General features: G+C 36.3%; 3 protein-coding genes across 4 annotated transcripts; 1 reads left to right on the top strand and 2 right to left on the bottom strand.

Moving 5' to 3' along the window:
• Positions 1-28122: 28122 nt before the first annotated feature.
• Positions 28123-40961, top strand: LOC129271713 (neuronal acetylcholine receptor subunit alpha-9-like). Of its 2 annotated transcripts, XM_054908984.2 has the most exons (8): positions 28123-28264; positions 29081-29125; positions 32686-32795; positions 33329-33531; positions 34181-34313; positions 35314-35507; positions 36822-37088; positions 37655-40961. In XM_054908984.2, exons 1-8 carry the CDS (start codon positions 28232-28234, stop codon positions 37963-37965), a joined length of 1296 nt encoding a protein of 431 aa, XP_054764959.2. In that variant the 5' UTR covers positions 28123-28231; the 3' UTR covers positions 37966-40961. The 2 variants fall into 2 exon arrangements, with proteins under 2 accessions (XP_054764959.2, XP_063962693.1); XM_064106623.1 differs by lacking the exons at positions 28123-28264; positions 29081-29125 and adding an exon at positions 30819-31350.
• A 1797-nt stretch (positions 40962-42758) lies between these two features.
• LOC129271714 (cytochrome P450 2D26-like) lies at positions 42759-45331 on the bottom strand. Its single transcript, XM_064106599.1, has 3 exons — positions 45095-45331; positions 43168-43630; positions 42759-42937 (listed from the first exon to the last, which is right to left on the bottom strand). The coding sequence occupies exons 1-3, from the start codon at positions 45329-45331 to the stop codon at positions 42759-42761; spliced, it is 879 nt and encodes a 292-aa protein (XP_063962669.1).
• A 6334-nt stretch (positions 45332-51665) lies between these two features.
• Positions 51666-108873, bottom strand: LOC129271715 (uncharacterized). Its single transcript, XM_064106621.1, has 33 exons — positions 108733-108873; positions 104825-104943; positions 99559-99701; positions 97967-98109; positions 89942-90045; positions 87891-88021; positions 86841-87161; positions 82073-82363; positions 81579-81713; positions 81175-81324; positions 80810-80941; positions 80110-80280; positions 79056-79187; positions 77441-77740; positions 76286-76654; positions 75584-75746; positions 74732-74814; positions 73848-74101; positions 73051-73138; positions 71852-71928; positions 70749-70785; positions 69924-70021; positions 68785-68910; positions 68172-68320; positions 65926-66061; positions 64877-65026; positions 64368-64467; positions 63281-63345; positions 62201-62329; positions 61260-61385; positions 60601-60752; positions 59468-59603; positions 51666-58936 (listed from the first exon to the last, which is right to left on the bottom strand). Exons 1-33 carry the CDS (start codon positions 108814-108816, stop codon positions 58646-58648), a joined length of 5085 nt encoding a protein of 1694 aa, XP_063962691.1. The 5' UTR covers positions 108817-108873; the 3' UTR covers positions 51666-58645.
• Between the last annotated feature and the right edge of the window lie 35306 nt (positions 108874-144179).

Consider the following 144179-nt stretch of genomic DNA (forward strand, 5'->3'; position numbering starts at 1 on the left):
GGAATCCTAGCTTGATTGATAATAGGAGAGGAAAGGGGTATGCAGGTTTGAATATGTATCCAATATTCTAGGTCAAATGCTCGTTCATATTAAATGCAAGGTCAATTTCAGTCTAATTAGTTTTGAGCATTCACGAAGGTGCCGCCGAAAACCAACTGTCTTGTCAGATCCGACGGTTGACATTTACCAACTCTGGTGTTATCATAACAAATCATTAACCGACATGTCAAGACTAAAGTACAATATATTTCGACTTTTTGAGTAGAAAATAGTGATGAACGATTGTAGAGCAAAACTCTTGACGCGTGCAAAAACACTGGGAAAGAGGACAGGTCACTGCAATCACACAGTGATACAATAATGAATTATATCACTACATGTATAACAATTGAGTTTCTGAATGAAAGAACGACCCAAGTCCTTTGGATATTGTTGCATTACCATGGGCCATTTTTTTCTGTAACTCATACCCCGTAATTTTACCCCAAAGTGCCGCAAAATGAATGAAAAACTGACCAAGATCCTGATTCGACATAAAACGTTCTTTTTTTTGCTTGATTTTCTCGAATGAATTATCATGAACGTTCGTATATTCATACATATAACAAAAGGGGCAACTAGATTGACATATGAAAGAAAGGGGAAGGGGAGGGGTATATATATATATATATATATATATATATATACATATTGTTTCTTGTCGAAAACATTCATATACATGTGTATATACATATATATAAACTCCTCAAAAAAAGTTAATAAATCTGACTGATCGATAATCCTACCTAGGTTTTATCGAATATTAATATGTAATTAATATTAATGGATAGATCATTTAATTCTCTTTAAAATGATACCCTACATGATATGATTATGGTTCACATGGATGTGCAATGCCTTGAAATATGGAGCAAGGTCAAAATTCAAAAGTTGCAAAATTACACAATATTGAAAGTCACTGATCTTTTTTCCGTGGTGTTGAGTAAGTTTCTCAGCGATTTCTTTTGACTTTGATCGATAATTTCTGCTCAGTTTTAGTAAATATCAATGTGTAATTAATTTTAATGAATAGATCATTTAATTCTCTTTAAAATGATATCCTACATGATATGATTATGGTTCACATGGAGGTACAGTGCCTTGAAATGTGGGGCAAGGTCAAAATTCAAAAGTTGCAAAATGACACAATATTGAAAGTCACTGTTCTTTTTTCCGTGGTGATGAGTGAGTTTCTCAGCGGTTTCTTAAAATTGTTTTCATGCACCTTAACATCAACATTAATATGGAATCAAACACACCTCTGCACAAGCAAACACATAACAAACAAACAAACATGCATGGGTATTTCAAACCACGACTCAAACCATGTTATCTCACAGAAACATCACTACATAAACCACAACAAAACATAAAAAAAATGAAGAAGCAGGGGCTTGATTTGAATGGATTTAGATCTCTATTGACACAGAAAAAAAAATAATGTTCTGTATTGACCCTTCATGACTATTTCTGCTCGTTTTGCAGCTTTTCAACTCAGACCTCATCCAGCACTTTGAATCCTGCTCTTTCCGTGATGGCTTGATCATAGCAAGCATGATATCATTTTAAAGAGAACCAACTGATATTTTGAATGATGTCAAATATGCATTGTGTTAAATTGGGAGTTGGGAGAAATTAATGGCCAAACTCAGATTTCCAAACTTTTTTTGCTCGTTTTGCAGCTTTTCAAGTCAGACCTCATCCAACACTTTTGAATCCTGCTATTTTCGTAATGGCATCATCATAACAAGCATGGTATCATTTTAAAAGAGAATTAAATTATCTTTTGAATGATGTCAAATATGCATTGTGTATAATTGGGAGTTTGGAGAAACTAATGACCAATCTGAGATTTCCAAACTTTTTTTGAGGGGTTTGTATATATATTACATACATGTAGCTTATGTAGATTCGAATCAGTGATAGGTCAATACGCCATCACGTAATCATATCATTGGTATATACTCGGTTTTGACGTCACCTCAGTGAATATAATTGCGTTGTATTGTCAATTGCGGGGTTATATTCACTAAAGGTGACGTCACTCGCCGCTTATAAGTTGCGCAATCAGGTAGTTTATTTGATGTACGCGCTAGTGTTAACGCGTCGATTGCATGAAGAACGCGCTTGATGTATTTTTCTAATTTGTTTCTATTATGACGTAGACGGATCAGAGCTGGAGCAAGATTTTCGGGTTGGAGCCAGATGTTGAAGGCAATCTCTGATGGCGAATCAACATAGACTATACAATATAACAGATATTGCCTGGTCTATCGTTTTAATAGATAACATTTCAACTCCCCTCCGAAGCTATATTTTTCCCTCGGGAGAATATTGTCCCTCAGCGCTGTGCGCTTCGAACAAAATATAATCCCTTGGGGAAAAATATAATTCCGTTGGGGAGAGAAAATGTTTTATTCAAACTCTATATAGGTAGGCAATATCTGTCTGTATAATATGTATATGTATACATATGCGTTCATTTTTGACAGCTCTTACCCAAATGGCCACATACTAAAAAAACAGGAGCTGCTTTTTTGCTGTATCTTTTCACCTTTAAGAACCTTTTTTGCAGCAAGTTTCAAGGGTACAGGTGTGTTAAGATTAAGAAATAATGGTAGACTGGGACTACGAAAGTCACTTTTCGTTATTAATCTTAGTGCTCTTTTTTGTAAAATATAGTTTCTCTATATTAGTCTTATACGTTTTACCCCATATCTCATTACAATAGTTAAGGTGTGGCAAGATTATAGCATTATAAATGTTAACTAATAATTTACCGGGGGAAACAGTACCTAAGTTTTGGTAAAACACCAATACTTCTTGAAAGCTTAGAACAAATATTAAAGATATGATACTTCCAGTCAAGTGACTCATGTATCAATACACCTAAAAAACTTAATGATTAATTTCTAGAAATTACAGTACAGTCAATTTTTATTGGCTCGGTATTCAATGGATTTTTTTACGTTTAGAATGGAAAATAAAATACTTTGTTTTCTTAAAATTTAAGACAAGTTTGTTACATACAAACCAGTCATTCAACATGTTCAATTCTTTGTTCATTGTAGCTGTAAAATTAAAAATATATTTATGTGTGAACCAAATACAACAGTATCATCAGCAAAGAGAGAAAATTTCAATAAATTAAAAGATTTCATAATATCATTTTTTTTTTTTTTTTTTTTTTATTTTTTTTTTACAAGTACGATAATACACCAACCTGGTGGACTGTACTTAAACGGATGATGATGATGATGATATATTAAAAATAGGAGGGGCCCGAGCACGGAACCATGTGGTATACCTAAATTAACATCTAATTTAACAGATTCAACACCATCGACCACCACAAATTGTTTTCTATTTAATAAGTAACTTTCAAACCACTGTAAAGATAAACCTCTGATTCCATATAAACTTAATTTTTTCAAAAGAATGTGATGATCGATGGTGTCAAATGCTTTCGACAGGTCCATAAAAACTCCAAAACAAAAGTTGCTGTTCTCTATTTCATTTAGAATATAATCAGAAAAACATATCACACTTAAAGAAGTATAATAATTCTTCCGAAAACCAAACTGTTCCTGTATTAAAATGTCCTTTTTAGTAAAAAAATCAGTTAGTCTGTTAAACATTATTCTTTTAAGTAATTTTGCAAAAATTGGAAGGAGTGCAACAGGTCTATAATTTTCAATATAATCTGGATTTTCCTTTTTAAACAATGGCACAACCTTTGCTATTTTTAGTTTTTCATGCACTGATCCAGTACTTAGAGACATATTAAAAATATTTCATAACGGCAGAGCAATATAATGTATACATTCTTTCATAATTTTTGGTGATATACCATCAGATCCATTAGCCTTTGAAGATTTAATGAAGGAAGACATTTGAATTAATTCATGAACTGTTGCAGGTTTAATAAAGAATAATTCAGGAGTTCGGAATGAAAAATAATCTTGAAAAGAGTGCGAAGGATTTGATGTTGACTTTGATAATTTTTTACCAATATTAAAAAAATAGGAATTGAATTGGTTTGCTATATCGAACTTGGATGAAAATTTCACATTTTCAAGATACATTTGCTATGGTAATGCATGATGTTTTATTATTACCTAATATATCCTTGACATGTCTCCAAGTTGGCTTCATATCACCTTGGATTGATGAATATATCATTGCAATATATCATTGTAATATTTATATTTGGAATAACGAATAATACTTATAAGCTTATTTTTGTAGTTCTTATATTTTATAACATGATGAGAATTTGTATTTTTTAGACTTATTTTATAACATTTATTCTTATGACTTAAGGATTTAAGTATGCCCTTAGTAATCCATGGTTTCGTAAATTTAGACAAATTTTGTTTATTACAAACTGTCTGAAGTGGAAAACATGAATCATATGCATAAGAAAACTTTTCATAAAAATTATTGTACATTTCATTAACATAAGCACAGTTTTCAGTTTAAGACCAATAAATATATATTTTTTTTTTAAAATGACAGTAAATTTGTATTGTTAATTAATCTCTTTTGAAATGATTTTTTTTCCGTTGGAGGTAGTTATGTTTTAGTGTTTCATTTTTCAAAACATGTACGTGTAAATGAAGGCCTATCATTATTTTTAATTATGTACTAGTAGGTCTACTTGTACTGTAGTAAACGAGGCTACACTAAGAAAGCACCATAAAATGTCATTCAATGAATGTTGTTTTAATATCAAACAAAATATAACAGTGTCTGACTGACTATCATGCTTTCGACTTTTGGGCCGATCAAGATTCCCTGATTTTGCCCTTATTTAAAGCATTTTCCCCTGATTTGAAGTAATTCGCTGATTTTTCCCTGACTGGAAAAACAATCCCTTATTTCCTTGATTTCCCTGATGGGCTGGGAACCCTGCCAACCCATTTTAAGGAGGAGGCGAAGAAGTAGAACAAAAATAGAATGAGGAGATCTATAAGATTAATGACTACTGTGGTGATAACTGATATAGGTCTGCAGATATATTTTATTACACGTCAGAATGAAACCAAATGGATATTACACCAAGTGGTCATTAGACCATTTGGCTATTAGGCCAAGTGGTCATTATACGAATTGTATAATAGACCAAGTGGGAATTAGACGAATTGGATATTAGCCGAACTGGTTGTAGATAAAATGAGTTTAGACTATGTGAAGTTGGACGAGCTGATAAGTAGACCAAGTGGTATTAGACCATCCGATAATTCACCGTTGAAACAAATCACTTAAATCATGGAAAATCAATGTGCAGTTCTTGTTTAACGTTTTGGTAATCTTAGTTTCATGTGTTTTATTTGGGAAAATGTTTGCATATTTTGATATAGAGGCAAATTTGTCATTGATAGGTAACCATTTAAAATTCGAATTTCCCCAGGTTTCTCCATAATATTCCAGACAAACGTGGCACATAACGTGTATAGATCATGTATCTCTCAATGTTATTGAGGTCCTTGCGTGCGTCCGGAAGTGTCCGGATCGAATAATGTCATATTTTATATCACAGAAATCGTCTGCTTCTCAAGTTTGCTGCTCCAAATATGAAGGATGTTGATTGAAAGGCACATGCTGAAACAGGGATCAGCCAACAAAACTAAGACCAGGGAAACTGATCCGTCTTTAAGTGATCGATACGTCTTGGTAGTCATGGCAATTGCTATTGTCACAACACCTGTATGTTCTAATTAAAGGAATGGTCCAGGCTGAAAATATCTAAACATAAATAAATAGAGCAAAATTCACAAAGCAAAATGCTGAAAATTTGATCAAAATCGGATAACAAATAACGAAGTTATTGAATTTTAAAGATTTGCATTATTCCGGTGAAACAGTTCTAGGCATGTCTTCATGAATATTCATTAGGTGGGCTGATGATGTCATATTTCCACTTGTTCATTTGTATTTCATTATATGAAATTAGGTTTATTCAAAAAATTTCTACCAAGAACTAGAACAATTTGACAACTGATTAAGTGCATTAGTTATTTATTGCCGCAACTTATTTCATCATCATGGAGACACATCATAAAAAAAAATAACGATTTCATGTAATAATATAACAAGAAGGAAAGTGGGGATATGACATCATCAGCCCATCTAATGAATATTCATGACGATGTGCATATAACTGTTTTTTCAAAATATTGCTAAACTTCTAAAATTCAATAACTTTGTTATTTGTTATCCGATTTTGATGAAATTTTCTGCATTTTTCTATGTGAATTTTACTCTCTTTAATTTAGATGTAAATGTTTTCAGCCCGGACCATCCCTTTAAGATGCACATAACCAGGTGACGGTGACTATCATTGGATCAAAGAAATGCTCGCGTTAATTGCCCATCTCTTCATAGCTCAATGATTGTTCCAAACATCGATACTGCCAGTGTTGCATTTATAATAGTGCAAACTTGAAACCTCTTTTATCATGTTTATTATACATGTAGTACCACTAGCGTACCTACGGGGGGGGGGGGGGGGGCAGGGGGGCACTCTGCCCCCCCTGACGAGCCACAACACATACAAAAGACATATACCTGTCCCCCTGACGAGCTTGGAGACCTTTATTGCCCCCCCCCCCCTGACGAGGTTGAAGACCCTTTTTTTTTTTTTTTTTTTTTTTTTTTTGCTTGTCAAATTTTTTGGCGGCCGATTTCGCCCCCCCCCCTGTGGAAAATCCTAGGTACGCCACTGTGTAGTACATTACTGTGCCCATCAGCGGAATCCCATACTACATATGCATAAAACACGAGATGTAAAATTGATAGTTACGTTTTTAAACCAATTTCATAATTTATCACTCCACGGATTCCATCGATCATCGATGTTTACTAAGAGCTTATTATACGTATTGGCAATGTACGAGCCACGTTCATATTTTATTTATCATGTAGAACTGAACAAAATGTAATATACGATGTAATGAAACCGTCCAAAAACACCATGACTAATATGTGTCCTCAAATATATCGGTCCCTAATACACATGTAGATGTTTAAAAAATATGACCGGATGGATAAGAAGTATAGATAATTTCACTTATGTAATCATATGATTAAAAAAATGATAAAAATAAATGAACGTAACATGGAGGGGCAATGGGAATTTATCCTCCCCAATTGGTTTAATAAACAGGATTTTACACTATCATAAAACTGACGATCTGATTGGCCCCCACTTTCAAAAAGATTTCGCCACTCCTGGCTTGAGAAAATATGCTGAATTGGAGAGATGGAGAAGGATAAAGAAATGAAGAAAAAGACAGAGAAAAGAATGAGAGACAGAGAGATAGAGAGATGATAGAATAGACAGATGTGAGTTATAATTATAATTTTGTTCCTAATTTCCTTCATCACCTTACGTTTGGAATACTTAATTTATTTTTTCTTCTTCTCCTCCTTATTTCTCATTTCTCTTCTTGCTCGTACATCCCTGTTCTTCTTTAAAGATCTTTGTTTTTATTCTCGTTCTCCTGCTTTTCTTCTTATTATGCTTTGTCTCTTCCTCATGATCTTCTTCTTCTGTCTCTTCTTCTTTTTCTTCTCGTACATGCACTGTTTATATTCTTCATGTTCTGGTTCTTTTTCTTCTCATCCTCCTTTAAAAAAAATAATTTTCTACTACTCGTTCGCTTTCTTTGTCTTCGTGTTCTCCTACTCCAATTACCCCACATTCTTTCTCGTTCCTCTCCTGCCAAGTGTCTCCTTCTACTACTTCTCCTTCGTTTCGTCTGTTAATTTTTTCTTCCTTCTTAAAGGATCCTTCTTCCTTTTTTTGTTTTCTTTCTTTTTTCTGTTCCTTTCTCCTTTTCTTTTGTTTTTTTACAAATGATTTCTTCATTTTTGACATCCCATTTCCCACGCGCAGATAGAGGCATCTGGTACTTAATTGACGCCAGTGTGTGGAAGGCTCCGCCGGTATTTAATTTAGTGAAGCATGTTGAGCGCGCGAGTCGGACATCCCTGCCTTTTCAGAGCGATGCACGATGACCGTGACGACACAATCCTCAGTCTAACCATCGAACACGCATTACATCGTCTGACTTCAGAAGAATGATTTATGTTTGGATTAATCCATGAGAACAACATCGTAAGTGACCAGCGCGAACATAAAAGAATTCTATTAACATCAATCGGAGGGCTTTGAGGGCCAACTTTCTTCGAAGATGTTCTCGGCGAAGATGCTTTTCCTGAATTTCGTCATCTCTCTACTGATCATAGATAAAGGTAAGTTTTTTTTTATTCAAGTCTCAACTTAAAAGATAAAGTTGCAGAAAAGGCTTAATCGTATTTTAATAGATGATGTCATGACACTTCCTTAAATTCTATTTGCTCTAAACATATTTTGTAGTTCCTTTCCAGGGGGCCGTTTCATAAAGCTGTTCGTAAGTTAAGAGCGACTTTAAGAACGACTGGTGAACCCTTCTTACGCGCTAAATCATCGCCAATTCAATATACCATTTACCACATAAAAGGATCACCAGTCGTTCTTAAAGTCGCTCTTAACTTACGAACAGTTTTATGAAACACCCACCAGATTACGTTAATGTTTAAATGTGTGAAAGGTATATCCCCGCATGTGTGGTAAAAACCTTGATACATATAGAACAGGGTTATCGTATAAAATTGACATTACCATATATATGGAGTACAGAGTCCATTAAACATTCTTTCCATCATTACGCCGCCGCCTCACTCTGGAACATTGAAATATATGAATAATTATATTAATAATCGCGAAAGTATTAATCTCTGCTTCTTTTCGTCAATACATCACCTTTTCGGCTATCTTGCCACTAATTCAATGTTTTAGACGTATCATGTTTTTAAAAAAGTCAACTTGCATTGTGCTATCTATTTCTTGGAAATTGATTTGTTATTTTAGAGAAACATGGCTATTTTTAAAATTCTAATATGATTCAATTATTCAAGTACGAAATTGTATTTTGACTTGAATATATTGTTGGACCCTACAGAAGAGCAAATCTGTGTTGATTGGGTGTCCTTTCGAAATATCGTTTATCAATGATTAAAGCACTATTTCTTTGCCTTTTATTGCAACCTGGTTATCTATATTTACATTTAAAAAATCAAATTATTCAATTACTTAATTATTCCAGACACACCTCCTTATCATAGACAGAGAGGAATAGGATGATCAAAGATTGTTTCATCATAAAATATTAGCAGTCGAGTACCAGGTTTTCAAATGAGACGGATATTTGTTTTAAACAATAATCCACTATCACTGTTAATATCATTCTGGTCATCATTATCATCATCATCTTAATCATCATCATGATCATCATCATTATTATTACCACTCCCATCGTCATTAATCATTATTTTCATTACTCTTTTCAAGATATTGTTATTATTATTTCATTTTTTCATTATCATTGATATGATTATTATTCTCATTGACATTTTCAAGATAATTGCCATAATCATGACTATTATTGATTTTACAATTGATAATTTTTACCTTCCAAACTAATATACATTTGGCCATTACAGTAACAACCTCTATTTAGGAAGAAAATAGAGAAAGATGAGATGTTTCCAAAAATGCTGTATTCACAATCTAAAAAAAATGAAGCATGATATTATATACTTTATGTACTATACTATTTACATTACAAGTAAGCATGGTAAGTGACGAGGAACAATCTGTTTCGACATAAATGAACAAAGACCGTCTTCTTCCAATTATTCAATCGTTGGTGACACAAAGACACGTATTTTTAAAGCAATAATATTGTCCAGATCAGAAGGGAAAGTTTCCATTCTACTGAAATATGGTGCATATCGTTCGCCTAGTCATTTCGTTGGGAGAAAATGCTTTTCATCACTAACTCAGTCATCCGGTGTTTATCAATGCCATATTCATATCTTATCACAACACCAGGGAACGTGGTATTCATTTTGGTCTGGTGACGTGTGAACTGTTTTGATAATGACATTGTCTATACTGTTCACATGGCCTCATTACCGTTTTTCGTGTACGTCTCATTAACTTCGTTTGTTGTATATATACTTCACGCTCCACAAAAGAGAAATCAAATCAATCTAACTGTCGGGGCATGTATTCTTAATTTGGGATACGTCACACCAACGAAACCGACTCCGAACCGATCAAAGCTATTACTTTACTCCGAAGGGTATACCATAGGTCGGTTTGGAGACGGATTAATTTGGGTGTCTGTAGAATTTATGAAACATGACGATACGTATGAGTATGGAAAACAAACGAATACAGAGAATATATCTTATATTCAGTCCACTTAATCGGAGCAGCTTTTGAGCCATGCAAAGAAATTATCAGAAAATAAATTCAAATTCACTAAGTATCTTTTATACAAGATATGCAGTTCAAAAAATAAACCAACAAAAGAGATGATCACTCCCCTATTACCACACTGCGCACCTTCACTTTCACATCGACACATACCAACACACATTCCCAATTCACCAACTTATTCACGGGTGCATGTTGGTATCAATTACGCTTGTGTCATTTTCATTTATTTGATGTAAGATAAAAGAGCAACGTTTATAAAAGGAATGAAAGGGCAAAAATACCTTGCCGGGAATCGAATCACAGACTTTCATGATTATGTGTCGTGTCGTCAGGCTCCTTAGACCAAGCGCCGGGCTACGACAACTTACACAATACGCACAACCTTACCTTGTGCAAGCACACTCGCACAACCATGTCATTTCTGTCCTCCAACAGCCTCCCCAATACACACTCGAATACACCCACACTCTACACACACACTTTATCACACAGCTTTTCACATGCAACCACCCACTCTTACACTAACCACACCTAGTACACACCCACATTCACATCCCGTTACACGCACTCATACACATGTCCCCACCCACACCACCATACAAAAACATCCGCACACGCACATACACACCCTCTCTTTCAAATCGGCATCCCTTTAGTGAACATCAGTACTTCAACCAATCATATTTCTTATTCACTGATCACAGTGACAAGCCTCGAATATCATTTTGTATGAGAAAGTATATGTAGGAAAAACTAAGTTCAATTCTATAGCTTTATAAAATTTATTTCTCGTTTGTCATATTTTGAGGAGCCCTCAATATACAAGCTCTGCTTTTTAGTGGGATCCTCCATTTTCACAAATGATAAATCACAAATTCTTTACGCATGATTATTTTGTATGCAACTTTCTTATAACATGTCTTTTTCAAGTTGAAAATGACCTTGGTATATTTTTTATGATGTTGACTTGTTATGATTGTATTTATTTAATTTATATTTTGTTGAAAATGAAATAAATGAAATGAAATGAAAGGTCTCAAACCCAAATCAAGTGCAGGTCCTTTGATTAGACATGGTAGTTTTGCTAGAATGTTAACTTTCACTTGAAGAGCCAATCAGGAAAGAGGATTTTCACTGTTGTCATGGTAGTTATTATTCCAGTAAGAGCTGCTAACGTATCAACTTTTTATGAAATTGGGCCGACGTCTCTATGCGCTTTACAAATATATTATTAAAACTCGATCAGATTCTTGGTTGCCCACAAATAAAATCTGATCAATATATTAATGGCTGTAGTAAGACGAAATATCTCGGACAAACTAAACAAGCTAAAGCAATTTTTCCTAGTGAAAAAGAGACAAATATTAAATGTTACTAATAATGGGAAAGTTGGTTCATACGAGATATATATTTTGAAGTTAACCAGCTAATTGCAATTTCAAATCTAGCCTCTGGTAAGTATCTTGCCCGTCTATAAAACGACGACGACACAATCTGAAACTGAGAGGGATGTAATTCAGGCATTAAGGAATATTAATAACCATAGAAGTTATGGATATATTGACGGTTAAAGAAATGTATCCAATAGAGCGATTTCTGTCTAAATGGTCTATGGGGATTTCCAATAATTTTCATATCCTCAACTTCTGATGACAGAATGGTGTTTCTAATGCCAATTCCTAGAACAAACATTCTGGATAAAGTAAAAAAAAAAAATGATTTTTTTATATAAACATACATTATTATCATTATTATTTTAGTGAGTCTAAAGGGGCCTAAGCTTTTAGTGATAGTTATCAGAACTAAGTAGCTGAATAAGTTTGCTTGGAAGAGTGGGCAACATTTAATATATAAAATTGAAAGTGAATCTACAGCAGGTTTGCTCTGACACTATCCTGTACATGGTCTGGGATACCGATTGAAGAGATGGGTATCATTTAGAACTGAAGAAATCAAGATGACCGCAAGAGGATGATATCTTAATGATACGCTATGATGATGAGCGGTCGAATCGTAATGGTTCCATTATTATTATGGTTTTTCATTGAGATTGTCTATGACGCGATACCAGCTTTGATTGGCAGGGAGAAATGCTGACGAGTATTTAGATTAAAGTGACAGATTCCTCTAAAGGCTTGCATGATTACCTGCCCGAGATGAACTGGCGAAAAAAAGTAGGTCCATTCTTGATCCCAACTTTCATGTATTTCTGGAGTATACTGCTTTTCGAAATTAAAAACGCATACATATACATATCAACCCAAACATTTGCTCCGGCGACAATTGCTCCGGGTTTTATTTCGCCCAGATAGGGTTAAGGTTGCAATAAGGTTTTATGTCAGGTTTAGGGTTAGGTTTAGGATAGGGTATAGTGTTAAATCTAGAGTTAAATTTGATAGTTTCCTTAGTGTATGGAATTTACAGCGGAGCAATTTTCGCCGGAGCAAGTATCGTGGAACCATCTCTATATCCACATGTTAAATCCCCACATGGTCATGATGGTCAATATCCGCTAAATCTACACTCCGTTTGGTCTCATCGAACACGGTCTAATCATTCTTCCTCACCAAATTTGTTTCCGGACCTTTTCGGCCCATTTTCTCTAATATCCAGTTAGGCTATCCCTATTTCGCCTATAACCAAGTTGGTCTAACACAATTTAGTTTACAAAGTTAAATCAACTGTTTCATACTTGGAATGATGTAAACGCATCTGGGTATAATTATTAATGTTTAAATATACTAAAGAAAATCTTTTGAATCCTGGAAATGAAGAAAACATGATAAGGAAGTTGCAATGTTTGTTATTCATTTTAATTTTCATTGACAATCTTACTACACACTATTTTCTTGCTCGTTTCAAGTTAAAATGTTGCCTGCAGAGCGAGTCCGCCTTTCTGAGACAAGCAAAATCTGGTAAGCATCCTGCAAGAAGCTTTTACCTTGGCTTGGATGTCGATAATGTATTTTCTTTCAACCCTTGACAAAAATATATTCCCCTAAAGCACTATTTCTCACATTTGCCACCGAGTCGAATATAGATCAGTGAATATAGGTGATCCATTTCTTATCACGTGACCTAAATTTGACCAATCGTGTTGTGAGTTTCTTGGTGAGTGCGATACGAGTCTATCCATCTTACCATCATACCTTCTCCTTTTTCAATTTTGAATATTATGCACCCTATAACATAGCCTACAGTCGTGGTCGTGAATGTAATTATGATTATGTGTCTCTACACTTAGTAGATCTTGCTTTATCAGTTAAATCCCCTTGTGCTTTGGCTATCGTCCATTTTGTCCATGGGATAACATAAAACATTATTTTGACAAAAGTTGCTTTCGCCTCTTCGATCAGAATATCATAGTTTTATGTGAATATAATATGATATGCGTGCAAGTACTTACAAATGACATCTATTTTAGGATCCCTTAGAGCCAGAAAGTAGTGCAATACTTTCATATTCTTATGAAAGTATTCCATATTTAGCATTGACCTTGTTTTCATTTCCTTACTGTATCTTGCAAATGTACAAAAATGGGAATTTGTAATTCATACTACCACTATAAGAAATGATTTTAAGCTTTGTAAATCAGTATAGAAAACAAGCATCAACGATAATTACAACGATGTGAATTGACATTGTCCTTGGTCTAAATAATATTTAAGATATCACAATTCGTTCTTGATAAAAGTAATGCACAGTAATGAAATGATGATGATAATAATGATAATAATAATAATAATAATTATAATAACAATAATAATAATAATCATATTCATAATAGTAATAACAATAACAACAAAATAACAACAACAATAATAGTAATAATAACAATAATAATAATAAAATTGGCTCTTATGTAGCGCTCTATTAATCTACGACTGCTCAAAGCGCTTTACAATTATTATTACCCGGTCACTGGATTCATAGCCTTGTAGCAGCCTGTTAGGCGCACACTTGCTAAACCATACAAAATGACGGTGGTTTCCTACCGGTACTCATTCAGCACCTAGGTGAGAGTGGCAGAGTGTGGATTGACGCCTTACCAAAGCACGCTATAGGCCATGGTAGGATTCGACCCTCTGATTACAAGGCGAGAGTCAGAACCGCTACACCACGGCGCTTCCACACATGAAAATACTATCATAGGAAAAAAAATGTTTTGGGAACTCACTCATATTAGATCCATAGTCACATGATATCATTGTTATAATGATTTTACTACGTAAACAGCAGAGAGAATACAAATTCGATAAATGATTATATTAGCTCCCTGACTAAATCATTATTATTGAACACACACTTGTACTCACTCAGCCCCCCCCCACACAAACGCAATCGGAATATAGCGCGATGTGTCATTATATAGGAATAACGCCATGTTTGTTTACTTATTACATAAATCGATGAATATTTCCTTTCTACAACGTATCTACCAATGAGTCAAATACTAATGGAACAATAATATCGAAGACGAATATAAACATTAATAGAATCATACTATATGGAACAACAATATCAAAGATGAATATAAATATTGACAGTAATTGTCAGTGTATGACATGTTAGTTGATGGTAATGTTACGAGCTTTTGAGTGGACATACATCAGTGAACGAACGTGACCATTCCCTCATTTTTAAATGTCATTCTTCGTTCTACTAAGGACTCATCTTAAGGCAAATCGAAACACCTCATCTAGCACAATGTAACTTGTATCATTAAATAATGAATAAAATGACATTAATTGGCATTATGTCTCGGAGCAGCGTCACTAAATAGATATGTGGGGATAGATCGAGACAAAGTCATACCAGTCATAAGTGATACCGTCAAGAATTCAACCGGGCAATCTCTAGGCTGAAATGCATAATTTTAAAGTTCGACGCCCTACAGGCATGACAGGGGAAGGATAGGTTTGCATTATTGATTATGATAGGGTAGGAGTAATATTTGTTTTAATGATCAATTTGTTTAAACTATCCCATTTAACATATGAATTCCATAGCTAAAATGAAAATTTAACTTATGTAGTGAAAGTTGAATTTGTGATATATTCACAGATTTACCTACATTGTGCTGCACTAAACCCAGGTGAGGTAAATGTGTAACCGGAAGGAAAAATTCCTTGAATGCTTGAGCGCCTAGCTAGCCGAGCTAAAACCGGGGTAATAATAATAACAAGGTCCGCTGGGAGAACATTTTTTCGGAACTGAAGTAGCTACCCTGGGTAAATATACCGTTATCATTATTATTATTATCATTATTATCATTATTACAGATAACATAAAGGTAATAAATGGCCAACATACTATAACAGAGCTTATATATGAAAACACGCATGCTGACTACTCGGCTCCTGTAACAACAGTCAGCAGATAATCAACTATTAAAAACAATGTAGTTCCTAAGCTATAAAGTCGTATATATTCATTGTAATGGCTAGATAACAATATTTTGAACAATGCAAGAATAAGGTTAGAAGTATGTAGTAGAACCAATGCATGCTGTACAGGTTGTGCATCTCTTGATGTTCACAAAGAAGTCAATGACTGCCTGACTTTGGGGAAGAAAATTGCATGAAACATCATGTTGGTAATATTACTTTTGAAAATACTGATTAGTGCAGGTATTTTACTATCCTTGCCATTAAGGGAACTTCATCAGTTTGCTTTCATTTAATCAAGTTGGAAATGGGTGTCCCGATTTCACTGACGCGGTCTATTATTAGGATCGTGAGCGTATAGATCCAATGTAAACCAAGATGATGCATCATTTCCTTAAGATCGAGAAGTCAAGGATTGGCCCTTATCAATTTTAATTACACCGAATCTACCCTCCGTAGCATCGTGAACCCCTTTCTCATCCTGACCCATTTATTATAAGATATAACATCATATTAACTGATAATCTAACAATTATGCCTCAATGACAGGTATCTGGGTTCATGTACTTTTAAATTTCGATCTTTTCAATTCAGTATATAGATTGGTCTTGCACTCCTGTTTATTTTTAGTTAATCTCTCCATTTAATATAAGGCATATAGGATATTACCCCTCTCTTTAATGTGTTTTGTATATAATGCAACGATCAGGTGATGATGGTGATGATTATGAAGAAGAAGAAGAAGAAGAAAAGGGAAGAAGAAGATGATGACGACGATGGTGATAATGAAATTATGGTGTCAATGGAATATTCCATGGCATGAATCGACTCCTCTCTCGACTTTTTGTCACCCATGGTAAATACATTCTTCCATTTGTTGCTGATAACATACCGTGCACGCATGGAAAGCATAATGTAAATACATGAACATGTACATCATGTTGGAATTGATTTCCGGCGCAATCGACATGAAGCTCGCTAGGCGGGGCAAGCTAGGAAAAACACGCATCGAGTGGGCTTGGAAGCCAGCTAAGGGCGTAGGGGAACGATTAGTAATATTTACAAAGAACAGGTGAACACTACACTCTGATAAACATCCACAGGACGACGAAAAGTTAAGGGAATATGGTACAGCATTATTTAGCAGTCTGCCACCAGCAATCTAACCGCCATGCACTTAGAACAACGCGCCAATGAAACGTACTTTGTTACATGTGAACACAAGGTCGATATTTCAACTATTATCACTTGGAATGAAAGTCCGGTATTGTTTGATATAAATCAGGCTATTGCGTCACATTTGGTTGTTATGAATACAATATTTTGAAAGCAAAAGGTTCTTATAGTTTTAGATAAACGAAAAACACCTAACAGTGCCTAACATGCCATTTTCCTTCATTCAGCTGCAACATCAAAACTGAATATTTACGTTCGTTATACATGTCATAGGGTCTAAAATACAAACAATCCCATTTCAGTCGTTTCTGCCCCTATCCAAAACCCCACCCCCTTATTTATTTTCTTCCCCCACTTTCTATTTCACCCCCGTGTCCTCACGTACACTGACCAGCAAGCATGTCTGTTTTCAATCTTGTTGAAAGGCTTGAATGTCTCTCTCGGTAATCTGAAAAAAAAATCCTGAAACATCATGCACTTCCTTGACGACTCGTACTCTATTAGACCAGACCAATCAATTCATACAGTCCTTCTTGACTCCTGACTGTAAGACCGCAGTCACACTGAGAAAATATTTGTCAATCGGTTTATTTTCAATTGCTTTAATGCCAATTCGTCCAATTACCATCTCGTCTGCTATCATTTGGTTTACCATCATGTCATCCACTATCCACATGATTTAATTGCTATTTCGTCTTAAAACCAGTTGATCCAATAGCCATTTAGTCCATATACCATTTGGTCTAATTGGACTAAATGAATGAAAATAAAATGGCATTAGTTCAACTGGTAATGAGACGAGATGGTCATAGACGAGCTGATGATTAGACGAAGTGATGATTGGACCCAATGGTTTTTGGACCAAAAGGTTATTAGGCGGAATTGCATAAGACTAAATGACGGTAGACCATATGGTGAGTGGACGAGATGGCAGTAGACGAATTGACAATTTACCGTCAAATCGACAAAAGGTACATGTTAAGAAAAAAGGGCGCAAATTCTGCGTGTTGCAGATATAGCTTTGGGGACTCGATCTTTTGGGAGCAACTTTGCATCCAAAAAAATTGTCTGAACTTTAAAGGATGCAGTTAACTACGTTTTCCTCCCCTTCAGAGTGCAGCCATCCTGAAGAGAACACAGAGTCACACAGCGTAACCACAGTGTGTTCACACTGTGATATTGTGAAAGTGTTATTCACACTGCTAAAATGTTCAAATTCAACAGTGTGACTGTTCACAGCGTGTTCAAATGGTTGACTATCTGAACATGTGATTTACACTGTTCAAATGATCAAATTGAACAGTGTGAAGGTGATTTCACATTTTGGTCCACACTGTGAACACACTGTGGCACACACTGTGGGACACCTTGTTCTTTGCAGTAGGGAGAGTAATACCCATTATGGATTTTAACACCCCATTGTTTGCACCCTAAAAGTGCACAGTTGCACCTTTTAGGGTGCAAACATGAACATTAGCACGTTTGCACCCCTGTTTTCACTTAGTAGGTCAGGGTCCTATATTTCACTCGAAATATGCTGTCAGTGTTGCTTTTAGGGTATAAAACCATTTTCAACGTTCCAATAAATTCAATGGTCTTTATCAGCCTGCTGGAGACAAGTCGATATCTTTGGCCATTTCAGTGTAGCCGCATGTTAAACACTTGGAAAAAGACAAAATGAATTTGTAAAACATGATGTTTTATTCATGTATTTCTTGATAATTATACTCATTTTTATTTATGAATTAGTTATTTAACTTATTCAGCATGCTTAATCCTACACTCACTTATAAATGCAGTTATGTTTGTTATTTGATTATCATAAATTACAAATTGTTATTATGGTGCTTCGTGTAAATACAGTAATTATTCATCGTAGTTATTATCATCATTATCATTGTCCGATTGTTATTGCTCCTATTAGTATTATTCTTAGAAGTAGTAAAAGTAGAAGTATATAGCTAACATCGTAATCGTTTCAATTAATTGCTTCGATGGGCAGACATTTTCGAAACCATAATACTGTAGTCAATCCTACTACATACATCTTATTTCGTGGCTATAATTGAATTTATCTAAATCAATATAAAATATTACGGTATATATTATTTCATGCTATATAGGGTATATGCTCTGCAAAAGAGTGCAGACGGCCAGTATCATGTAGATAGTATATAGCATTTATAAAGAATGCTTATACTCCCTAAGAAATATACAATGTTGTAGACGTATAGTCATGATCGTGTTGAATTATGGCCATTTGAGGTCACTCTTGATAACATCTTTATACATGATCTAATAAATAAATAAATAAATAATAATAATAATAAAAATAAAATAATAATAATAATAATAATAATAAAAATAAAATAATAATGATAATAATAATGATAATATTCTTAATAATCCACTTTTATATAGCTCTTAATACATCGGAACGACGTTTCTAAGCGCTTTACAGATATATTATTACCCCGGTCACCGGATTCAATCAGTCATTCCCGCACACAATGTGTGCACATCCTCCACTCCCTGGGGAGTATTCCAGTCAGTCGCTGGTGAGGCGCACACAGTACTGGACAAGCTACATTGACTTTCACATCCTACCGGGTACCCATTTAGCACCTGGGTCGAGAGTGGCAAAGTGTGGATTATCGCCTTGCCAAAGGACGCCAGACGGCGATGGGATTCAAACACACGACCATCTGTTTACAAGGCTAGAGTCGGAACCACTACTCCACGGCTCCTACACTATATAAGTTATCTTAGTTAAGAGGATGAAAGCACATAAAACCAGCAATGCTTCTCAAACTTCTGGTATTTGATCTGCAACATGTATAAAGAAGCGCTAATAATTTATGTGGTAGGGCTTGTACTAGATCTTGACCCGACATTATGGCATGTTTGTCGCCTGCTATAGCATCCATCATTTTCCATTAATTTGATTCGATTTGTAATTGCTATTTTGGCTCCATTGCGTTGGTACCAGTAAAGAAGCTGAAGTCTTTTATGAATAAAATGACACCTGAATTGCCTGATCTAGACAAAATTAAAATTTTAGGATTTTTTTCCTGCTGCTTAGCATAAGCCTGTAAGGTGGAGTATATATACTCTATTATCGGTATATGTCTTCGAAAGGATCGATTTAGGACGAATATAAGTATTGCAATCACAGGATTATCAATTAATTCAAAGCACAGACCTTAAACGACTAGTTATTAATGAATATGTAGGAATTCCTGCTGTTTAATGTAAGTCTGTACGACATCCAATCGGGTGGTTAAAAATAATCATGATAATAGAAATATCATATTACGTATACATTGTTATCAGTATTTTGTTATTAGTAAATCTTATTACTAGTATGATGATAATGATGATGAATGCGCTGATCTCTTGTGTTGAGTATTGGACTTGATGTAAGTCAGATTAACCAATCACCCATCTGTTAGCCAGAGATTGTAATAAATTTCACTGTTTTTTTTTATCTGTCTTTATTTATTTTCCATAATAACTTATAACTGGTATATCATTATCATGTGTCAGTACTATGTTGCTTTGAATATAGAGGTTAGAATAAAGAAGTGTTAGGAGGTCAGTTGTTATATTATTACTTTGTAAACACCGCGCGCAATGAACTTCAACTGAGGCTGATTAGCTCGTAGTGGTTCTCAGAAACTACTACACCTTAATTAGTCCCATATATTGAATTTCACGTATCTGTCCTCCCTTACCTTAAGAGCGTGGAGGCGAGCAGAGTTCTCGAAGACGAGGAAGGGTGACATATGTCTGCGGGCCGAAGCTGCTGGCGGCGACACACTAATAGTAAAGCTGCTAAAGCCACAACAACTGCGTTTCATAAGAAAATTAATATATCAAGACCTAGGTTACATCATTTAGAGGGCATTGGTAAATGCACAGGTCATTTCCATTAAATCACATTTGCCGTTCGTCATTTTTTCCTATCATGATATAGATTATTTATGCACTTTACGAAGTACAGCAGGTTCGCAGCCCTTCACTTTGTTTCATGAAATCTCGTTATTTACTACCCTAGTTTTTACAGTGGTTTGGGTACAATATATTTAGTACCCACTAAGTGATTTTGAAGTGTATTTTCCTAAGGTCTTCACAGTCAGAGGCCCGGGACTCCTAAAATTTGCTCCGAGTGCAAAGTAATGTAAATGGATATTGTAACATAAATTATTTCTGACATCAAGTTGGTTTGGATAAAAGCATATAAATGAGAAAAATTCTAATGAAGGTTTGACGAAAATCCGTCAAAGAGTAACAGACTTGTGATATTTTAAGATTTTTGTTTTTTACGGAGACATCACATGTGAGCAAGTGTCGTGTAGGCCTACCTCATGATAATCATATTCTATTTAATTTCCATTTTCTAATAGATCAAGCTAATCTGCATATACCGTGTGATTACAAAAATCTTGACACCTCACAAATCCCCAATTCAAAGAAAAAAAAATTGTCATGAACAAAAATGGCCTGAAATACTACGTTCTTCCAAATTCTTTGCAGTGATGTAAATTTTGATTTGCGCCAAAATAAGACATGACTGCAATAATGAATCCAGATATCAGGGGTGTCATAATCCTGCAAAGGTAACCTTAAAATACATTTCAGTGATTTACATTATAGTTATTTAATAAACACATATTAGTATGAATTCTCAAGTCAATTTCTTTGAAAATGGATTAACAAATACGTGTACTAACTCATGAAGGATTTTGACATCACTGGCATCTGGATTCATTCATTGCAGTCATTCCTTACTTTGGCGCAAGTAAAAATTAACACCACTGCAAAGAATACCAACTGATTACCCAAACGTGAAGACATAACACGTAAATAATGTATCGAATTATTTGGGAGAAGATGCTCTTTCCAGCCATATATAATTATTATGCATTCATGACATATTCCTTCCTTAAATTTGGGATTTGTGAGGTGTCAAGTTTTTTTTTATTCAAACAGTATGTGTTTCTCATAATTATAAGCGTGCTCGAAATAATACCTTGTCGTTTAAGCCTTAAGGTTTTCTTTATTCCTACAGTTACACCGACCAAACTGAGACCAAACCGACCAATAGTATGATAGTAACAATAACCTGATTTGGTCAGTTTTGGTCAGTCTGGGCAAAGGTAACACAAAGGTTTGCGATGAATTGCAAATATGAAAGAATCGCTCTGATTGGTCCCCGGTCAGTATTTTAAACAGAGTGCGCGTGCAACGATGATCTTGATTGGTCATTGGTATTTAGCGATTGATTGCAAACCTTTGTGTTACGGAACCCTTGGGGTCACCGGTGTGACTGTGGTATAAAGTAATACCTTGGTCACATTTGCTCTACGGCGGCCGTATGGCGAGTCGAAAACAGTCGTTTTAACCTTTTTTGTACCAGCTGCATATAGGTGATTTGAATTAAAATTAATAAAACGACTGTTTTCGACTCGCCGTAGAGCAAATGTGACCAAGGTATTAGTGTACCGCCAAGGCAGATTGGCGGGAAAAAAAAATAATGTCGAATGCCTCAGGAGGTCCAATGCGCGAACTGCATTCTATCACGCGTACAAGGATGTACTGCATATATATATATAGCTTCACCTACACGTTCTCTGTCCAGTTTCAATGTAATGATTAATGAACGACAACGTTCTCTGATTGGTATGGAACAGCCGATCTTCTTGCCCTATGTCTGAAATTTATTAATCACTGTACTGGATGTTACATTAAGTCCTTACGTAATGCATATATTTCTATATACTTCTAACGCTCTCTGGCAGGCAAGGGCAAGATATTATAGTACTCATCGCCAACCAAGCCAACGGTCATAAGCTATATAGTGTGAAGTAGGTTTTAAAGCAGGGGAAAGTCATGCTGAACACTTGAGTAGTAGGATGTTGTACTTCATTTGTATGAGATATTGAATCGTTTGCATGTATTAAATTATTTTCCAAAAGTAATTTTTGTCATAATCTTTTATTAGATATGGTAGAAATTATCATTTTTGTGCTTTCTTGTGTTATTCCCACCATGTTTATGTTATTAATGTTAGCATTTCAGCATTATTATCGCAGCATAAATTTGTCCAACATAAAATTATTACGTACATCCAAAAGACCCAATAATTAATGTACATTTGTCAGGGTCCTATTGCTCAAAAGTTGAAATTGATGGCAGATTTGCGATCATTGTTAATTTTCAAGGAAAGCGTGATTTTGGATTGGCCGCCATGCACTGTATTCATGGAAGTCAGAATCAGAATGGAAAATTTGCAATTAATCATGCAAATGGGCGATAAGATGTTTTATTGTACTCAATGGCCAGTATTGTGATGTCAGGTTTAACTTAGACCACGATCTAACTCTGTGCTAAAATTATGGGAGCCAAAAATTCAAAAATTCTGCTTATATTGTATATTTCTTATTTACTATTTTGTTTCACTTTACTTTCATAATGAAGAAAATATTTCAGTTATCATTCTGAGACAGTTATAAATGATTTTAGTGTCATAACAGTTAATAAATTGAACACACTGTTAGAAAATTTACCCTTGAAATAAAAGAAGTTCCTGCAGCAGAGTCTCGAGAACACCTGTAATCTTACCAGATTGCGTAATCTTACAGGAAATTGGTATTTGGTGTATGGAACCTTACAGATTTCCTTAAATAAAACACCATTTTCCCCTTTTTAAACAGACCTGTTCTGTTAAATTGCAGAAAAATCCCTGTTTTATGAATTTACAGAATGATTCTGTTACTGCTTTTTGCAAAATCTTCTTCTTTTTTCTGTAAAATCAGGTTTTTTTTAACAGCGCATTTATTAAAGGAGATTTGTGCCCCAATTGCCTCTCCAGAGTTAAACTACAACTTCAAACCAGGGTCTAATTTAAACCCGACTTCAGAATACGGGCCAATATATTTTCATTTTCAGACAAAATAGTGTTTTAAAAAATCTATTTCCTCTATAAATCTATTAATCCTCTAGGTTCTTAATCATACTACCGCCATGACCGTGCGGATTTATCAAAATGAACATATGCACTTTTATCAAGTAAACTCTGATATTTGACAAATCTTCTCGAGTCTGTTATGCCATGGTCACATTTGTTCTACGGCGGCCGTACGGCGAGTCGAAAACAGCCGTTTTAACATTTTTTGTCAAACTACATATAGGTGGTTTGAATCAAAACTGATAAAACGGCTGTTTTCGACTCGCCGTACGGCCGCCGTAGAACAAATGTGACCATGGTATTAATGATTAGTTAAGTAATTTCATTCCAGTTTTCTGTTCCCATCTCGCTTTTTAACCCAACCTTCGATTATCTCGTGGTCGGATTGAGAAGGTGCATTAACAATGTAGAGCGAGGACCGCCATGAAAGCGCTCGGATCGCATCATGATGGGCTTCCTTTGATTTTTAGAAGTTAATGAATGTGGCAAATTAATGCCAGAACGCGCATTATCATCAAAGAAAATGCGCAGGTGCACAGAGGACATACCTTCTTTGATCAACGGTGAGAACATAATTTTATGATGAAAAGATTATCTCTCACTATTGGAATAATCTTAAGATCATGGAAGCCACAAATTGATTAGAAATATGAAAAAGGAGAAAAATCCTGGAGGAACTTTAGGTACGCAATATTACAAGGGAAACGATGTCAAGTAAATACACGTACCTTAAATAGAATGTAACATTATCTTGAATTACCGATTGGTTGCACAAAACACAACTCTGGCGGTATGCAAATGAGGGACCGATGACGTCAGTCACACACTATTCTATTAAATGACGAATGGAACAAGTGTAAATCATCTTTGCTCCCTAAAATGAAGAACGTGATTTGAGTCCATTCTGAACATAATGAAATCGTCATTATCATTATTAATGTGATTTATTTTGATTCAGGCAAGGACTCTTCATAGAATTTCAAATCTATAATATCTGGGAGTTGTGTATTTCATATGATAAAATACGAAAGATGTAACAAGTGTTACACAATCAGATCTTACGCTTAATGCTATCTGCATTATGGATATAACTATTCGTGAAATTAAAACCAAAACTTTAAAATGTCACAAGTTCATATTTTATATCGGATTTTGATGAAATTTTCGGTATAATGCTTGTTTGATTTTTCTCTATTTATGTATTTGTAAATATGTATTTACTTACAAAATTCCAACCTGTGGTAAATTTTCTCTTTTCTTTCTCTAATTTGCTCTGAAGCGCTTCGAGCATCTCATTAAGATGGGAAGTGCACTTTTAAAATTATATGTATGAATATTAATTATTATTCTGTCGTGGCTCAGTGGATGATTCTCCGGACTTTGAACCACAAGGTCCTGGGTTCAAAACTCTCCGCAGCACTCGAGTTCTTTGGCAAGGCCTTTATCTACATTAACCACTCTCCACCCATGTAGAGTAAAGGGGTACCCGGTAGTATGCAGCGCTTAGAAACATTTGTATTAAGCGCCATATAAATGTTGCATATTTCTATTATTATTATTATTGTTATTATTATCATCATAATCATTACTACTAAATAATTTGTTGTTAGGGATGGACTTAACATAAGTATATCAATAAGATGTCTCTATGAACGGTCTTATTTTATTTCGCAAAGTGGAAATGAGAACAAACATAAAATAAAACAATCCTTCATGATAACACATTGGGTAAATCAGATAAAAAATCATAGAGAATTAAAATAAATGTTGAAACTTACAATGACACCGACCTACAAAGAGTGTGTGTGAGTGTTAACTGGCTTCCTATCCAGACCTGCTGTTTGTATTTTTTTTATGCACAATCCAATACAAGTTAAAGACCTTAACAGTACTGATATTCTGACCACTAATTCTCATAGATATTATCCATTTTGCATCCATCTTTTTTTTCAATAAGTAATTGAAGTCGCATCTCTATTATTATTGGGAGAGTGAAGAGAAAAGACCCGAGTCCTAATTTGTTAAAAGTTAGTTGACATGGCAACTGTCGTGTTCCCTTAACGGAGACTGCCAGGTAAATATTCGTGGTCACAACCCCGAGAAGGTGGATGTATATTCATTTGAATTTTATGAGTGTTACTCTCACTCTGAATTCACGCTAGCTTTGGACGTCAAGTACCTATGCATGGAAGCATTGTATTTCAGATATATTTACAGCATATCCATAACACACGGAATATGTTTTAAACAAGTGTTTTCCTCTGATCTACAATCCGTTTATATCTTTCTTCCCATATGTCCCCGATCTTTTTCTTCCTTTCTCTCCATTCTCCCTTTCTTTCTCGCCTCCATTACGTTCAATGTTTTATGCTATTTTATTTATACGCCATTTCCCGAGTCAATAGTTTTAATGTCACTTAACACATATTTTAAAGATGTATTTCTCTCCGATCTCACACCACCTCTCTCTTTATACCAAATCTTCTAATCCACTTTCTCTCTTTCCTCCTCCATCTCTTCCCCCTCATCTTTATTTATCTTTCCTATTTCGCCCGATATAAATTCACTATCCTGTCTCGTTTATGTAATTTCCGAGTCAGTAGGCCTGTTCAATATGACATAAATTTTGTTTTGTATATCTCATCTCATCGCCATCTGTCTCTCTATATAAAAAAAAAAAAAATCAAATTTCTACTTTCATCCCCTTTTTCACTCTCTCCTCACACTCTATCTTTCTTGACACTATCTTTCCATTTATTATCATATATTTTAATTTATATGTCGCTTCCAAGTCAATCTAAAATGTACGTCACGATCCAAGAAAGAAATGGTACAGTCACATGAACGAAGCCGAATCTAACTTGACCGATGAAATGCCATTCGAAATATTGTAATAGCTTTGATCGGTTTGGAGTCGGCTTGCTTGGTGTAACTGCAGCTTAGGGAGTGTCTGGGGAAATTTAGCAGGTGTTGAGGTCTTTTGCAAGGACATCCTCTTTCCCCTGTCGCATTTTTGCGGGTACACCAATTCTCCCGTATAGCGTACGTTGCCTATCAGTGCATCTCTGAGTGTGTACAGATGTGTGTTCACTTTCCGAGTCTGCGGTTGTCCTTGTCCACGTGATAAATTTACAGTGTTGTGATTGGAGGAATTCCGCATTCCGACACCCTTCATCCCAACGTACCTCTTGCGCGCCGCGCTACGATAAAAAGAAGAGGATTAGTTGGAGAAGGCATTCCGTCGTAAAAGCAATCAGCGAAATAATTCATGCTTGTAAATTTCAATCTGGATGTGTGCTCTCTTGATATAAACAGACGTCTAGCAGATCATCGAATGAGTTTCCACTAATAACAACTGTTGGTATTCATGGTATTAGTACATGAGTACAAAATATTGAGTACATCTTCTTTTCTTGGAATTAAGTAAAACGGACATGGTTAATGGATGGCGAGTGTATTTCAAAGAGTGATGTCAGCGACTTCGTTGACATAATCATGATAGAAGCTTCCACTCAGATAAATCATTGATGTAATTTGCCTAAGAAGCATTACTTTTTAACCCTAAATTACACGTATATGTCACTGCTCTCAAAGCTATATGTCCTTGGTTTTATTCTAGAAACAATTATGACAAATATAATATTACAGATAATGTAAAAGAAGTTTTACTGTTAGAAAAAAATGATTCCCTTTTAAGATTATTTTATCTTAATATACGAGTCTCAATAAGAAAATCATCAAATATTCAAGCACATATAAATATTATTAAATCTAAGTTTTAAGAAAAGAAGGTCTTATAAACTTTTTTAATATTATCGTTTTAGTTCAACGGTTTCATAAATCAATCAATCAATCAATCAATCAATCAATCAATCAATCAATCAATCAATCAATCAATCAATCAATCAATCAATCAATCAATCAATCATCAATCCACTACCAACCAACCAACCAACCCACCCAACATCACAATTTTTAAATGACCTTCACAAGAATAATTCCAAATATGAGCAGCTATATTATGTTAACTTTCAAAAATGTTACCATCCACATCAAGCATCATTACAAAGACGCGTATGCATAAACAAGATACCTCAATTTCTTTTCATTTACTCCTTATTCAGTTTTAATCTACGTATATCTAAACAAGATGAGTTTTTTATCATAAATAATCATGTTTCATTATACATCTTATGAAATTTTTCTCATCCAGGGAGTTGCAGTCTTTTGACCAAGAAGTTATTTAATGAATTATTCCATGGAGACGATCCATATAACAGGCATATCAGACCTGCTATCAACGAATCAACACCCACCGATCTACAAATGCAGCTTTTTGTGTCGCAGATTCTTGATATGGTAAGTTTATCCAAGAAAACTAAGTCCATGCATATGTTGCTATATTACTATTCTATTACTTATTCCTGACATTATTACTTTATTGATATTATATTACTGTTATTTGCATTATTTAATATAACGTTTTTTCGATTCATTTAAATTATTTTTCTTACTACTATCCTTGCTTGTGTTATTATCAATATCATCATTATTAATCATATTATCTTTATTACTATCATTAATATAATCATTACCTTTATCAGTATGGGGCCAATTTATACAAGCAGTTGTGCTTTCTTTGACCCCTCCACATGTAAAATATCTTTATTGTCAATGATTTATATATATATATATATATTTTACTGTGGAAATAATCATTTATTTTAATTGAATTACTATCATTATTAGTAATATTATTATCAACATAATTATAATTATCATCTTTATACAAAACAACAAATAAAAACCCAACAGCAACAAAAAAGACGTTTTATCCTTTTTTTTATTTGTAGTTATGAATGGAGTAGTAGTCCTTACCTTATATCACAATGATATCAACACTGTGGTCAATTTGAAGTTACGACATGGATAGCGATTACAAATTTTAAACAAGTCATAACTTTCTTACTGTTCAGTCTTTCAACATGATCACCTATTTCATTTGTCCTCTAAAATAATATTCGTTTAATTTTTGTTGGATTCCCTTTCCATCCCATTAAAAAAGTTATAAATTTTGACTAGATGAGTTCGATTGGTTGGAACTGTTGATATGAATTATATGGTAAAGTTTATATCTTTAGGATTGTATTAACCTTTGTGTTTTTTTTTTTACAGGAAGAACGGTTACAGCAGATAAAGGCGAATGTTTGGATGTCATATGTAAGTTACAAAAAGAAGGCCTACATCGCGTTATCCTGTTTTGATTAAAGACATCGATAATCAAGTGCTCTCTGTAAAGCTGAACTTATCGAAGAACAAAATTGTATTCGGTGGCGTAACGGAACAACAAATTTTGAGGGGGTGAACATTGCGTATGGCGCAAAATTGATAGAAAAAAAGAGGCAAGAGTGACAATTTTGATTTTTTTAAAGAAAAATTAATCTAGTAAGATGATTTTACATAATATTCAGAAAATAATATCATATCTTTTCCTATCATCAATCACATTTGTTAAATTTGAAATATGTAGATTAACTTATGCATTGTTGAATTAAATTTGTAGTGCAAACTTTGTCATAATCTAAAGGGAAACTATATCTTACTAAAAAAGAAAGGACAGGTCAGCGAAAACTTTAGGGGCACATTCTGGTGGATGGTATTCTAGTGGTCCTTTACGTCAGGAATCACTTTACCAACTTCAACAGTAAACAGTGACTTATATTCATTACCAACATACCGACATATCATATTCCCCAACTGATTAAATTAATATAAAGGTACTTGAATAGATGTCATATTCAGTGTTATGTCATATTCATCAAGCATTGCGACTGCTGAAACGTGTACTTACTAAGTAACTGCGGTCAGTGAACTAAGTTAGAAACTGTGCTGTCCTGTTTTAACCCCGGTTAAAATTCGTATTATAGGTTTATATTTGTTTTCCTGATTTGAGGGGATGGCCAAGCAACAACGCCACAAAGAGTAAATAATGTTTTGGCTTCAAATGTGACGATCGACCAAGAGAATTAAGGAGAATATAGACAATGATGCAGTAAGACATACATGAACAGTAACTGCTTAATATATAACCTGTCATTGGTTGTTGATGATGAATTAAATAATGTTTAAACCTCATCCAACCTTAACAATTATTTGGGCGAGCTTTCATCCACTCCTGTGGACCCCCGGGGGGGGGGGGCACTCAGTATATAATGCATAGTGGGTATGTGCCGCGGAGGGGACCCCCATTTTTACACTCAAATTTCCGTTCCAAGGCATAGCATTTTTGTCTTATTGAGAAAAAGAACAAAGAAAGCCGCTCCAAGGCATAGCATTTCCTTCTTATCGAGAAAAAAGAAGAAAGAAATCCGCTCCAAAGCTTCGCATATTTTTCGTTACGCCGTTCCGGTCGCATTGATCTGCTACAATTTTGGTGAAAAGCGGCCGTAGAGCGCTTTTCGACCATCGCCTAAGCGCAAGCGCACCCGGCGGAGGCCGCGCTAGCTGCGTCATGCACGATTGCCCGTTCCATAGGGATGCATACGCACTCACAGAGATACGGAGATCCGTTCCGATGACCCCCGTTTTCATAAACATTTGTAGTTCCGAAGCCCGTTCCGAGGACCCTCCTTTTTACAATAAGCCCGCTCCAAGGCCCCCGTTTTTTGCCTCGCCCGCGGCACACCCCTACCACTTTTTTGGTCGAGTGCCCCCCCTGGGCTGTGGACTTTCTCAAGCCAAGTGATCAGCCATACACAATGCTGCCTGCAGTTTGTAACTCTATGTCATGTGGTTACCAAGCAGAATTAAGCCTCGTCTCCCAAAGGAAAGAAAAGAAGTCAACAATAGAGTAGTACTTCATTTTGTCAATATCATATCCTCTCGTTTGCAACTAGCATTCCAAGACAAGGATATTATACTGTTGCTTTCAAAAGCCCTAACACTTTCAGAAGCAGGTTAGTCCATCCAAAAGACCAAATTCCAAAAGAAGACAGGTCAGGTATTGTCTACAAGATCACCCGCAAATATCGTGACAATTGATATGTTCGAGAATCAGGCAGGGTTCTTATTGAACGACTAAAAGAACATAAAAGATCGCTCAGATTGAACAAGGGCGTTTTTAGTAGGTCCATGGATCGAACAATCCATCCCATTCAGCTGTAGCAGAAAACGCTCTCAGTACAGGTCACAAGATTGGATGGGATGATGGCCATGCTATTGACTTTGAAAGCAACCTCTGGAAAAAAAAGGTGAAAGAAAATCACTGTGGATAAAAATATTAATACAGTACTGCATAGAGACTCTGGATATTCGTTGTCACCCATCTTTGGCCCAGCGATTAAGAGACATAGAGTTACAGATTGCAGGCAGCATCGTATATGACTCATCACTTGGCTTGAGAAAGTCCACAGGAGTGGATAAAAGCTTTCCCCCAAATATTTAAGGTTTGTAGAAGTTTGAACATTATTGAAGATTGCATTCCAATGAACAGCACACCTTTTTTCCCAAAACCAGTGTCTCTGCTGGTTGGGCTACTCTTTTTAGATATGTTTAATAAATAAACAATTAAAGAAATGAATAAATAGTTAGGGAGATATGAGCGCTTTTTATTTACTTTCTGTTTGTAAACTAGGTACAAACAAATCTCAGTTTAGGTTAATAATCGAACGGTCAGCAATCTGTTAGTAACTTTGGATTATTGCATCCGAGGAATAGGTCAGTACCTGTGGAATCACACTTCAAATAACACTAGCAAAACTTATATACCAAGTACTCTTAAAATGAGATCGTTCACCCTGGAATACAATCAAAATACACTTGAAATATCGGCACTTACCATTTACAGTATCAAACACTTGGACGTATCGGTCCTTACCCTTAACGGTAAATTACACTAGCGGTCAATATCCTCGGCAGCATTACACACTAAATATTGACGAGGTCTATGTGTCGTATATACATAGTCACTGCACTTTTCGAAGCATTATGATATTGAAGAAGCCTTAAGCCTATATTTCTTCAATTATTAAAGTTTGCATATTCTTCTTTTCATTTCTCGTCAAATAATTCTTCCGATTACGATTTGACCACCTGATTGTTGTATCCTCACTGTATTTTGAGAGCTTAGATCTTCCTCACACCCTCTGTTCAAAGTAAATGCTGATTTGATTGATTTTTGTATGAATGATAAATTCTGCTAATCTCCTTTATTTTAAAGGTATTGATGAAGATAAATCATTTTAGAAAAATTATGATTTGAGAAACAATTTTATTTCAAAGCTTTTAATTTTTTTTTATTTATTTACCTTGTCAAGGAAAACTTGTGGCAGGGGCTTTATTAATATTAACGGTGTAATTGGGGATAACAGCCGGTTGAATTTAGAAAGGGGAAACGCATAGTTAATACAAAATAGTGAAGTCAATCAAATGCCTTTCTTTTACTTTTGGTCGTAAAGGTAACGCTAACGCAAGCGTAATTACTTATTTGCTTGTAAACACTATGCATTTTTGGTTAGATTATCACTTAAGACGGTTTATCTTAAGGATTCGATTATTTTTTATCTGGTAGTATATCTTAAAATGCTCCCCAGGGAGTGGAGAAGGTGCATACATTGTATGCGGGCATGCAAGGATCCGATGACCGGGGTAATAATATGTCTGTAAAGCGCTTAGAGACGTCGTTCCGATGTATTAAGCGCTATATAAATGCGGAATATTATTATTATTATTAAAATCTTATGTTACCTTGAAGCTTGTTTGATTTAATCTCAATGTATCAGGATTGGACTGATGAATTTCTACGATGGGATCCCGCTGATTTCGATGGACTAACAAGTTTCAAACTGACCTCTGACCTCATTTGGATGCCAGATATCGTCATATACAACAAGTAAGAAAAATGACATTTTAGAAGGTACCCGATTTTTGACATCTTGAAATGCAAAACTTATCAGTCAGTACGATTATCCACAATATATGCTGTATAATATTAACCCCATTTGTGGTTTTTTTTCAGGATTTGCAAATCTCATGCTATTAATATCGAATTTCATATACAAAAATAATAAGATACAACCAATACAGTAAGAATGAAAACGAAAGTGCGTATGATCACACGTTGATATCAGGATTTGGAATGGGAAAATAGCGTATGCATATGAAGTAAAAAGACACAAAATATGCCGCTTATTTTGTTAGTTTGGCAAAATCGAGAGGAGCAAAAAAAAAAAGGTACATTGTGGGTCTCCATACATAAATTGATAACATGCCAATTACGTGTACAGTAGCAGGGACCTCAGCACCAGCATCAATAGTGGTCTATCAAGAACAAGTATAAAAAAAAGCCCCCCCCCAAAAAAAAAAAAAAAAAAAAAAAACTGGGTTGAAGACAGTATCACCTGATCTCTTCCTGATTCCTTGCAGTGCTGCTGACTCCTACGATACATACATGTTCAACAAGATTGTGAAGATCGAACACACTGGCCATGTGAACTGGGGTTCTCCGCACATCATCCAGACGAGCTGCCAGCTAGATGTGGCCAACTTCCCTTTCGATTACCAGCATTGTGATGTCAAGTTTGGCCCATGGCAGCACGATGGATCTGAGTTAGCAATCACAGGATCAGGTAAATATAGGCCTTTTATTAATACAATGATAAAAAGGATCTTAATCGACCTATCATGCTCTCCAAATGACTGGATGTGAGCTACTACATTATCAGGGTTCTCATGCTGTGTAATACACACTCGGTGGGCCTAACTTTTAAATCAGTCCAAAACAAGACCATAGGTAACTTATAGACATGTTCAAGAATTCCGTTTGGATGGGGATATACAGCTTATACCATGATGTATTACACTTGTATAGACTTTGGTAATGATGGTGACTACGATTGTAATGCCGATGAAGTGAGATAAATTGGAAGAAAGAGGGAAATAATGGTTTATCGCGAACGATGATCAATGTGAGACGATAGTGACAATGACGGTGCCTTTGACATAGTTCATGATAACTAATATCAGATACCAGTTCGCAGGATCGGATCGGGGGGGGGGGGGGGGGATATTGTCCCTGTTATACCAAACCATACATTGCAATTCATGAAAGTGCTCACCCCAGAAGGTCTTACTCCCCCTTCTTAAAATGATAACTCTTTTGTGAATTCTTTTTAGAATGGTTTCTTCCCAAAGACGTTCTCCTTTCTTTCCATTTATAATATCTTGGATGATAGTTTCGACGATGAAAAATTAACTTAGCGATTATTTTCTTCCTAGGTGATAATACAGTGTATCGCAGTGATGGTGAGTGGGATATGATAGGTCTGACTACCGTTACTAATCAACAAACTTATCCCGACTCACCCGGCATATCGTATTATGACGTCACGTACACAATACATCTCAGGAGGTAAGAACTAAGTTCGACAGAGAGAAACAGACTCGTGTCAACAGCGTCTACTACTTTCAAACAAGCAAACACGCCACATTACAGCTAGATGGCAACACAAACCACCAACCTACATAAACGCTCGTGTGCGCACACACATCTTCAAACCCACTCCCTCTAACACATTCCTTAATCCTTATGCCTGATGATCGATACCCCACACACACCTCCATCACATTCCCCGACATTCCCACAACTAACACACGCACATCCACACATTCCAGAAATGGAAACGCACACAGACGCGCACTATACGCTTCACATCGTATCTTACACGCCTATAGATCCAATTGTTGAGATTTACCTTAAAGAGAAATTCCAGTAGTTGCAGTAAACACTGATTTCATGAGAAAGTCTGTAAAACAAGGCTTAATTGGCAGTATATCATCGAGGATCTAGATCTGGTACAGTTACATAAACTGAACTTTGTGAAATCCTGAAATCTACGCTGAAAAATGTTCACACTGAAGATCACCAACACAGATAGGCACACGTGGGACAGTGTATTATTATTGCTGGAATAAAGACCCGACGGAAGTGACCGAATCCGCGCTTATTTTGCTTATTTCTCAGCAATTACACAATTTCTTCCAGAATCCTTTGGCACATATTTTTTATTCATACAAACAAACACTTGGGTGGTCATTATATTAGATTCTGTAAAAAGTCATTTTGAGATCGTTACCAAAACTGGAATTTATCTTTAAGCGAAATGAAAATACATGCATCAGTTTTTGCTCTGTTGCTTACAGCGTCAAATTTACAAATCAGTAAAAGGCTCGAGTAAATAAGATCATGTTATAAAATGCAAACTTTTAAGAAATATGTCTCATAATACAGTAAAACAAACACTTCTTGGTTTTAGTGATTTTGTTGTGTATATACAAAGAATTGAATAATTTTTTTTATATAAAATAACAAATATAAAATATTCATGTATTGCATTCCTTGTTCAATGTAGACGGGCGATGTATTACGTATTCAACCTACTGGTTCCTTGTATCCTGATCGCATCAATCACTCTTCTTGGTTTTCTACTTCCGGTTGATTCAGGAGAGAAGGTGTCTCTGGGTATTACAGTCCTTCTCTCACTCACTGTCTTTTTGCTTCTCATCGCTCAATCAATGCCGCCCTCTAGCGTCGTACCCATTATAGGTATGTCTAGTCGAATTCTTTCTGCTGCAGTCACACCGTATCCTAACCAGGCGATGGCTTAAACACGCCCATGTGTCCACATCATCGATATGAAATAGCTGGATAGAACTATAACGCACTCTTTTGAGGCCACTTGAACGTAATCCAAAAGGTTGAGCGCGCACAGAATTCCACAATCTTTTTGTGGCGTGTGCGTGTGTGTTGTTTCTTACGTGTTGGTATGACCCCATATGCTGTTAATTGTGTCTGGAGCACTTCGTGTGTGTAGAAGAATACAGCGAGTTCTATCTAGTTTTATTTATATCGATGATTACTTTATGCTGCACTCACGTTGTATCCAAACTGCCCGACTTTGTTCAATTTTCTTGTTATTTCAAGCAATCAATCAAAATGAACGTAAACGGCTGTAATGTATGATAAAAGATGAAAATAGGAAACATTGAAAATCAGAGGTCAGTCGAAAAGCAGAGCTACGAATGTGCACTGATTTACAAACAAACATAAACAAATGTATAATTACACATTACCGTATGCTGCAGTCACATGTCCCCTACGACGGCCGTAAGGCGAGATAAAAACAGTTCATTTTTATTCAAACCACCTATATGTAGCTGGTACAAAAATGTTAAAACAGCTGTTTTCGACTCGCCGTATGGGAAATGTAACTGCGCCATTATTCATGTATCAAAACATAGGACAAGTAGAGTGGAGGGGATGGGCTCGGGGGAACTGATGAATCACTATCCTGTTGGACCATAAAGGCTCTCATAAATATATGGAATGGACAATTATTTGAATTTGAAAAGATATTTATTAGAAATCACATGGCAGCCCAAAGCTGGATTGAGTGAAATTAACACCGTATAATAAAATACAACAAATTAATCAATATACATATAACAATCATAATCCTTGAATGCATGAGCGCTGAAAGGCAGCTCGAACTAAAGCCGGGGTAATAATAATAACATCGCGCCTGGGAATAAAATATTTCTAGATAGATGGCGCTATATAAATGCCTAGTATTATCATTATTATTATCATATCTTCAAATCATGACCAAAGATTAATAACAAAGGAATGAGAAAGAAATGAAGAAAACCTAATTGGTGACAGGTAACACATGGGGCGGTATAGACAGGTAAAGAATTTGAAGAAGGTGTAGGAAGAGTACTCTGAAAGCCGGAAGTAGAAGAGGGAAGTAATGGAAATTTATTATATCATGATTATATGGATTATAATTTGAAACTTCACTTGCTTGTTCATTTAATGAGTATAAATTATAATTCACATTCTTTAACTTTTAACATTTAGGTCAATATTACGTATCGACCATGGTGCTTGTCTCGATATCTATCCTCCTAACGGTGTCAGTGATCAACCTACATCATCGTGGTCCATACTGCAAACCAGCTCCGAGATGGGCACGGAGGATCATTCTCGGCAGGATAGCAAAGTATCTACGGCTCCAACCTGACCATTTCAAGAACATGAAGTTTGCTTCGGATAAGAGCTACTACAATGCCAACGGAATCAACACGTCATCATCGGGTACCAATAACTTCAGAAGCAAGATTGTCGGTAAGTTAGAGGGGTCCTCTTTTATAATCATTCATCCATGGTATCAAACTTTTTTCGTCAGCATGAATAAAATTAAGATCATAATAGGATCTTGCATTACCATGGCCGTACGCATAAATTTTTCGCTGGGGGGGGGGGGGGGAACCACGCATAAACTCTTTCGAAAAAAAGATTGAAAGCGAGGGAACGAAGCGTCCGAGCTTGTCATTGGGGCGTTTTTGCATTTTGTCAAGTTAAATTGAATGATTTGGCGCATACTTTTGGTGACTTTTGTGAAAATTTCCAGTAGAAAAATGTTAATTTTCGGGATTTCGTGAGGGGGGGGGGGGGGGGGGGGCAAATGCCCCCTGCCCCCCGCTGCGTACGGCCATGTGCATTACCCTCATTACCAAGATAGAATATTAAACGGAACTATTTTGATGGTAACCAACATTAAAATTACAGATTGAAATCAGGTACTTTCATTTAAGATAAATCATATAATGTCTAAATGTGAATCTAATTTTAATGTTTTTTAAATCGATGTTTATTGCAGATACTTTGAATGTTTATTTTAAATTCTCTAGAAAAACGGGAGGGTTACAAGAGCGAGAAGGTGAAGGTGACTGCACCTAACGAGTCTCCAATTCTCGGCATCCCCCGGGGCTCCCGTGGAAGGGAAGGCTGCTGTGATAATAGCGACGATCAGACCATTCTACTCCGACGAATAAGCGAGCACATGCGATACATCCGTGATCATTTTGAAGAAATCGATGATTCTGAAGATATCAAGAATGAATGGAAGCAGATAGCATTGGTTGTCGATCGTGTATTCGCCATCTTCTACGTAGTTGGCTCGATCGGCACGATCATGATCTTGGTCTTCAAGATATCATGATCGCACTGAAAGATGGTGGCTATCGTCGATATATCGTTAGATCGTCATCACAAGATGGTCGTCTGATATGAAGCTTTGTGATTCTTCTGGGCAGGGAAATCTATCTCGATATACACAAAGAAGAATAAAAACTTTCGATTGCTTGTATTAGCACTGATATAATTGAGGCGTATGGAATGCTGGAGATGGTCAAAGAATCCCCATAAATATCAACAATGATTCCAGGACTAAAGTATGTTTTATCCAAAAGGATCATGCAATCCAGCTATGTATATTGCAAAAATAATATGTGTAACATAATTCACAAATCTAAACGGCTTACTTTTACCGAAATAGTTCAGACTCATTTGGAACGTGGTTTGGGTGATTGTTCGTAAATCTATTGATTTTAAAAGTAGTACATAGTTTGTAAAATGGATTTGACATTAGAGAAAAGGGAGTGTATAATTATATAGGGCAATCAAGAAGTACTAGTATACATGTCCGACCCCAATATGTTGGAACTTCCTGAAATGATTTGTCTCTTTCATTCTACTACACGTGACTGTTCGCAATGCATTTAAATTATATATGCTCATCAAGCAAAGTAAGAATGGAAGAAAATATGGGTCGGATGTAAATACTAAAACATTGATTTTTTTCTTGGCATTGTCCTACAGTAAAAAAAAAAAGAGAAAAAAGGTAGCGAGATACATTTCATTTCTGATAAGATGTAACCAATATATGTAACCCGTAAAAAGGTGTTTTTGGTAGTATTGTTATTTTCGTGACATTGTTGTGTTATTCTTTATGGATAGGATTGAGTTTTATCATTTTGAAGAAGCAGTTTCATAGGTAAATTGTGTAATGTATACTGCATGCTGGCTAGGACACTGTATATAACGTTTGCATTTGTAATATAATAAATTCTGCCCACGGCAATCAATCATGACCAAAGGGCCCTTAAGTAATGTCATCATGGCAGAATGATATACGGGCATCAAAGTAAAGAATCAATATGTGTTCTTATATATTAATTTCTTGATTTTTAATCTTCAGGTCTCTTGCTCTTGCACCAAGTACCTGTCCATCATAATGAAATGATTTGTACAAAGAAACATACTGTCCCAGAAAAAAGTAGAACGGCGGAATTTAATTACTTTGCCTTCAAAATGTATTCTTATCGTCATTTCTTAAAGCATCTCCTTAAGTATTTTAAGAGACATGCTATCCTCGTTTTTTGCTGAATTAAGAAATTTTTTTTTTTGAAGCGAAAGTAATGTGAGGAGCTCGCTGCCGTGGCTCAGTACGTCACCTTGTACCGTAGGGGCCGCGGAACCGGGGGGGGGGGGGGGGGGGCTAGTGCTTATATATTCCGAAACCGTGTACAGAACTTTACTAATTACCATCTGCTTGTTAAGTTTTTGCATGGTCAGCCCACGCGTTTCGGGTCAACCACCCTCTTTCAAAACCGTTCCAAGCCCCTTGACTTACTTGAAATTGATCAGCCTCACATCTGCACGCAATCATCAGATCAATAAACAACTCGCACATAAAAAAACAAAAGTTCAATATTCAGGATAACGAACGAACTTACCTTTGGTGGGTGCCCAACCCTAACAAATAATGATCTCAAAAGTGCTCATAGGCTGGGACACCTGCAACTAAGTTGAATTCACATAAAACATGCGAGGCCTCAACTCCCAAGTGTGGACGGATACGCATGTATGAAATCATTCGTTCCGGTATTCACCTAAAATCTACCGTTCCACTTTTTCTCCGACAAAGTTTTCAGACTTTCAAATATGGCATGTACAGATATAAGTAGTAGTTAATAAGTAGTGTTTTTAAAGTGTACATATTTCCTTGAGTCTTCCTCAACCGTGTATTGGCAATAAGCAGAGCTGGAATTTGCTGTTGGAACATGGAAATATTATATACCGTTTAATGGCATGTACATTCGAAATCGTTAGCCACGTGTTCTTGTATTTTAATGTGCAAAATATAATGCATATTATATCCCTGGTTTGCAGGGGCAGCGCCAGAGGAGGTGGGGGGGGGGGGGGGGCTCCCAATGATTTTTCAAATGGTGAAAAGAGGAGAAAAGGAGGCGACGGTGGAAGAAATAGGAATAAAATATGAAAGCGTATAGCAAAGGAATTTTTTGGGGCGTTTAACGCTACAGTACCTCTCCATATTCAATTGAGAGAGAGAAAATAAAAGAATGTCGTCACCTATAGGTCTTCTTGTCTTCTGGACCCCCCTCTATCGAAGTAAGCTGTCCCCGGCCCTCTTGATGTGCAAATGTGCTCTCCAATTGAAGCACAATAACATGTGCCATATTTAACTATCAAAATGATATTGTAGTTATTTTTGTTCTTTTATTGACTCGATAAGTATCGTAATGTTGAGGGAAGGGTGAGGGTTCTTTTTGTAATCCAGTAGTCTCTGTCTCTCAGTTATACTGCAAAGTTCCATCGGAACTCTCAAGTACCAGTCTTGTCCTTGGTAAGAGGGCGTTCTTCAAACCTTTTAACGCGGTACAAGATATAGATTTAGCCATGAATAAGAGTGCGTAAAGTAAGCACGATATAAAAATGCACAATGCACATAATGCACAAGTTCCAATACGCACAAATTGTACTGAGGGTCTTTGCTTTTTTTATTGACTTAGCTTTGATTTTGGATTCAACATCGGTAGTACACGCCGATGTGCGAAGAATGTCAGTGCTATACACTCAAATTAAATTAAAAAGAAAACTGGAATGTGAAATAAAAATATTGATAAACATTTTAATAATGTGCTAAATAGTTCAACTCTTTTGCCTCCCTAAATGTACAGATTTATATAGATGATAATAATATGGATCTAATAATTATCTATGCGATGCTACATGTATATAAACGTGTTGTATATGCATGGTAATCATTTACGCAGTACATTGCTTTAACTACTTGATTAGAATATTCTTTTGGAATGGAAATGATATTAAATTTTACCTTTCTTCGAACGTTGATTTTCTTGTATTTGCTGTGTCTTACTTATCTTAGAAAAGTTTCATACATATGACAAATGTACACACACCCACACACGCGCGCTTGCCTATATACGCACACCTACTTTCGTTCACACACAATTATCTAAATTGTATAAGCTTACATTAAGGGTAACCGAGGAGATTCATTTTTGACGTTTCTGGTCAGTAGACATTTATCTAAATGCGTAATATTTTTGTTTCTTATACATACATATATATATATATATACAACGTGATGACAAGTTTACTTGTACCAAACGCTCTTGAGGTGTGAGTATGAAACATATTGTGATGAGGCCTAACTCAAAAGATTACGCAGGACACCATGGTGTCCTGCGTCATCTTTTGAGTTGGTGTCCTGCGTAATCTTTTGAGTTAGGCCTCATCACATGGTGTCCTGCGTAATCTTTTGAGTTGGCCTCATCACAATATATATGTATATATATATATATATATATAAATATATATATAAACCCCTCAAAAAAGATTGGAAATCTGAGTTTGGCCATTAATTTCTCCAAACTCCCAATTTTACACAATGCATATTTCATGCCATTAAAAAGGTAATTTAATTCTCTTTAACATGATACCATGCTTGTTATGATCATGATCACGAAAAGAGCAGGATTCAAAAGTGTTGGATGAGGTCTGAATTGAAAAGCTGAAAAAAGAGCAGAAATAGTCATGATGGGCCAATAAGGAACATGATTCTTTTGTCTGCGTCAACAGAGATGAAAATCCATTTAATTGAATCCCCTGCTTCTTCGATTTGGATGTTTTCTTGTGGTTTATGTAGTGATGATTCTGTGAGATAACATGGTTTGAGTCGTGGTTTGTAATACCCATGCATGATTGTTCGTTATGTGTTTGCTTGTGCAGAGGTGTGTTTGATTCCATGTTAATGTTGATGCATGAAAACAAAAGAAACCGCTGATAAACTCACTCATCACTACGGAAAAAAGAACAGTGACTTTCAATATTGTGTCATTTTGCAACTTTTGAATTTTTACCCTGCCCCACATTTGAAGGCACCGCATCTCCATGTGAGCCATGAAAATATCATATAGGGTATCATTTTAAAGATAATTAAATGATCTAATAATTGATATCAATCACACATTGATATTCACAAAGACTGAGGAGGGACTATCGATCAAAGTCAGATTTCCAAACTTTTTTGGAGGAGTATATATATATATAATTATGCAAATAAATTAGAGAATATTTATTCTTTAGTCCGGGGCTTTAGAACATAATGAAGTGAATATTTATCTACTACGCGCCTCCCAAATTGATTGGTAAAAATGAAGAAAAATATATACAGTATAACTTGACGTCGTATAAACCAAACAGGGAGGTACCCCTAACGACTTAAGAGGAAGTCTTAACACAGTTTCCAACAAATTTGACAAATATCGAACTCAGAGGTTGGGCTGTGTCTCCCCAATCAGCGAGAGTGTAATCAAATACTCTATCTAATTTAACATCAATAACTAAAGCATATATACACGAGCAAAGTTATGCACACATTATACTAAGCACTGTTTGTTACGCGCGTTTCTGTTGAAGGTTCCCGATCCCGTGAAAAGAGGCATTAATTGGGAAACATAACCCGTCATCATCTTAAGTCGATTAAGACGTGGGATTGCCTATTAATTACTTTTTCAAATGATGGGGGTTAATCGTGCAGTCCTGTAACTTCGTAACCCTTTCAATCAGATCATAAAGTGCATAAAATGACTTGTTGATTTGTTCTTTAACGAGCTAGAAATAAGTTCAAGTTGCCTTCACAGCATGGATCTGATAAGGATCAGGACTGACAGTAGCTGATGCACGGGTTCCGATATCTACTGGGACGCCCTCAGCCAGTCTGATATTGAAACGCTGCAGGATGAAGGTGGTGAACAGAAATATTTCTACTCTGGCCAGCGATTCCCCAGGACATGACCTACGACCTACAAAAAATAAAAACGCATTGTTTGAATACTGATATGATATCTCATTGCTTTTACAACATTTTGACCTCATTCGTCTTACCTCTCTTCCTCTCTGATGCTGTTATGCTCCAATACGATTCGTCAGTACATAATATAATTTTGAACTTCTGTATGATGTTATAAAGAAATAAGCAAGCTATTTAAAACTTGTTGATTATTATTTGATGAATATAGATTTGGGTACTTACCTATTCCGAAAAGGAACGGCTCGTGCTTTCTATCGAACTTTCCGTCATCAGTCAAGAACCTCTCCGGTCTGAAACTTTTCGGCTTTTCCCAGAGTGTGGGACTTTGTGCCAAATGCCATATGTTCAATGTAATAGGGCTGCCCTTCGGGATATCGTACGCACCAACTTTAAGGTCCTCCAAGGCTATATGAGCGATATGAAATGGCCCTGCTGGTCGAAGACGCATGCATTCTGCAATGATCGCCATGGTTAGGGGCATTCTGTTATGGTCCGAAAACCTTGGTAACCGGTCCTTGCCTATGACCTGTAAAATCTCCTGACGGACTCGACGTTGTGCTTCTGGGTAGGAAGCCAACGTATGGACGATCCAGACGACTACTGTTGATGTCGTTTCTAACCCACCAAGCAGGATCTCTATACATGATCCAAGGAGGTTGGTTTCATCGAAAAGTTCGCTGCTGTCCTAAGACACAAAGTATCACACATGCAATTATGATATTGTGAGAAAAAGGTTGATTGCATGTCGCAAGGCACAAGCGCAGGATAAGCTAGATTTTAGGGAATCATGGCAAAATGACGCAAGCATCATACAGTTTACAGAAGGATAACCCCACTAATCCGTTTTGGGTCATAAATAATGTGCAACTAGTCCTGATCAGTCAGTCTGCAAGCCCCTGTGTTAATGAGCAAGATTTATCCAAGTCCTCTCGAGGCTGAATTCATGTCCCTGCAAAATCTAGTGAATTGTGAGACTTTGTTTCTCAAAGAATTTAACCACTTTCTCCTTGAGTAAAATTGATTATCTTGTACCATATGAAAGAATAAACATTACTCTTTTATACTAATTATTTCTTTTGAATGAAATATTTTGATAAATAAGTGAATTTTAGGCATGAAAAGATGCCTCAAACAGAATTTTCTTCCTCTTTTTTCTCTTGCAAATTGTGCAAAATTTTGTGTTTTAGGCACAAACATTATTTATATCATCAGAAAGCTCAAACTCTATACTTTTTTTACAATGTCACTCTTGATATGTGGCACCTTTTAGATGGGTCACCAGCCAGCTTTTTCCACCAAAATGCAAGACGAGATTTCTGAAATTTCTGAGTAGCATAAAATCCAGAGCTCTGATTGGTTGAATAGTGTTTTCAAAACAACAGGCGCGGATAATTTGAAGAGATTACCACATGGTGAGTGTGACCTTGCAGAGGCCCAGTGTGGGAACATTGGAATTTTCGTGGGTGTGTGGTCTCTATGACCAATCAGAGCGCAGTATTCTTGTTTTTAAACTGCTAAATGTACTTGGCCCATGAAAAGCTGGCTGCTGACCCATCTAAGATACCTCTTCTTATAAAAATCATATCATATTAAAGCGTAGATCTTCAGCTTTTCGGCCCAACCAGAAATTAAGTGTAAAAACAACAAGTTTTGTTGCTTAAAAATAATTAGTTTCATGTTTTAGATCAAATGTTTTACCTATGTTACAAAATCTTTTTAAAAATCCAGACACATGACCTGAAAGAATGATATTTCTTCTTTATAAAGATACAAAAAACATAAAATTTGGTCAATATTTAGAGCAGCAGTGGCCGAATAAAAAGAGGTGTTTTCATCCGCACCAAGCTCATTAGCAATGCAAAAACCCTGTAGTCATGAATATCACTTTGATAAAAGAAGCTACTTTTTGAGGGCTTGCCAACTGACTGTGATCATTATACATATTGATTTTCTTATGTAATATTTTATACACAGAATCGGATGACCCGTTTTATTAGTCGACCTGTAAAAAGAACCAAAATTCTTACTCACTTTTGCCGTTCTGCGGGCCATTTCGGTCAGATAAGTGCTGATATAGCAGGCTTCCTCCTTTTTCTGACCAAATGTCGATTTGTGGCTTTCGATTTTTTCCCTGACGAAGCTGCACAACCCATCGAATGCTTCCTCCAAATTGTCGCTTTCCAGGTGACGGGATCGCCCTAAGAAGCTGAACAGTGGACAGAAGTCCTGCAGGACCAATTATCTCGAAGATTCGCATCGTGTGTTTCATCACCTGACGGAATATAGGATCGTCGAGTTCATAAGTGTTTCCGGTCATCAGTTGCATTGCAATGTTACCAACCGTCGTGGTTATCAGGTGACTGGGATCGAAAGGTTTGCTATTCATTCTGCCCACTTCGGTCAATAAACGATCTACCTGGTTCTCGACAATTTCTTCGTATCTGTCAACCAGCGAAATTTTACGGATTAGTTTCGATAAAGTTTAAACATAGTGCGAATCTCATTTTGATGAAAAACTAAAATACATTAATGGAAGCTGGGCAGAAATTCATCAAAGCCTTTAAAGAGTTACAACTTTTTACAATTGCTATTTTATGATGTCATTTGCTAGCAGCTCCTAGTGTAGCCTATAATCTAGGCAGAGGCTGCAGTTATTGTCTTTGCTGTTAAGCTGAATGCAAGCGATACGTCTGATCTGGCAAAGACTAGACATTTGTGGATGCGATGCTTCGCATCCACAATTAAAGACAGAGAGAAAGAAACGACGTTGCTCCTGCCAGTCGTCGCCGTTATTAAAAGAAACACCTATAGATGACAACAGGATGATTTGAAAAGGGAGTTAGGAGTAACTCTCTGATTTAAGCAAAGGTTTAAGCAAAAGGAATATGTCATTATCGCATGTGTGTTAATTTAGTAAACGAAGCCCAATGATATACATATAACATACCATGGGTAGCTAGAAACACTGCAAGATATCTGGGTGCCTCAGAACTCAAAAGCACCTCTGCTTCCCGGTGCCACGTCAGTTTACCCGGTCTCCCCTTCCTTTCCGCAGAGGACATTTGAATTATGTACAGAAACCGATGCCATCTCCCCCCGGCCTTGACAACAAACAATTGCCACGACTGGTTCTCAGACCAGTTGACATTTCATCAACATTAGCACTATGTCTATGGAACCACAAATATCTAGCTGCATCAGATCATCATTTTATCACATTAGGCAGATTCGTCGGATCCGGGATTACTTGAATCCCCGTGCAACGAAGCAGGCAGTTCATGCTCTTGTCACATCACGATTGGACATGTACAACAGTACTTTGGTTGGACTGCCTGATACTCACATAAAACGACCAAAGATGGTCCAGAATTCTGCCACACGACTTGTAAAGCGTTCAAAGCTGTCGGATCATATCACACCAGTTCTCAATGAATTACACTGGCTGCCTGTTAAGCAAAGACTTACATACAAAGTTCTTTCCTTGGTCTTCAAACTTAAAACCAACCAGACACCAGTGTACCTATCAGATCTTCTGGAGGTGAAGAGATCATGTAGACCCGGTCTTCGTTCAGGGAATGTTCACCAGTTCCAACAAGTGAGAGTGAAGAGGTCCTGGGGTGACAGATCTTTTTCTGTTGCTGGTCCCCGTTTGTGGAATTCACTCCCATCGGACATTAAGTCTTGCCAGTCGAGAGAGCTATTCCACAGCAAATTGAAAACTTACCTCATGAAGGAAGCATTTCCTTATTTGTTGTGGGATCTGGCCTACTTGTTGTTATTTTGACGACCAACATTATCTGATTGTATATTTTTTTTCTTGTCAATTTGTTCAATGTCTGTGTATTTATTAATTTCATATTCTGTATTTTATAAGTAGTTGATTATGCGCCTTGAGTGTTATCGACAGATATGTGCGCTATACAAATCTTAAATTATTATTATTATTATATTGTTGTCAGAACTGATAGATGTCCTTGGTTTGATTGGCGATGAAGCCCTGTAACTATGTAGTAACTGTCGGATAAAAAGTACGACAAGTCATTTTATGAACATTTCCCCAAGTTTGGTTGATTCCCTCCAAAGTTACGATTGTTCTTCCATGGAATTCATCAAATGAGAAAAAAAATCTTATTCGTTGTCGCTTATACTTCGGTCTCGGAGTGACTTTCGGTTTTTGTTTATCGCAGTATCTACCATCTTTCCAGTAAAACTAAGTGCAATATTACCAAATTATTTTACATAATTTATATTTATTGGACAGAAAATCCGAAATACTCACCAATTTCTTCTCTTCCGGTCAAGGATTTTAGGATAGGAAATCGTATTCTGCCAAGTGCCCCACGTGCACCAAATACCTCTTGAGACACCCTTGTATCCACTGGCGTAAATCCGTGTTGATGGGTGGGGGGGATGACTGAAATATTTTGGCTTTTTTTTTGCAATCATGTTTTTAGATATGCAAGGAATTGTCATTGATATGTCCACAGTGGCGTACCGTGGGTCACGGCATTGGGAAGGGGGGCACCAGCAAAAAGTTTGAATCACTGAGTGAGCGCACTCAGTTGCCAGTTATACTGACCTAATAGAGACATTTTCTGGACAATGTCATTAAACGGATATGCATCTCACTGATCAAATAATGCGAGCGCGAAGCGCGAGCTGAATTTTTTTAATTCACACCTAAAAAGAGACATTATAATCAAATTTGTGTAATCATGATAGGTACCTGTCTCGCTAAACAAAACGAGCGCGAACTCAAGTTCTCGTATATTTTGACCCCAAACAGCGAGATTTTGAGGAATATATTTTAGGAATCAATTAAGAGTATGCATATCTCACCATAGTCATCTAATGCGAGTGCCAAGCGCTTGCTGGTTTATAAGAATTACATCTGAACACATGAAACCCTTTTTGTAGTCATTGCAATCATGATTATCATACGCATCTCACTAATCAAATATTACGAGCGCGAAGCGCGAGCTGAAAATTTAGATAATTCAGACCTGAAGTGGGGCATTCTAAGGTTTCTTTGTAGGAATTAACTAGGACCATACGTATTTCAATATCCAAATGATGCGAGCGCGAAGCGCGAGCTGAAAATTTTTGATATTCAGATCAGAAGAAGGGACATTTTAAGGACTGATTTTAGGAATTCATGAAGAGCAGACATATCTCACCAATCCACTAATGCGAACGTAATCACGGACAGGAAATGTTTCATATATACAAAGACCTTAACATGGGGCAATCACTTTTTGAGTCATGAAAAAGAAGCATATGTCACTACATAAAACAATGATAACTCAAGTGCTAGGAAATTTATTTGGTTTATATTGACTTGAAAACGGGATGTTTCAGTACAACAGGATTATATATCTCGTTAACAGACAATGCAAGCACCAGGAACAATAAATACGTAGGCCCTTGGCAAATTATGTTTCATGAAGTTATGATAAAAATTTTTCTTATGTAATGTAACATAACATAATTATAATATAACATTATAATGAATAATATTTTCTTCTTTCCCACTATACGCTTCTCTTCCTTTCTCCCTCTTTTCCCCTTTTCCCCGTTTTTTTTTGGTCAGCCGATTGGGGGGGGCACGTGCCCCCCATGCCCCCCCGTAGTTACGCCACTGTCTGTCCATATGGCAAATACTCCTCCAATATTATTATCTTTTTTTACCCCATGATGGTTTAATGGTTTTATTAGAGATTACATTAAAAAAGAATTGACAATCCATCTTAATCCCTTCCCAAAGACCCCAACATTGATGAATTGGAAGAAATGGGAGTTTCTCTTCAATGTTATAATAAGGACATAAGTATTTCGTTTGGAAATGGTGAACTGGCTCTTTATTTGCATTTTATGATTCAATAATATTGTTTTATTTGTTAAGCGGTATTTCAGGAAGAATTTTCACCAATAAAACAATTATCTCTCGTTATTTTTTTTTCATTTCTTTCGTAAAAAGTGGGGGGGGGGGATGTTTGTACAGGCCATCCCCCCCTCCTCGAAAAGTGGGGGGGATATATCCCCCCATCCCCCCGGGATTTACGCCAGTGCTTGTATCACCAACAACAAAAAGTCGAGTGTTTAATAGTTTAATGCATATGATACCGCCATATTCTTCATTCCATTTAGTCACCACCTGCCGAAATCAATATATACATATTAAATACAATCCATACACATATTTTCGAGTGTCTATTTGATTTTCCCACTCTATTCATGCCAGTCTGTGTTTTTTACCATCTACCTGTGTGAACCTCACCCTCTCCATACCTTTCATTGCCCGTTACTTTTATACCTAAAGTCTTGGTGTGACATATTAATTTCCCGCTTTTTTCGCTTCTGACGTCATCGCCCAAATTCAAAAGCTCGTATTTACACCTGGTTTCCGGTCACCAATATCATGATAATATACTTGAAGAGTGACGATCTTTTTATATTGATTGAATGCAGGTGACTACGTAGTGGCCCGGGAAAGTCACACGGACCTATCCACGGAGGATTATTCTATTGTTACCCCCATTAGCAGTAGATGATCCTCCGTGGATAGGTCCATGGAAAGTCATGTATTTAATTCTTCTCTCGACTGTAATTTTGTTATTTACCTCATGCTGTGGTTTCTTCGAGAAAATCAAACTGGGAAAACTCCCAAGGAAAGGAATGCCCGGTGGTCCTGGTGGATAGTTGTAACGTTTGACACCGATAAAGAACCGAAAGAGAAAAACGAAAAGAAAAGCGAGGGCTGATGTCTCCAGAACGACCCTCACAAGAGATTCCGGCTCACTGATCATGCTGATTGTGGACATATCCAGAGCCATGTTGTTCTGTGCTGGCAACCTATTCACGGTACCGCCTGATTACAAGTTGAGATTCTGATTAAGGCACGTGTATTACTGAATGTATGTTTACACGACGCTCGTATTAGCGACATTATATGCATGTTATGTGAACAATATTAAACATGTACTTCTACCCTGGAGTACGCGATACCCTCAGCTGAACTTTGAGCCTTCTAGGTCTCGGGGGACCAGGGGAGGGGCTCGGTGGTTCTGCCCACAATCTTCCTCGGTAACGTAAAATGACTATAATTGTTGTCTTATGCATTTTCAGACGAGAAGAAAACGGTGTGTGGAGATTTTTTTTAAACTGGCGAATGAGCGGAAATATTTATTTTTTGACATGGAAATCTAATTTTATGATAGATTTTCAGAAATTGTTCACACCTTCCTTTTCTTCTCCCCTTCCCCAATTTTTTTCTTTGTCCTGGAGCTACATGTTGGGGTTCCAGAGCCCACTACCTCTTGAAAATCTGGGAAAGTATCGATATTCTTCGGTATTAATTCCTTGAGCTTGGAAAATTGTACAAAACATATGCCTTCCTGCCCACCAAAGGAGCTACGGAATGATAAGCCTATAACCTATATGTACAATTTGATATTGATTTAACTTTATTGTAAAGGTCGGTGGAAATAGAATAAACAATTTAAAATGATTTACTGTCAACTAACTCTAATGATAACCCTTTTGGTGGGTCCATTCGTAGGGATCAGAATGGGCAAAGATAAATATGTTCTTTACTGCGCCGGAGTATTGTGTTTTTTACATGTATGAATGCGAGGGATGGAGTGGAGTGACAGAGCAAGTTCCTTTGCCTATTTCCCTTGCAAAATAGGGTCAATTTAATTTTGGCATTGTAAGAGTGATGAATCCAAAGACTCTAATACATGACACAGATTGATTTCATTTTCTTTCTTGAATCGAAGGAGAATGGCGAATTGTACTGGGCAGGGAGGGGTGGGAATATCCCCTCCCTGGGATCTACGAATGTACATCAACCAATAATGTGTGCATCGAGAGGGGTCAGGGGAAATATGCTTGTGTTAGAGAATGTGCGGATACGTGAATGTGTGTGGGGTGGGTTGGTATGTTTGTGCATGGATACACGGTTTTGCATCCCCTATTCTTCATGTGAAAAAATGCTCTAAATGTATTTTCCGCCCGGGGGGGCCACTTACATTGACGAGTGGATACCATGCGCGACCAAAAAAACACGTAAAAAGGATGTCCTTTTCACGATAGGGCACGTTACGTACGTAACGTGATAAGGGTGTCAAAAACACAAAAATAATGAAAAAAGGGTGTCTATTTCGCTAGGAAAATTACGTGTTTAGGGTCGAATTTGCGGGAATGATAAAACCAAAAAAAAAATGTTTTATAAAGGATGTCCATTTTGCCCCAACACTTCGTGTTTAGAGTCCGATTTGCGCGAGGTGTAGAAGGTGGGGTCGTACTAAACCAAATAAGGTAAAGCCGACGACCGAAGGACCCGTAACAATAAAACATTCCTGTACTTGTTTAGGGGTTGATTTCAGGGAATATTTGCCAAGAGTATCGTTTTGTTTCCAATACTTGTTAAGGGTAGGGTTTCACACGCCAATACTTGTTAAGGGGTGCATTTTCAGAATATGGAAATTACGTGTTTAGGGTGCTTTTCGAGACCCCATGGTCGCGCATGGTATCCACTCGTGAATGGAAGTGGCCCCCCCCGGGATTTTCCGTTGTTTTATCAGAATATGTACGGGTAATGCAAAATCCTAATTAAGTTGTTAAATATTAAGATGGACCTAGTGATAGGAGTAAATGTGTTAAGATTCAGGCAAGTACACACACCATCACACACGTTAACACACAAATGACAAAATGTCTTCAAACGAGTTATAAAGTTTATTAAAGACCATATTATAGAGAAAGACAGTAAACTTGGAACATAAACATGTTGCCTAACTATAATCATTATCATGTATATTTTTTATCAATATCATGTAAAAGAATAAAAGAAAAACGAATAAATCATACCGTTAAGATGTTTCTAACTTGAGACACGTCATCGTCAATAGTTTCAGGAATCGCTTTATTACCCAAATAGTCTCTTTTTATCTATAAAAAAAATTGTTAAGCGCTTTGTAACCGCAAAGAAAATACGCTGAACCAAATATTCAATTAATTAATATAAGCCTGAACAGACAGTCAGTGCCAAGCTACGCATCTAAAGGGGCTGGGGGACAGAGAGCCCCTCACTGGTGGATTTCGAAGAACATTTTGGTCTCAGATTTTTTTTCCATATGGGAATGTACAATTTGAAATAACGTTGAATTTTGACCACTTTTTATATTGCTTCTCGTTTCTTTTGACAGGGAAACGCTTACGGAATTGTCTTCTCAACAATTATTTTTCGGGGGGGGGGGGGGGTGGAGTTATTGGTTAGATAATGTTTGCCTCTCGTGACGAGATTTTCCAGGTACGCCACTAATTGATAAGTGGTATTTCTACAAACACTTTAGAAACATGTTTCGTTCATGAAAGTGTTACGTTTTCTTCTTTTTTTTTTGTTTCTTCCTAGCTAGTATTGTAATATATCTTTTGGTAACTTCTAAAACTCTGTTACCCAAGATTTATATTGATTTTCCCCCCAAGAATAGTTCCGTATGTAAGAATTAATTTCCTCATATATCGAATATCCACAAAGAGAAAGAAGTTGAAAACAACCTTGCAAGCTCTTGATATATTTTACCGCGTCAACAAGCATGATGACCTAGAACAAAGTATTTAACCCTTAATTTAGCGAAAGACACCGACCTAATTGCTAGATTATATCATTCGATTAGGTCGGACTGATATAAATATGTGATACTTCAGGAGTAAACTGATTCAAATTGCCCACAAAGAAAGGGGGAAAGAGGGAAACAGTGAGAGAGAGAGAAAAAGACAAAATAAACAAATAAAAACATTAAAAAAAAATTATCATGACTTTTTGAACGGAGATATGAACCAGTTAAGTTCCGCATCTTATCGTACTTTTGTAGGGATTCTGCTCCAGTGCAGTTGCTAATGTTCAATAAAATTCTCAAACGTATAATACTCTAAAAATAGTTGCAATTTATATTTTGAGCTGGAGGTACAGTATTATTTTCTTCACTAAAATAACCAACCAGGAAATTATAGGCAAGCAAACAACGGTTCACTAAGTCACATAAAACATATGATACTTAGCGAAAGAAAGTAACATTTGTACATTACATAAATTCCTAATTAAGTAATAATATAACAAAAACCTGATAACACCACATATTTCGCTATTAAAGCAAACACAATAATTTACATCGCGATAATAACATAAGATATCAATACTTCATAAAGCGTACTCTTACTTCATAATTTTAACAGAACATTAATTGGAAAACGACGCATTAGAGGTCTTAAAACATGTATCTTTATAAGTGCCTTCCTAAAGAAGAAAATTAATTAAGACAATTAGAAATGAAAGATATCAAGATAGAAAAGAGACCTGTGTACCCTTCTGCAGTTAAGAATAAAAATATTTAACAAGACTCGATATTTTGTATTACTATATACAGCCAAGTAAGAACATAGTATAATTATTACAAATTCCAGATGTAAGCAACGACACATTCCTACCAGAAAGAACACAGTGTCACGCATCGTTTTAACACTGAATCACATTTTCACATAGTTTACTATGGAAACATAATGTGAAAATGGTTTTACACTGTAGAAGAGTCAATACTGTGAAACCGTCAACAGCAGCGTGAATCAAATTTCCACATATTCCACAATGTAAACACTCTCTGAACACACTAAGTGGCGCTGCGTTCTTTCCAGTACAAAATTGTTTTGTGTGTCCTTTTTCACTTTTTATTCATATCTTGTAATATTATCCAGCCTTGTTTATCTTTAACTTGAGAAAATATGATAAAAATATATAGTTAACAAGGATTTACATTTAATTTCTACAAGAAAGATATGATGATTTGTATATTGTATCAATCGATCAATAAGATGCACAGTTCAGTGTCTTATGCATTTAGCAGTTTTAATCGTTCACTAGATTACTAATTATCTTCAGTATGGATGGAAATATCCAGCAAATATTCACACCTTGCTTTATAAAGCATGGAATACATAATACATGATACTTCTGCATGACGTTTCCCGTGCATCACTCGGCAAAAACTAGGGTGTTGATTGGTGTATACAGTGCGTAGCAAAAAAAAGTTTACACTTTGAAAAAGCCCTGGGAATAAAAAAATTAACAACACGTGGGTATTTTTTTTACATATATTCTTGGGTTTGGGTCCCATCTATCCAATGAAAGTAAAATCCTTGACAGAATGTTACACTCGAGTGAGCACTGTCCATTTTTGTAAAGCTCGCAGAAATCTGTTTGCGCAGAAATGCTCGTTTTCACGCAGTGTCAAGGGGGAAGGGCGACATCAAACTTACCCTGCGAAACATTTCTCATAAATTTCCCTTGCACTTTTAGTCAATTGAAATAAAACGGATACACTCAAGCATTTTGTAACAATTTTGCCACCCAAATTGAAATTTCAACACTTAGTAAGCACAACCTTTACCCTTTTTGTGCAAGCTGAATCTGAGGACATAACTGAATCTGAACAAAAGTTTATATCAGACATCTTTAGCATTTTATAATTAAGTTTTTATCATTTTAAAGTGGATTTACATTTTATTTTTCATTTAGTACTTGTTTCTCCACACTTTTCCCAAGCTTGACAATGATTAACAAAATGAAAATCAAGACTAATAGTATCCCTAAATTATACCCCAAAATAGCCAATCTGGAATAAAATTATTGGAAATGGTTTTTCAACTGATTTGAGTAGGTATGGGTGTCAACATTTACCAAAGAAAAGTTAGGAGGAATACGGGTTGGGTAAAGTGGTTTTTTCAAGGTCAAAGGTCAATGACCTTTTCATATATACTGTATAATGGTATCTCTGAGATGGAAAGGTGCAGGTTGGTGATAATGGTGTCAAAATGCATAGATTCTTACCAGAATATCAAATAAAATAAATTTAAGTACCTAGAATGCACATTCACCGATAAAATTTAAGGCCAAAGGTCAATGACCTTTTATACCTTATATACCATAATTATATAATGGTATCTCTAAGATAAAACGGCGCAGGTTGGTGTTCTTGATGTCCATATACACATATTCTTACAGGAAGATTAAATAAAATAAAAATAAGGATCGAGAATGCACATTCACCCATAAAATCAAGGACAAGATCAATGTCCTTTTTAACATTAGATAATAATAATGGTATCTTTCAGATAAAACACCGCAGGTTGGTGATCTTGGTGCCAAAATGCATATACTGCGATGCGTTGCCAAAAGCAATAAAAAAATAAATGAAATCAAGTATATCATTTGAAATGATTTTTATCTCAAGTAGCAGCATTCAATGCATCATAATATCTAAATCAAGGTTGTCGTGTCTTTTTCTCTCCAGCGATAGGCCACTCACCTCAATGCTATATAATAAATACTATAAATAATGAGCTTAATCTTCTGAAAATGGATAGGATAGGTCTAACTCTCATGTCACAGCTAGCATCATCTGAGAGCATTTCCAAACAGCAGAGGGATGATGATGAAGATGAAATGAAGGCCATCATTAGAGCTGCAGCTTCTGTCATACATGTAGTAAATGGCATGTATATCAACTTCAACAAAGATGAATTCCCGTATTATTATCAATTACCTTTCATTGCGAGCTGCCAGAATCTCTTCAGATGTTAATGCTGCAGGACAAAACTTCATATCTGCTCTCTGCCGTACGTCACCCATGATGCTATTTCTACTAGGTATCAGTTTGTACAAGGATCATGTATTTGGTCCAGAACAACTGATTGTTATCATGCACAAATTAGGCATATAATAATGAAATTCAAAAGGAGATAATAGCTTACAAGTACACATCCATCGACCTAACAAAACTCCTACAGCACCACTTCCAGTTCTTGAGAATCAAGCTGTGCAACATATCAGTAATAATATAGATCCTGGTCTGATATCCCTTGACAGAACGTTAGGCTTTCATTGAATGGGCCAGATCAAAGTCCTGAAAATGTCATCAGGTTTTCAAGAGTTAATTACTCTTTGCTGAAGTTGATACACTTAACTCATTTACTATGACAAAAGCTGCAGCTCTAATGATTGCCTTATTTCAATTCTACATCATTGTCCCTGGCTATATGAAAATGTTCTCGGATGATGCTTGCCATAAGAGTTAGGCCTATCCTTTCCATTTACAGATTAAGTTATAGTTTTATAGTATTGATTGTAGCATTTGAGCTTAGTGACCTATTGCTACAGATAAATTAGTACCTTGATTTAGATTTATAAAATGCATAAATGCTGCTACTTTAGACAACTTTACCATTTCTATCATACTTGATTTTTTTTACACTTTTGGCAATACATTACTACAATATTATATTAAAGTGCTATTTGATCTCAATTTCATCTCGAACTTGTATTTTGACATCATCATTGGTCAAGGATTCAACTATTAAATTTGTGTTCATTTTCCACGCAAGTCAGTCTTTTTCCCATCAGAATCACTATACCTACATGCGACAATCACGTTATATCGACCTATTTACTTAAATTCCCTGACGTTATTGACATAGTTGATTGAACTCTAACCCCTAAATATATTTTTCATGGCCATTTTTTATCCTTATTTCAGAGCGAAATTATTAAACATCCAAGTTTTCATTACAAATAGCTATCTTTCTGTCTATTATTCACAAATTAAATGTGAATATAATGAATTAATTTCTTTTTTGGGGGAATCATGTATGGATATATAAATATTTATTAACTTTTGACCTTTGACTTTGGATATCAAAGGTAAAGGATTATTTTGTGCCTTTTTATCTTCTTGCAAAAATTGCTTTTTGACACCAAAATCACCAACATGCAGCGTTTTATCTCAGAGATACCATTATGCGATATATAGCCTAAGTAAAAAGGTCATTGACCTTTGATCTTGAACTTTATGGATTAATATGCATTCTAGGAGATTAACTTTATCATATTTGACCTTCCTGTAAGAATCTGTGCATTTTGACTCACCGATCACCAACCTGTGCCGTTTCATCTCAGAGATACTATTATACAGTATGATACATAATGTAAAAAAAGGTCATTGAGCTTTGAAAGGCTTTGACCTTGAATTTCGTTGGTGAATGAGCATTGTAGGTACTTTATTTGATTTCATTTGATCTTCTTGTAATAATCTGTGCATTTTGACACAACGATCACCAACCTGCGCCTTTTCATCTCAGAGATACCATTATACCGTATGTGGTATATTGTAAAAAAAAGTCACTGACCTATGAAAGGCTTTGACCTTGAATGTTATTGTTTAATGTCCAGTCTGGGTACTTAATTTTATCTTATTTGATCTTCCTGTAAGAACCTCTGCATTTTGATACCAAGATCACCAACCTGCACCTTTTCATCTCAGAGATACCATTATACCGTATATGGTATATAATGTAAAAAAGGTCATTGACCTTTGAAAGGCTTTGACCTTGAATTTCATGGATGAATGAGCATTGTAGGTACTTGATTTGATATTATTTGATCTTCTTGTAAGAATTTGTGCATTTTGACACATTGATCACCAACCTGTTATATTTTATATGGGAGATACCATGATACAGTATATTTAAAAAGGTCATTGACCTTTGACCTTGAAAAAAAAATATTTCCCCAACCCGTATTCCTCCTAACTTTTTTTGGGTAAATGTTGATTTAGATATTATGATACCTACTCAAATCAGTCAAAAAACCATTTCCAATAATTTTATTCCAGATGGTTACTAATTACGGGATACTATAAGCAATTTCATGTAAATCACAGCTCAGTGTAAAGCAAATATCGTCACGGTGGCCTCGGTGTATGGGGGAGTGGGGTGTGGCGCAATGCACTCTTCGAAGCGTTTTGGGCAAGGAAACAATTAAAAAAGATCAAAGATATCTGCAAATCAATTTTACTAACTAAATTCCACGTGTTCTTCATGAATAAGGTCTACTTTTATTCGCATAACTATTTCAAAGTTCTGCGCAAATCATTTTTCACTGACTTTTCAAAAGTAAGTGGTGCTCACTCAAGCGGAAATATTTTTCAACAGTTATATCGTCATTTGCTTAAATGGATCTGTACCAATGTTAAAATGTGGAAATATCTTCAGGATATTACAAATGTATAATTTTACAGGATTTTTTCTAAGTGTAAACTTTTTTTTTATACGCACTTTATAGCGGACCACACCATTAATTTTACTCCAGTGTTAAATTGTTGGTGTTTTTGTTCAACACCTAGAGTTGCGCCCACCACAAAATGAACTCATTCATGCTTAGTGTTTAATGTAGACTACACCACTACAATATTCAGCGAGCCCAGAGAAACAAACTATATTAAATGTAATATTTTATCACCCGAGTTCAAAATTAAATATCTAAAACATTGTAGAATTTGAACAACTTTAGATATGTTCATTTTTAGGTGGGGTTCACTAACTTTTTTAGCACCACTATATGGGTGTTAATACAACACAATTGGTTGTTACATTTACACGGTGCTATATACAGTCTCGTGTTTGTAATCTAACGCCTCAGGATGTGATTCTCTAGGGACATCAACTGACACCCTAGTATTTAAAGTGTTTCACGTTTAACGAAAGAGAACAAAATAATGATAATTAAAGAAATACCTTCATTCTCAGTTTTATCAACAAAAGACAGCACGTCTGTAAATCAACGTATAATCACTTTAACGAATTGAATCTATGATTTGAATTCCATATTTTCATAAACACTGTACGTTTCTTGAGGCTTTGGCACCCGACTTCCCCGACTCCGCCCAGATGTATCCATATCCGTATTGCTATACACGAGTGCAGTGGCGCCTCCGTCTTGGGGATCTGTGACCTCATATGGGTTCTCTTCCGGGTCTAGAGCGTAGTCGTCGGTCTCTACATTGCCGTAGGTATGATCATCGATAGGATATGGCAACTGCTCATAGTTTTCAGATGACATATATGCATTGATGACCTCGTATATGAAAGAATATTCCTCCTATCAGAGAATTGCAAAGGAACATTCCGCATTTAGGGCATTTTTCTAAAGTATGTACATTACTTAGTGGGACCTTCCTACAAAAAATCCTCTGCTTTGTGATTCATGTGGAAAGGTGTAATGCTGTCCAATTATTACGACCCGAGTTCTTCATGAAGTGAAGTCAATATCAAGAAAAATAGGGGTAGGACTTACTAAAGCATTAGTTATTTCATAGAATCGCCTTTTACCGGAGATGTTAATTGATATTATGTACCATTTAGCAATGTTTAGCAGATACGGGTTTTTCAATTTGCTATCAATCCAGCATTTGCTGGACGGTAGTGCAAAATAGTAATATATTTTTAGGTACATGACAATCTGGACAAGCTTCTCAAATCCTTTAAATTAGAATGCACTGTCAGACCTGTACTTTGTCAAAACCCACTAGACATTTTTTGCATTTATGCATTGCTGTTTGCACATTCTTACAGACTCGTTGGCTTTAATTGCTAGCAGGTAAGAGTCTTGTGAAGCTGGTATACTTGTTACCTCGGTTTGGACAAACTGCATCCTATCAGCTCGCAGGAACTTGACAGTCTGAAAGATATCTACGGAATCACTCTCTTCCATCTGAGCGATGCATTCCAACACACTGCAAAATACACCTGTACGTCCAACACCACTCCTACAAATAAAAATATATAGAACCAGGACTAGGCCATAATTAACTAAGTTTCAAACGTTATAATTCTAACAATTTTTTTCGTCATGATTTTCTCAAGAATCACTTAAACAATACTGTAGCATGTAAAAGACCCAACCTGCTTTGGAAAGCATCAAGAATTTTCATGCGTATATGACTTTTATGACAATTTGATTTTTAGTGGCCTTTGTTTGCAAATATATTATCTCATTTCTGTTGCATACAAGCAAACGATAAGCGAATGTTCCGTCGATATTCCTATTCAAATTCAAATTCTAATTTATTTATTTCACTTCCATAAAAAAAAAAAAATTGTATACCATATATAAACATAAATATTTGTATCCGTTGCAAAAAAAAAAAAATATTAATAATACATATGTTGTGAAAAAAACACTTAGACAATTTGGGCAACACATTGTAGGTTTTAAATATGTATACTATTTTTCAATAGAAATTAAATTAAGATGGAAATGAAGGGACCCACTAAATAGCAATGCTTGTACAATGTGGGCCCCTCAAAAAATAGATAACACAACAAATAACACAATAACAAAGTACAAATACAGTATAAATACGAGGTTATCAAAAAATATAGTTTGTAATAGGACAAAACAACCCGTCCTAAAATATACCCACCCTTCCCCACCCCACCCCCCCAGAAAAAGAGAAGAAAAAGGGGAGAATGCCCTGAGAAGATGGATGGGTGCTGCTGAACGTAGGTAGAACATATGCCATCGTGGACTCAAGCAAACTGGATTCAATGATGTGTATAAAAGGAGAAAAAATATATCAAATAACCTGGAAAGAATATAATGCACGAAAAATGTGATTGATGCCGTGAACAAATAACCGGTAGGAAGGCGGATAAGCGGACAGGAAAGAAAGAGAAAATAGAGGAGAGGATAGACACAACAATGTATGAGGTTGTCCTATTGACAAAGGCCAGGCTGTATTTGTTTTAAAGCACTATACTTACAAGCAATGGACGAGAAGAGAAAAGTCTTTCTTATTGGTGATGGAGCCTTTGACAGCACGGATGAGCTTCAGCAACGACCATGCTCCGGATCGGGGGTCTGATCCGTGAGAAGGCCATCCAAGAAACTGGTACTGAGTCACAGTGTGGTTGGTCTAAAAAAGAATCCGATGGTCGGAAAAAAATCAACCCATCATAAGTCACTTTTATGAAATGAAGATATGTTTTAGTCATTACATATAATATTGCACTAATGTAATGTCCCCTGTGCATGTGCGTATCCATCCAGAGACAAGACACGGTCTGATAATGAAAAGCTGAATAGTAATTTTCGTACCGTAATTAAGCCTATATCGTTTATTTCCCCTTTTGGAGGAATTTCGAAGAGTGCTAAGATAGTGTAAACGAGCAAACCTTAGAAAAAGTATGCTTATAAATATTGCTCTCCGTTGTAGATGGGAGTTTTATTTCTTTCAAATAAATGATATTATCTTAATCTTGAAATTGTCAAAAACCGTTTTGAATAATATGGTCATTCGTACCCCCTAGCCAACATTAAAGAAGATTGAAATATGCATTTTTAGTCTAAAAATGAAATTATTTAAAGAAAATTCAACACTGATATTTTACAATTTCAAAAGAAGATATCAGACAGGACATACATTTGTGTCGCTGGTAATCACCAGTTGTCGAACGATCATGTCATCATCAGATGAAGTTGATAAGATTGCAACTTTGTAGGATCCAAACCGGGCCTCTCCTTGGTCGGACCAGTATTGTGCACAACTCTAAGAGGAATAAAAAATAAATAAATCGCATAAAATATAAGTCCCTGTGAGAAGAATAGTCGAAGAATCGTGGTTTGGTTGTCGTAAATCTTGCTCTTCAACATGTTCAATCGTTGGTTCGAATCCAAACAAGGCATTCCTTCATCGTATGCTGCTCTCAACGAAGATGAAAGTAGTTGGGTTCCCAGTCATATTCATTGTTTGAATATTATACACTGATCATTGGAAACGAACATAATTGTAGATAATATTCTTTCTTTCCCCCATTCTAATTTGTTTTCTTCTTTTTTTAACTTTCTTCTACTTCTTGCCATTCTTCTTGTTTTACTCGTTCTAGATCTTAATTTTTCATCCTTTTCATTTATTTCCATATCCAACCAACAAATAAATGTAATTCAAATAACATATTACTAGTATGCGTTGTATAGCAATGGAAAACATTCACATTAATCAAACAATAAGTTCATGATATACAATAGGCATTTTATATATTAGTTGTTGGGTACGGAGGGGACTGCTAAAAAGCAAGGCTTGTAGATTGCAGTAGATAAACATGAAAAGTTAGATTTAAATATAGCGCTTTTAAAACATCTTTTAAAAGGATGAAAACAATATGGATAACACAGAACATGGAATAAACATGTGCTAAGAGGGGTGACAGGGGGAAAGGGTTGGGAAGAAACGTGGACAGTGAAACGTGTAACGCTCTAAAGTTAATTAAGATTGGACTATTACCTGCTCATCCATATTTTAAAATGCTGAATAATAATAAGGCGATGACCCGATAGAAAAATTGAATGACGGTGTATTTTTACCTTGTCATCTTGACTTTTATCGTTGAGCATAACTACAATAGATGGTTTGATAGTAAGAATCATACAGCAGAAATCCGAAACAGTGTTCGGCATGGGCATCTGGGTAGTCAGGAAATTACAATGAACCCCCTGAAAGCAAATTCATGATAAAAGCCAAGATTATTCATTCTTAGAGCTATTGTAAGAAAGTGACATTTTATAATCAATACCAACTTGGATTTTTTAATCGGCCATGTTCACGTATTGAAATTAAATTGGTTAAAAAGTTCATATCTAATGGTAAAATCACGCCGGTATACATATGTGGATAAAATAAAACGCATGAGAGATACATGTACGAGTGTTTAGTGCATCCCTGTGTTCAAATTCTGCAGAATATTAAAATAATTTCGAACAAGAATATACGAATACAACATCAATAAAGATAATGAAAATAAAAGCAGTAGTACTAATATCAATGATGATGATGAGAATATTAATGATAAAATAATGATAGTATTTATAACTATAATCATAATGATAATGATATTAGTAATAATAACAATAATACTAAGAAGAAAAGGAAGAATTTGGACCCCATGGAAGGACAGAGCTGTTATTCTTAACAGCTCTGAAAAAGGCCATCCAACCGTATCATATCATTATCATAATTGTTGTTTTGGAAGTTTTTGTCTAAGTTATATTCTGTTTTGCAGGATTTCGGGAGAAAAATAATTACACTAATGATAATGATAATAATAATCACCATCATCAGCAACAATAATCCCCACTCGTCAGAATCTCCAAAAGCTTGGTGTCAAAAGACACATTAAACTTCAAGATCTTCTGTTTATCTCTACTGAATTAATCCATGAACATACATTTCGGCAGGATTCTTTTGCAAAGTAAATTGCAGGCGTGAAGCTTAATTGTTAAATTGAAGTGATATTTAAACTTTAATTTTGTAACCAATCACACACTCGTGTGCATCCTAGACCCTCACACACTGCACACCCTTCCGTTTACGAAAACAAGAGTCACTTGCCTATGTAAGAATTTTCTGATTATGTGAAAGAAATTCAGCGGCTCCTAAAAACATACCTTCACGTAACTAGCATTGATGTAATCATTGTCTGGGGAGTCTACCATTACCCGATTCCTCTGCACTGTTGATGAATAATTTACAAAGAATCATTTAAACAACATGGTAAAGATTTTTTCTTTGGATGTATACAACATGTAGTCATCATCAAGTTATTCAGGCATACCCGCTACCCACAATAAAAAAAAATGACTTGTCATCATGGTCATGGTACCCCAAAAAACGGTTATTTGACGAAATATTGAGCTTGATTTGAACATGTAATCTTACCAATAGTATAAACAATTAAATCTTATTTATAAAGTTGATGTTGGTGGTTACTGTAATGATAGATTGCTGATTGTTCAAGACCCAATTCATCCCACACGGTCAACCTAGAACAAGTTCATTAAAGGTCAAGTCCACCTCAGAAAAATGTTGATTTGAATCAATAGAGGAAAATCAGACAAGCACAATGCTGAAAATGTCATCAAAATCGGATGTAAAATAAGAAAGTTATGACATTTCAAATTTTCGCTTATTTTCAACAAAATAGTTATATGAACGGGCCAGTTACATCCAAATGAGGGAGTCGATGATGACAATCACCCACTATTTCTTTTGTATTTTATTGTTTGAATTATACAATATTTCAATTTTTACGAATTTTACGATTAGGACCTCCTTGCCTGATCCACAAAATGTTAAAATAATGGAATTCCACGTGTTCAGGGAGGAATGAAACTTCATTTCACATGACAATGACGAGAAAATAAAAATATTTCATATTTATATAATAAAATACAGAAGAAATAGTAAGTGAGTGATGTCATCAGTTCCTCATTTGCATACCGACCGAGATGTGCATATAACTGTTTTGTGAAATGAAGCGAAGCTTTAAAATGCCATAATTTTCTTTTTTTACATCCGATTTTGATGAATTTTTCAGTGTTATGCTTGTTGAATTTTTCTCTTTTTATTCAAATCAAGTTTTTATTGGGGGTGGACTTGTCCTTTAATACTTGTTGGCCTATTTGAATTAAGCCTATTTACCATTTTGTCAAATATTCAGTTATGATATATCCATTCTGTCTTTTATCTACTTACGTGGTAGGTTGTTGCCGTATCTATTCTTGTGATGATTCTCTGGAGTTCGTCCTGATCTCGTTTGTGAAGCTGGAGGATCCGGACAGAGGCTTTTCAGAGTCTGAATGAAATAGCACATGACAAATCGTTCGACTATGTTTTATACCTCAATAAGTGAATATTAAATATATATAGGTGTATATTGTATTGTACCTGCGAAGGAATGCCATTCAGTAAATCATATCGACATATGAATTGAGGTTATATTGGCTGATGAAGTGGTTAGCTGTTATACGAGATTATAAATTACGAGTAAGTATTTGAACTTGGACTAGTTTACCAAGACCTATCGTTCTAACCATAAGAACGGATGTTAAACAAATACACCCAGTTTATTTTAAAAGATAGATTCATATTCATTCTCATACTGGAAACGATTTTCCCCAAGATTGTAACTTCTACTGCAAACTCGGATAAAGATTTCCGAATTATACATTCTGTAAGTCTGGTATATTTGCATATCATATTACCTCAAACTCCTTGGTCATCTTCGACAGTCCATATTCATCCATGGAAGCATGCAAATCTTGAAGATGAGCTGAGAAATGAATCACCGGAATTACAGTATCCTTCCAGAGTAGATCCTCCAGCACAGCCGCATAGATGAAGGCATATTGTTCCTGTTCCGGGAAAAGAAGTCTTAGATCTCTTAGCTTTTGAGTTTACACCTTGTATTTTATCAGTTTTTACGAAAGAAGTTCGAATTTCAATGCAAGGCGCCCCCACCGCCATACTGTAAATTGTCACACATGAAAAACTTCCCCACTACTTTAGTACATATTTCACATAGATTTCCTCTTTTATATCGTCTATCACAAGATCAAGTGTGTTTCTTTATGAGAGGACATGTTTCACAACATTATACCAAGGATGAATTGTCCTATCATTACAATGAACAAGAGAGGTGTGTTTCTGGTATATGATAATGTGACATTACGGAATTTGTTGGCATTGCCACTGGGAGGATCTGAATTGCAGTAGACAAGTGTTCCCAACATTCAAATGCTCATAACTTTATTACAGTTTGTTCAATTTTAATCAAACTTTCGCTGATCTCATTCTTTCATGTTTCTGCTTTCATACAAGCTAACCTGTTCCACGTGTTCCTTTCTCCTAAGGATTGTTTATCAATCTCGGGAAAACTCCATCACAGAAAAGCGGATGTTAATGAGATTGTGAACGTAAGTCGTTCTGATGTATTAAACGCTATATAAAAGCGGATTACTATCATCTTTTGTGCAAGTTTCAAATTTTGTTTATTCCACTGAAAATAAGAGATTTGCAGAACATGCAGACACGTGCATTCACCACCAAATAACACATCAACACCATCAACGTACACCATCACACCCTCACGAACACACACAATTATTCCCAAAACACACACACCTTTAAACACATCTTGGGCTCACTGTCAATGTTTGTTAGAAAACTCCGTGTTTGGAATTAACTTTGCTTTTTATGTTTACACCAAAAAATGTAACAACATCACCGTCCAAAGATATATCTCATTACTGACCTGTGTTTGGACCAAGTATGGTCGATTCTGTCTGATTTTCGTGACGAAGCTGAAGACATCAACCATCCCCGTCCTCTTGGCGTGAGCTACTATACTATCGATGCTGATCACGACACCTGTTCGTCCTACACCAGCACTAGAAAAATCCAGAGTCAAATGAATTAGAACTGACACGGTAAGATGAATGGGAAATTCGTCTTCCATTCGGGTAAACAAGATTTAGCTGTGGTTAAAAGAAAACTAAAATATCATTAAATGGCTAATATATCATGCGCATTTACATGAACAGTTCTTCAAGTGATAATTGTAAATTCAATGTAGCTCACGAAAAAAATACGACATCTTCTGATACGTAAGTCGAACTTTCACGGAAGATGACGTAAATGTTCTTACACGATTTCATCGCGTTAAATACAAGATTATTACCGTAATCTATAGACACAATGTTAAGTTGACAGATTACATAGACACATTTGAACTCGGTGCTCTTCGAAGACATTGGATATTGAGAACAAAGCCTGCCTGCCGATTAGTTAAGTCCAAGGTAAAGACTTTTTGTTATCACCCTACAAGCTCTAAATCGAAGAAGTGTATAATCTCCTCCTCCCTCAGGCCTACTTTATGTCTCCAGTTTAGCTCTATAGATAATTCGGCAGTTTTAAAAAAACATCTTTTACGAGGGGGGGGGGGGGCAAATTGACCCCCTCGACAAATTTTGTCACTACGGCGCCGCGCGAATTTTTTGTGACCGTGCTGCTCGCTGGCTTTTTACTTTCAAGTCTTGCGCATCTTATAATACCAAATTTGCGACGCCCGGATACGCGGTTCTGAAATTACGTATCATTTTGTAAATGCATGTCAGACCCCAAATTGCAAAAAAAAACGTGATTCCGTGTACAAAGTCAATGCAAACTGTCTTTTTCAAATGTATGATTATCATTTTTTAACTTTTGTTGGTTTAAACTGATTTATTTAATGCTATTTATGATCGCAAAAGGGTTCCCGACAAAGTTGATCGGAAAAAATAATAAATTAGGGCAAATTTCATACGCTTGTTTGCATGATTTGCATGGAGCGTTGTGGCCCAGTGGATCAGTCTCCGGACTTTGAAACAGAGGGTCGTGGGTTCGAATCCCAGCCATGGCGTAATTTCCTTCAGCAAGAAACTGATCCACAATGTGCTGCACTCAACCCAGGTGAGGTAAATGGGTACCGGTAGGAAGTAATTCCTTAAAAAGCTGTGTGCGCTATGAACGCCTAGCTTAGCCGGGTAATATAGGAGCGCCTTGAGCACCTAACAAGGTGGATATGTGCGCAATATAAATACCCTATATTATTATTATTATTATTATTAATTAATAAAAAATATAAACAATTCATTTTTTGAAAATCTTACTATATAATCTTGGAGCTTACCTCTGGCTTTGCGCGCGTGCAAATTTTCGCGTCGATCGCGCAATCAGCGTCGTCCAAAAGCTGAGCGGCCAGTATATCCCCCAGTATATCCTGGTCAGAAATAGCCCAGTTAAGATAGGGTTGAGCCTCTTGCGATATCAAGTGGACAGTACATAGGTTCTGTTATTTAAAAAAAAATGCTTAGAATCTAATAATTTAATTAAAAGCGTGTTAGAATCACAAGGTACCCATTTCCAATATAGTTACTAACAAAAAGAGGGCGTTTGAGTGAATGAATCTGGTAAAATTTACTCGTATACATTCGTATTTCCGAGGGTTCGTTATTCCGAAGGTTTGGATATTCCGAAGGTTCGTTATTCCGAAGGTTCGTATTTCCAAAGGTTCGTAATTCCGAAGGTTCGTTAGTCCGAAAACGAAATGAGGTTCGTAATTCCGAAGGTTTGTTAGTCTGAAAACGAAATGAGGTTCGTAATTCCGAAGGTTCGTTAGTCCAAAAACAAAGTGAGGTTCGTAATTCCGAAGGTTCGTTAGTCCGACGATGAAATGATTAACTAACCTTATTTCGTTTTTGGACTTAACGAACCTTCGGACTTTTTCGGATTAACGAACCTTCAGAACAACGAACCTTCGGAACAATGAACCTTTTTTCGTTTTCGGATTAACGAACCTTATTTCGTTTTCGAATTGTCGAACCTTTGGAATAACGCCACAAATGTTCGGATAAACGAACCCTTCTACGTTCTCGGATTAACGAACATCGAAGTATAGGCAAGTTACGTGTTTCGGAATTACGAACCTTTGGAATAAAGAAGTGTAACCATATTTACTACCTGCAATGGATAACCAGAGGATGCGGATTCTGCCCATGATTGGACTTGACTTCCTTGATGAACTTGAGAAGCAATGAGGTATGTTTGGGTACACCTTTGTCCGGCCACACCCGGAAATGAAACTGAGTGACAGTCCTATAGTCCTCATTCTAGATAGTAAGACAGTGCATTTATGACTAAAATAATTGCGCGGGTAACCGGCACATTAAGTGATTCTTTTGTCTGTTATACATCTTTAATGGACGATCTCGGTAAACTCAGTTGTCGAGTGATAAACTAGACTGTCAAACACAACTTTAACATTTTTACGCTCTTTGAAACAAGGACTGGCTTGGAAGGTCTATCCATTAGGTTCAAGTAATATACTTAATCATTATTTTCTTAAAGAGTTTGAAAATTCTATTATTCCATATAATTAAAGTGGTTCGGGATTTACATCCAACTTGGGCGGGTGAAAAGGTGATTAAAGGTCCTGTATATTTCTTAACCATATTAGGTTTTGTGAGGAAGTATTTCCACAGGGTAAATGACTTCGTTGGTCCTAAAAAAATTAGAGTAATATGAACTACTAAAAATGGGATTAGAAACGGAAGTAGGTATTATATATACTAACTTTCCTCATCGTCATTTTTCGCTTAACTCCACCGTTGCATGGTTCCAGTAATATCAGTTCTACCTTGATATTTCCAAACGTAACCGAATCGCCCTGTTGACTGGGCCAGTACTGACGGCATTTTATCTAAACACACACGAAAAAACCCACATCGATTTATCAGAAATGATCGAAATTATTGAAGAAATGGTTTTCAACAAAAAAATTGGATAGGGTGTCCCTGATACCTATTGAACAGTGTTTCCTGAGAAGATATAAGAAAATGAAAATCCATATTGTATTGCTCGAAAAAAAATCAAAAATATAAATCATCTGAAATTCATTTTGATCAATTGATCGTGGGTCCGGCAGAAACTGAGTCGCGCCAGATCGACGTTCACTATTCCTTAGATAGTTCAACCCGTAATATGGTAGCAGCAACTCCCATCTTTTAACGTCTTTCATTCGAGGCGGCCAGGGTTTGAACTCCCGACCTCCCCGTTGTGAGATGGACGCTCTACCAACTGTGCCAACATAACGACATTGTTTAACATTGTCTAACAGATAATGTAATTGGCCGAAAAGGAGATAGGATTATCAAAGCGAATTAACACTTTCAGACCCAGTTCTGACTTCGAATTGGTGAGTGTAAAAAATATCAACCATTCTGAATGTGAACTTGCAAACAGGTGTTCGGCTGATCGAACATGGGAAAGAAATGTGTCATTTCATGACCCATATGAACCAAAATTCCCCTTTTTCACCTATAAGCCGGCGAGTGATGAAAGAAAATTTTCGGGGAAGGATATTCCCTAAATGTACACATAGACTACAAAATATTACTCTTACAACTACTACTGCTTTTCACAATGATTAAAACGAAAGAAAATACAACCAAAACCTCCAAAACATATAGAACAGTAATCATGAGCATGAGGGGGAGTGTGAACAATTATGCAATGCAATCAAGATCGCAATATCTATAAGGATAACACTAATAAAACTGCAATGGCAACGATGAATGATAATAATAAATTAAATTTTATTACAATTACCATGATCATTTCTTATTATCACCGTTAAATAATATCTTGGCTAACAATACCATTATTTACCCTTATAAATTATTTTAGAGAAACGTAGAAATGACAATGACTGACCTTGTCCCCTTCTTTGAGCCTCGTTACCATAGCAATGGTCGTCACATTCTCCTGCCAGATCATCCGCCAGAAATCGTTCATGGAATCTTTGTTTGGTCCTTGAAAATAAATGACATAGTTTATGACGAAATGCAAATATCCAGCGGTAATGGAATGATTATTTTATCATACTAAAGCAAGTTTAAAACATCTTTTAGGATTTGATACCAAGAGTTTAACTGAAGCAAGAAACCTTATCCTTTGATTAAACTTACATTTGTAGTTTATATCCGTTCAATTACATTTCAACTTTTGTGTAACTGCAATTACGGTTGATTTGGGGAATTGAAAGTACAATATATTTCTTGCACTGCCCGATTAGTCAGTATTTTATATAATCTATTTCCGCATTATATGATTCAGTATGTCCTAAAACTTTCTTACATGGTTGATATGAAATTAAAATGGTTTAAAAAATTCGATTTTGTATGAAAACATATTTTGGTTAAAATCCCAACCAAATTTGGGCTTCGCATTTCTCCCTTTTCCGTGTACGACCATGGAATGGGCTAAAATACCAAGGTATAATGTCTTCAGGCGTAAATAAGTATTTGTTTTTACAAATAATTCGTGGATAAAAAACGAAAAATCACTACAGGTTTGAATTAGAATATTATACAGGACTCCAATATATTTCACATCATCAAACGTTTTACCAAATTTCTATAAAGGTTGGAAACAAATGAAACTTCAATTTACGAACGTAAACTCATAGGTCTGAGTTCATTTTCCTTTTCGTTTACTACATATAATGAACCAACAATGAAATTAGTACACAGGACATACCTTGTGATGCGATAAAGGCCCTGTCATTTTCAAAACTCTGCGTGAAGGGACACACAAAAAATTAAAAATTCAGGTAATAGGTTGTAATATATCTAAATCCCTTTACAGCTATGTAACTTTTTTTCTCAGAGGCATCGGAATTTTCTACTTACAATGCGTTTGCGGAGGTGAATGTAATTTCAAATTTACAACGTGTATGTGAAATGAAAGCATCTTCAATCGGCAAGTTTAATACTTTATTTTGTGCCTAACCAGGTTGTGTGAAGATGTGGTTGCACGGTCCTAATCACAACTGGCAGGTAAAAGATATTCATTCGAGCCAAACCATTGCTCAATTTTTAAATTTGATATTGCTGATTGACAAAAATGAATGAATGAATATGACTGACAATCTAACACTGATTCTAGGGAGGGTACCTACTGAACTTCCTTTTTCCAAATTGGAAAGATATATCACCACTATGGAACTAAATTTTTACTGGCGGAAGAATTAGGGCCATTTTACTCTCTCAAGTGATGAATTTGATCCCGTCAGGTGTAGTCTTCATAAATGCTGATTTATTTTAAAAATGAGCCGGTCGAGGTACCCTTTTCTGGTCAGATATGGAATGTCAGACATTTATCCTATCCACTGGTAGTAAACATTCAACCCTCGAATTTCCCCCCTATTTTTAATGAATTAAAGTTAAAGTGCCACTTTAACACACGAGTCTATGGGAAATGAATTGGGCCTGTGAGCCTATGTGCACGTTTGTACGATTAAATAATGGGTGAGTTTATTCGACAGTGTGTGTATGTGCGTGTGTGTGTGTATGTTGGCGTCTTAAAGGGTGTGGGTTTGTGCGTGAATGATGCTGAGGGGATGCGTGTGTTTCTGTAAGGATGTAGCGTTTCTAGTCCTGTGTGTATTCATTAGTTGAATAAAGGGGAACGAAATAGAAGCTGTATATCATAAAAAAACGTATTTATTTTTCTTTGAGCATCGTTAATCACCTTGGGATCATTTAATGGTAACTTTTGTTTTAATGGAACAAGTTAAATGCAATGCCGAATCATTTGCAAATTTACTTAGATCTCTACATTTGATAAGAAATTCTACCTACAGGAATGTAGGAAGCGTTGAAATAATCAGAATGAGGATCAGAGTTGATGACATCTAGCTTCACCCTCGCAGAATCATCTGAGCAAAAAATAATTTATTAGGATGTACCGCTTTTAATGTTTTAATATTATTTCCTCAGCAATTAATAAGAACACGAATATGACATAACATGATGACATGGATATCAATAGCATTGGATAGTATTTCGCATCCATCTGCATTTTAATCTATGTTTCAAGACTGGTTTCGTTTTGGGGAGTTTCAGAGTACATTTGCTTCAAACCACATACTGAGAGTTTGCAAACATTTTAATGTTGATAATGCCATGCGCTTTGAATAAATTACAATACTGTTAAATATGTTTTGTCCCTTCGTTCTTATGTAGCCTGTGCTTTTTTATTATGTCTATAGTGTCTAGTAATCAACCATATACAAAGTAAAACAGCCTTTGGAAAAATTACAATTTGTGATTGACAAATTATGCACAAATCTCACAGAAAACAACAATTATGAAAATTAATATTTGAATTTGAATGTTTCCTTCAAGTCTATATTATCTAAATGACTTATTCTAAACTGCTTTCCGGCCATATGGAATGTTATACATAGCTTTAAACATTGGTTTATGTGTTCATCACAGATGGGAGATTCCTGTTTCATGTCGATTTCATGTTGATTTCGCTTTTAATCGCCAGTATTATACGAAATTTTAGGCCTACATTCTATATCAGTATTGCATTTGTCTATTGCGAGAAGAATTATTGTGAACCACATGGCATCAGCCTTTGGATAACAATATCATAACAGTGTTGGCCAAAGTCTCACCAAAATTGTATAGTGTAGGCCCTATTTAGACTAACGCAGTAGCGCAATGGACCAAAACATAACAAAATTAAAAATAAGGGGGCTAAACATAGCGTATGGGGCAAAATTTCGAGCAAGCGAAGCGGTAAAGCAAAAGTATTGACCTCTTTACCGGGATAGATTTTGACATAATATCCAGAAAATGACATCACATTTGGTTTTTTTCCCTTTCCACTTCTTTTTTCCCCTCCTTTTTTCTTCATCGTAATTTTTTGTGGGGGGGGGGGGAGGGGGCAAGGTCCCCAGCCCCCATCTCTACGCTAGTGGTCTCACGAATAAAAGCTGAATTACATCAACATCATAATTGAGGAAGGAAATCATTCGTTTGATACTCACATGGTAGAATATTCTTGTATCTATTCTTTGTATAATTGATCTTCTCTCGAGCCACAGTCTGCGGATAGATGTCTGCGCCAGGTAATTCCTGCAAAAAAGAAAATAGAAGTTTATTTGAAGACCAGGACCAATTTCGGTTTCGAATTATTATTTGTTGAGACACCTATATTTAAGTTAAATATTTTTTTTTAAACTTCAATCTTTCAAACTAACCCAACCCGGTTTTTTTTTTTTTTGGGGGGGGGGGCCTTGAGCATCTGATTTGTTTTTATATTGGCCAAACAATTGTTGAAAAAAGATAATAAAAAAGATAAAGTGTTCATGAGAGTGTAAGAAGTAAATAATACGTATCGTATATGGAACGATCATTCGCAAGGTAATCATGGGAAGGAGTCTGTTGAACAGGAAAATCATTTGGTCATGGTTGTACGTCTTCTGAAGAAAGGGAGTCAACATGCTCGAGACGTCAAACTCCACTTGCAGACTCAAGCCAGCCTTTTCCCATCTCTCCTATACTCAAGCCACCTTTCTCTCATCTACTCAAGCCTCTCATCTTGCCTACTACGCATGCTTTCTACACTTTTTTGGTTTACAGTCGATTTAAGGACTGCACTCATTTCCGAAAGAGATGCTCTACTTTGCCGAAATCTAACCTCCCTCCATTTTTTAGCCTATCCATTTCCCTTCTATCCCTATCAACGTTCTCATATTCCTTTCCAGGGCTTAACACATGGTGTACAGTGTGACCCATTTCCTCCGTTTGAAAATCATTTTATTTTCGATTAAACTCGACCTACACGAAATTCATTCCAGAAGAGCTCAGTGTGTCTGTTGGCATTGACGAACGTAGGAAACTGAGCTGTAGAAATTGGCTGCCGTGACGTCAGAGGTTTGACGCCAGATTTCCCAGATGATCCAGCCGTGAAATCGGGGTCGAACAAATCAGTCTCCCGACGCGAAGGTCTGGCTGCTACAGGTGGTTTATGGCTCATGCTCCTTGGAGGTGCTTGCTCGGGGTTCGAAACGGAGGCTCGTCCGCTATACTCATTTTCTGACAGAACAGAAATGACAATGCACTGATTAGACTGACATCAAATTCGTAAAAACAATTTTTTTAAATGATAGAGTATTGGGTAAGACAACCACGCTGCAATAAGAATGGCTAATTGGAAGGTTTAATTTCTCTTCTCTACATGTCCACCTTATGTGCAACATGTGTTTCAGCGCCCCTCCATTTCATGACGTTAAATTGCCTGTCAAGGTCAAATGAGTTATTGGAAAGAGGGACCCGATCGTCTTCTCCAAACTCAACTGCTACTGGTCTTCTACAAGTCTCGAATCTCGACTATTTCTTGAGTCAAATTCGTATAATGCACTAAAAATAATTTACCGATGCATCATTTAACAAGAGTTCAAGATTCGAGTACACAGGCTTCTGTATAAGTGGATATCGGGATGGATACACAAACAAGGCCATTTCTGACAGAGAATTCTTTGGACACACACAAAAATTATCGAAGGGGTGGACCAGACGGTAATACTAAAGAATACAAGGTAGAAAACAATAAGAAAAACGATGGTTAAATAGGTCCAACAATGTCCCTGAACGACTTGAAGGTCCTTGATAAATGAACATTGGAAGATGTCTAATTTTATTTAGCTTAGTATTTTAAAGGCTCACCTCCATCTATTGATGTGTCTTGCAAATCAACTGATATATCATGGTCCTTAATGCCAGCGGCCGCGGGAGATTTAGTACCGTTTCTGTTTAAGAGAAAAAAGGAAATAGTTCTACATTTCGATAAAGCTTGTAATAAACAAAAATATGACTTAAAAGCTTAATAGTATCACTCGAATTTAATAAATATCACCATAATCATCCAGCTTTGCCTGGAAACGTCCCTCTATTTACTATGTCCGTTAACAAAATATATAGGCGCATATGTTCTCACAAGCTTTAGATCGAAATCGAAAACATCATGGCTACATATTCGAATAAAAATGTAACAACACCGTTAGTGATTGGATGTTGCAGTTCAAGAGAGTATTTAAATATGATAATAAAGAAAAAAAAAACATTCAAGTTTGTTTAATGATTTTGAAGTACCTATTTATGCTTTGGTATTCAAGTCCATTCGTCAATTACGTTGACAAAAAAAAAAAAAAAAAAACTTAGAACTGGGCCATAACAATCCGCCTGAGGAAGCGGAACATTAGAGGAACATTATACATGTACGAGCAAATGTTTGTGTATGTGTGAGTGTGTAAGGCACGTGGGTGTGTTGGTGAGTATGTGTCTTTAAGATTATACGATAGATACAGAGGAAGACAGACTTAATGCACATAATGCACAATAACACCTTCTTATTTGAGCCTGGTCACTTTATTTCAGTCAGATCTCATAACTGTGTAATATCTGTATGTGATTATAGACATTTGAATTGGCAAGAACTTGAAAATGATTTTGACGATAAAACCTGTATCTTTGTATTCTTCTAGTGTGGAGCAGTCAGTTGGTTTTCTAGGGACCTACCTTCGTCGTTTGAATACGATGATGACTACAATAATGACAATCAAAACAAGCAGAATGGCACCAATAGCTCCCCCTGCTGCTGCCGATACTAGTGAGCTACCTGTTCCACTGCCATCCTGAGATGATGTGTCAGTTGAAATGGGTGTAGTCAGTGTGACGGGAACTGGATTTAAGATAGAGCATTGCGGATACAGGTGTAGGCCTGAATTATGTCATTGTACCTATTTCTTGCGATTGAAAAAATGATGAATGACTGAAAGAACCACAATTACCAAAATTATTGAATGGTTGTACAATAAATTACCAAAAAAAGACAGGGAGTTAACCAGTAATATATACTAATCAAGGTTAGCATCAATATTTATTTACAAGAACTGAATCATTTTGATAATGATAATAAGTCGAGTAATGATATGAAATATAAGGTGAATCTATAGAAATGAATGATACATGCATCACTATTTCTGAATTCAGTTTTTGATTGGGCTTCGTCAATCAAGTGTATTCCGGAAATAATTGTGCATAACTTCTGCAATTACTCCTTTGATTGGCAAGTCATTCCATACTATTTTTCGCTAATACGAGATTGTTTTCTCGAAACCACATGCACACATTTTAGACGTAGTAAATACTTGCAAAATTGTGGGAGTAAAAGAGAAATCAAAGAAACTTCAAAAGTCGTAAAGAAGGAGATGAACATACGACTTTCTGTTGTTACTGTTAACATCGGTCCTGATTCCCCTTCCCCCTTGATGCCGTCTCGGATCGCTGCAATCTGAATAGCATACGTCGACCCTGCTTCAAGTTCGGTGATGTTGTAAGTCACCATCTCCGTGGCATTGTCTGTAGACCTCTTCGAAAGAACACGTTCTGGGCTATCAGGTAGGCCTACCCCTGGCGGTTGGACCTCCTCATCGTATACAACCTTGGTGCCCAACCGGACGTATATCTTGTACCAGACTATAGGTCCATCCCCAGTATCAATTTCTGAGTTCCACTGCCTCCAACTAACAACAACATGGTAGTATCCGGATTCAACTATTTCTGGTGTACCACCGTAGCTTGGTAAGACTGCAAGGTATGGTAAATCAATAAAACGAGACGGAGAGACATTTTCTTATTAATGATTTGTTTGTTGATTTTCTTTTACCCTTCTTGATTAGTGTATTATCGGGAGAGAGCCATGGGAAAAACCATGGAGCTATTAGCTCCATGGACGAACAACGAGTGATCAATGAACTGCTAACACCACGGTTTTGCTTGGGAATACAAGTCAGAACGGCGAATCCGACTTCTGACTGACTTAATCTAATTGCGTAATTGCCGAAGAAGGATCTGTCGGTTTCGTTGGAGTGAATGCCTCTAACATGAAGAGTGATGTGCTTTTTAAATATGTTGAATCTGTTATTCAAATCGCGACTCTCTCGTAAAACAGTTAACTGTGAAAAAAAACATTCCAGAATATTTAAGATAATTCATAGGTATTCTTTAAAGGTTTCGTAGTGGAAGTAGAGCATCAACTCATGAAGATGCGACAAAGGTTTTCTTAAAAGGACAAATTTTTCTCGATGTATTATATTTGTTCCTACTGCGTCCCTATCGTCCTCGGGATAATAAGTTTTGGACAGAAACATTTGATTCAACCAAGATTTTTCATATTTCCAGAGAGAATTACCTTAGTGCATGGAGCTTCATAAATCTGCTGAGGGAACAGTCATTGTTGGTTTGATATTTAATGAACTAATAACGTCGCATGCAATAGTTCGAAAGTTTACGTGAGCTCTATTTTAGCTTAAGAGATCACTATTACTAGCATGACTAGAATCTGATGAATAAGTTTGAATATGACCTACGTACTAAAGAAATCTCTTGATGGTAGTCTTACGAACGCAAATCCGGATGGGTCTTCAGGCATCCCGACGTAGCAGTAGATAGGTTCTTCTTTGCCTAAATACTCATGCCGAAAAGAATTTTTGATGGATGTTTCTGATACATTGGAGCTCACATAACTTATCATGTGATCTGGAGAAAACATTCCCGCAGCTGCCTTCACATATTCAGAGGAATTATTACTTTCTTGGGACGTTGTGTAGGAACAATGGAAGTGGAAGAGTGCAACTCCAGGATTGGTCTTTTCCGAGCTTACTTCAAAACGGTCTACGGTAAAAGAAGAAAAAAGATTAGTTGTACACTAGACACACATATTCCTATATGATATACATTATGATAAAGGTTGGAACGGAGTAAATCACCCTTTAAAAGGGCAAATGGGTGACAGCGTTTTCAATACGGTTGGAAAACGCTATCACTCCTTTGCCTTTTCCCACCCTTTTCGCCCTTACCGTTTTTAGAGTGTAGACTATTAAACCTAAAAGGACTGGGCTACTCGAGATGTATCGAGGTCGGGGGGGGGGGGGGCGGGGGGCATGACGGCCCTCTTCTGATCTCGGCCGCCGTTCGCGCCGAAATGTTGGCACGCACATTCTTTACCACACAAACTACAACCCTACATTAAAAATATTCTGAAAATGATAACTTATTATGAATAAAATATGCAAAGTTATTCGTGAAAAACATCATTTGCATATTTAACATTCAATTTCACTTTTTCTTTTTCCATATGTCATCATTGTAAGCTACTTTCAAAGGTTTCCACAAAGAAATATTGCCAAAGCTATTTTTTTCCTCATGTATTTTACTTGTTTTTAGAATGTAGGTATTTCTTTGTTTCTTCATCTTTTGTTTTTTATTGCTTTTTCAATGCAAGTTAAAACAGACCCTTTAACAATAAATTCAACCTTAAATTAATTAAGCATACCAATTAGAACGAAAAGAAATCACCCTTTTATGAATTTCATCTCCCGTAGACTTAGTACACAAAGTATGAAAATGGGCCATTTTCGGCATGACGTTGTCTCGCAAAAAGTCATGTGGCGTCACGATTCTATACTAGTATGTCGCGAATTTGGTCTCAAAAGTTGCGCGAAAGTCATAGAACTATGCGGCGCTATCTTTTTGCGTTTGGAAAATATCGCGCGAAGCGGGGAGTATCATGGCCCCAGTCCTTAGGGTGAGGTAAGATAAATGATACATACATATGGGCACTGACGAAGAGTGTGACTTTACCTACATTTTGAGAGCTACGCTCCTTTTAAAGCCTACGATTTCATTTGACGGCATTTACTAAACCAATTGTGATTATAATGATTGAGGTACAATGAACATCGAAGTTCCGAGTTAGGATATTCACTTGTCCCTGGATACTTTCAATTCTTGGAGATCGTTCAGCAAGCAATTCAAACGTGAAAATATATATGTATAAGTGTTGCAACGGTGTTATGATGATTGAAGTATAATCTACAAATTTGCATTTTGATCTGATGGCCGGTAAGACTAGACATTCTACGACATCTTACAAATTTAATATACCAAATACTTTGACTAATATTTCAGTTCCATCATTTTAGATTACCTGTTTGGCACTGGTCTCCCATCCATCGTGAATGGCATTTGGATGAAATGCAATTCCCGGTTAAAAAGTTGCAATCGTCAGTACTACTCAAACAATGACATGTCTTCGAACAAGACTCAAAACATCCTGAAACTAAAGAAAAGGCGATATATCATATTCCAAGGATATTGCAAATTCTACTGAAATATATTATATATACATTGGATGGCTCAGAATGGAATACGAGAAATATTCCAAGAGTTGGGGCAAATATTCCTCGAATCACAGATGAGTCGAATATTGGCCGTAACGAGTGGAATATTTTTGGTATAAAGCCATCTAATGTAATTATTATCATCTATCCCACCCCCCCCCAAAAAAAGAAAGATTTGATTGAAAAAGTCACTGCCCTTGAAACATAATTATGGCATCACTTCGTAAGATCAAATTTGGTCGTTAAAAAGCGACTACATGTAGCATGCATTCGCGCATGCGCACTAGACTGTTAAATACAGTATCATATTCAACGGCAGGTTTGTAAGGGGCATATGGGATATTCGTTAGATTTCGGTCCTTTGAGGAATACGCTCTTGTATTGAACGGGTGATAACAATATCAAACATCACTTAAATTTATGCAAAATAAATGAAATACTAAATAGTCTTATTGTCATAGAAAATAATTTGTAAACTTTACGCGATATGGATATCTCTTACGTTGAAGTTTTGTTTGCCCTATTCTGATTATTGCAGTACAGCACCTTGTTGAAAAATAGACTTACTTTAGTAGCATCTATACTGGACTCAATTTACAAAAAATAGCAACTAACTGACATGAAATGACTTTCTAGCAAAGGAGATCTTGTCCAAAATGAATACCTTGCACGATTAATCTTCAAAACTTTATCAACTTTAAGTTGCTTATTTTTAACGGACAACTGTTCTTTCGTAATAAAACTGTACAACTCAGGTAATTGCCTGTACAACCTGAACTGCTTAACTTCATATGTTTATAAGAATAGGCCTACTTGTGCAAATCTTATACTCCTCTATGCAGTATTGGGAAAGAAACTTACAAGTAATACAGCTTGATGGAAACTCTACAGAATCCATGACGTATCCCACATCACAAAGTCCTACAACTTCGTCGCAGTATCCAGTGTTCTTATCACAAGTTGTACCGTTCCTGCAATTGCATTTCTGAGAGCACGTGGACCCAAAATATCCGGGAGGACAAACAGAAGGGACTAAAGAGAATGAGTGAAAATCATTGATTTAATTCAAATAAACGTTTATTTTCCTCAATTTTCACAAAATATTTTTCAATATGATTCATGCAAAGTCTTTTGCCATAAAATATGCCATAGAATATAAATCTATCGCAGATTTGTTAACAGTAGAAGGCGTGATTCCCAATAGGTTGTGGCGTGGTATGTCCCTTTGAAAAAAAGGGTCATGAGTTACATACGAATCAAGACCGACAGTAAGGTAAAGTTTTTTTTTAATGATCTCAGTCTGACAATGACGCCCACGGAATAAGGAAAAAGACACAGACACTCTTTTATCGATTCTTTGCAGATCTAATTTGTTGTTTACTTCATGAAATAGGATCAGCCATCAACATGATCATGATAAGAGTTTACCGCGGAGTGTAGATATAAAATGCCAATAAGATGTAGTATTATAAGGAGCTTTTATGTGCTACAAATGTAATCTGCTAATGTACACGATATTCAGAAAATAATGAACTTCTAGAATTTAAGACAAAGACAATACCTTGACACGCTGGACCTGACCAATCATTGGAGCAATCTCCATGGCATTCTCCCGTGGTGTCGTTACAATCTCGCCCATCAGCACAGTGGCATGTTTGACGACAATCAGCACCGTACCATCCATCGGTACACGCTTAATATATGAATTGACAATGAAATTAATTTTAATGAAAAGCACAATGAGAATTTGTTTATATGCATGCATGTGCTTAAATGTCTTAAGTTATCTTCCATTAACCACGTAGGCCTACTCACATACCATCGTTTCATGATTATGGTAATTGTAAGCATTATTTCCGGAAAATAGGTAAGAGGCTGGTGCCTTCTTCAAACTTTAAATTGGCAAAGTGTTGATTTAGTACTCACTTTTGTTGCAGTAAATTCCGGTATACCCAGCGAGACAGTTGCATCCATACGGATCGGGTAGACAGATCTGACTTCCAGCACACTTGTCCAAAAGCTGGCCAGCTCCACATTCAAACTCACAGTCCCAGCCAAAACTATGCCTCCCACATGCTACAAGAAATGAAATATATATTTTTTTAAATCCATGTTTTAAAATTTCAAGTAAATTCCAGCCTCCTAATCACTAATATATATAATAGTATCACGTACGTCAATATCACATAGGAATAAAGCATATTGCACTGAGAACTTTAGCAGTAACTGTTCGTAGAATTCAAAGGGGGAAAACACATAAACACCTCTTACCACGCAAAGCTCCTGTAAAGATAATAAATCTTCAATGTTTTTTTAAACAAAATATTCACCTCGGAGGCAGTTCTCTCCAGCATGGCCAGGAGGACAGATACACGTTCCTGATGATTCGTGACAGATACCTCCATTGTAGCAGTTGTCACACAAACGGTCACATGATGGCGGATTCCATCGTCCAAAAGGGCATTCTGATAATAGGTAAATATAACATTTTTAAGGCATGAAAAAAGAAATTCACTACAAATGTAAGACTGAATAGTCTTGATATAAATACGTTGATCATTAACGCGAACGATGCGTATTTTTGTGTGTGGGGTGGGAGGGTGAGTGTGTTGTGTGTTTTGTCTTTGGATTAAGCATATAAAAATATTTAGGTTCGCCTTAGGATGATACAACCAGACCATGCAGAAAAAAGCAACAACATACAAGCGAGGGAAGCGTAGTACAGTATTTTTATTCGGGGATTCCTCTATTCCAAAGGATTAGCTCTGCTATGTCTACAGGGCCCCCTGATCAGTACCTTAGAAAAAAGGCAAAATAGGCCTACCCTTTACAATGAGTCTGATGAAGCTGTATCGATGGTCCTCCAGTGTTCCACTTACAAATGTCAAATAGACACCGGCATCTAAGAGAGATGCAGACTGGATTGTATGTGATAGGCTGTTGGAACTCTCTTCGATGTTTGAACCATTCGAACCAGTCCAGTCGAAATCGATGAGCTTTCTCCACCTTATTCCATCTTCCCCTTCCATCCCCGTTGTACGCATCACAGAGAGTGTGACATCGTCTCCGATGTGGACAGTGACTGTGAGTCGACCATCGATGGGTTGTAGCTGACCTACGTATGCATGGTATGGGTAGGGACCAATCACAAACAGTAACCCCACAATTTCACAACTGTTCATACTGCAATAGCACTTCACAATGTTTCACTTTCTTTTCAAGGATATGCATACTGATGTAGAATAACAGTTTTAAAGGTAATAATTTTATGATCGACCATATCAGAGATGATTTCTGTACATGTAGGTTTATCCCTTATAAACATATTTCATATCCAGACGTAATATTCAAATGGACTTAAATCATTATTGATGTACATGTATTACTAGTTTAAGTGTGCCACTCAAGATTTTTTGTTTTACAAATAACACGTATATTTGTGTGAAAAAAATGTGAAGACGCTTTGATTAGAAACCAATCTGCTGTCTAAACAAATAAGGAACTTCAATTTGTTTGTGGCAATAATAGAGTACTATAGGGTAAATATGACAACCAACAAAAACATGTTGCCCATGGGTAAATCAGAGGTGAAAATGTTGCGCGTCGTATGGGACATTTCCGAGTCCCGTACGCGAATTTTTTTTTCCCAACGCAGTTGTGAATGCCAATATGAATATTCATGACTTGCGTCTTCGGAATAAGAGTACGCATGAGCCTGGACTATCTTTACAAAATTAATTGTCAGTGGTCGTCGTTATCGTTAGCGTTCACGTTGCCACAAATGAACCAGCACCCTCAAATTACCGGTACCCTTACATTAATGACATAGGCCTTATACGCTTAGAGACGATATCTAGTTCCAATTCTTAAACACTTATCAAACTGCCATTAGTGACAAGACATAATGCTAGCCTTGGGCCAGCTTAGGCTAGCGCATTAACTTTATCTCAAATCGGGACCTGTCTAATGCTTAATGCCGACTAATGCCATGGTTAATTTCGAACTGGTTAATTCCGAACTTTACGTCTAATAAGGTTAGACCAATTAGCTTATATTAACCTTAAATAGGTCTAGTCCGTATACAGAACTAGATTTAAATAAATTTATCTTAGATCTAGTCTAGTCTCTAAACATTGATAGACTCTGATCTACGATGTATCAGCATGGCATGTATTCAAACATCAGGCACAGTGAGCAGAACATGCACGTAAACTGTCTAGATCTATGCGTTTAACGCACGGCTCTGCATTATATTGCAATCGCAGAGTAAACTCTGAATCTTGACCCCCGTCTTGATCATTAAAATATTATAGATCGATCTGCATTTTCTTTACCAATTATTAAGTTTTTTAATTTCCCGTGCTCCAAATCGGCAATTGTGTTACTAGAATCTAGATAGATCTATATACGGTGTCACGTTTGGAAAATGCAAGAAAAGTAATTCATCGTTATTCATTTAATTTATATATATATATATATAAAAAACCTAAAATGAGGTGTGTAGTTTGAAGCATAAAAGGTTATAAGAGAGAGAAATAAATAGAGATAGAAAGAATGATAGAGAGAAAGAAGGAAGGGGAGAATGTGCCATTGATGGTTGAGTGATCAATCCAGATGCCTGGTGTTCAATAGAGTGCTAGTTGTATTGTGTGTAATGCTTTCTTGCCTTGCAATGAAAAGGAAAGTGGTATGGCATTAACAATTGTTAATGAACCTTAAACATGTTTTGTATGACTCTTTTGTATTAGCCTCTGTGTGTAGATAAATAGCCGTTGCTGCTGTATTATGAGAGTGGTGAGAAGACACACCCTATGAATCTGTCTTGGTGTACAGAGGTGCACATTACCAGTTCTAGCCAAGAGATAGCTGGTTTATATTGTGATTATATTTTTTTGAAAACCAGAAGATGGCACTTTTCGTTGAAAAGTCTTCTTTACACTTATAATTTCCAAGTTTGTCCCCTGCACTACCATCGATGGCACATTACCCAGAGCTTGGGATTTTGAAAACATCATTGTGTCCTCCAAGTGTCAATGAATATTGGTCAAGCAACTGGGCACTCGAACCAAAGTGCATGGCGTCGTGGAGTGGACACTAGTTGAACATTTATCACATGGTGAGCTGTATCAATTCGATATAAACTGATGAACAATGACTCTATTTGAGGAATGAACTACTTCACCATTTTGAGGGTGATAACGAAGCCACTGATAAATTCTGTCAAGTTATATGCCCAAACGTTATTGTATTGGCCAAGATGTACTACAGAGCAAGTGAAACCGTAACAGCTTGAGTTTAGTCTGATTGTACATTGTAGTTTAGGAGTTTATTGACTCTCCGCATGGAACCTGTGGGTATTTCTGACCAACACCCATAGTTGTATTAAGAGGATTGAGAGTTTGGAGAGGATGGTCATTGGAAGTGAGATATGTGGACAGTACAGGTCCACTACTCATATTTTATGACAGATCATTGTATTCGGAAAGAGAATTATCACATAGAAATTCGAGTGTAATCATGGTAGTGAGGGATTACAATTAGTAACTCCTCATGTGTTCAACTTAATCTGAGGGGATTGTTTATACCCTGAATCTCACACTGATACTGGTATCGTTGAATTATGAGAATTTGTAAATGTGCGCACATAATATCCGACAAGTAGTTTAATGGATACTAAATGACCATATCACCGTTGTGTAAGTGGTGAATTTGGATACTTGTAATTTAATTATGATTAAATTTGATTTCTGGAGATCGTAAATGGCATGTGTTTGTTATCCTTATTCTGTATTATGCGTACCATGTGACATGCAAGAAAAGAAATTCATAATTATTGATTTAATTTATATATATATAAAATTAAATCAATAATGATGAATTACTTTTCTTGCATTTTCCAAACGTGACATACGGACTAGATCTATTAAACTAAGGCGACCAAGCTCATTGGTCTAACGTTTACGAGTAAACATAAAATTCGGAATTAACCAATTCTTAGTTAACCATGGAATTAGTCAGCCGCTGGCATTGTATAGACAGGTCCAGATTTGAGATAAAGTTGTATGTGCTAGCCTAGCCTAGCGGTTTTTCATGTCATTAATGGCAAGATGATAAGTGTTTAAGAATTGGATCTACATATAGATCTAAGCCTAAGGCCAATATAAGGGTACCACATCACCCCTACATTGAAAACTCTTCACTGGTCATGCTGGTTGCCCCTGAAGGAACGCATAATCTTTAAAATCCTTCTTTTGATTTTTCATATAGTCAATGGAACTTCCCCAGTTACAATATGTCTTTGAGACTTTGATGCATAATGACCAACCCTCAAGAAATTTTCGATCCTCATCATCTAACCTCTCACAAATTCCAGTTGCTAAGAAATCATGCGGAGAACGGGCCTTTGCTCATGCAGGGCCTAGCATGTGGAATTCTCTCCCACAGTGTTTGAAAACATAGACTTCAGTGACCACCTTCAAGGGCAACCTGAAAATATACCTGGATGGTGTTTCATAAAGCTTTTCGTAAGTTAAGAGCGACCTTAAGAACGACTGGCGATCATTTCTTGTGGCAAATAGTATATACCAAAATCAGAAAATGTTCATTAGCGATGGTTTAGCGCGTAAGAAAGGTTCAGCAGTCGTTCTTAAAGTCGCTCTTAACTTACGAACAGCTTTATGAAACGGCCCCCAGTATAAGAGTCTTTTTGATAGACATTGACTTATTGTTCAGACATGTATTATATGTAAATAGTTTTTGTTGTTATGCTCTGAAGCGTCGTGAGCATCTAATCTAGATGGAAAGTGCGCTATACAAATCTCATGTATTATTATTGTTTTTATTACCAGCAATTTGAAGGTGCTGATTCATTCATGGCAACGCACGCGGACGACCACTTTTGTAAAGGTAAAGTCTACGAGCATACGTACTCTTATTCCAAAGACGTAAGTCATGAATATTCATATTGGCTTCCACAACTGCGGTGGGAAATATAATTTCGCGTTTCCGCGAGACACACAACATTTTCACAGTTAATTCACCCATAAGCAAATATTTTTTTTATTTGTTGGTTATCGGTTTTTCCCATGAATACCCCCTATAACTATCCCTGACAATATATCAAGCATGCCCCTTTCATAAACCCAATTATGCGGCTAATAGCAGCATAATTTGGTCGTAAAATCGGAGGAGGACCAGAGTTATCCGCATTATTTTGATGCTGCAATTATCCGCATAATAACAGCATCGGGACAAGATTTTGAGTTTATGAACGTATTTCCAAATAATGCGGATAATTGCCATGGTGCGGTCACAAGGTCACCCTTTTCCAACACAACCGCATCGGAGGGGGCGTGTCCAGTTATCATGACGATTATCCGCCTTTTTCAGGACGGGCGCTCGTAAAAATAATGCGGATAATTTTCGGAGTTTGTGAACGCAATTTTTATTGAGTTATCCGCATTACTATTAGGCGGCTAATTGGAGGATAGGTTTATGAAAGGGGTATAAGAGACTAATTTTTTTTGGTCGAAATGTCCCGTACGAAATTGCGTATAGGCGTATTTAGCAATAGGCCTATACATTATACATACGTGTAGACCGAAGCACCCCAAGAGGAGAAGATGTTCTTTTGCTCGCCGTCACTGAAGAACACTCGAAGAACCCGAACCCGTCGCTAGTCACTGACAGAGTCTGCATCAAAGCTACAACTGGCAAAATGCTCGTAACTCCTGTAACTTTGTAGCTATCGGGGGTTACATTCTCTGTAAGACGGAAGAGTCTTCTTGTGGAAAATGAGAGAATCTCTTCACCCTCTGATCCCAGTAGACAGAGATATGAAGAATCTCCAATACCTCCCCCGTAAGGTGTTGGAGTAGCTGACATAAGACGCATAGGAGGTACTGGTCTTGGCCCTAGGAGACAGTCGTTAATTTAGTTAATTCAATTGACTTTAAAAACATAGAAACATGGGTTTATAACATAAGCCTTTGCAATCGATTTTAAATGCGATGAAATTAATTCTAAGATCGATTTGAAAATCGACCAATACCGTTAATTTAGATTTAAATCAATGGGATTAAAATAAATAGCAAAATTAGCTTTGATTCGTTATCAAGATCAATAAACATGATCATTATTTTCAATCAATAAAATCTATTTGATAGTTATTTATTAAATCAGCATAGAATATTGCTTTTAAAATCGATTTTCAAATCGCTTTTAAAAAGGCTAGATCATATTGAGTAACACATAGGATATTCTAAAATTTGAATTTGAGGCAAAAAGAATAGAATTTACAGGTTAATCGATGTAAGTTTACATGTGACCCTTTTGTTCGGTGGTCAATATCATAACACTGTTTTTTAATATAAGGCCATACATTGTTTGAACGATTTACAATTTATTCCCCAAAAATCTATCTCATACTAGCAAGGAAAGCTATCTACAGTGTAATTGATTGCTAGGTTGTGTTATGCAACATTCTGTGGAACGTCGATTGGACATACATATTTCCTCATTTGTGATCTTTTAAAGAAAGATAAAACCCCTCGGAAAAATATACGTACCATGGCCCAAAGTATGTCATATTATCTACCCTATCGATCAATATTTGTATACTATACATGTATATTATTACTCACGCGGAGGTTTTTCACACGCAAACCGGAGGTAAGATCCACATGGATGTGTTCTCCACCCATTATTATCCTGTTGATGAACACATTTGTCATTCTCAAACAGGGTCTCGTCACCATCTGACCAATCAGGAAATCTGATTTTTTTTTTTTGAAAATGTAATAAAAAGCAACCTTTATCACATATATAGTGCTTCTCACACACACACAAAAACGAAACCAAGATTTTATCAATGATTTTTCTTAAAGGACAAGTTGACCCCAACAAGAAGTTGATTGGAATAAAAAGAGAAAAATCCAACAAGCATTACACTGAACGTTTCATCAAAATCGGATGTTAAATAAGAAAGTTATGACATTTCAAAGTTTCGCTTAATTTCACAAAACAGTTATATGCACACCCTGGCTGGCATGCAAATGAGGAGACTATGACGTTATCAGCTCACTATTTCTTTTGTATTCCATTATCTCAAATATGAAATATTTTAATTTTTTCCTCATTGTCAAGTGATACAACGATTAATTCCTCACTGAACATGTGAAATTAGCATTGTTTAACACTATGTGGTTCATTCATGCTCCTTATTGTCAAAAAAAAAAATATTGTACAATTAAAAAAATAACGAAACAAAATAAATAGTGATGGACATCATCGACTGACTCACCTAGTTGTAGATATCACTGTTTTGTAAAAATAAGCGAAACTTTAAAATGTCATAATATTTTCTTATTTTACATCCGATTTTGATGAAATTTTCAGCACTATACTAGTTTGATTTTTCTCTATTTGTTCAAGTCAGCATTTTCCCGGGTGGAATTGACCTTTAATCACAGATACAATATTCTGGTACAATAAAGAATATTTCTCAGTCACGCATGAGCACAAACAAGGATACCCAAAAGTCACTTGGATATCTGGGTCTTAAAAAGATAATCAAATTTTGTAATAGTTCAATATCTGGTCATTAATTTAATACATCAATTACAGAAAGTGCTAAATAACAAAGTTGTATTTATTTGAAACAAGGCTTGAATTTCGATAATTTCATAAAATGACAAGGTTTTGCATGCCGTTCTTGCAAGTGTGTGCTGTCTACACTTGCAAAAAACGTGGGCAAAACTTGGGGATCCGTACGTGGTGAGTATGGCCCTTAAACAATTGAATACGTATTAACCGAAAGGTAGCACCCGCGGAAAAACCTTATTTAAATAGCATTTACATATAACATGCAGATACTCCATAGCAGCTCCATGGTGTTGAGCGTATTTTTTTTTACCACTTTCGGTCATATCCCCTGGTGGACATTTGAAGCAAATCCTAAGCTGCCATTTGCATATTCGCTAATTAATCATTTATTTTTTTCTTTGCGTACTCGAAAGATACTTCGATTTTACTGGACCTTACCTTATGAATAATGTCTTTTTTATTGAAATTTATACGTAATAATTTGACCTTTATCGTCACTTCTGCTTAATTTAGAGCTGAACGATAACGTCACCCGCAAAGAAAAAATGATAACTCTTTGGATTCCTTTTTCGGTAATTACGCTGAATTTAACAATAAATAAATAAATCTGAAGATCTGATGTTATTGTGATCTTTAGAAGTCTGGGTAAAACATAAATTGATTTGTTATTATGAAATGTGAAAAATCAGGAAGCACACGACTAGGCCATCCCTATCGAGCTAGGCTACAACAAAACGACCCCTGACTGTTCTATTATTTCAGTGTCAGTGAGTCAGGACCCAGACCCAGTTTAAGGAGAAACTCCCTTTTGGCAAAATTTTGAATCCATTAACTTCAAATGATAAAAAACAAAAGAAATAGTGAGTGAGGGACATCATCGATTCTCTTATTTGCAAGTGACTAAATTGTGCATATAACTATTTTGTGAAAAAATAAGCGAAACTTTAAATTTCATGACTTTCCTAGTTTTCATCCGATTTTGATGAAATTTTCCGCATTATGCTTCTCTGATTTCTCTCTATTAAATCGAATCAACAATTTTCTGATGGTGACTTGACCTTTGATATATATATATATATTAGAAACGCACCCATTATTGGTTAGCGGAGTTCCATCGATCCAATGATAAGTGTGATTGGTGACGCCTAACCCAAACCAATACGAATTGCCTTCTGCTAGGTGAATGAGAAAATCCTTTTGGCAGCATGTAAAAATAAATCAAATTATAAAATACAATTATTAAGGTTATATACTGATACATATCATATTGATACATCCAAAACTCCCTCATATTAGGGCCGAAAGCTTTAGAACATAGTGTATACTTTGCTTCATCCTTGATTCTACTCTACTTTACACACATATATTATAAATAATGATCAAAGCGATTGGTATATATATTCACGTCTCACTCTTATATATATATATATATATATATACACACACACACGCGCGCACACACACACACACACACACATATATATATATATATATATGTTTTATTATATCATATTATATAATAAGTGGACAATCTATTGCACAATATTTGGATCATCGGCTGAAATAAGCCTGCAATCGGGATAAATTTATATTTAGAGTTCATATACTCAAGTAATATTGTATGATAGAACGTTCAGTACCTTTTATAGTAAATTGTACAACGCCTACTTAGCTTGTTGTATGCGAGCAAATGAGAGACTGAATGTCACACATTCATACCATTGCACACGCACCATATAAAATGTACCGTCCATAATGTACCTTGCACGTGTCAGGAAAAGGTGACGTCACTATAAAAAAATACGATTCAACGTATTGCACGCGCTTAGTACATGCAAACGCGCAGGCCTTACTGTCTAAATGCGCATTACCATTAATCGTTATTCCCCCATTCATTTAACACGGGTTTTACCCGTGTAGTATAAGTTGTATTGTACATATGTACAATATAACCTTTTCAAGGGAGGTCACGTTCCACCGATCTAGCCAATCCCAGCTCGTATTATTGCCTATACCTCGATCTTCGTTAATCGAAACATTTTGCGGCGTTAATCCGGAAACAAAATACGGTTCGTTATTTCAAAGGTTCGTGAGATCGAGTAAAGAGAAAAGTTCATTATACCGAACGTTGTTAATCCCCAAATGAAATAAGGTTCGTTATTCCGAAGATTCGTTAATCCGAAAAAATGAAATAATCTGCTTCGAAGCCAGGAAAACCGGAAGGGTAAGCGTGATGGAGGGCTAGAAACACCGTTGTTGTTCAATTGTTATGAGGATGGGAAGGCAGGGGTGGTGGAACGGATTTTCGTTTGGGGAGAAGGGGGGGGGGGTGGGTTGGTGGGCATTTATGTGTCAAAATTGGCATTTTGGTGCAGACGGATATTTTTGTCATGGGATTATTATCTGCGTGAAGGCGTTGTGTGCTTGTAGTCATAAAGTTAAGCTAGTAGTTGGAAAATATTCAAATCTTAAGTTGTGAAATTCCATTTTTGTTCAATTCTGGTGATATTTACAAGATGATGCGAGCGCGATTCGCAAGCTCAAAATCTGGACCATTTAATAACACATGAAAATCAATTATTCCGAGCAGTTTTTTCTAATCTTAATCATGAAAACGATGTGTACCTAACTAAAGAATTAACGCCAGCGAAGTGCGAGCTGAAAATTTTAATATACTGACCAGAATGTAGCCCTTGAATAGGATACACCGACCTCATTTCACCAACCTCCTAATGCGAGCGCGAGGCGCGAGCTGAAAATGTTTGATATATTCATACCTAAAGAGGGGCATTATACTGTTCCAAGGTTTGTTTGTAAGAATTCATGAAGACCATACGTATCACACTTACCAAATGATGCGAGCACGAAGCACGAATTAAAGATAGTTAGACCAGAAAAGAGGGACATTTTAAGGTATGTTTTAGGAATTCATGAAGAGCATACATATCTCCTCAATCCACTAATTCGAACGTAAGAACGGACCGGAAATGTTTTATATTCAGACTTAAAAGAGGGCAAACAGTTTAAGTAGTAATGAAAAAGAAGCATATGTCACTACATAAAATAATAAAAGCTCGAAGTGCGAGTAAATATATTTGGTGTTTTTTGACTTGAAAACGGGATGCTTTAGCACAATTTAATCCACTTGAACAGGGCTATTCATCTCGTTAAACAGACAATGTGAGCACCAGTAGTGATGAACACATAGGACCTAAGCAAATAATGTTTCATAAAAATACGAAAAAGATTTCAAATATACATTATATCATATATTACAATATAATATAAAATAATATCCTCTTCTTCTTCCACCACTAGTTTTCTATGACTTTTTTTTTTTTTTGGGGGGGGGAGGGGTGGATAGCCCATTGGGGTGCATGTGCCCCCCCCCCCCGTTGTTACGTTGTCTGCATCCTTATAGCCTCACGTTTTCGACATCAAATTTAATGGGAGGCAAGTTTATTGTAGTAGGATGCCTGAATTATTATACTACCATTACATACGCAAAAACGTTTGATAATAATAAAGACACATTAAAGGAGAATGAAACCTTTGGAACAAAATAGCTTGGGTGAAAACAGAAAACTCAAGAAACAAATCAACGAAAGTTTGAGAAAAATATGACAAATACATGTAATGAGAAAGTAATGAGCATTTGAATATTGCAATCACTAATGCTACGGAGATCCTCACATCGGCAATGCGACAAAGATGTGTGATGTCGCTTGTGAACAACTCTCCCCATTACCATGATTCCTTTAGTATATATTTCACTTAAACTGCCTCTTTTATCACATATATCAGTAGATCATGTGTTCTTTCTATAGGAGGGCTTGTAATGCAGACTTTCAAAGAATACATCATGGATAAAGAGTTTGTATCACCATAAGAAAAAGCAAAAAGAGACATTTTGGGGGTAAGTGTTCACATGTGACGTCACACATCCTTGTCGCATTGGCAATAGGAGGATCTCCATGGCATTAGTGATTGCAATATTCAAATGCTCATTATTTGTCCGATCTTTCTCAAACGTTCTTTATTCTTATTCTTTAATTTTTCTGTTTTGAGGCAAGCCTAATTGTTCCAAAGGTTTCATTCCCTTTTAAATATTCAGATGTTATCATTTTTAGCGTCATTAACATTCTTGCCATCACTAGGCCTAACCATCAATATAATTTTATTAATTCTTAAATTCTTTATTACCTTCTTTGTTGTGATCATCATTAGTATTATTGTTATTTTCATTACCAGCAGAAGCTGTTAAAAATGACCACCCCCTAACAAAATCTGGAAGTTGATTCACAGGTGTCCAACACACAATTCCCAACATTCATAATCCATTCGCTCAGGCATATAAAATAATAAATAAGATGTTTGATCTACGTGCCAATTCTTAATGCCATACGTGCTTTGGCCACAACACACACAGTCATGTAATCCTCCTCTGAAACTATTTTCCCATAATATCCCGTTTTTTATATTAAAACACCGTTTTTTGTTAATAAAATAAATTGATTTCATTTTCGGGAAAACAACCTTACTCCATTTTTGGAATAACAAACCTTCGGAATAACGAACGTAACCCCTAAAATCTACGAATTTTTTCCACGGCATTTAATCCTTAAATGTCGAAGCCGACTATTTATACTCAGGAACTATTGCTGCTAAACCTTGAAAATTGGCGGTAATGCCCTTTTCAGATTTTTATGTTTTGGAGCCGGAGATTCGCCATTGTCATCTGATCATCCCCTTGTCAAAAACATGTCGCAATCTTGGAGTTATCTTTGATTCTCACATGTCTATGTCCAACCAGATTACAAACATTTGCAGATCAGTTCGTTATCAGTTGCGCAATATTGGTTTCATAAGAAAATATCTCACTCGCTCAGCAACAGAGAAACTGGTACATTCACTCATTTCTGCACGATTCGATTTTGGTAATAGCCTCCTTTACAACTTACCAGATTCTCAACTTGGAAAATTGCAAAGGTTGCAAAATGCAGCTGCGCGTATTGTAACTCTATCTAGCAAGCGCAGCCCCATCACCCCTATATTGAAAACTCTTCACTGGTTGCCCCTGAAGGAACGCATAGTCTTTAAAATCCTTCTTTTGATTTTTCATATAGTCAATGGAACTTCCCCCAGTTACAATAGGTCTTTGATGCATCATTACCAGCCCTCAAGAAATTTACGATCCTCATCATCTAATCTCTTACAAATTCCAGTTCCTAAGAAATCATGCGGGGAGCGGGCCTTTGCTCATGTAGGGCCTAGCCTGTGGAATTCTCTCCCACACAGTTTGAAAACCCAGACTTCAGTGACCACCTTCAAGGGCAACCTGAAAACATACCTGTAAAAATGTTTTTTGATAGACATTGACTTATTGTTTGGACATGTATTATATGTAAATAGTTTTGTTCTGCTCTAAAGCGCCTTGAGCATCTAATCAGGATGGAAAGTGCGCTATATAAATCTTATGTATTATTATTATTCATTTTTTTTAATTTATCAAAAATATCTTTCAACAGGATAACAGGCTCAGAATGACTGTTTTTCAGCCTGGTCCTGTTAACATAAAATAACAATATATACATAATAGATAAAAGAGTAACTTGGGTTCTGTACAGTAATGAGCGAATTCAATAACATTTAAAATCAGAATTATCACTAATACAAAATTGTTTAAAGATAAAATACAATACCAGTCACAATTCCCAGACTCAGCACTACCTGCCTCAGCCAGAGATCAATAGAATCAGTGGACGAAATCCTTTGCTCTCTGGTCGAAACAGGCAACAGTGATTCAAAGAATGGTGACTGGTACTGTATTCATTTTTTTTTAATTGACGAAATGGGAAAACATTACGATATATCTAAAAAACATGCTCTTATTTTTTCTTTTTCAGTAAATGCATCAATGAATTCATCAATGACTCCGTGGAGACACGTAGTCGTTGAGTGGTGTGGTAGGAACGCATGCTGTTCAGTATTGATGAGATTGTATTTAAGGAGATATCGGAGCAATTGCTCTTGGATTTCCTTTTCTATTATTTTAGAGATATGACTAAGTACAGATATTGGGCGATAATTTGCTTCTTCATTCCTTGGGCCTTTCCCTTCATAGATTGGAGTTGTTCTTGCCAATTTCCAATCTTCTGGTACATCACCACATTTTATACTTAGATTAAAAAATTGGGTTAAGGATTGATGAATATATGGTGCTGCTATTTGAAGTAATCTTCAATCAAATCCTAGTACATCAATATTACTTGTTTTATCTAAATGAAGAAAATGTTTAAGGATTTTCTCCTCTTTTAAATATTCTATTTCAAATTTGTAAATACAGGAGGGATTTTTCCAATTTACACACACATTTTGAGGAAAAGATTGGGATATATTTTTACCAACATTGACCAAAAAATCATTCATTTTGTCACCATCTATACAGCAGGATGATGAATCATCATTTTTAGACTTGCCTGTAACTTGTTGCATTTCTTTCCATAATTTCTTACCATTATTACTATATTTCCTTGATATATCATTGAAATAAGCACATTTTCTTTCCTTTTGAATTCTGTGAATAGGTGGAAGATAACGTTCTACGATTCTCATGCCTTTGTTGATCATCGTTTGAGATAGGCCTATCTCTTTCTGAGTTTATGTGGCGGATTAGACTGTCGGCGAATAATTTCACACCTTCAGGACTGAGATGTATGCCATCATTACATAGATGCTGGGTTGACCCAATGCAGTCGTTGTTGATAAAACCCCATCCATGGGATAAGGCCATTAATTTTAGTCGAGCATTAGTGACATTCAGTTTGTTTAGAAATTCACTTTGATAAGCTCTTCTTTTGATGATGGAGCTAATCGATATCGTATCTAATGAGGTGCATTCACCTTGGACTTGAAGAGCCAGTGACTCTATTTTCTTTTTAATAGTAATCGAGTCATTCACTGTCATATTATTTGATCCAACGTGTATGATGACCTCTTTAGGCAGGGTTTTTTCAACCATATTCCTTGTTGGTTCAAACATATCTTCTACTTTTGCTTCTGGAAGGGTCTTACATTTAATTCTCTTTGTTGAGGACATCGTAGATGGGTTGAGAGGCTTTATCATTGAATCTCCTATTATTAGAACATCACGTTGGAGCTTCCTTTTTTCATTCTCGGCTTTCTTTGCTAGCATGAAGTCACTTTCTTTCTTCTGCCTATAATCTGCCAATCGCTCAAAAGAACTCTTTACAATGGCGATTGTTTCTTCTATTTCATCTTCAGTGTTATCAAGCAGTAGAGTATCGTATCTGTTGTTTACTTCGACGTTCGGGACAGGGGCCTCCATGAAAGGAGATGGGCTTTCATTCAGTTGAGTATTCATGTTGCTTTGTGTAGGTGAGGTTAATGACTCTACCAATGACGAAATCTGGTCTTTCATCTGAATCAATTGCTTAGAAACATACTCTCTTACAGCTTGATTGGTCCCTTGTGATATTGGTACAGGGCTATTACTAGTAGATATCATATGTCGAAAGCCCATGAAATTGGCAAAATGATGACAAATATTAGAGTTAAGATGAGGGTAGATCTTGCATAGGCCATCGAAGATATGTTCATTTTTGGACATTTTATCTTCCGTAAAGTAGGATTTTAGAAGATACCCAACTGCCGACAATAAACTAGTTCTAGTTACATATTTGGGCAGTTTATAACGAAAAGAATCATGACCACTAGCGTACCTACGGGGGGGGGCACTCTGCCCCCCCTGACGAGTCACAACCCATACAAAAAACATATCCCTGCCCCCCCCTGACGAGCTTGAAGACCTTTTTTTTTTCTTCTTCTTTTTTGCTTGTCAATTTTTTTTCTGGTACAATAATCTTTATTTTTGATAGAAGACCTTTTTTTTTTTTCTTGTCAAATTTTTGGGCGGCCGATTTTGTCCCCCCCCCCTGTGGAAAATCCTAGGTACGCCACTGCCGATGACCCAGAGCATTCGTTCATTTTCAGATTTGACATGATGAAAGTCACTTGATGAAAAGAAGGTAAACTTGTGTGCTATATTGGTTCCATTTGGTTTCGGCACGTGTAAGTTAATTTAGATGTACGATATATGAGTCAAGAACTTACGTTGTAGATCGTGATCAATAGTTCGTAGTCTGCCTCTCTGATAGTATGTGGGACTACAATATTGTGGCGTCTAGTCGTGGTCCATATATTTCCATGTAGTGAGTTATATATCCAGCACCTTGTGTTTGATTCCTTTGGCTGAATTCAGATTGTTTCATAGTATCCATGTAAATTCTCTCACTTAAAAACGTAGTTTTATCATTTACTGTACCAGTGAACAGAAGAAAATGCAAATTTGAAGTAATATTCTGTGATTTTTCGATGAGTTACCGATGACCAGTGCCGAAGTCCACAATACATGCTTTGACCAAATTATTATGGCAGCGAGTCTTTAGATGCGTCTTTTTCATTGCGTTATCTCCATCTACAGCGCATTGATTTCTTTGAAAGGTTAGTTTCACAATTTGTATGGCCATGAACAGTAATGTTTTTTTTACAACCGTTTCAGAAACGGATTTTGACTCCTTTTTTGGTTACGCATGGGCACTGACGAAGAATATGAATTTAGCTCTCATTTTAGAGAGCTCCGCTTTGTCTAAAATATACGATTTTATTCCTGCGGTATTCTACTAAACTGAACTGAACTTGAATTTTATTATCCAAAAAACAATTACAGCATACAAATCGTACATTAACAAAGTATAATAAAATATTACATTTTACAGGATAATAAGAACCAGAAAATAGCATGAATAAGAAATATAAAAAAATAATTTGACTTCGGAAAATCAACCGTTCAAGAAAATTCTTGGTTAATGTTTATTTAAGTGTTATGTCAGTGTACATAGTATATTTTCATTCGAAATTCAAATTCAAAATGCTTTTTATGATACGTGCCCTTATGTCACGGGCATCGGAACAGGAGGGGGACAGGGAGCATTTGCCCCCCCCCCAATTAAAACAATCTTCAAACTAAAATGCCACTTTTCAAAATGAAAAAAAAAGGTGTTGATGCCCTCTACCGTCGTTGGTCAATACTTACATTGACTCGCTGTGTCTTCGGCTGTGCAAGATCACCTCCTTGTTCCTGGCAAAACTTTCTGGCAAACGGATATGGCATCCTCGAACATTGAGACACATAGTAAAGAGTTCCACCCAGCACGCTCCATTTATATTCAGGAACATCTACTTGATGAGTGAGTAAAGTAACCACCACTTTGATATGTTATTCAATTCTCCAAATTTCGTAGATTGAAAGTTAATCTAACAGATTTTGGGAAGGGACCAATCCAAAATTGGATCTAAAGTTTCAATCAAAATTTAATTCTAAATGTTTTATATAGAAAATTTAAATCCAACTTTTGGCTGACCCCTGAACGAGATCTATTTTAAGCTGAGGAATTTAGAGAGGAGCTACAAGAAAGAAAGTGTTATCCCGGGGGGGGGGGGGGGGCACTCAGTATATAATGCATAGTGGGTATATGCCGCGGAGGGGACCCCCATTTTTACACTCAAATTTCCGTTCCAAGGCATAGTATTTTTGTCTTATTGAGAAAAAGAAGAAAGAAATCCGCTCCAAAGCATAGCATATTTTCCGTTACGCCGTTCCGGCCCTATTGATCTGGTACAATGAGCCGCAATTTTGGTGAAAAGCGGCCGAAAAGCGCTGTCCGACCATCGCCTCTGCGCTAGCGCATCCGGCGCCCTTGCCGCCGGACCAAAGCGCCGGGCTATAGCTGCATGCACGTATGCCCCTTCCATAGGGATGAATACGCACTCACAAGCAGGCGACCCGTTCCAAGGACCCCCGTTTTCACACACATTTGTAGTTCTGAAGCCCGTTCCGAGGACCCTCCTTTTTACAATAAGCCCCTCCAAGGCCCCCGTTTTTTTTTGTCTCGCCCGCGGCACAGACCTACTACTTTTTTGGTCGAGTGCCCCCCCCCCCCCGATGTCTCATCAGAATGTCCTGGTTATGGTGAGAAAAATGAATCCCTCCACATTATTAATTCTATTAAAATTGATTAAGTAGGGTAACCTTTTTTTCTCAAAAGCCAAGTATTGAATATAAGCCCCCTGAACACCTTTCGAAAGAAAAGGATTTTTTCCAAAAAAATGTTAAAAATCGTGTAAGCATGGTAAGGATATGGTTCTAACGCTACGTCGTTTGGCTACTGCAACGACTACATTGTTTATTTTTTTAAACATTTTGTATGAATTAACCGCCAACAACTTCATGAACTATTTTGTCGTTGATTCTGTCGGGCAGTGGTATGGAGGGGGGGGGGGGCTCTGACAAAAAGGATTTTATTCAGCTTGGGGTGGGGGAGAGGTCAGTGGCGTTACAGAAAATTCGAGAAAAAAGCGATAGTCATCATGTGTATAATCAATCTTGATCATCTTGTACTCCCTCCTTATCGTCGTTATCATACTTATCGTATGATTCATTATTAAATATTAAGATATTCGACTGTGAATTACGGGAGGGGGAGGCGGGATAATAGCACAAGCCACCCCCATTTGAAATGTTGTGGGATATATCCCCCATTCTCCCCCACCCCCCTTTCCGTGATCGACATCGATGCGGTCGAACAGTACAGTAATATTATCGAGCTGATAATTGTTACGACTCACCCTTACAGCGTTCGCAAATGAAGTGATATGGTGAAAGACACGGGATATCGAGCCATTCCATGTTTGGGTCAGAAGGATTTAGAGATGCACAATCTTCATCACTTCCATCATTGTTGGGCTCTCCATGTTCCCACGCCGAATACCTGTTATGTCCGGTGAATGAAATAATGTATAGAGGACAGAATGAACTTAATCCTGTTGACAGTAACATATACGGTTACACGATTAGAGAAGTAATCTTTGTCAATTCTTTAAAACACGTATTGTGTCCAGGAATTACAAAGAGTGCATAACATTTTCTTCAAATTTTTGTTAAAGCCCCCCCCCAAAAAAAAAAAAAAAAAAAAAAAAAAAAAACACCATGAAAGGTTGTCACCTCTTACATTACTGGGAACAGTTTCCCTTAAAATACTACACCAAGCTCGAAGAAATTATTTGTGACAAATTGCGATTTGTCTTACGTGGACCGTGCAAAATGAGGATAGTCCTACGAACCGTGATATACTACGTCCATATACTCGTCCATTTACTCATAAAAATATATCATGGACGAAAGGCGAGAGGGAGAGACGCAGTGATGGAGCAAAGACATGAAAATGAATTGAATACACCCTCTTCCGTCTTCAAACATTTTGTGCAGTTTAAATTTGTTTTCTTATGTACTTGAAACGTTGCTTGTATAGTTGAATTTATCATGTCTTCTAGACTTATACGTAGACATGTACATATGTAGATTTAACAAAATTTAATAATGAGTATTATTTTATTAGGCGTTGGTAAACAAACAAGAAATGTGCTCAATTTTGTAAAAAAAAAGAGAAAATAACCTTGAATAATAGACATCAATACATCAATTAAATTCTTACTTTGCTATTGGTGTAAAACAATCGAATAATATCACTACCATTTGTGCTATAAAAAAAAAATAATAATATATATATATATATATATACATACATATATATATATATTTTTTTTTTTCACTTTCTGAAGAATTAAAGACGAAACTAGTTAAAGTGGAATATTTGAGCATTCTTTGACTATTCTTCATGTAGTTTGATTATTATTTTCTTTCCGTGAAGGGGGACATACTTCGTTATTTAATCGTGTATATATATATATATATATATATATATATATATATATATATATATATATATATAATATGCAGCAATGGAGATACACACCTGAAAGTCGACCCTGAGTCAACCGACTTGAAGTCAATTTACTCAGGGTCATGTTCAGAATTTAGAAATTTTTATGAGCTCGGAGTGCTTTCACGATGGGAAACACAGTTGGGGGTGTGATAGTTTATTAGAACAGCCACTACGTACATTCTCGATCGGCCATTTCGTTACGATTTTTAACAAAAATGGCCGATCGAGACGGGGGTAGAAGGAGAGATCTTTTCGTTTTTTTGAGGTTCCAGTCTGTGCCCAGATGTCAGGAAACTGCCACTCGTTATAGACCTTCATCCATATAATCGTGGTAATTGTATACTTTCTGTTTTCACAATTCATTTGGAGAAATATTTAGACCATAAATCACCCTAGTCCGGTGACTATGGTCAAATACACGGTAAGCCCCTGAGCTCCCGCCTGCGCAGCGGGCGGGAGCTCCCTGGGTTACTGGCGTACCAGTCACTGTCACCTGCCACTGCACCACTCTAAATTATACTTAACCCAGGGGCTTACCGTGTATTTGACCGTAGTCACCGGACTAGGGTGATTTATGGTCTAAATATTTCTCCAAATGAATTGTGAAAACAGAAAGTATACAATTACCACGATTATATGGATGAAGGTCTAACGAGTGGCAGTTTCCTGACATCTGGGCTGGCTGGATGTTCTGATAAGCGATCACACCCCCCAACTGTGTTTCCCATCGTGAAACCACTCCGAGCTAAATTTTTTTTCTAAGTTCTGAACATGACCCTGAGTAAATTGACTTCAAGTCGGTTGACTCAGGGAGGGTCGACTTTCAGGTGTGTATCTCCATTGCTGCATATAAATATATATATATATATATATATATATATATATATATATATATATATATATATATATATATATATAACAAAATAATGCTGAAGATAATGCTTTCATTGCAAATAAAGTTTTTTATTGTTTACTCGAATTTTCGACGCTCCTCCGTTTTCTTCAAGAGTTTATATATATATATATATATATATATGTATATATATATATATATATATATATATATATATATATATATATATATCTATAAATATATTACATTATTCGAAAAACTAATGAAACAGACTTCAGAACAAGTTTCAACTCTAATTTGTCCATATTGATAGTAGATCAAGTGGTTATTTTAGCTATGGTTGTGTTAGACGATTCAAGAATCAGGCCATCTGAATGTAGACACTGAGAACACTCTACATACATGATTTATTGGCCCTGATTTCCTGACAGTATTTTTACGATGGTGTCAGGCACGTGTAGCTAAGGGAATAAGTGGAAAATATTCACAAATTACAATCTTAAAGTAATAAGAGAATGAGAGGGTGTAATATAACGAGATGACGGGGATGAGGGTCGGCGGCGTAACAGGGGTCGGTGGCCAGGGGGGGGGGGGGGTTGGAGGGGCAAGAGCCATAAATTTCCCCGTCATATCATGGTATGAACAGGCGTAATGGTGTAATGAGGCGAAGATTTTGAGAGGGCCAGACATTGCGTATCAGGCAGAATTTATCTTAAAAAAAAAAGAGTTGCGAGCGAGCGAAGCGAGCGAGCAAAAAGTTTGACATATTTGATGCAAAAATCCAATTTTGTGATTGATTTTGACATGATATCCAGAAAATATATTTCACTCTTCTCTCTTTCCATTTCTTTTTGTGATCTGTACGCCACTGTGAACAGGATTATTTGCGGAAGTAGCGTGTAGAGTAAAAAAAAAAAAAAAAGATGCGCAGTATGGCGCATGTGCTTAACAGCTGCTCAATATAAGTCCCAAGCTTGCGAAGCGAGCAAGAAAAAAAAGTCATTTTTTTCATGAGAATCTAACTTTGAGATATCTTTGACATTATATTTAGTAAATAAAATCATATCCTAAACTTTTCCTTTGCTTTTCTTTCGGCAGTACTATGCGGTTGGAGTCTGGGGCGGAGCCCCCGGAAGTTCTTGATATCAAAGCCATTTAAACCTCGCAGATTGCCGGTATTTAATCAAATCGGGGGTATATTATACAGAATATGGCTTTTACACAACACATCTTTTCAACCCAGTTGAACCAATTATTTTGAGGGGGCAAAACACAGCAATGTGGGAAAATTTGAAAAAAAAAAAATTTGGTAAAAAAAATTGCCTATTGAAATTAAATTCTAATTATGTGATAGATTTCTCCATTATATTCAGCAAATAACACATTTCATTGTGTCCATTCATTTCATTATACGTTGTCTCCTATAATTTCGTTTATATCCTCTTGGGTGTTGAACCAAGACCCCCCCCCCGCGCCTGTACGCTAGTGAATGAACGTAAAGCTTAATGCAGGAAGGGTCCCTACGGGGGGGGGGGGGGGCGTTATAGAGTCATTTGAAGGTCATAGATGAAGAGCCCCTACTGCTTGGGGTTTGGGGCAAAGCCCCGGTAGGTTATTTGCATAAAATTTAGCAAGCTAATAGCAGAATGTTGTATGCAGTCCATCTTTCTTCCCGCTCTTTATTTCCTCTCCTCGTCAGCCCGGTCATGTTATTAAAGGTAAATTCCAGTTTTGGTAACGATCTCAAAATGACTTTTTACAGAATCTAATATAATGACCACCCAAGTGTCTGTTTGTATGAATAAAAAATATGTGCCAAAGGATTCTGGAAGAAATTGTGTAATTGCTGAGAAATAAGCAAAATAAGCGCGGATTCGGTCACTTCCGTCGGGTCTTTATTCCAGCAATAATAATACACTGTCCCACGTGTGCATATCTGTGTTGGCGATCTTCAGTGTGATCGTATTTCAGCTTAGATTCTATGATTTCACAAAGTTCAGTTTATGTAACTGTACCAGATCTAGATCCACGATGATATAGTCATACTTAACCTTGGTTTTACAGACTTTCTCACGAAATTAGTGTTTTACTGCAACTACTGTAATTTAGCTTTAAGTTTTTATTTTTTTTCCCTTTTCTGTTTTCCAATTTAGCTTTTGATAAATTCCATTCAACATTCATTTCCCGCTATTGTTAATTTTTAAATTTATTTCCCATCATGCTATTGCACTACATAGGTCTATTCGGAATGATTTGTTCTTTCTAAAATGTTCTTCTTTCGTTCTTCTTCCCGCTTTCCTTCCTTTTCCATTTCAAAAGTAATTTTTTCTTTGTTTTCTTTCCACTTTTCCCTTTCTCTTTCCTTTTCCTCCTTTCCTTTCCCTCCTTTCCTTTCCCTCTTTCCTTCCTCTTTCCCTTTCTTTCTCCCTCCTTTTATTTTGTCCCTTTTTTATTTTCCCGGTGAACTCCGCCAGGGGGGGGGGGGGCAGCTTGCCCCCTGCCCCCCCCCCCCCGCCTATTACGCCACTGGTGAGGGTCAACTAAAAAGATGACACAGAATGGTTTCCTGCGTCATCTTTTGAGTTGACCCTCATCTCATTAGGTTACATACTCTCATCATAGCTCTATGCTCTCATCTTAAGAGCGTTTGTTACACGTACATGTAAACTTGGCATATGTGTGGGTGTGTGTGAGAGTGTATAAGTGTGTAGGGTTTTTTGTGTTAATTCAATTCACGTATGTAGCTGTGAAAATGATTACGTGAGATAAAAATTTACAGCCTGTATGTATTGGCCCGCAATTAATACACCGTGCACAGCAACACATCAAAGAAACGTTTGTTACGATCTTGCGATCGAATAGTGAATAAAATATTCACGCAGAAACACTCTGTATGCTGTTTCTTTTTCCCAACTACTTATGTTTTTCTTTTGGGGTGGGGTGGGGGGTTGTAGTCCGTTCTAGAAAAAAAAAACATCTTCTCGTCACAAAAGAAAAGAGATTTAAGACATATAATAACCTGGTAAAAAACTGCAGCATATTATTTTTCATTTAGAGCAAATCATAGTCGATCGTGTATGCAGTGGATCATATGCGTGCATCCGGTGCGTTGATGTATAAACAAATGGTACCAAACAACACAGAGACAGTGCGCGCACACACTGGACACATTTTCAATAAGCTAGGGAGCGAGTTACACTATAGCAAGAGTTTGCAGTTTAAGACCGTAACAAACGTTGTATTGTTCTGAACCTACCGCAAAGGTGTTCCGTCGATCCAAGTAAATGTCCCTTCATCATCTTGATCAGTCAGTCCAAAGAATACTCTCTGTACTGTTTCCGGAATGATGCGGGGAATGATGCCATTAAGAAACGTCTGTTTGAACGATAATAACGATCCTCACTTTCTTTACCATTTCTTTCATAATCCATATTCTACAAAACACAAATACATGAATACCTGCTTATATCTATACTGAAGGGAAACAAACGATTAAAGTGTAATGAACACTTATGAATCAGTCATTCATAACTCCAAACGAATTGATACATTTCACACTTGGAAGGCGATATACGACATTTGGCAACTTTCTATTGCATTTTGTTCTCGTTCAAGCTACTTGAAAAATAGAATATAATATCTGTAAGCACCTTTGCATACCAAAAAAACCCAAAAGTAGAAGAAAAATGTTTAAATCATGTCCAGATTTTTCAAAAGTGAACATGGATAACTCTCTGTATGCGTTTTCTACAATTACATGTATAGGTGAACCACTTTCTTCTACTTTGGAGGTATGTGTTGATGGCGTTGATTAACAATTATTTATGCATTCACGATGACAAACGAGCACGTTGTTATAGAACCTCCTCGTAATAAATGGGAGATTTTGGGACCGATCCCCGGCCGATATCACAAAGACCGTAGTAATCCTATATAACCACTCAGTTTGAATAAGGAATAGATATGATACTTTTCTGTGCAGGTTCCAATGGAAAAAAAGCTGACTCATAACTGATTAGGTTACCATCGGTAGGTAAATATCTTTTCTGAAAATGATCACTGATATTATTATTGCTTAATTATTATTGATATCATTATCAATGTAATTACCCTTATTATTATTCACATCATCGTCACTATTATCATCATCATCATTGATATTATCATTACTATTATTAATACTACCTGCCTAAAGCTTACACCAACCATGTTTGGGGAAAACCAGGGAGAACATGGAAGAACATATTGGGAATGTTGAAAAAAATGGAAGATAACATAGTAATTATCCTAACCTTTGATGTGAAGAAATCACGGGCGTGTTCGGGGGGGGGGGGGGGGGTGGCATGTACAATTATATCCACCACTTTTTAAAGACAGAACGATATTTATTTAATCATCAAATTATTAATATTACTGTTAATGCGTGGATTAATCTTTAAAATGCAGTCGGAGTGTTTTGCTTACATTGGCCAAAGTTTGCATTCTAAAAATGCAAAAGGTCGCTCCGCTCCCGCACTCAATCTAATCTTACAAGATTTGGGCCATGACAAATCCCTATTTTTAGCTATATAATACACCAGATTATGGTTATAATACGTCCATTTATATTGCATGATACCAATGACTTTTAAGGACGTTCCTCAGTTATGTTTGTGCGCATTATGATCTGCGCATATTTTACACTCTGCGCGCTGACGTCACAATGGATGAAAGTTGATCATTTAGCTGTGGGTATGAACTGATTTTTCTCATCATCTGCATTCTATCTGCAGATCCGATGCGTTATTTTATGAAGCTAAAAAGCTTTAATTATTCCATGGACCATTAAAAAGACAATTTCTACAATTTCAAAATATTTTACTCTGCAGTGCTGCCAAAAATCACGAATATGACACCGAGTTTGAATAAATGGTAGAGTGGTTTTGATTTGTTTTCTTCACATAGATACAAAGCTTCTGGCGCATTTTTTGTGTTTTTAAAAGCACATTTGCTCTAATGAAAATGCTGATAGTTTGAAAACAAGCACATGAACCCCTATATTTTTATGTGTGCACCTCTTAGGTATACCTTCCTCTACAACTTTGCAAATTTTGCTGAAAATTACATGGATTTTGAATAAAGTGCAGCATTTATTGTACTTTTGTAGTTTGTTATTGAAATTTCACATTTTTGAGATTGGGTTTTTGATGTTTTACGCCATATTCAAGAACCGACAGTGCTGTTAGACTTAAAATTGCAAACAAATATCACTTAAAATAGATTCTCCATACTAACTCATACAATTATTAACTCGAAATTTGATGACTTTTTCATACATTTTGACTGAGTAATAGAGGTTTAAACTCATTGTAGTGATCTTGAGAGGTCTAAAAATGCCAAATTCTTTTGAATGCGCAATTCGTGAGAACATCCAGTTGGGTGAACTTTAAAGCTCTATAGCCAAAAATCAAGCACATGGACCTATATTAATTTTTCCATATTTCAAATATTCAGGTTCTAAAGTATCTATGTGCAAAGTTTGGTGAAAATGACATGGATTTCATTTTAACTGTGGAACGTCCTTATGGTTAGAACTTTTATCATAATCCAATCAAAATATCTTCTGAATGATATAACACTGGCTTGAATAGGAGGGTCATATCCTAACATCTCTGTGGAAGCGGGGATTGTACAAAAGATATAGGCATACCAATTAAAATATATTCTCTTTGACATACGAATAAAGTCCAAAACTTTTGGAGATAGAGCTTTTAGAAAAAGGGCACCAAAATTGTCAAACAATCTACCACATAATAAGATCAATAAAATATTTCAACAGATTCAAATCTTTGTTATAAAATACCTTTTCTAGAAGCACATGTATTTGTCCTGCAGAAAATAATAGTTCTTCTACACGCATATAGACTATTTATAATTGCGTCTCTACGAACTGCGTATTATTATCATCATTACCCTATACTTCACGAGTTACCACGAGTTACTGATGACTTTGATTTAAATTAAACACAGAGGCAAGTTAGGACAGCAAAATTTCCCACACACTTTACAAATTCATCCGTTCATAGGAGACTTAAATCGCATTAATTCCATAACACTGTAATAAATATTTCAAATATGAATTTTGCTCAAAATTTTGAATGTTACATCCTGCCCCAATATAATCTAAAAAAAAATTACCAATATCCGTCCTTTCTGCAAAACTTTCAATCATTGTGTTATTTCCACATTTCCGGGAAGTTTATTATTGTGGCCTGTGATTCACTATAGTCATTTATCAAGCAGCATTAATGCCAATAATCATGATCTCATTTTTTTTCCTTCTCATCTCACGTTTAACCAGTGAATAGATTAATTTTCATTCTTCAAGGCTCGCTCACTACGCTCAGCCGCTGCATTTCTCCAATAACTAAACACCTATTAAAAGACGATTTTGGCCATCATGCTATCTTCCAACTATTGAGAATTTGCTTGCTCGCTTCGCTTGCATTTTGATATTTATTGTAATTCATTACTTTATATTCCAACACATCCATTACAATAATCGAAAAATATCGTTATAGACCTTTTCTGACTGATGGTATATCTACAATGTAAACCGACGTATACATTTCCCGCGATGACCGCTGAAAAATGTTTTAGACACAATTCTGTCTTCCTATTTCCAACTACTAAAACAAAATGCTCAAACGCTTTGCTCGCTCGTATATTGATATTTACTGTTTATTCATTACTTTATATCACAACAAATCCATTATAATATAGCCATCGGCAAAGAAAAATCGTTATAGGCCTTTAACTGAAATGGAAGATGGTATACGCCGTTATTTACCCCATACACATAGACCGTAGTGTTTTGGGTTTCCCCATAGTTTTGAATTTTCAGGTCAATTTTTGTAGCTATCATCACTGCTCGGACCGGATTTACGCCAGTGGAAGCAATTATTTTAGTTACTATCCATTTTATTGTTATTACTATCATTTTTATTATCGTCACTATTATTATCATTGTAAACACTATTATCATCGTTACACGTTCTTATTATTTAATGGGAAACCATATGATATAATTTCCTTTTTAGGAATAATAAGACTATTACATTTGACCGACCACTAACCTTAACCTACTCTCACCCATTCGCTTTTACATTTTTACATTCTACATACATTGACATCGTTTGATTTTATGAGTGCCAAATCAGCTCCATGATACTGACAGTACGTTCGTGCATCCGGGAAAGACAGAGCCATCCATGATGGAGAGTTGAAATAATTTAGACCTCCAAATGATTCCTCTCTGCTTCTGTCAAATCCTGAAATTCAATAGAATACGAATACTTATTAATTACTGTAGCTCTAAAGATAATGGTTCATTTTTTTTCTTCGATATGGTGTCTGTTTAAAAAGAAACCTAAGCTGACTTAGAATGAAAGGCTGAATATGTTTGTGTCATGGTGTGTGTGTGTGTGGGGGGGGGGGGGCGCTTGCAAATACTGTGGTTATTCATTTGAAGATTTAAAAATGTTTCAGCCTAATTGATGTTATCAATTATTCCTATTTCTGCTTTGATGTCGTCATTTTTATGGTGCGGGTCAGTCAGTCTGCTAGCCCCAGTGTTAATGAGCAAATGAGCAAGATATATCCATGGAATAGGTCCATGATACAGTATATCCAAGTCCTCTCGTGGCTGAATTCATGTCCCTGCAAAATCTCGTGAATTATGAGACTTTCTTTTCAAAGAATATACCCACTTTCTCCTTGACTAAAATTGATTATTTTTATAGCATGTGAAAGAGTGAGCGTAAACGTTTCATCCTGATCATTTCTTTTGAATAAAATATTTTTATAAATAAGTGAATTTTAGGAATGAAAAGATGCCTCAAACGGAATATTCTTCCTCTTGTTTTCTCTTGCAAATTCTGCAAATTTTGGTGTTTTGGGCACAAATACTATTTATGGTCGCATTTCATAAGTTGAGTATGCAAAAAAGGTGGCGTATGAACAATTTTCCACACGGTGCCATGGATAAATTGTAGCTACATCACAGCCCCATGGCCAAATTTGTTGTGTAAGATCTCATTTTGAAGCTAAAAGGAACAAAAGAATATAGCACATTAAGTTTGAAGTAACAGGGGTGGCGGAGCCGGTGGATGCGGTGAATGAATATTAATTAAACTTAATCAACAACTTACTATAATATGTAATATGACTGTTTTCCTCATATTTCTGGGCATTTTAAAGCAGGGAGTAACTAAATGTCATAAAAAATTGACAATTTTGAAAATATGCAGCAATGAAATACATGTGTATGTCAGCTCTGAACTGCAACCTCATCAATTAGTAAACTGGAGAAATTTGGTTAATTATCTAATTTGTAATCTCAATTTTTAGCAAATATGTTGTGTATCATTGCAACAAACATTTCTACCCATGATATAGTCATTTTTCCAAGCATATAAATACAATGACAGGTATTTTGGGGGCAAAAATGTGAAATTAAAAATTGTTAATTAATTAGTGTAATTAATATGCATTCAATAATAAATAATTATTCAATTTTTGTTACGGATTTAATCATTGATGTTCCAAGATTACAACTGCAAAATACTATGGTGATCCCATGTTGCATTAACTTTTGACACCATTTTATGTGCAGCAGGTCTAATTTGAGAAAAACACATTTCAAAATTTATATTTACATTGAGGTCAAAGTAATAATTAGCTTTTAATTAGTCATTTAAGGAAAAATAAAGGTATTTGAAACTTAATTTCTGAAATTTCTGAGAAGAATAAAGTCGAGAGTTCTGATTGGTTGAATAATGTTTTCGAAACAACAGGCGCGGGTAATTTGAAGATGGTGAGTGTGACCTTGCAGAGGCCCAGTGTGGGAACATTGGAATTTGCGTGGGTTTGTGCTCACTATGACCAATCAGAGCGCAGTATTCTTGCTTATAAACTGCTAAATGTACTTGGCCTATGAAAAGCTGGCTGCTGACCTATCTAAGATACCTCTTCTTATAAAAATTATATCGTGTCAAGACTTCAGCTTTATCATAATCAAAAAATTATAACAACTTTTGTTGCATGAAAATAATCCTTTTGTGTCCTGTTTTAGATGAAAAGTTTCACTTATATTACAATTTTAAAAAATTCAGACACATGACCTGAAAGAATGGTTATTCCTCTTTATAAAGATACCAAAAAACATGAAATTTGGTCAATATTTAGAGCAGCAATGGCCGAAAAAAGTGTTTTCGTCCGCACCAAGCTCATTTACAATGCAAAACCCCTCTAGTTATGAATATCACTTGGATAAAAGAAGCTACTTTTGGGGGCTTGCCGACTGACTGGGGTAGTTTAAGTTTACTCCCCCATCCCAGCATTGTGAACTCGTATCAAAAGTGAATTATAAAGGAAACATTTTGTAAATATTATTTTCTGTAATAAAAAAAATTCCTCATTATTTTCCACCTTTTATAACGATAATTAAGTATCTAGATAATGGCTCAATAAAAGGCTTACACAACAACATGGCTGAACTAACCCACAGCGCGGGTTAGTTCAGCCATTTTGACCTTGTTTCTTCAATCATTTCATGGTCAAAAAGACAGAAAAATGAGGAGCCCAAATATCACGTAAAATATGTATGATATATTGTTCTTTCAGTAAAAGACAATGAGGGTGCAAATAGGATCAATTATAAATTAATAATAATAATACAATTAGTTATACAGTGCGTATCAAAAAAGAGTTTACTCTTTGAAAAAGCCTTGGGAATTAAAAAATATACATGTGGGTATTTTTTCACATATAATCTTGGATTTGGGTCACATCTATCCAATGAAAGTAAACATTTTGACAGAATGTTACACTTGAGTGAGCATGGTCATTTTTGTAAAGCTTGCAGAAATCTTGTTTTCGCAGAAATGCTCTTTTTCACGCTGTGTCAAGGAAAAAGGGCGAAATCAAACACCCTGCGAAATATTTCTCATACATTTCCCTTGCACTTTTAGTCAATTGAAATAAACGGATATATTTAAGCATTTTGTAACAATTTTGATTGATTGATTGATAAGGAATTCATTTCATTCCGAAATTTCAACAAAGTTACAAAGTAAAGCCAGATATAATATAACGTTATTAAATGAAGTAGAAACCTTCTGAAGAGCAAAACTTGTTATTGAAAGTTTCCTTCAATAAATAAGGCATATTGATGCAAAATACAAAGTTAGATAAAAATATAATATACGAATCATATCTTTTTTGTAGAAGTTCAAAATATATATAATATACAAATTATCATATCTTCTATATCTTTCTTGTAGAAATTAAATGTAAATATATAATTAAATATATTTTTTATCATATTCTCCCAAGTATAAGATAAACATGGCTGGATAATATTAAAAGATATGAAGAAAAGGTGAAAAGGACACACAAAACGTTACAAAAACAAGACGTGACAGAACGGTACAAAAACAAAGCATGACAAAAAGTTATATAAGAACAAGACATACAAAATAGTACAAAAACAAAACAAAACAGAACAAAGGACAAGAAACGAGTAAAAGAAAGCAAACAAAAGAAAAAATAAATAAGCAAAACTACACAGGTAGATCGAATGAATAGAGACAGAGACGATAAAGGCGGGGGGGGGGGGTGGGGAGAATACGGAAACACAGACGATCCACAAAATATCCTAAGTAGGATGAATAATTTGAGTTTTATAGTTGTTAGTTAGATTTTTTAATGCTCTATTGAAGCTATAAATAGTTGGCTTATTTCGTAAAGCTTGTGAAAGTGAGTTCCAAAGTTTGATGCCAGAAGATATAAACAGTTTGTTGGTTAATAATGTTCTCGTTCTAGGTAAATGAAAAAGTTCAGCAGATCTTGTAGGGTAGTGATAAATATTTATTGCAAACATAGAATAAAATACGTCTGGTAGTTCATCTCTACTAAGGTTGTACATAAAAGATCCTAGATTATAATGGCAAAGATCATGTATCTTAAGAATACCATGAGTATTAAAAAGAACATTCGTGTTTGCCCGATGATGAGAATGGCAAATAACACGCAATGCTTTTCAAATAAAAATCTGCACAACCCCCCACCCCCATGCAATAATACAACAGTTCAAATGCGGGAGGATCAGCGTAGAGTACAAGTTTAATAATATACGAGTCGGAAGTAGAATTTAACTTTATTATAATTCCAATATTCCGTGAAATTATTTTCAGGGATGTGTGCTTGCCCCTACGCTTTTTGGGATTTTCTTTTCTGTGCTGCTTTCACACGCACCTACCTACACACATGAAACCAAGGAAAACTACTCAATCTTGCACGACTTCGGGCTAAGACGAAAGTGAGGAAAATCCTAATTAGAGACATGCTGATGATGTTGCTCTGTCATCCCTATTCGAGGAAGGCCTTCAGAGACTGAATGACTGCTTTTCAGAAGCTTGTGAAGACTTTGGCCTCACCATCAGCCTCAAGAGAACAAACATCAAGGGCCATGATGTAGGCAGTTTTCCAGATATCTCCATTGGAAACTACACCCTTCAAGTGGTTCAAAACTTCACCTACCTCGGCTCCATGATTTCCAGCACACTCTCCCTTGATCCCAAGCTCAACGTACGCACTGGCAAAGCAGCAACTATGATGTCTAGACTCCCAAAAGCGGGTCTGGGAGAACACTTCACTAACCACCAACACAAAAATGAAGATCTATTAGGCCTGTGTGCTCAGCACTCTCATGTATGGCAGTCAGTCATGGACCTTGTATGCACGCCAGGAGCGTCATCTAAACGTCTTCTATCTTCGCTGTCTGAGACGAATCCTGAACACCATATGGCAGGACCACATCCCAAACAAGGATGTCCATCTATGCTAATCTAACACAACGACGACGGAGATGGCTTGGGCATGTCACTAGAATGGACGACGGCCGAATTTCGAAAGACATATTGTACGGAGAGCTAGCGACCGGGACCAGGGCTGTTGGAAGACATGTCCTCCGCTTCAAGGATGTGTGCAATAGGGATATGAAGACCAGTGAAATCAACACTACAAACTGGGAAGCCCTAGCTGCAGATCGCCCCAAATTGAGACATGCTGTGAAGATGGGCATCCAAAGGAGCGAACAGAGAAGAGTAGAAATATGGGAGGAGAAAAGACAACTAAGACGACAGTTAGCCATGGCTCCAACAGCTCAGCCACAAGTGACATTTGTATGCAGCAACTGCAACAAGACCTGCCTCTCAAGAATTGGACTAGCCATCTAGCCATCGCAGGAGCTGCACTTTATGAATTAGGAACTAAAAGAAACTGCCAGCGCAAACTCTATTGTCTCTCGAGACAGACAGATGCCAATGATGATGATGATTCCGTGAAATTGTTTTACATGTATTATCTATATGTTCTTTCCATGACAGTCTGTCGTCGATAGTTACTCCTAGAAATTTCGTATTTAACAGTCTTTGGATATTGACATTATCAAAAGTAAGGTTGCCTGGGAGTTCATCATTGATATTGCTGAAGAGCATGTAATTTGTTTTATTGAGATTAATCGATAATTTTTTGGCTATGATCCACTCGTATACCAGTTTGAATTCTTTATTGAATGTGTCAAGTAAATGTTTGGGGTCCTTATGGGAAAAAAGTATTTGAGTCATCGGCAAAAAGAATGAATTATAAAGTACTTGAAGATTTATAAAAATCATTAATGTAGACAAAAAAAAGGGGACCCAAGATTGAGCCTTGAAGGACTCCACTTGAGATAGATTTGGTAGGAGAATTCGCATTTGCTATGGAAACACATTGCTGCCTACTGCTAAGGAGAGTTCCTGAACCACTCCAAGGCTATTCCTCTGATTCCATAATAATTAAGCTGGTATAAACGGATGTCATGATTAATAATTGTGTCGAAAGCCTTGGTTCTCCAAGGCTTTCGACACAATAGTCCAGGAACACCAAATAGTATGCTCATACTTCTCAATTCCATTGGCAATCTTATTGATCATTGCCGACAGGGTGTGAGTAGTACTTTTTTTTCGCGAAAACCAGGGGCGGAAATCTCTCATAAAAGGTAGGGGGGACACAGGGGCGGATCCAGCCTTCGCCAATAGGGGGGGGGCGGAAATTTTTTTCAGCCATATTTTCCCGATCGGCAGCACGAAGATGATTTTTGTTTGTTTCTTTGAAGGGTTTGTCCTCATTAGTCACTTCTTAGCTTTATTCTTATAAATTAATATATAATATCATAATCCTTATTTATATGATGCGAACGCGAAGCGTGAGCTAATTTTTTTGGAAATTTTATTTATTTTTTCCTAAAATTTGAACCGATTCTGGGCAATGTTTGTTATCCTGAAAAAGATGTGTATGCAACTTAATAATTACTACGAACGCAACGCGCGAGCAGAAATGAATTGATGGAAAAGATACCTGTTGAAGGAGCATTTAACAATCAAATAATGCGAGCGCGAAGCGCGAGCTGAATTTTTTTTGACATTTTCACCTAAAGAATGGAAATTTTAAGCACTTTTTGTAACTCAAGCAGAATAGGTATATAAGTAAACAATTAATGCGAGCGCGAAGCGCGAGCGGAAAATTTTGAGATTTGGTCCTATAATATTTACTGAACGAGACACTCTATTCATGTTTTGTAAATCCTGAAAAGGATGAGTATTAATAATGCGAGCGCAAAGCGTTGAACTGGTACCTGTTGAAAAGGTACCTGTTAAGGACTGCTTGCACTTAGCCATGAAGGCGTTACATATTTCAACAATCAAAAAATGCGAGCGCGAAGCGCGAGCTGAAAAAATTTGAACTTTTTAAAGAAAGAATGAAAAAATTTTAATCAGTTTTTGTAATAGCAGGATAGCTATATAATTTAACAATTGATGCGAGCGCGAAGCGCGAGCAGAAAAAAATTCGAGATTTAGATCTAAAAATGGGGCACTCTGTTCATGTTTTGTAAATCATCAAAAGTATGAGTAATATGGGGTCTTCCTACATTAATAATGCGAGCACAAAGCGCGAGCAGAAAAATTGTGATCTGAAACTGGATAATGATTTAAATTAGAGAACAAGTTGAGTATCTGAATAAACATGCGCGAGCGTGTTTCATATTTAGACCTAGAATCTAGGCATTCTAAATACAACTTTAATCATGAAAATCATGAAACTTTGATATTCCGATCTGAAAAAAGAGTCAATTTCAGCTTTATATTTCAAGCACTTTGTTGAAAAATTGTAAGGTGGATATGGATCGCACTTAAAAAGAGCTGATATTATTACTTTGAGTTTTGACATAGGACCGGGACATCCTTACGACATGTCATCATATGAAAATGATGACTATCTTCCTATTCCTCTTGCTAAGCGCGAGATGAAACAAAAGGGACAATTTAATTATTAAATTAATATCATATTTATTAATGCCTAATGAAGGCGCAAAATCTGATGATATCATGGCATAAAAACTGGACATTTCACTTTTGTGATCATGAATAGGATGCATCAGTTAATATATTTTTAACCATTAATGCGAGCGCAAATCGCGAGCTAAAATTTTTGATAAACTGTCATGAAAAGGGGATTTTAAGTAGTTTGTTGTATAATCAATATTGAAACATTTATATAACTCGCCAATCAAAATGCGATTGTACAGCGCGCTAGCTGATACGTCTTGACAATCTGACCTGAAAAAGGGATATTTTGAAAACTTTATGGAATACACGAAAATAAAGTACCTGATAAATCAAAATTTGCGAGCGCGCAACGCAAGCAGCAAATGTTAACATTCAGACAATAAAACTGACATTTTTACAGTGCACTTTTTAAAAACAAATTTGTAAATTACACAAATTAATGAAAGTTCGATTTCCGAGGTGAAATATGTTTTGTATGTTGACTTCCTAATCCAAACTTGACATTCGAACTCCATATTGAACAAGATATGTAAATCACCTAACAGGCAATGCGAGCGCGAAGCGCGAGCGAAAATTTTATATAGTGGCACGAAAGATACTTTTTATTTTCCAAGTCTTCCCCTCATCTTATTTTATGCACTCGTCGTCCTTCTCTTCCTTTTCTCCTCCCTTTTCCCTCCTTTTTTCCTTCTTTCTTTCCCTTTTGTCTTTTTTTGCTCCGCCAAGAGGGGGGGGGGGGGGGGCGGGCCCCTCGGCCCCCTGGATCCGCCTATGGGGACAAGGGGCGGGAAAATTTGACAAGCAAAAAAAAGGTTATCATCGCCAAAGTAAGGTCATCTCGTCCAAAAATACATGTTTTATTTCGATTTAAAATGATGTATTTCTTACCATCATAAAAAACCAAAAATAGTAGGGGGGACATTTGATATTGTGTCCCCCCTACTATTTTGAGTAGGGGGGACACGTCCCCCCTGTCCCAAATTGCAGGGGATAAAACAATTTATGCATATTAATAAACTTTGTCGCGCGTACAAAAATTACTGTCAGTAATGATATTGGGCGATAATTTCCCAACACGGTAATGTCGCATTTTTTAAAAAAACAGGGATTACTCGGGCTTATTTTAATGATGAAGGTGCAACTTTTGTAAAAAGACACAAATTAAAGATATAGGTCAAAGGTTTTATAATGTGTATCGGATTCCTTTTCGGGAGAATGTTATTTATATCATCACAACCTGAACTCATTTTATTCTTCAGTCCAGAAATTATATCAGCTAATTCTTTTACGTCTGTTGGTGTGAAATATATCAAATTTGGATTAGGGTTATTAAGAAAGGATATGAAGTGTTTAGAAGAGGTAGGGATGGTACTGGCAAGATTTTGGCCTACGCATGCAAAGTAGTCATTAAAACATTTGCCAAGGCAAGGGGATCCTCTATCAATTCGCCATCAAAATTTATTTTCTTGAGTGTAGACATTTCGAAATTACCTTGTATTATAACGTTTCCTTTTATAACTTTCCATGTATTTTTAACATCGTTTCTATAGAGGTCAAATTGATTATGAAAATAATTCTTTTTACATCTTCTTAGTATACCTGTCAGATTATTTTTGTAGTCAGTGTACTTTTTTCTATTTCTGTTGCATGGTTTTTGAAATTGTTTGTAAAGGTCAGGTAAAGGTTGTCTGTAAGTTCATTGAGCGCGAAATGCTAGGTGTGATCCATGGGGACCTTAGAACTTTTTTTTGTAATTAGAGCGTTGGAATCGCACTACAGGAGAAGAGCTATTCATTATTGGATTCATTATATTCATAAAAGCGTCAAATGCTTCCTCGGCATTTTTAATACTGTAAATTCCTGACCTGTCAACGTTTCTTAACTCTTCATTGAACAGATTCATATTATTTTCAGAACAATCACATCGATTATTATGATCAACTTTATGTTCTGTGGCATTGGTATCTAGTTTGAAATGCGAAAATATGGGAAAATGGTCCGACAAATCAGAAAAAATTGTTCCCGTAGAAAGAGTACTTCCGGGTATTTGTAAATATAATCCCGACCTTTCGATAGAAGAACGCGAACGCTTATTTACGACGGTAGTTGATTTTGGACGAGAATTTTGGGCCCGTCGTCACGGTGGTAAAACTCTGTCCTGCAATGCAAATTGTGAGACATGAGATTTTTTTTCGTTTCACATCTGGAACAGAAACATTCAATTTACGTTTCGTGTGCAAAATTCTGGTTGCTACGATAGTAACAGTGATATATCCGACTTAGGACGACTTTCCAAAGCCAGATTTGGTTCCTCCTAGAGCTCGAGAGGCCGCCCTGGGGGCCCCACTTCCATTGACTAGTGGATACCAGGCGCGATCACGTGTAAAATGGGACAGAGTGGGCAAGTACGTTACGTATAGGCCTATGTAACGTTATAAGGGTGTCAAAACGATGTTTAAAATACTGAAAAATTGATATATATCCATTACTTGTAGGGTTTCAGGAGCCAAATACTTGTTAAGAGATGCATATTCATAATCTGGAAAAGCCGTGCTTCCCTTGTTTAGGATACTTTTCGAAAGCCCATGGTCGTGCCTGGTATCCACTCATCAATGGAAGTGGTCGCCCGGAATTTCAATCTAATCCCCCCCATTTCTGGGGAAAGTAAAACATAATGCCCATTACATCGTGTGCTAGAGGCATATCGTTTGTGTAGAAGGAGTAAACAAAAGAAACCCGCAAGTTCGAACGTATTGTATATGCTGTGTACATATCAACGCATGCAAAATGGTTTCGGCTTAAGAGGGGATCTGAATAATGGAAGCAATTGCCAGTGATCCACCAATAATCCACATTAACAGATTAAATGCAATATCGATTCGATGGACTGTAATGATCCATATCTAAGCCTTAATTCGGTAAGTTTTCCTCACTCAATATGTACTCGATTTGTTTGAAAAACCACTTTCTTATCCATGTCATGATCTATAATTTTAGGTCATGCATTTCGAATATCTCCAGCCATCAGTCGTAATGTATATGCACGTACGGTGCGGGTGTTGCGGGAAAGAATTTTGCACACGAAAAGCAGATCTGTAGGCTTGTAACCCCCTGTAACACAACGCTTAGCATAGATTGTAGAGCAGTTTTCTACGTTTGATTCTATTGACTATAATGTACAATCAATCTTAAAAATCAAGTGTATGATTAAGCGTTAACTTTTGTGTTAGGGGACCCTAATATTAGCGTCCGTGAGGATTGCGAAAGGTGGCAATTATCGATGAGAGTAGCCGATGTACATGTAATTCGAGTTGGCTTGTTTATCAAAGGAAGGAAACCTGTTGTCATTATTACATCCGAAAAAGTTTCAACCAAAGTATCAGTGTTTTATTTTATTAAGTCAATTGGGACCTTTCGCAATCCTCACGGACGCTAATATTAGGGTCCCCTAACACAAAAATTAACGCTTAATCATACACTTGATTTTTAAGACTGATTGTACATTATAGTCAATAGAATCAAACGTAGAAAACTGCTCTACAATCAATGATAAGCTTTGTATTACAGGGGGCTTACAGGCCCTACAGATCTGCTTTTCGTGTGCAAAATCCTTTCCCGCGACACCCGCACCATACATGCATGTATATTACAACTGATGGCTGGAGATATTCGAAATGCATGGACCTAAAATTATAGATCATGACATAGATAAGAAAGTGTTTTTTCAAACAAATCGAGTACATATTGAGTGAGGAAAAACTTACTGAATGAAGGCTTATGGATAATTACAGTCCATCGAATCGATATTGCATTTAATGTGGATTATTGATGGATCACTGGCAATTGATTTCATGGGTCAGATAAACCTCTCCAGCCGAACATTTCGCATGCGTTGATAATGTACACAGCATATGAAATACGTTTGAACTCGCAGTTTTCTTTTGTTTATTTGGTTTCTTTTGTTTACTCCTTCTACACAAACGATATGCCTCTAGCACACGATGTAATGGGCATTATGTTTTACTTTCCCCAGAAATGGGGGATTAGATTCAAATTCCGGGGGGACCACTTCCATTGATGAGTGGATACCAGGCACGACCATGGGGTTTCGAAAAGTACCCTAAACAATGGAAGCATTTCTTTTCCAGATTATGAAAATGCATATCTTAACAAGTATTTGGCTTGTGAGACCCTACAAGTAATGGATATATATCAATTTTTCAGTATTTTAAACATCGTTTTGACACCCTTATAACGTTACATAGGCCTATACGTAACGTACTTGCCCACTCTGACCCCTTTTACACGTGGTCGCTCCTGGTAGCCACTAGTCAATGGAAGTGGGGCCCCCAGGGCGGCCTCCCGAGCTCTAGGAGGAACCAAATCTGGCTTTGGAAAGTCGTCCTAAGTCGGATATATCGCTGTTACCATCGTAGCAACCAGAATTTGGCACACGAAACGCATATTGAATGTTTCCGTCGCAGATGCGAAAAAAAAATCTCATGTCACACAATTTGCATTGCAGGACAGAATTTTACGACCATGATGACGGGCCCAAAAATTCTCTTCCAAAATCAACTAAATAATCGTGCGCGTCCTCAAACGAAAGGTCGGGACTATTGAAGTCACCGTGTAAAATACATGTTTTATTCACCATCTCGTGGAGTGCCAATAAGCCATGGAATGTATTTAAAAATTCATCATGGGAGGAATTAGGCCCCCTGTAAATCGTTCCAACCAGAATACTTTTGTCGTTGGGCATAATAATTTTTAACAAAAAGTGTTACAATAGCATCATTTATCAAATTAAGATCAGGCCTCAACCTGTCATCGAATTGTTGGGATACAAAAACAGCAACAGCTCCGCATGATTTCCCTATTCTATTATTTGTGACTAAATGATAACCTGGCAGCGTATAAAAGGATTGTTGAGTACAGTTGGAAAACCACATTTCTGACAAACCTATCACAGAACGTAAAAGCTTAGATTTCAATAAAAGGGAACGAAGTGAATCACATTTTTGTTGGCACTGCGAATGTTGCAATGTACCATAAAAAGTAACCGTTGTCAAGTTTTTTCGACGCTATCTGTTTATCAGTAAAATTGAGCGAGGGTATACGTATTATCATTGGGATCAGAAAGAGAATCAAGATTACATGTAGCTTGTGCATTCCTAGTTTGAGCTACGGAGTCATGAAAAACAGAATTTTAACTTTCATAAAACTTCGAATTAAAGGCAGATTAAAGGCAGCCTGGAAAGTATCGTATGATTCATCATTATCTAAATCAGAAAATGGGAAATTTGAGTTTACAGCCATCACAAAGGATGTCTAGGAGATATCCAGAGGTAGGGAGGAGTATGCAGGTCAGTTTAACGGAATAACACAAGACGTGACATTACGAGAACATATGACAGATATGAATACAGAAAAATAAAGACAAACACAAAAACAAACAAACAAACAAACAAACAAAAAGAAAACTAATATACAGTAGCACTTAAATCTTAGGAACCTTGAAAATATAAAAAGAGGGAGAATATTAAGAGCTGACTATATAACAGGTACAAAATAAGCAAACTTTATTAGGCAATTACAGACATTAACCCTTCGAGGGAAGACGTAAAATGTGTCCATATTTTCTATGTATATACCTTTCCATGAGGTGAAAGAAAAAAAAACAAAAACATCAGCAATACATAATGAGATAATTGAAAGGTTATTAGAGGAACATGCAAGCCCTTTAAATCACAATGCATAGCAAATGAGCTAAAATATACATTACAGTGAGATACTTTGATAAAGAAAGATTGGGAAAGCAATTAAAAGAATACAACGAAAGAATGAAAAACATCTGATATAATATGGTGATTGGATAGGTATCAATACGTCGAATATGTAAATACTGTATACCATTTATGTAAGTATCTCCTAAAAGTAAGCCGATAAGAGGAATTTGATAATTAGCATGAAAAAAAGAAAATTCTGCATTAAGTAGCTCCTTGCAGTTAATTTGCTTTGTGTACAAGTCCAAATCTAACAAGGGTGTTGCATGCTCCCCACAACCCCCCCCCCCCAAAAGTAAAAAAAAATCACACACAGATTAAAACGGCAGATATAATTAGAAGAAATATTGTAGGAACAATAGCAAGGATGAGAAAGATATTCAGAATGACCAAATGTCGTATATAAAAGAAAAAAACCTACATTCATAGACAAATACCAATAATGATAAAGAAACATGGAACGATCGTATCAACTGCGAAGAGGGGAACAATCATGTATTCGTTACAAGGGGTTGCGTGGGAAAGAGCGAGACCAAAAATAAATAGAAACATGGTAAGTGCCCCGTAAACACAGAGACCGACGACCGATCGATCGCGGGCAGATTCATACAATCGAATTGGAACATCAATTAAAAAAAACTCTGCAAGTAAATCGAGGGAAGCGTTAAAAGTGCGCTCGGTCGAAATCTCTGTAAAACGGGCCAACTTGAATAATCTCAGAGAGTGTACTACAAAAATCGGCACATTTCATTAATTAATGAAAGGGGGATTTTGAGGAACGTTTGGACTCGCATACTGATAAATGCTTACAACTGACGTGAAAAGTGCACTTAAATGCTAAATGGTGTACAAAACAACTAAAAACAATATTATTGGTAGGGCGGAGAAAAACACGAAGAATTATGGGACCACACTTCAGACAATGAACCAGTCCCCCAAACGACTGAATGAAGGGGCTTCTGTTGCAGACTGACAATTCTTGACCCTAGAGTGAAGGGAGTAATTCAATAATGCTCCAACATGTCTAACGCTGGTTCAATCTTTACTTTATGTAACTTGTTAGAAATATGACTTTCAGTGTTGTACCTAAGTAGACAATAGAGCGGATTTATGCGTGATAATTTATGTCAAAAAGAACATATACATATACCACGAACAAAAACAACGATCTAGAAGGTTCAATCACAAAAAGAGTCACCAAACACCAGTCCTCAACATAATAATGATATAGATAATTTTCTTTGATGGAGGATATGAAGTAATTACACTTTTTGTACACGACACTTATTAATAGTATAAAACCTAAGAATACCAAAACGTGACGGTATAATTAACGACCAGATTACATGAAGTGTAATCAATGATAGTATGAATTCGAAACTATAAATTTTAGATAAGATAAACACATATACACATGTATATACAGAGCGTCCCAGAAAAAACGAAACCGAGATTAAGCGAAGATTTATCATAACTTAATCACAAATACAATAGACAAATGACCTACCAATGTAAGGCTTAGAATCTTCTCTTTCATCTGATATTACTTAGATTATTCCCCATTCATGCATAAGTGAGCAAAAACAATTTGAAGAAAGGATACCAAAAACTTATTAGGCGGGGGATATTTGAATTTCAAAAAGAAAATCACATGCGTAAAACGTTCAATATCTGCTCTTTTATTTGATACCTTAATAACAAAAAATGGTCACTCTAAATTCCTTCGATTAAAATACCAATCTGTTAGATTAGTTTTTTACTCTAAGGATATCCAGAATTAGGGACCAAACCATGTCGATTAAAAATTAATCTAACGTTAGAGTAAAAATTCTTAATCATCCTTAGATTAAAAATCTTAATCCTTTAGATTAACAATTATCAATCAAATTGGATTGAAATCTACTCAAATGGAATTTAAATTCTAATCTTGTTGATTAAAATATTCTTAGATTAAAATTTAGTCGTAAGGATTAAACAAAATTTAGTCACCCAGCATCATCCTCATTCTTGCATCACAAAAGAAGAACTACAAAAAAAAAAAAATCTGTGACTCAAAATTCATATTCCATGAGTTTTATTTATCAGCGTTTTGGTGCAAGTGTTGTATTTATAAAGATAGTTCATAACCGTACATTAAATGAAACGCATATTTGTCCAATGACATTCATATGAGGACAGTTTTAGGTAATGTAATCTTTAACCTTAATTCATATATACTAATATTGATACTTTATGCAAATCACTGCATAACAAATATTTAATTAATATTTTACACTTTATCAAACTGTACATAAAAATAGTGCATAATATATGTCCAATGAAATTTACAATATGAGGAAAATTTCTGCAATACACATTTTGTAACCTAAATTCATATATACTAGAACTAATAATTTATGCAAATCACTGCATAATAAAAAATACTTTAAAATATATTTACGTAAATGTTTAAATAAATTTGATTTTGAAATGTTCACACAATTAATACAAAACATTAATATGCAATGCTTAAAAGGGTTTATCTAATTGGTAGATTTCTTTTTTTATATTTTAGTATTTTCCTGATCAATCAAAAATGTATTACCTTGTGAGCTTTTGCCTACCGTTTGCTGCAGGCTTTGTCTGACTGGCAATGACTCGCTGAAGATTGGGTATTGGCAGTCGAACCATCTGAGAGATGGCAACAAATAACCACACAATACTAGGGGGAAGAGCAAAATTCTGTCTAAAGATGACAACAAATGACAACAGACGACCAGGTGGATTAGAGAGCCAATTCATATTCAAAAGAAGTGTGATAAATCCATGAATTGCAACATGGGGCGATTCAAGTTATCTTTCATGTACATTCCCATTCTCTCGAATTGTTCGACTGCTGAAACCCTATCTACAGTAAGTCAATGTAATGCCGCAAAAAGTCTACAGCAACAGTAGGCAAAAGCTCACAAGGAAATCTAATTAACAAAAGACACTGGAATGCGCCTCTCCCTAGACTGAGGATAACTTGCATGTTTCCATACAATGGCCACTTTGTGCCTTTGTTGTCCTTGTATTGGTAGAACTTTCCTAGCATAGCAAATGTCATTGAAATTGTAAATATTTTGATTGGTATTATGTACAAACATTCAACTCTATTGTAGGAAGATGGCTGTCTTTGGGGAAGGTGTATTCCAGTATCTTTTGTCAGTTGCATTAGTAATTAAGCAGTGATTGACAGATGAGGTCACGGGCAGAATCTTGTTTCGGAGGACTTTTTGTGGGCGTTTCTAAGCCTGCTGAAGAAAAATAACAGAAAAATTATTATAAAATATTCGATACATATTTAGATATTCTTTTGGCCACATAAGTGATGATAAAAGTATCACAAATCAACACAAGTCAACATGCATTTGCATTGAATAGGTCCTTTAAATTTGGAAGAAAAAAAGTACAGAAGACATGTAAAGACTGGCATTGAACTTCACTTCACTAATAGAGACCACCACCTGCAAGAGAGTTTTTGTTCCTGACATTACATCAGTGGCGTAACTACGGGGGGGGGGGGGGGCATGGGGAAAGAAGAAATTATTGAAAGAAATAATGCTATATTGTATTATGTTATATTACATAAGAAGCATTTTTTCATAACTTTATGAAATATTATTTGCCTTATTGTGTCTTCATTGTGTTCCTGGTGCTCGCATAGACTGTTTAACGAGATATATATATTATGTTGTACTAAAACCTCCCGTTTTCAAATCAATATACAACAAATATATTTCCTCGCAATTCGAGTTATTAGTGTTTTATGTAGTGACATATTCTTCTTTTTCATGACTATTTAAAGTGATTGCCTTTTTTAAGGTCTTAATATAAAACATTTCCTATCCGTGATTACGTTTGCATTAGTGGATTGGTGGGATTTCTGCTCTTCTTGAACTCCTAAAATCGGTCCCTAAAATGTCAATTTTTCTGATCTGAATATAAAAAATTTTCAGCTCGCGCTTCGCGCTCGCATCTTTTGGTTAGTGAAATACGTAGGGTCTTAGTGAATTCCTACAAACAAGCCTTATAATGCCCCTCTTCAGGTCTGAATTTCCTAAATTTTCAGCTCGCGCTTCGCGCTCGCAGCATTTGATTAGTGAGATGCGTATGATAATCATGATTACAATGACTTCAAAAAGTACTTCATGTGTTTAGATGTAATTCTAACAAAATTAGCAAGCGCTTGGAACTAGAATTAGATGACTATGGTGAGATATTTATCCTCTTAATGGATTCTAAAATATAGTCCTTAAAATTTCCCTGTTTAGGTTTAATATATACAAAAATTTTAGCTCGCGCTTCGCGCTCGCATTGTTTGTTTAGCGAGACAGTTACGTATCATGATTACAAAATATTTGCTTATAATGTCCCTTTTTAGCTCTGAATATCAAACATTTTCAGCTCGCGCTTCGCGCTCGCATTATTTGACCAGTGAGATACATATCCATTTAATGGCACTGCATGTCCTTAAAATATCTCTATTAGGTCAGTATACCTGACACCTGAGCGCACTTCGCGCGCTCCCTAAGTGACTCGAAATTTTTGCTGGTGCCCCCCCCCCAATGCCGTGACCCACGGTACGCCACTGCATTACATCACAAATTGCAGTAACTTTCAGAAGATTTAGATAACAAGATCGGGCTGATGTTTTACATTACTCATTACTTCAAACTAATGTATCTAGTGAGGAGAATATTTTCAATTCAAGTTTATTTTGCTCTCTGCATAAAAATGAATTGTGGTAAAATACATGGGAACAAAGTTTACATAACATCAAAGACATAAAAGTAATACAAAAAAGCAATGAGAGGGAAGCAGCCAAAAAGGAAAAGAATATCCTTATAAAACAGCCGACCCAACTTACTTTAAAAAGAATAACAATTATTGACAATATCAAAAGTAATAAAACGAAAACAAAAAAACAATTAGAAGACAATACAAAGGCATAGATACACAAATGGTCAGATTTATTTTATATATAAAAAATATTTACAAACAGGTTTAATTATCAAATATCAAGTTTCTGAAGTTACGTTTGAAAATATTAAATGAACAAGATGTTTTCAAATTAATTAATATGATAGTCAAATTTCAATTTTCAACAATTTTAAAACTGCCACATTTTTGTTATTACACTTTTGGAAAGAGAGAACTAATGCATACTCAGATTTATTTGAAAATTGGTTAATATGACATGCATACTGAGTGTGTATATACTAGTGTTTCACACAATTTTTTCAATGGAGACAGAGAGTGCCCTGACGCTTGCCTTTGTGCTATTAACGGGAAGAACTCCGTAGACCATGGAAGCAAGGAATTCGTAGAAATTTTTCAGATTGTGGGAATATTCTACGTTGAAGACGAAGTGACTTTTGAACAGCCGGTCTGTGGCCTGAACTATTGTATCTCCAGCAGGCATCAGCACCTTATCAATCATCAGAAAGTACTGATCTGGATTCTTTGGTTGTCCTACGGCAACAAGGTATGGTTGCCTGCGTTCTTGGCTCTTTTGTTGAGCGAGTGCTTCCACATTGGTTCCAGTCTGAAAAAGGAAGAGGAAGCAAAAGTAAAGAAAATTAAACTAAGACTAGATTAATGCCACAAATTATATAAAAATAATATAAAGAATAAAATGACATGCATTATGGCAATAAAATGCATTGCAGAATGTGTATCATGAACAAATTTTAACAGCAGTGATGTGCATCCACGGAAGATTAATTCAGTGTGTTGGAGCATGCCCCTGGTAAAAGCTCAATATTGAGTTATGGCATCATTTTACTTCCCACTGAACATAAACAGCTCTTGAAGTACCTGTGTAAGGTTGGGATGATGGTGCCTCCAGCAGGTACCGGCACCATGTCTAAGATAAGAAAGAACTGATTCATCGTGTCATTTTCATCCCCACTTTCAAAGCAAAGGAAAAGCCGAGACGAACATTTATGACATGTATACTATGGACAAACATTTTAGTAGACATCCATTTCATCCTTCATACCACATCTGCATGGCCCCAAACTATACTATGTTAATACTGCCTTGGTGTTACTATCCTGCAAAACATGAACTTGGATAGTCACATCGAAAGTGTTTACAGCTTTGCTATTAAGCCACTGGAGACCTGAATATTAACTTTAAAATCATCAAGAGGGGAAATAGAGCATTAATTTGTCAGACCATTGCTTGAGTCTGCCTCCTGTGCTTGGACCGTACTACAAAAAAAACATCAAGAAGCTGGAGTAAATACAGAAAAGTGCTGCTTACTTTTTTCATGATCAAGTCAGTGTCAGTCAGATGATCGAGACCCTTGATTGGCAACCTCAGAGCAGGGTAGGAAGATTTCACACCTCTCCCTGCTCCACAACCTAGCACACTGACCTCAAATAAAGTAAAACTAGCTCCACTTCGAACTCGGAAAGGACAATCACACAGCAATACGGGAGGGGAGGGGGGTACTTTCCTGCCACACACTGTCAAAGACCAGAATGACCATCTAGAAAGCATAGTGGAGTCCAGGACTCTAGACACATTTGTGAGCTGGCATATATCGATGTCATAAGAAGATACGCACAACAAAGATCACCTGTTCCGGAGTATTCCATTATAATGATAGAACAACTGACCATGAAGCCCTCAGTTACACATACTGCAACACCACCAAGTAGTAAAGGACGCATAACCTCAGATGACATAGGTACAACCAGTGGCTCTCTGTTCAGTATCTATTTTCATATCATATACTTACAGGCACAGTCTGCAGGAGATGCTTCACTGCATCCTCTTGTGAACTTGTTCCTTTCCCTTTGCCTAGTGGTTTATGGAGGATGTAGATAAGTACCAGCAGACTGCAGAGATCTCCTGGGAAAGCAACAATAACAAAATTTTAAATAATTAAACAATGAAACTAGATTGACTTAACTGACTGTATGTAGTTGCTTGGTATGCCACTAACATCTAACAAATGATCCTGGATTGTTTTTGTACTTTTTTTTTTTGGGGGGGGGGGTGTGAAAGCAATTAGAGTGTGCACATGCATAGAGCTCTTAACCCTAACTTACCTAAAGGGGGGAGGGGGTTATGGCCCCCGTCTTTTTTTTTATTTATTTTTTATGATGGTGCGTCTAAACCACTCAAAATTTCACACTCTTCTTTCATGACTTTTCCCCTCATGTCTCCCGCACATTTTGATACAAAATATACACCGGGGGAACCAATGTTACAACTTTTATATCGTGATTATCGTTTGACGGTCACTCGAAAAGTGTACTTTTGAACATATCTCAATGCAAGCATTTAACACATGCTTTAGTCTTCAAAACAAGCTAACATTTTCTGTCATTCATGATTTTCTCAGCTGTTTATGACTATCTTATGTCAGACCTGAATTTCTAAGCAAGACAACAAAATTAAATACCTATGAAATAAAAACAAAATATTACATAAGAAATTGACAGGTTATCTTCACACAAAAAGTTTCCCTATACCGGAAACTGTAATTAGCATATTTGCATAATCTACGCAAATTAATTGAAGTAAAAAGTTAAATCATACGTCATTTGTTTTGTATTTTACAATGAATCTTTGACCAAAAGATAACAAAATAAAGAGCAATCACAATATTTAAATGCTGAAACTGTATTTACCAAAATTGTCCGCAAATTTGAATATGACGTCATAAGATGATGTAAAAAAAACAATAAGTAAAATAAAGACCTAATACCACCATCTTATTCCTCATGTGTTACTCTATATTTGTACTTATTTTCAAGTCAATTGAACCATCTATGTTTGATATCTGGGGGGGGGGGCATTGTCGCCCCCCCGGAATTTAAGCTTGCAAAATATAGCAGCAGTGCTAACTTTGAAAACTACTATAAATAATCATTCACAAAAACACCATTCATATAACATAGTACCACATTCATTGACCATAAATGACATTTGAACGGTGACTTGAGACTTGTCAACTACACCCATGTCCACATTTCATTCACTCTATCCATAAACTTTCAAAGTTATGATGGCAATTCAACAATTACCCAACATGGCCTAAGTTTATTGACCTTAACTGACCTTTGACCTTGGTTTTGTGACCTGAAACTCACAGGGGATGTTCAGTGATACATGATTACTCTTATATCCCAAGTTTTATGAACTAGATCCATAAATTTTCTAAGTTATGATGTAATTTCAAAAACTTAAACTTCGGTTAAGATTTTGAAAATAATTCTCCCAACATGGTCTAAGTTCATTGACCCTAAATGACTTTTGCTCTTGGTCATGTGTCCTGAAACTCAGGCAGGATGCTCAGTAATACTTGATTAACCTTATGTCTAAGTTTCATGAACTAGGTTCATATACTTTCTAAATTATGATGTCATTTCAAAAACTCAACCTTAGGTTAAGATTTGATGTTGACGCCGCCGCCGGAAAAGCGGCGCCTATAGTCTCGCTCTGCTATGCAGGCGAGACAAAAACTGAACCGTATTTATTAAAGGTTTTAAATTATTGTATGGTTAAGGCTCTGAAAGGGATACTTGTGTAAGCAATTAACAAATCATTGTAATTTGTTGACAATGTCAATAAGTATGAATGAAATTGCAATCACTACGGACATTCTCTAGTAGCATGTTATGTAATGTTGCGATCATTTCAATTCCAAAAAAAAAAGTTAGCTTCACTGGTGCCCAAATATGACATGTGATCATAGTTTGAGCCACAGGGTAGGTAATAAAAAGCAATCCAAGTAAAAACTTTTCTGTAATATTGAACTGCATCAATTCTTGCGATACAATTCAATTAGTACAAATCAGGTACAAAGGTATACAGCAGTTCATTCTAAATTTTTAATTTCTTTGCTTTGGTCATTATTTCCCCAATTCAAATACTGTAGAAGATAAGAGAGGTAGATAATTATCAAACACTAGAATTTGTAAATCCAGAGATCACACTTACTATTGTCATGTTCTCCATACTGAGCTATCAGGTCCTGGACGGCGGAGTACTCTGTCATACCAACGGAGATTATCTTTTCTCGAAAGTTGGCTTCCCACCTCTTCAAAAATTTATCAGACTCGTTTGGGTAGTCAATGTGGAAGTCAATGTTGATCTTTGAACAAGAACACAGTGAGAGTAAATTCACAGTATGTTGCAATATCAGAATGGAATACCACTAACATTCACGCTTCACTTAGAAAGGCATAACACAAACTGGTAAAATCTAAAGTTTCAAATACATTTGAATAAGCATACATGTTTATCAATTTCTATTTAATTTTACAACAGCATTAGCACATGGAAAATGTGTGTATGACAAAAAAATACAAACAAGAGCCCCATGCGGCTCAACGCTCATCTGTGGTTATGGATGAATTCACATTTTGCACAAGATTCATGTGGTGCAGCTAGGGGTAGGACTGGGGCCACATGTACCACTTGCAAAAAAAAATTACCTGGTGCATGACAATTGTTGACACTTTTGGATACAGTATAAGATGAAATCAGGTGACCATGCCCCCCCCCCCAAAAAAAAAAAATGGACCCAATGTGGACAACTTGTGTGAACAAACAACAAACATCTTTTGTTAAAAATAAAAGATGGGAACCCTCCACTCAGTATGACATTAAAATATAAGTGCCTCAAATTCATAATTTTTCAAAGTGCACTCATAATTTCGTATGAATGTGTAATAATTCGTAATAATTACAATTTTTTTTGCAATAGTTGGCGGCTACTGTGTCTTAGTTATAATGTATGAGATTGAGAAACAGAAACAAGGATCCAATTAATGTAGTTACAAATTCTGGCATGTCCTGCAGTCTAGGAAACACCTTGATGGTCAGTTCTATCTTCTCTAGAAGAGATCTGCGATAATCACTTGTTTCTTTGAAGTACTGTACGATCCTTGCAGTTGTCCCGACTTGGAGGTGAATTTTTCATCCAACTGATCTGAAATACAAAAAAAAAAGAAAGCAAAAATCTAGAGCTATCACTTGAGGTCATTAATACCCTGCAGTCACACGCTATTATACTTACAATATGTATGTTCTATGGGTTTTGAAGAAGCGCGCTCCACAAGGTTTTGGTGTAATTGTGTTACCGTGGGTCAAGCTTTGTCTGACAAACATAAAAAATATGTCTGCACATCTACACGATTTTGGTGCATGTTTATAACATGATTTATCGACTTGAAAAGTTCTTTTTAATTCATGAGCATGCAAATCTATTATTAGATATGACACATTGTGTAGTATGATCATTTTAAGTATCTGCGCGAGCAAGTGTAGCGAGCGAGCGCACCAGAATTCGAGCGAGACTTTGAGAAACATAGTTTGCATGTATTGGGAAAAGCGAATGTAAGGAGATTCACCTAATATTTCTCAATAGACAGTATATTTTTAGCCATGTGAAAATACCGACTAAAAATCTCACACTATCAATTTTATACGGGTGGAATAAGACTCCTCTCTTTCTGAAAGCTAAATAAAGTTAACATGTTCGACAAGACTTTTATTATTTGTATTATTGTCGGACTGTCGGCTCATTTATAATCTAAAGTTGAATCTTTCTCGCATCTTAACATTTTAACACTGTTTTCCTTCTATAAATTATGGCGTGGCACTATACACGATAAATTACCAGCATAACCCAATGTCATTTTTTCATGAAAATTTTCTAGTGTTATGTGTGCGAGCTAGAACATTTTCGCGTTTGTACATTTCAAATCTGTCATTTCTTGCAATGTGTTTGTCTTCTGATTGTCGCTCATATATTATTATTGGGGGGGGGGGGACTGCCCAAATGTGATAATGTTCTTCCAATTTGATTGCAATTATTGGTGTCAGTGGTAGTTTCGTGCATGAGATCATTTATTTTTCTTTCATTTTCCCCCTTTTTTCCCTTCAAATCTTATGGGGGGTGGGGCGACCGCCCCCATCACCCCCCTATGCCACTGAAGGATTGCCTCCATAATCTAGTCCCTGGTGACTTAGATCTAACTAGTAGTAACTAATTAATTTAACCTAGTTAGACTCTAACTGTTAGATCTAAATTTAACATAGACTCGATCTAGACCAAGATGATAGATCTATATAATTAATAAAATTAAATCACAATGATGCCGAACTTGCATAATTTTTGTGTGTGAGTATGTTTACTGTTCAGCACTCAAGTCAAGGCATGTGCAATTATTCAGTCACTCCATGGAAATTATGCAAAGAGGCCTCCTCAATAAAGAGTTAGATCTAGCCTAGACCTAGATCAATTTCGTCCGTTTGCTATGCCTATGGCTGACTGGCATGCTTTGCTATGTCTAGGCTATGCAGACCGGGCCGGAGCGGCGGCTAGGCGCAGGTGCGGTTGCATGTATAATGTTGTAGGTATGTACGTACCGTAGACGCTATTTACCAGAGCATCAAACAATAAAAATTAGAATCACTTTCAATCGATGCAATCTGCATATAAAACTGCACGAATTCATCAATTTCATAGGGGAAGATAACTAAAGAATATCTACAGGAAGTTATATTATCATAAATAAACATTATCATGCAGATTTTATCTGTTTAAAATAGTTGTCAATAATTCAGTCTCACTGTACTATTCAGGTCACGCATAAACCATATACGTGTACGTGCAGAATCACTGGCTTTTGCAGTAAGACCCGCGCCCGGTGAGGCTAAACTAAAAATAAATTATGACTGTTTTTTTTTCAAATGCTCTTCCTTCCACGGACATAAACTTACCTTCGAATTTATCTATGACATCTCCACTTATGTTTTCACTCTCAAGAAGGGCACGAAATCCATCCTCGCCCTCCGCCATGTCGTCTATGTACAATGAAATCTAACGAACTTTTCTCAAATTACCGAGCTCCCGATCGGTCGGAATAACGTTAGACTGATCTAAAAAAAAAAACTCGCTTTCGTGTCACGTGACACATGTGGCTGAGTTTCATTGGTCAAATGTTTCAGTGTAGTTTAATCAAAGAATAGAGTAAAAACTTTTCGTATTTTCCTCCGAAATATTAATGTAATTCGATTAAAAATCAATCCAATAGATTTTGAGAAATATTAATCAAACTTTAGATTATTTTTTTTAATCGGAGAAATTTAGAGCAAGACGTGAAAAAGTTATGTTCCTCGAAACAATGCTTGTATTTCCACAATTTCATTAAATAAACGTGTTTTCACCGGTTTCCCACAGAAGCTATCGCATGGTTAACAAAAGACTTAATGCATGGCTGGTCGTCAACAAAACGATGAAAAGTGAGTTTGAACGCTAGCCTGTAGAACCTCTTAATTTTATGAAATTATTGAAATTCAAGCCTTATTTCAAATAACCATAACTTTGTTATTTCTTGTTCATTTTCTGTAATTGAGGTATCAAATTAAAGAGCAGATATTGAACTTTTTAAAAATGTGGTTTTCTATTTGAAACCCAGATACAGCCCGCCAAATGACTTTTTGGTATCCCCTCTTCAAATTGTTTTTGCTCATCCATGCGTGAATGAGAAATAATCTAAGTAATTTCAGATGAAAGAGGAGATTCTAAGCTTTACAATGGTAAGTTATTTGTCTATTGTATTTGTGATTAAGTTATGATAAATCTTCGATAAATCTCGGTTTCGTTTTTTGTGGGACGCACTGTATAACTAAAAGAGGAGAGTAGGTCTCACTCTTAGACAGTAATTAGTGCAATTCCGTGTGCAGATACCCTATCTTACCTAGCTGGTAAACCATGACAATTCTAAGGACAAAATACAAAAAATAGCATAGACTAGCAAACAAATATAATATTTGTAAGATAAAAAACACCACTAAGAGTCACATTAAATGATCTTTAGCACATGACCGCTCGAGCATGCACGGAATCAGAGAGCCTAAATTTGTAAGATATCTATAAGAGTTCAAAATTAAAAGGAATAAGGTATCACTATCACATAGCTAGGAGATACCGGCTTAAAATGTATTCATGTATGTGTATATATCTATAATAAGTTTCCTTCAAAATAATTTTTGCAGTAAAGCCCTTCTAGCCCGAATTTGAGATTAACTCAATATTGTGATCTAGCGGTAAACCGCTGTAGAGCTCCTTGATAATGAATCTATTTTCAATCAGGTAGGGAAACCTTTCTCAATTAGAAGAAAAAAACACAACATATGTATCAATGCCCAACGTAAACGGCATCCTTCGAGTATCTCAATCATAAAGAAATGGAGAGAAAAAACGGTTGGCAGTTTCGTCGAATCTACAGAACGTTTACTTATTAAGCATATTTAGACTGCTACAGAACAGTCATTACAATGGTGATAGGATCAAGGTATTAAAATGGCAAATGGTCGGTGAGAACAAAGTTTATCAAGACTTTCAGCACAGTATACATCTTTGCCATAGAGTAGGGTAAATAATCTAAGTTATCAAGACTCATTTGGTAAAGTTGTAAAATCTCAATTTCTTACATAGTTCGTGGTATCCAATCTTTGAATTGAGGGGGAAATGAGTAGGACTGTCATTATCAAGCACCTATTGTAAAGATCGTATTATATACCTGTATACAAAATCACGAGAGGCAAGGAAACCAACAACATATTCTTGATTTGAAAGATGTTCGAAACACTATTATGCCCGATGTACCAATGGCAGAGAAAGTAAAAATAAATGCACAAAAATCGATTAAAATGGACTGATAATAGAGTCATAGAGTAGGGTAAATAATCTAAGTTATCAAGACTCATTTTGTAAAGTTGTAAAATCTCAATTTCTTACATAGTTTGTGGTATTCAATCTTTGAATTGAGGGGGAAATGAGTAGGGCTGTCATTATCAAACACCTATTGTAAAGATCGTATTATATACCTGCATACAAAATCACGAGAGGCAAGGAAACCAACAACATATTCTTGATTTGAAAGATGTTCGAAACACTATTATGCCCGATGTACCAATGGCAGAGAAAGTAAAAATAAATGCACAAAAATCGATTAAAATGGACTGATAATAGAGTCATAGAGTAGGGTAAATAATCTAAGTTATCAAGACTTATCTTGTAAAGTTGTAAAATATCAATTTCTTACATCACAAAAATCGATTAAAATGGACTGATAATAACGGTAGTGCCTGTTGTGCCAGGAAAGCGCAAGACGATGGTAAAATGACTGATTTTCTTGCCTCTTTACAAACAATAATATAATTCTAAACATAGATTGGTATTTCAAAGTACTTTAGTTAGAGATGCTCGGCCAAAAAATGCAAGTTTCAGAACAAGAATCAAATCCAAATATACATAGCACTCTAGGCGACGCTAAATGTAGTTACTCTCCGAGCTTCTAGAACATTTCAGAAATAAGCGTTTACGCGCATCAAATGCTATCCAGTAAAATGTACAACGTCAGGAGGGCACATTTCGTCGGCGGTCATCCGAACCGTCGTATCAGTAAATTGTGTGGTAAAAAAAAAAAAAAAAAAAAAAAAAAAAAAAAAAAAAAAAAAAAAAAAAAATCGATTTTGAGATTTTCGCAGAAAATTAAAGTACAAGTCTTACTATATTCATAACTAAATTTTTAGGCAGCAATTTTTTTTTTTCTGACATATGAGAGGATTTTCACGGCGATGCCATACATTTTTTAAAATAAAATGCACAAATCCTATTGTAGTCTGGTCTGTTAGCGAAATTATGTGGACACGGTGGACAAAAGCGTGATTTTTTCTCCAGACCTTTGTTACTGTATAAGAATTAAGAATGGGGTATGCTCCAAAAATCTGGCTGCAGGAACAGAGAAAAATGGGTGAAAATGTCAGAATTTATGAGTTTAGATTGGTCTGATATATAGACTAGCGCTAGTGCAAAACTCAATAGCAGTGCATTATTTTGCATTAGATTAGTTCTTGAATTAAGATCCCTTTTGAACAGATCTTCTGTTTGTCCTCGCATCTCAATGCACCAAATATCTGAATGTGGATGCTAACCAAGACGAAGGGTGGCGGTGGAGGGGGTTGAATGTTGGTGTGTATGTACATACTTTGGTCTTAGGGTAAAGATGTGCAAGACACATTTTTTGCATGTGTTGGAAATTGTGTTGCCATGGTAACAGTGTATTATGGCAAAATAGGGTAAAAATCTTGCAGTTAGAACTACTTCCTCTGTTTTTAACCGATTCTCATGAAATTTGGCACACACATTGGTCTTGAGGTGAAGATGTCTAAGACACATATTGTTGTGTCTTTCAGAAATCTTGTTGCCATGGTAACAACATATCATATGGTGAAAATTGGGAAAAAACTTACAATTCAAACAGCTTTATAAGTTTTCAATAAATTGTCATGAAATTTGGCACACACATTGGTATTGAAGTAAAGATGTACAAGGCACTTTTTGTGTGTGTTTCAGAAATTGTGTTGCCATTGTAACAACATATTATATGGCAAAATTTAGGCAAAAAAAAACTTGCAATATGAACTACTTCATCAGTTTTGAACCAATTCTCGTGAAATTTGGCTCACACATTGGCCTTGGGGTATAGATGAGCAAGAACCTTTTTTGCATTTGTCAGAGAGTGCATTGCCAGGGTAATAATAATAATAATAATATTAATATAGGTTTATTTACCCAGGGTAGCCACTTTAGTTTCGAAAAGTGTTCTACCAGCGGGCCCTGCTATTATTATTACCCCAGCTTTAGCTGAGCTGCCTAGGCGCTCAAGCATTCAAGGAATTTCTTCCTACCGGGTACCCATTCACCTCACCTGGGTTGAGTGCAGCACAATGTGGATGAGTTTCTTGCTGAAGGAAATTACACCATGGCTGGGATTCGAACCCACGACCCTCTGTTTCAAAGTCAGAAGACTTATCCACTGGGCCACAACGCTCCACATATGGGTAGCCATATACATGTATGATAGCCAGAAATGCAGGAAAACTCATTGCGGATCAAACTACTTCCCCTGTTTTTAGTCAGTGCTCGTAAAAGTTGGAAGAAATATTCATCTTGGGGTAAAGATTCATATTAAATTCTAAATGTCTTCTGTGCATTAAAACGCCAGAGTGTGGGGGTATTAATTACATATTTCTATGTTTTGGGGGCGGGATTGGTTCTTAAAATCTGACATCAAAATGAAGAAGGTTAAAGGTGGTTGCCATTAGAAACATAAGAATGATAAACACTCTTAAAGAACGCATCCCCTCAAGGCATAGACTGGATGTACACTGGGTGAATGTGAAACCTTCCGCTGAGGCACAGGAGTTCCAACACTGGCAAGCAAAACGAAATGTGCACCCCTTCTACTTTCAACAGCTGATTTTCCAAACCTTAGTTCCACCTCCCCAAGATGTTCACCACTCCCCATACCACTTTTAGTTCTACCTCCCCATGCTCAAACCAGTCTACACCTTTGCCCCTCAGGGGTCTTTGCATTTTCAAAGCTAGACATTACTCTTGTTTTTTTGTGCGGGGGGGGGGGGTCTTTAGAAAATGACCTCATAAAAGTTAAAGGATTATGACTAGGAACTTAATCCCCCCCGAAAAAATAGGGGGCTGATATATTTTTTGAGCAGAAAATGCCCCTCCCCCCTTAAAGGTAAGATGAGTTATTTGCACTTCAGACCATTCATTTGAAGTTTAACGCATTTTGATTTGATGAAAAATTGTTTACAGTACCCAATTAACCATTGTTTATTTATATTCTCCTACTCAGTCTTTTATTCATATTCCGTTCCTACTCTTTTTTAAAACTTTCAAATCACTCTTGATTTTGAGCTTCACAATACCATCTCCTTCTGTTTCCCCTCTCTCTCCAAGTATATTTTTTCTGACATATTTTAAAATGTACCTTTAATCATGGACATATGTGTAGTAGGTCCATGCTTTAATCATGCAACTAATTATAGAAATATAAATATATACAAAAATCTTGTTTTAGAAATTCACTTGCAAATCTATGACTCAATAACATACCATATCAAAAATATACATATGTGCACAAAAGATTTTAGCCTTATATTTTCTTTCATATAATTTTTTCAGCATATTTCTGTCACAGCCCCTGCTTTATACATCCTACATCTGACATTGTCAAAAAATAAATATTATGTTTCAGTAGCAAAATTGTTGGATGCAAACTCTGTCATAAAAACAAGTGCAAATACTTTTCCATTGGAGTAAAGACAAATTTATAAGGAATATGACTAGAATATTATTATATGTAGATAAACTTTTATTTCTCTACATATAATTATATTCTCGTCATATCCCTTTCAGATGGTGGTAGCTGCAGGAATGGGAAAACTCAGTGATAAAACTAAAATTTTCACAGAGGATTTTCGGAAAATAACTACATCCATTTTTGTCAAGCAACAGTTATTCCATTCTGAAAGCTGCAACCCTGTTAATATGCAAACTCTGTCATAAAAACAAGTGCAAATAATTTTCCATTGGAGTAAAGACAAATTTATAAGGAATATGACTAGAATATTATTATATGTAGATAAACTTTTTTTTCTCTACATATAATTATATTCTAGTCATATCCCTTTCAGATGGTGGTAGCTGCAGGCATGGGAAAACTCAGTGATAAAACTAAAATTTTCACAGAGGATTTTCGGAAAATAACTACATCCATTTTTGTCAAGCAACAGTTATTCCATTCTGAATGCTGCAACCCTGTTAATATGAATTTGAATTTGATGTACCTTTACCAAAATATGATATCATGACAGTCATTTCTTCAAAACTAGACATTAAATATTGCTAAAAGTATCGACAGAGTGTAGCCAAAATGGAGTTTAAAAGATTATGAAGAAAAAAAATGTCATGGTATTATATTTCGGTGTAGGAGTAAGCATTCAGAATGAAATAATTGTTGCTAGATAATAATGAATTAAAATAACAAAGAAAAATGCACTTAGAAAGGGAAATAAAGAGGGGGGGGGGGGGAGAGGAAACAAAACAAGAAGGTATGGTAAAGCTAAAAAAAAAAATGATATGCTGAAGTGTAAAGGATTTTTCTCCCCCCCTTTTTTTTTTGGGGGGGGGGGGGTTAAGTTCCTAGTCGTAATAATTTCCTTTTACTCTTTATGTGGCAATTTTCTAAAGCCCCCCCCCAAAAAAAAATGGAAGGGTGTTTTTTAAGAGCGTTTAAGTTCCTAATGGTCATGGACTTTAACCTATATTTTTATGTTGTCAGTTTTTAAGGACCTTCTCCGCCCCCCAAAAAAGAACCTATAAATAATACTGAAGGTGATTAATACCCTGCGTTATTATATGACGTTAGAAAGGGGAATCCAACCCAAATAAACACTTATTTTTAGAGGAAAATTTAAAATCAGACAAGTTTATAGGTCAAAGTTTGAACAATATCGGACAAACCATAAGAAAGTTGTGAATATATAAAAGTTGTAAACATTGGTAATCACTATACCCATGAAGACTTCAAATTGACCACATATGTGATGTCATAATGATGTAAGGCAAGGACCACTCTTCCATGTACTGGAATAATTGATTAGCTAAAATTTCTTTTTTCAAAAGTTTTACTTCAAATTATATCTTTCTTTCATGAGGACATAAAACATTATACTACCGGGTTTATATTACGGCCCCAATGGAATAGGGATTTAGGAGAAAACAAAAAATCCTGATAATTAAGTACAAGTCTTATGGGAAAGTTGTCCTTGCGGCCTCTTCCCTTGTCATGATTTACTTACCAGTTGCCAATTTGAATTCTACATACTAGTAGCCTTAGGGATCTTAATTTTAAAGCAGCCATATTTTTATATCTTTATTTTGCTTGTCCGATTTCTTTCAAACTTTCACCATTCTTATTTTTCTCCTTTTCCATGCACATAACATTATGACCAAGGTTGGATCCCCTTTTAACACTGAATATGAATCTTTACCAAACATTAATATTTGTGTCAACTTTTATCAGCACAGGCTGAAAACTGAGAAGTAGATTGATCCACAATGAGTTTTCCCCATATTTCTGGCTATATGTGGTTACCAACTGAAGGCAATGCACTCTCTGACAAATGCAAAAAAAAGGTTCTTGCACATCTTTACCTCAAGGCCAATGTGTAAGCCATAATTATGTCATGAGAATTGGTTCAAAACTGATGTAGTTCAAATTGCAAGGTTTTTACCTAAATTTTCTCATATAAGATGTTGTTACCATGGCAACACAATTTCTGAAATACACACAAAAAGTGCCTTGTACATCTTTACTTCAATACCAATGTGTGTGCCAAATTTCATGAGAATTGATTGAAAACTGATGAAGCAGTTTGAATTGTATTTTTTTCTCTCCCAATTTTCACCATATATGTTGTTACCATGGCAACAAGATTTCTGAAAGACACACAACACACATATATGTGTCTTCGAAGTTAGACAAGTCACCTCAAGACCAATGTGTGTGCCAAATTTCATGAGAATCGGATGAATACAGAGGAAGTAGTTCTAACTGCAAGATTTTTACCTTATTTTTGCAATGATACATTGTTACCATGGCAACACAATTTCCAACACATGCAAAAAATATGTATAGCACATCTTTACCCCAAGACCAAAATATGTACATACGCACCAACATTCAACCCCCTCCACCGTCACCCTTCGGCTTGCTTAGCATCTGCGCCAAGGTGTTCATTATGAATGTTGATGTGCATTGTCGCTACATTGTACAGCGCGCGGATATCCGTTTATCCGGCCTCTTGGCCGTGTTATTAAATAAACCACACACTCCTACTCAATACTCCGTCTGGTAAATTATCTTTATTCTTATTAATACTGGCGTGGTGGCAGCTTGTGGTCTGAACCTAAGGCCCTAAGGTGATCCTACCAACAGTCTGATAATTCTTACTCTATACAAGGGGCCAGGCGCTCCGTTAGCCTAACGGTGATAGGTTTGAGTTCTTTTGCATTTTGAGTGTGTGTAGTCCCTTCAACGTATATTCATGTACAGTATGAATAGTTGCTCGACGATACATGTGGGCGTGTCCGCGGCCAAGGGCACCGCCTCGCGAGAGAGCGTGGCGGTTAACAGTAGAATGGAGCAGTGTTCCAATCCTTGTAACTCAGTTATATCCCCATATTTCCATGCTATTGGTGGTTATGACTATAACTATGAAGAGAAAGAAGTAGAAGTAGAGATAAAGAGTGCGTGTGAGGTGAATTTAATCAGCGAATCAATGGCAGAGACATGGGATTGGAGATAGTGATTGATGAGATGATGATTGAAGAAGATTACATTCAAATAATACCTAAATATGTAAACAAGAATGGTATCATTGGCCTGACTTATTTCTCACTCTTCCGTAATGGCCTAGAATTACAATTTGATGGTTTGGTTGTTGAGGATGATGCCATGACAAATGCTGGAATTATTGCTGGTGCCCCATTTATGGAGGCAAATGACATCTCCGTTAGACCAGCTAGGCATCTGATCACATTCAGTGATGATTCTGTTTTTATCTATCATAGTAACTCAAGCGGTTTCGTGATCGACAAATCTTTGGTGTGCGAGAATGCTCGTGTAGATCTAGATCAGTCTACTCATGATGAGGTTGGTAGTGATGTTGATCCTATGCATGTGGTGTCTAGGCCAGACCCCATTGCTATAGTCCCAGTCCTCCGAGTCTGAATGTTCCTCCACTTGTGTAGAGTCAAGTGGGATTAGTCAAAACCAACCGAACAGGAATCTCAGTGAAGTTGTTCACATTAATCCCCTAGTGCATGATGTCGTTGAACATAGGCCTACATTCGATATTGTACCTGATACATCCGACAAGTTTCGTTTGCCTGTCTCGATGGCTCAGTCTCATCTGTCAGGTTCTGGTTTGACCGACGAAGAAGTGCAGCTGCCTGAGCTCGATGATTTGCACTCGCCCGTTTCGGCCTGCTCGTTACACAAACCCGATTCTATCGTTTCGCTGCGCTCGCCCGATTCGTTAGATGATAAGTCATGCTTGTCTTATTCGATCGTTTCGCCGTGCTCGCATGATCCAGCAGCTGATCAGTTAAACTTAACCGATTTGGATCCACTCAACAAACAGCGCTCGTTCGTTTCGCTCGGTGACAATTTCGTGGTTGAGTTGGAGTCTAACATCTTGACATCTCCCCACTCACCTGGTCATTCACACACTACACCCCACAAACATGACACGTCACAAGCCTCGTACAATGATCCTTACATCAGTACATGGTACTTTCAGTCACATGACCAACCACACACTGATAGCCTAAGTGATCTTCCTCCGACCATTGTTCGTACTATCGAAATGACTGATGACCACCCTCGTCGCCACCCACCAGATTCTGCAGAAGCCGTGACAGTAACCGGCGACACAGTCCATGGCTCAGAGATGTCGAATCATGTCACCTTTGTTTCCACTCCAATGAAGGTAGCCTGTTGTGCCGATGGCCACGACCCTCCGTCAATAGCCCATGGTGTCCAAGATCATGGTTCCTCGGTAGCCCAAAGTGCCCATGAACACCCTCCTCCATCACACTATGGTGCCTATGTTCACGGCCTTCCATCAGTTGCCCGTGGTGCCAACGATCACGGTTCCTCAGAGACAGTAGCCCGTGAAGCCCATGATCACGGTTCCTCAGAGACATTAGCCCGTGATCACGGTTCTTCAGTGACAGTAGCCCGTGGTGCCTATGATCACGGTTCCTCAGAGACAGTAGCCCGTGGTGCCCATGATCACGGTTCCTCAGAGACAGTAGCCCGTGGTGCCCATGATCACGGTTCACCTACCTCGAGAGCCCATGGTTCCTTTGACGCTGACCTTCTGATGACAGCCAGCCCTACCGACCATCCTCAACTGACAGCCTGCAGTTTCACTGACCCTCCAGGGCCCCAAGCTGATGACGGTATACTTATGTTACCGGCCCCTACTCCATTTGCCATTCCTCGGCTGAGTAGTCCCATACCCATCCCTCCTGACATCCCTGAATGTTCTAGTAAGGTGCCTCTGCCCCTGTCTCACAAAGACAGTAGCCCGCCCATAATTCCCAATCTTTCCCAACCCACAGATTCCAGTCCCCATACGGCATCCCATATCTTTCAGTCAGGTATCACCCCTGATATCCCAGCAGCGGATGATGACTCCCTGATCCAGCCTTGCCTGTTCACCACAGCCCATGACCACCCTCCAGAATTTTCCCCTCTCGTATGAAAAGCCCTGGACTTTTATTCCCCTGCCCCATTGCTAGTCATCCCTTTAGACCCCCCATCTACCCCACATATGACTTGTGCTTATTAGGACTGGATCTTCCATGTTGTATGTGTTGACTTTTTGCATGTACATTTTTCAGGTTATACTACATTAAACTGCTGTTTACCATGATATTGTTTTTTTTTTGTCAACCTGGCTT

This window comes from Lytechinus pictus, chromosome 11 (assembly GCF_037042905.1).
Source record: "Lytechinus pictus isolate F3 Inbred chromosome 11, Lp3.0, whole genome shotgun sequence".
NCBI classification, from domain to species: Eukaryota; Metazoa; Echinodermata; class Echinoidea; order Temnopleuroida; family Toxopneustidae; genus Lytechinus; species Lytechinus pictus.

What these genes read in the sequence shown, in the direction of transcription:
- LOC129271715 (XM_064106621.1), bottom strand. Translation starts at nt 108,816, where the DNA reads ATGGCTCTGTCTTTCCCGGATGCACGAACGTACTGTCAGTATCATGGA. An exon ending in GGGAGACCAGTGCCAAACAG is followed by an intron (nt 77,741 to 79,055) that starts GTAATCTAAAAT and finishes CTTTTACCGTAG; the next exon opens with ACCGTTTTGAAGTAAGCTCG. An exon ending in TCTCTTCTCGTCCATTGCTT is followed by an intron (nt 59,604 to 60,600) that starts GTAAGTATAGTG and finishes TTTTATTTGTAG; the next exon opens with GAGTGGTGTTGGACGTACAG.
- LOC129271713 (XM_054908984.2), top strand. Translation starts at nt 28,232, where the DNA reads ATGCAGCTTTTTGTGTCGCAGATTCTTGATATG. An exon ending in CGAATGTTTGGATGTCATAT is followed by an intron (nt 29,126 to 32,685) that starts GTAAGTTACAAA and finishes TCAATGTATCAG; the next exon opens with GATTGGACTGATGAATTTCT. An exon ending in TAGCGTCGTACCCATTATAG is followed by an intron (nt 35,508 to 36,821) that starts GTATGTCTAGTC and finishes TTTAACATTTAG; the next exon opens with GTCAATATTACGTATCGACC.
- LOC129271714 (XM_064106599.1), bottom strand. Translation starts at nt 45,331, where the DNA reads ATGAATAGCAAACCTTTCGATCCCAGTCACCTGATAACCACGACGGTT. An exon ending in TTGGAGGAAGCATTCGATGG is followed by an intron (nt 43,631 to 45,094) that starts GTTGTGCAGCTT and finishes TTTGTGTCTTAG; the next exon opens with GACAGCAGCGAACTTTTCGA. An exon ending in GCCGTTCCTTTTCGGAATAG is followed by an intron (nt 42,938 to 43,167) that starts GTAAGTACCCAA and finishes TATTTTTTGTAG; the next exon opens with GTCGTAGGTCATGTCCTGGG.